Source organism: Pezoporus flaviventris, unplaced genomic scaffold, assembly GCF_033815535.1.
Source record: "Pezoporus flaviventris isolate CSIRO_AGI_PZ_B2104156 unplaced genomic scaffold, CSIRO_AGI_Pfla_v1 ptg000116l, whole genome shotgun sequence".
NCBI classification, from domain to species: Eukaryota; Metazoa; Chordata; class Aves; order Psittaciformes; family Psittacidae; genus Pezoporus; species Pezoporus flaviventris.
Window position 1 is genome coordinate 196,487 of NW_026892664.1, and position 144,179 is coordinate 340,665.

The 144,179-nt window shown below is 46.3% G+C and overlaps 5 protein-coding genes and 3 pseudogenes across 5 annotated transcripts; 2 read left to right on the plus strand and 6 right to left on the minus strand.

Annotated features, from left to right (window-relative positions):
* Nucleotides 1-8,797: 8,797 nt before the first annotated feature.
* Nucleotides 8,798-9,757, minus strand: LOC133282228 (olfactory receptor 5AP2-like). The gene has a single exon (XM_061478283.1). It carries the CDS (start codon nt 9,755-9,757, stop codon nt 8,798-8,800), a length of 960 nt encoding a protein of 319 aa, XP_061334267.1.
* Nucleotides 9,758-20,972: 11,215 nt separating this feature from the next.
* Nucleotides 20,973-22,030, minus strand: LOC133282230 (olfactory receptor 5G9-like; annotated as a pseudogene).
* Nucleotides 22,031-24,633: 2,603 nt separating this feature from the next.
* On the plus strand, nt 24,634-68,764 carry LOC133282231 (olfactory receptor 5AP2-like). Its single transcript, XM_061478284.1, has 2 exons — nt 24,634-24,660; nt 67,790-68,764. The coding sequence occupies exons 1-2, from the start codon at nt 24,634-24,636 to the stop codon at nt 68,762-68,764; spliced, it is 1,002 nt and encodes a 333-aa protein (XP_061334268.1).
* Nucleotides 68,765-83,139: 14,375 nt separating this feature from the next.
* LOC133282233 (olfactory receptor 5B21-like) lies at nt 83,140-83,691 on the minus strand (the record flags this gene model as incomplete). The annotated part of the gene is made up of 1 exon (XM_061478285.1): nt 83,140-83,691. A coding segment is annotated over exon 1 (552 nt), but the record flags the coding sequence as incomplete, so codon positions are not given.
* Nucleotides 83,692-94,234: 10,543 nt separating this feature from the next.
* On the minus strand, nt 94,235-108,564 carry LOC133282234 (olfactory receptor 5AR1-like). The gene is made up of 3 exons (XM_061478286.1): nt 108,080-108,564; nt 105,093-105,104; nt 94,235-94,679 (listed from the first exon to the last, which is right to left on the minus strand). Exons 1-3 carry the CDS (start codon nt 108,562-108,564, stop codon nt 94,235-94,237), a joined length of 942 nt encoding a protein of 313 aa, XP_061334270.1.
* Nucleotides 101,414-102,371, plus strand: LOC133282139 (olfactory receptor 5AP2-like; annotated as a pseudogene).
* An 18,314-nt stretch (nt 108,565-126,878) lies between the features above and the next one.
* Nucleotides 126,879-127,805, minus strand: LOC133282355 (olfactory receptor-like protein COR3). The gene has a single exon (XM_061478376.1). The coding sequence runs from the start codon at nt 127,803-127,805 to the stop codon at nt 126,879-126,881; it is 927 nt and encodes a 308-aa protein (XP_061334360.1).
* Nucleotides 127,806-141,430: 13,625 nt separating this feature from the next.
* LOC133282359 (olfactory receptor 5G3-like) lies at nt 141,431-142,182 on the minus strand (annotated as a pseudogene).
* Between the last annotated feature and the right edge of the window lie 1,997 nt (nt 142,183-144,179).

The window sequence follows — 144,179 nt, forward strand, 5'->3', positions numbered from 1 at the left end:
TGCTGAACCCAGGACAACTTGAGCAGGGGGAGAGTCCTGATCTGTAAAAATGCACAAGTAATTCAAAACAAACAATGCCTTAGACAGTCTTTCTTGCACGTCAGGAACGTCACTGAACTTTTCAAGGTACCGTTTCAGGGTCTGATTCGCCCGCTCAACTTTTGCCTGTCTCATTGGTGAATGGGGAATGCCAGTCACGTGTTTGACTCCCCATTGTTGACAAAATTGGTGCATTCTCTCACCTACATAGGCAGGCCCATTGTCCGTTTTTATTTGCTGAGGTACTCCCATAACGGCAAAGCAGCTAGTTAGATGCCATACTACATGGGAACCCTTTTCTCCTGTCTGGGCTGTAGTCCCTTGGCATTCTGGTGAAAAGTGTTGTGGGCCTCCCTGGCCTTTATGAAGTTGCTCAGGGGTGCAGCAATGGAAACTAATTGATCTGCTCTATCATTGCCTTCCCCCAACCTCTGTGACCATTTATGACTCCGTATGTGGATGATGGCGTAAGCCCACTCCCGCCGGTGACTGGCCGCCTGCAGATGACGCAGCAGGTCAAACAACTGCTGGTTCTGACACTCTCTGAGTCTAGCATCCTCAATGCGCTGAACCACAGCTGTGACGTACATAGAATCAGAGATTACATTTATTTCTGTGTGATGCCAGTTCAGAAAGGTCCAAACGACCGCTGCTAGTTCTAAGGTTTGCAGTGAGTCCTCTGCTTCCACGGCCAATATCTGCTGGTGCCATTTCTCATTCTGCATCCAGGTCGCTGCGGCACGCCGAGACTTCTTTCCAGCGTCTGTAAAAATCGTTACTGCATTGGCCAGCGGGCGCTCACTCCTTTTTGGTATCTTGATCCATTCTTGCTGGCTGATCCAGCGCAAGGTGGTGGATTGCAGTTGTTCTACCTTCAGGTCCGCAGCCTGAGACAGCAGGCTGACTTGTAACGCCTGTGAATGCTGGAGATGCCCACGACAGGACGCAGCCATTGTATATCTCCAAGTAAGCGCTGTGCCTCATGTAAGGTTGATATTTGAATGTGAAGTTGCAGGTTTTGCGGTCGTACTTGGCCCTCCGTAATATGCCAGCCTAAATATTTCCAGGCAGGGCCGCGCTGAATTTTTTCAGCCACGATAACGAGTCCATGCTTGCTCAGTTGCTGCTCCAGTAGAGTCTCTTGGTCCGTAGTGAAGGGTTGATTTTGGGCGAATAGAATATTGTCCATAGAGTGATAAATTAATGTTCCTGGCCATATTCGGTGAAGGGGCTGAAGCGCATTGGCCACAAACAGTTGACACAGGGCAGGGCTATTTTTCATGCCCTGTGGCAATACAGTCCATTCAAAACGGCGAAAAGGTGCTGCTTTATTTGGCATTGGCAAGGTAAAGGCAAATCGTGCGGTGTCTAGTGGATGCAGCTTAATTGTGAAAAAGCAATCTTTGAGATCAATAATCAGCAGGTGCCAACCCTCAGGGAGCATAGCAGGGTTGGGCAGTCCTGGCTGCAAGGCACCCATCGCTTGTATCTGTGCATTGACAGCTCTCAAATCCTGTAGCAGTCTATATTTTCCTGTTTTCTTTTTTATAACAAAAATCGGCATATTCCAAGGGCTCATGGAAGGTTGTAGATGTCCCTGTTGTAATTGTTCCGGCACTAAAAGTTGCGCTTGCTCTAGAGTTTCCTTTTTCAGCAGCCACTGCTCGACCCACACCGGAGTGTTAGTAGTCCATGTGAGCTGGATTGGGAAAGTCCATAGTGCAGCGACCGCTCCTAAAAATGTTGGTTAGTCAGCACCAGTCCCAGCTGGTCTAGCACATCTCGGCCGATTAGGGCATTAACCCCAGTCGGCAACGAAATGATGGTTGCATAGATGGAGGCAACCTGACCATCGACGGCCACCTGTATTAAATCAGAGCTGCGTTGCACAGAAGCAGTACCACCAACGCCTTCAACCCCGCCAAAGGTAGGGTGGCACGGCCACCAGTGTGGCCACTTGTCAGTGTTTATTATGGTGATATCGGCTCCAGTGTCCAGTAATGCTGGTAGATTTAGACGCTGATTCCCTCAAGACCATGTGGAGTCAACGACGGGTCTGGTGGTCATTGGGACAGTTAACATAACAAGGCCTCCCGTGGAGCCAAATCCTTGGGACCCACGCTTGGCCAGTGGGCCAGTATCTTGCACTGCAGCAGTTAATTGTGGCAAGGGGACTAGCTGGGCAATTTTACTCCCTTCAGGGATATGAATCGGAGGAAATGACATTTGAGCTACCATGCAAATTTCTCCAGTAAAGTCTGCATCAATCAGTCCAGGTAATATAAAACAGACCCTTCAGTCCACTGGAGGATCGCCCAAGCAGCAATGCTCCATGGGCCTGTCCATTGATCATTAGTGTTCCCCGGACTGCGGTGGGGATCTTACACGGCCGTTGATCAATGAGGGTCACATCTACTGCGGTTGCCAGGTCCAAGCCGAGGCTCCCTCTTGTGGCGGGCTGTAGGCCGGCTGCGGGCCGCAGCTCCCGGCTGATGGTGTCGCCCTTGGCGCTGGCCACTGGGCGGCAGCCTGAACAGGGGCCGCAATTGTTATCTGCGCGCGGCGGCCATTCGCGCTCGTCTGTCCGTTTCCCAAACAGCTGCAGGCTTCTGTGCTGTGGCTGTTTCGGTGACAATTAGAGCACCAGACAGTCCTTCTGCAGTTTCGTTTCAAATGTCTTCCGCCACATCGGAAGCAACGAATCTGCGGCTTGCATTCGCTTCTTGGTTGTGCCGGCACTACGTTGTTGGACTGGAGAGGACCCAGCGCTGCAAAAGCCTGTACCTGTGCCTGAGCTGCCTCCCTCTGTGCCTGAGCTATCTCTTTTCCCATCTCTTTAACAGTTTCTACAAGTAGTGCCTGAGCTCCTACTGGCACCCTGCTCATGCATTCTATGGTGGCATCTGCGGGTAGGGTAACTAAAATATTTTTTGTGTAGGTGTTGCTATTTTCCATGACACACTGGTGCAACAACGGACCCCTCATATAATCTGGAGTACCTGCTATGGCTGTGGTTAGTCTATCCACAAAATCAGAAAATGTTTCATCTTTTCCCTGTTTAATGGACATGTACCAGGGGGTGTGGGGCACCGTGCACGCCCTCTGCATGGCTTCCTGGGCAGTACGCATGGATTTCAGGCAAACGTCTGGCCCCATTTGCACTTGAATGCCTATACTAGCAAATCACCCAGTTCCCATCAATTGTTCTGTTGTAACACCAAACAGCGGTCATTTTGACCTCTGGGCAGATTTGATGATCTATCACAGAGCTGCTGCCAATGCACCTGCCACAATAGCTGCTGTGCTTGTGTCATGATCATCCTAATTATTCCCTTAATATCTTCAGGGCATAAAACTGTACCACTCCATATATAACCTAACATCTGTTTAGTGGGCTCACCGTGCAATCCTGATTCCTTTACCATACCCCTAACTGAGTTAAAAATTTCCAATCTAGGGCATAATGGGTTCCCTGTGCTCCTCCCAGTCCATCTGGTTCCTACCGGACTGGAAAGGCTCGCAGGTCCTCCAGATCTCCCGCTAGGGCATAATCTCTATTTTCTACTGCGTGTTTCAAAATGGCGTCCCAATCGATCGGGCGCCGAGGCACCACCCTCTTCCTTTCGGATTCCTCGACATTTATCATGCGTATCCCTTCTAATACACTCTCTCTGTCCTTTTCAAAGTCCCTCCTGTCGGAATCCCTCTGCCTTTCGGAACTCAACTGGGGTGGTGGGGGAGCAGGGAGTTGTGCCTCCTCCGCTGCACCTTCTGATGAAGAAGGAGGGGGAGAAAAGGAAAGGGGGGCGGGAAACCCTGCGCTCCGAGCACAGGGAGCGCCCTGCGGGTTGGGGGAAACGAGTTATAATATTCTCCCGGCCTCAACAGACCGGGGACCTCTGTTCCTAGTTTCTCTGTTGCTACAGCTGCGATTTTCTTTTACGCCTTGTATTTTTTTATACAATTTATTACTTCTCTCCAAGGCTTACCAAGTTTCCTATCATCATCAAGCATCGAGTCGAATAACTCATCACCAAACTTTTGCCACTCACTCTCCTCAAAAACTGTATTAGGATCTACAAAAAATCCCTTAGCCTTCCCTACAGCCACTAGACCTGCTAGCTGCTTTAGAGTCTCAGGCTTAATTCCTCGCTTTTATAAAAAGCGCTGTAATAAATCAGGGGCTACCTCTCAGTCCATTTTCATGGCCAGCCTTTTCCAGATCATCCTTTTCTGGATTGTCCTGTAACCTCAGTCTCCAAATCGTCCTCCCGATGCAGCAGTGTCTGGTTCGCCCCAGCGGCGGACTCCTTTCGGTCAGTCCAAGCACCCGGGTCCGTCACGCCACCGCAGTAGCACTGCCCACGCTCCCCGGCCGCTGCTGCTGGTGCCGCTCACTCGCCGTTCCGGGTCCCTGTTACTCAGGGCCCTGTATTCTGGGTCCCCATCAACTGGGGCCCTGTATTCCGGGTCCCCGTCAACCGGTGCCCTGTAGTCCGGGTCCCCGCTAACCGGGGCCCTGTAGTCTGCGTCTCTGTTTGGGCGCCATTTGTTAGTGGCGAGGAGAAGCAAGACATGCCAACCCAATATGGGTGATAAGCAAGCTTCTACTTTATTTGTGGCCCACTTCGCTTAAATCCGCGTGGTGTTTAACCACGCCTACTAGTCACAACAGTATTGGTTAGTTCTACACAGCTTCCTTCACATTCTCCTCCCACATCTGGTTTCCGGTTACCTGTGAGGCTTTGCTCACACAAGGCCTCTAAGGATCCATGGCCTTGCTCTTGGAGCCATTCTGCAACAAATATTTTTTGAGATTGAAAAAAAGAATTAAATCTTTATTAGCTTTCACTTTGGAAGCAATTCATTTCAGAAGACAGCTAAGAGGAAACTCATGATGAGTGCACGCAAGCTTGGAGCAAGAGAAAGTCCCAGTCCCAGGGAAACCCCAGATTACACGTGCATGACTTCACATGCAAGGGATATTTTCCCTTGGTTTTTGATCATCATTCTGGTCTTCAAATCACATTTATCAAACTATTTGAGATCATTCTCAAAGGATGAAATACACATTGGTAAAATCATGATTTATACCTTTGTGAGCTCCAGCATGCTGAAGCATCCTAAAAGCATGGGCATTAAGCTGCTTGCTTGAAAGCTGAGTTGATGTTAAAATGTGCCGATTCCAAAGGCTGATTTCTTAGTGACTATATTCTGCTGACAGTCTGAACTGTTGCATTTCTGTATAACAGAATAAGATTCATCCTCATTTAACTCTTGAATAAATCAGTGTATCTTGCTTTAGCTGCCTATGTAACAGAAAAACAACCTGCATCAGACATTGCTCCATCTTATCATAAGGAAAACCCACATTGGTAAGGCTGTTTTCTGACACAGCTTTGCTAAAGAGGCAACTAGAACATGCAGACACAAGCCCACTACCTCAGTGCAGGTGAAGCTCTGCTTTGTGTTGGTGTTACCTCCTGTGCCTTCCCTCTGCCACTCAGTGATGGGAGCCAAGGGTTTATCCCCAGTGCAGCAGAGAACATCTACATCTACGTGCCGGGATCAGCTCTGTTAAGTACCTGATGTGAAGAGAGGTGAGGTCCTGCCAGACTCCAAGAGCCCAGCTTGTGGTGCTGGGGCTATAAATACAGTTGCATGTGCTCTGCTGGAAGGAAGCCTCCAGGGCTGCTCATGCTTTCCCAGAGGAAAACAAAGGAAAGGGATATCAAAGGGTGTGAAATCAGCTCTGAAAGGCATTGTGGTGCTTGGGCATCTGAGAATCATGGAGTTGCTGAGCCATCCCTTATCACAGCTACACAGCAGCACTGATGAGCAGCTTTCATGGTGTTTCTGACACACCTGTGGGGAATGCAAAGTTTTTTGTCTGTTCTTGGCCACAGAATGAGTTTAGAGCCATTTCAGATCTTACAGAGGGTCCCAAAATGGAACATGATGCACAAGGGGCTCCCCCTCTGGATTTGCTGCTGTCCCTCTGTGGACAATTGAGAGCCCAGTTTTCCATCCCCAGTGTGGCTATCTACATGGTAAATCCAGAGGAGGCCATGAGGATGATCAGGGGCTGGAGCACCTCCTGTTTGAAGATAGGCTGAGGAAGTTGGGGCTCTTCAGCCTGGAGGAGACTGCATGGGGACCTCATAGCAGCCTTCCAGTATCTGAAGGGGGCCTATAAGGATGCTGGGGAGGGACTCTTCATTATTAACTGTAGTGATAGGACAAGGGCTAATGGGTTAACATTTAAACAGGGTAAGTTTAGATTGGCTCTAAGGAGGGAGTTCATTACTGTGAGGGTGGTGAGGCACTGGAGTGGATTGCCCAAGGAACTTGTGGAAGCTCCATCCCTGGTGGTGTTCAAGGACAGAGCCTTGGTTGACATGGTTTAGTGTGAGGTGTCCCTGCCCAATGCAGGGGGTTTGGAACTTGATGATCTTAAGGTCTTTTTCAGCCCTAACTGTTCTATGATTCTACGAAGTACCTGGATGTCCAACAGTTGAGCTGCTGACTCTGGGCTTCCACTGTACTCAAGGTCGAGAAATGGACACTTCCAGGCAATGATGAATTATCCCAGGGTGAACTAAGAGGCCTTCATCCACATGAGCAGCCTCAGTTGCAGCTCCATCCCTACCCTCTGCATATTTGACCTCCATCTCTATTTAACCTCAGCCCAGGGAGTTTGAGTTTTATTAAAGGCATTGTGGTTTCCAGTTTAGCAGGCGTTGTGCACACCTATGGAATCCTTTCATGGTGACCTAGGCTTGCTAATGGATCTCCCTAGCCATTGCTGAACCTGATCCTGAGCAGGTTGTTGACTTCTTCTGTATTGACCCGTTTTGTTCTTGGACCTGCCTCCTCATCACCAACTTGCCTGATGCTCTGGAGTCTTGTCTGAACTTGGCCCAGGTCTCTGTTCTGCCTAACTTCTCTTCCTCAGATTCTGTGGGATGGTCCCTGCACACCAGAGTGTTCCCCTTTGCCTCTCTTTAAAGAGATGAATGAGACCAACCCTGTGGCAGTCTCCAGGCTCCTGCAGAGGAGAACCCATCATGCTCTGCACCCAGCAGTGCTCACTGCTTTGGCTATTGCTTTCCATCTGGACCATGTCCCTGCATGGGCAAAATAGGAGGTAGTGTTCTCAGTGAGGGAAATAGAATAATGAATTGAACCCTATATACAAGTGTCATTCTCTGGTTCATAGTGACTTCTCCTTTACCAGGTAAAATATTAGACTTGGATTGAGAGGAAATCTGGTATGTATTTGGTGTGGGAATTTTGTGTCTACAGTCAGGAGTTTCTGCATTATGTAGACCCTTTCTCTGCAAAGATTGAAGCAGAATCATGCAATGATGATCTCAGTATAAAATGTATTTCCAAAACCTCAAGCCTGTTTCATGTATTGCTGGACTTCACAGTTGTGTTTCTCCAGTACCTCTATTTTGAGGTCAAACTTGGGCTTTTTGAAGCTGCATGATTCCATACCTATAGTCTAAGCAGAAATATCCAATAAAATAGATTGGAAGAAAACAAGGTTTGGTGAAGTTTTTAAAGGAAGTTCTCTGATATCAAAGGTTTCTGTCCTGCAAATTCTATAGCACTTAATGATGTAGGGTCTGGCTCCTTCATTGACTGCAGGTAGAAGCCACGTTCCCCTTATACCTAAGACAGTCTCCTTTCATATCATTGTTTTTCAGAGCACATAAACAGTCTCTTCACCATCCACATACTTTCCAAATATAAGTTAATTCTCAGTCACAACAGCTAAAGGAAAGATATTTTCCCCCATCAGTGTGCTTTGGCTTCTTTCAGACCCAGAAAGCTCTCAATTACCATTGATTCTGTTCAGCATTGTGTTTCATCTATGGAAGCTTTCTACAGAATTAATTCTTATATGAAATAGACAATTTGGTTTCCTGGTGGGCTTTAGCATGAGCTGGGCATGGACATGGGATGTGTGTGCTGATGTCCAGCTGGAATTCTGTTTCTCTCACTATTGAAGTAAACAGCACTGCAAATGAATGTAAAACTCCACTTAAAATGAATGGGAGACCCCCTGATGTGCCCAAATTGTCCTTTACACTGAGAAGTATCAACACAGTTCATCATCCTGTATTATGAATTATATTGTCTACAATTTCTTCTTTGAAGTGAAATTTATTGTGAAGCTGCAGACTGGGGTGGGATTCCTCATGATATTCAAAGGTGCAGCTTGAGTTCTTGATTCCCACCAACTTCTTCTCTTTGGAAGGCACAAACAAATGCAATCAATCTTTTGAAGCCTTTTCTCTGACTCTTTTTCAGCAAGCAAATGTAAAACTACACTGCCTCTTCCCTCCCACCCCAGCAGCTTTAACAAAGAACTCACAGGTAAGAGTGAGGAACTCTACTGGAGCTGAGGAACAAGGTCAAGAATCTTGCAATGAAAATACACATTTATGAATGACAAATGTTTAATATGAATAAAGCTGATTGGTGTTTCCTGTGAGGAAAAGAGGCCTGGGATTATTGAGGGTAATTTCTTCTTCTAGGAGCGGGCCTGCGAAGTGAAATGAACTTTGAGGCTCAATCTCCTCTTGGTTTTCTTCCAAGAATGGTGTGATTTGGGGGGTCTGTTTCTCATTCAGTACTATCATAGACTTTTGTGCAGAAACTGTGGAAGAACTTCCGTAAAGTCATGAGTATCAGTGGAAAATCTCAGTATTTCAGTGCCCCATTGGCTTTCACACTGCCCATGGACTGTTCATGTCCCAGATGACAGAACTCTTCTATGTTGCCAGTGGCTGAAGAATGTTCTCCCGCACTTCAGCAGAGCCCCCTTCACCTCCTTGTTCCTCAGGCTGTAGATGAATGGGTTGAGCATGGGGGTGACCATTGTGTAGATGATGGAGGCCACCTTATCCAGGCTCCTGTGACTAGAGGGAGGTTGTAGGTACATGAAGAATGATGTCCCAAAGAACAAGGAAACAGACATCAAATGGGAGGCACAGGTGTGGAAGGCTCTGGCCCTGCTCTGTGCTGAGCACACCCTTAGCACAGCACAGAGAATAGAGATGTAGGAGAGTAAAATGACCATGCTCGTGCCCACCACGTTGATGGTGACAAAGGCAAAGATGACCATCTCACTGCTGTGGGTGTCAGAGCACACGAGCTTTAGAACAGGGACAACATCACAGAAGAAGTGGTCGATGCGGTTGGGACCACAGAAGGAACCTCCAAACACGCACCATGTGTAGATGATGGCACTGAGGAAGGCGAATAGGTAGGATGATGCTATCATTTGCCAGCAGACACGGCTGGAGATGATGGTCACATAAAGCAGGGGCTGGCAGATAGCAACCTGCCGGTCATAGGCCATTATGGCCAGGAGGTAACATTCAATAGTAGCAAAGAAAGCAAAAGTGAGGAACTGCGTCATGCAGCCAGTGAAAGAAATGGTTTTGTCCTCTGATAACAGGTCTGCCAGCATCCTGGGGGAGATGACTGTGGAATAGCAGATGTCAGTGAAGGCAAAATGGGCAAGGAAGAAGTACATGGGGGTGTGGAGGCTGGGAGACACCCAAACCAATGTGAAAATGGCAAAGTTCCCCACCAAAGTGACAATGTAAATCACTAGAAACAAGACAAAAAGAGGAGTCTGCTCACATGGGCTGTCTGCAATTCCCAAGAGGATAAATTTAGTCTGCGTGTGATTTCCTCTCATGACCAGGTGTTACCTCCTGAGGCAAAAGGAAGAGAAACATCAAACTGTTCGAAAATGGACATTCAGATTTGGACCATATCTAACTTCAATCAGTGACCATTTTAACTGCCATAGAATAACTGCAAATAGAATTTTCCATTTTATTTTCTAACCAAAATTATATCTATTTTATGCTTTTCAGATAAGGTGTTTAGAAAAGAACATGGAGTTTCTTGAAGCAAAAAGGGGCATTTTTGTTTTTCTGTGGTGGGATAGTTAAAACACTAGAGTTACTCAGGCACACGTGTTTTCAGGTTTGAGCAAAGATTCAGATCTATATTCACTTTCAATTTGAAGGCAATTTGTACCAGAAGACACCTCAGAGGAACCTCATAGGATTGCATTTAATCATGGATCAAGAGAAATTGTCAGTCGCAGTGAAAGCCCCGCTTACACATGAATGACCTCCAGACATTTTCCCTCAGCTTTTAGTTATCATTCCAGTCACCAAATCACATTTACAAAACTATTTGAGATCATTTACATCAAATAACATTGACATTGGTAAATTCATGATTTATACACTTCTGAGTTACAGCAGGCTATAGCATCTTAAACATATGGGCATTAAGTTTCTTGCTTTAAAAAGGAATTTATGTTCTAACAGGCTGATTCCAAAGGCTCATTTGTTAGTGATTATATTCTGATGACAATCTGAATTGTTGCATTTCTGTATAACAGAATAAGAGTCGTCAACTTTTAACTCTTGAATAAATCAGTGCATCTTGCTTTAGCTGCCTATGCAAAAGAAACACAGCATGCATCAGACATTACTCCCTCTTATAAAGAAAACCCACACTGGTAAGGCTGTTTTCTGACTCAGCTTTACCTAAGAGGACGCAAGAACATGAAGACAAAAGCACACGACCTCAACGCAGGTGAGGTTCTGCCTTGTGTTGGTATTACCTCCTGTGCCTTCCCTCTGCCATCGAGTGATGGGAGTCAAGGTTTTATCTCCAATGCAGCAGAGAGCATCTACATGTCAGCATCACTTCTGTTAAGCAACTGATGTGAAGAGAGGTGAGCTCCTGCCAGACTCCAAGAGCCCATCTTGTGGTGCTTAGGCTGTAAATACAGTTGCATGTGCTCTCCTGGGAGGAAGCCTCCAGGGCTGCTCATGCTTTAGCAGAGGAAAACAGAGAGAAGGAAAAGCAAAGGGTGTGAAATCAACTCTGAAAGGCATTGTGGTGCTTGGGAATCTGAGAGACATGGTGTGGGTGAACCATCCCTGAGAACAGCTACACAGTTATGGGTAGCTCATAGGATGCTTCTAACATACTTGTGGACCATGCAAACATTTTGGTCTGAACATACAGACACAATGAAAATGGGTTTAGAGACATTCCAGATCTTGCACACGGTCCTCAAAAGGAACATGAAGAACAAATGACTCCATCTCTGGAGCTGCTGATGTCCCTCTGTGGAGGGTGAACCCAGTTTTCCAGCCCCAATGGGGTTATCCACATGTAGTGTCTGGATGTCCAGAGGCTGAGCTGGTGCATCTGGACTTCCACTGTATTCAAGGATGAAAAACAGGCATTTTGAGGCAGAGAGGATTTGTCCCAGGCTGAACTAATAGGCCTTTATCCCCCTGAGCAGCCTCAGCTGGGGCTCCATCCCCACCCTCCTCCTATTGTTCCCCCATCTCTATTTAAGCTCAGAACAGGTAGGATTAGTCTTTACTAGAGGAGTTCTGGTTTCCAGTTTAGTAGGAGTTCAGCACACCTATGCAATCTTTTGGTGGTCACCTAGGTTTTCTCATCTATCTTCCTTGCAATTTTTTCACCTGATCCTGCAAAAGAGACTGACTCGACCTGACTTGGCTTGGTCTTGAATCTGCCTCCTCATCACCAGCTTTCCTGATGCTCTGGAGCCTTGGTTAAACTTGGCCCAGTTCTCTGTTCCTGCCCTACTTCTCTTGCTCAGGTGCTGTGGGATGGTCCCTGCACACCAGGGTGTTCTCCTTTGGTTCTGTTTAGACAGATAAAGGAGACAAACCCCTGTGGTACTTTCCAGGCTTCTGCAGAGTAGAACCCATCACCCTCTGCACCCCAACAGCCCAGCCAGTGCTCACTGCTCTGGCAGTCCCTCTCCACCCAGAACATGTCCCTGCATGAGCAAATTAGGAGACGATAGCAATGAATTAATCCTTACATTCAAGCGTTCTTATCTTTTCCTTAGTGCCTTCTTGTTTACCAAGTATAAAATTAGACTTTCATTCTTCAGTAGTTTATCAACACTTTTGTTTGAATGTAGCTTTAGAACAACGTTTCTGTGCTGGTTTTGTGACAGAGGACACCAGAGCTTCACGGACACCAGGGACTTTGGTTTCCCCAGCCACTTCCTTGGGTTTCCAGGCTTGGTTTGGAACCATTTCTAAGTCTTGCTTTTTTCCTATGACTGGTTTGTGTAGAAAGACCACAGACAATCCGATTTATCTACACTCTTTTATTGCCCTTAGTATCTGGGTTTTTTTCCCTGTGTCTTGGTCTTTTCTGATCCACACTGGATATTAGCACCAGGATCCTTGCTAGCCTGTCAAAAATATCTTCCAAAGCTGTCAGCATCTCCAGGTGATAGCTTAAAACCTGCATTATGACTTCATTCAAACTGCAAACTCCAGCACCTCACTGCACACCATGGGACAGGGTGAAGGATGCTGAGGCTCTACAGGAAACATTCTCATATGGACGCTGATGGCTTCTGCCCCTGATGGTACCCTGGTGATGGAGGCAAGGGCTGATATCCCTCCCTGCTCTGCATGGAGCTGGATCCAAACTGGGACTCACCTTTCACTTCTTAGGGATCAGTGCTTAAATACTTCCTATGGCCATCATAATGGAGAGGACACCCTCTGCCTCCCATGTCCTGCAAGATGGCCATGGGGGCTTCGTGAGCAGTGTGAGGATTTGGGACCAGGACTGATGCAAAGCAAGGAGGGACCATACCCGTGTACACCTACTATGTCCATCACATCCATACACATATCTCATGCCCTGCGGAGAAGGCTCTCCCCCATCCATCTCCTGCTGTGCCTGTGGGGCTGGTATTGAGCAGGGAGATGAGGAGGTGTGAGAGGCAGAGCTGACAGCAGGAGCAGGATGGAGGGGGCGCATCCTCAGCATCTCACCATGTCCTGCAGCTCCTGTGAATGGTTTTACTGCTGGAGAGAGAAGGAAAGGGGAGGATGTGGCTCTGGAAGTGGCTGGAACACAAAATGGTGCCCAGATAGTTAGGGTTTGCTCCCAGTGTGCACTGCCAGGGGATCCGGATGATCTCTGGTGGGAATCCGTGTGACATGCACTTTCCTTTCATGTTTCGCTGCAGAAGGAGGTTTCCTACAACACCCATGAAGGCTTTAACCTGCCAGAGGTTAGGCAGAAGCTCTTCCCTGTGAGGGTGCTGAGGCGCTGGCACAGGGTGCCCAGAGAAGCTGTGGCTGCCCCATCCATGGCAGTGTTCAAGGCCAGGTTGGACACAGGGGCTTGGAACAAGTTGCTCCAGTGGAAGGCGTCCCTGCCCATGGCAGGGGTTGGAGCTGGAGGAGCTTTAAGGTCCCTTCCAACACAAACCAGGCTGGGATTCTGTGATGGGCTTGGGAGCATCCATCAGAGCCACCAGCGACAGAGGCAATCTTAAAGCACCCCCATTCAGAAGGGCCCTTTCCCCCTGTTGCTGCCCATTTCAGTCCTTCACCACACTCCTCACTGCTCCTCCCCATCTCTTTCCTTCCACTTTTGGGCACCGCTCCCTCAGGCCCTCCTTTGTCTCTTGTGCTTCCAACACAATGGGTGTAAGAAGGTGAATGTCATCATCAGGGAGAGAACAAGGACTGAGGCTGCCTCAATCCCCACTGAGGTGAAGAACCAAATTCCCCAGGAAGCCATCACCACGCAGAGGAAGGACAGGAGGGTGACCATGAGCAGCCAGCACAGAAGTACCAAGGCCAAGTGTCCTGGATTCAGCAGTAGCAGTCATTTTTCTCCTTCTTGGTAGCTGGTGCAGTGCAGTGTTTTGACTTTCGGCCTGGGAACAGAACTGATAGCGATGTTTTGGTTTGGCCAAGGACTTTGTGAGCCTCATGCTCTGCCAGGGAGGAGGGGAAGCCAGGAGGAAGCAGAGACAGGACACCTGACCCAAACTGACCAAAGAGGTATTCCATACCACAGGACATCATGCCCAGGATGTAACTGGGAGTTAGCCGGAAGGGCTGGGAGACTGCAGGGTTGGAGGAGGTATCGGTCGGTGCTTGGTCGGGGCTGGGGGGGGCAAGTTATCGGTCGGCTGGTGGTGAGGTGTTGTATTCCCTTGTTATTTCCTTTATCATTATTATCATTGGTGGTAGCAGTAGTGATCTGTGTTATACCTTAGTTACTAAACTGTTCTTATCTCAACCCGTGGGAGTTGCATTCTTTTAGATTCTCCTCTCCGTCCCTCCGAGAGCAGGGGGAGGGCAAGAAAGGGGGGGGAAGTGAGCGAACGAGTTACCTGACTGGGTTTAAACCACGACACCAAGTCACACCTGACCAATCTGAGTGCCTTGGGTGATGTGAGCATTGATGTTTGCATGGACAAGAAGTAGAGGACAGCATTTACCTCACTGTTAGCAAGGTCACCACGATCTCCTGTGGGCTTCTTTGCAGCCAAACTTGTGAGCTATGATTTGAGCAAAAGGAATTGAAGATGGGTGGAAAGCTGCTTCATTGCCTGTGGTGCCTGACATTGCTGATGGACGCTGGTGCCAGCTCCCATCAGCAAGGTTCCCCTCATCTACCTGCCATGATAATGTCAACCATGGCCCTTCTGAAGCTGTAACTGTCTCAGAAATGCTCCAAAAGTGGATGTGAAAGGTGGGCTTGTTCTGTGGTTTGCTCTAAGGGAGCCCAAAGTCCTTCTGCTCGCTCAAGCTGAGGTCATCTCCTCTGGGTACACTTGTTTATAAGCGGCGAGGAGAAGCAGACAGGCCAACCCAATATGGGTGATAAGCAAACTTCTCCTTTATTTGTGATGCAGTTCACATATATATAGGAGTGGTATTCAGCCACACCTCCTTGGCACAACAGTATTGGTTAGACCCACACAGATTCCTCCACATTCTCCTCCCATGTCCGGTTTCCCGTTATCTCTGGGGGCCACCCCCTGCCTTGCTTGCACAGTCCTCCAGGGCTCTATGGCCCTGCTCTTAGAGTCATTCTGCAACAGGGCACATCTGCATACAACATATGGCCAGAAGCATGGAGCATCTGTATCATCAGCACCAGATGGCATCCAAGGAAAAGCCAACACTGCTCAAGCAGTGCCTTGAAAGGCTGTTCCCGAACCAAGTTGGGTGACTGCTTATCACAGGGGATGAAATTCCACCTTGCTCCTAGGTCAGCATGCTGGCAGCTTTCCATGGTGCAGGCCCATCCAGAAGAGCAAAATGCCCAGCTACATCCTATGGAGGAACTAAATACATTTTCTATGAGGAAAGAAGTAGATGGGCACATGAAGCTGAGAGCTGGTCGTCATAAGGTTCCCCACCACCATGGTGTTGGAGATGAGTAAAACAGTCCCAAAGAGCAGCTTCTACACGTTGGGGAAGCCCAAGAGGACAAACGTGGTCACACTCAAGTGGTTTCCTCCAGCCACTCTCTTGGCAGCAGGAGACTAAGAAACATGGCAAGAGGTTGAATCACTTCTCCCAGCTCGCAGGAACACACAGGGCATGAGGTTAATGCAGGATTTGGGGTTTCCTTTAGGACTGCACCCAATTCCTGGGAGATAAAACCATGATGGTTGAAGGTTCTAAATAATACACTGAAAAATGATACCTTGATAAATAACAGTCTATAGTTCCTATAACCTAAAAACTCATCTTAGAGCTTAAAACCTAAAGGTATGACTGGCCCGTTAGGGAAAGAATTGGTCCTGCAAAAGATGAGCATCTTCTCATGAGCATCCAAATTCTTTTTAAGAAGGAGGCTTGTTTGGGATGATTTCCTTCCTGTTTGTGGGGGTTGTTCTTATTTAAGAAGAAGTAAATACAATAATATCATGCCTTAATTTGCCACAAGAATTAGTGTTGCATTAAACAGATAAGAGGTCACATTGCAGTGATTTTTTTACTCTGCAGTGATGTTTGACTTGATTAAGGTGAGACCAGAATCCCTGAATGCAATTCCATGTACTTATAGCTTCAAGGGAAAAACCACCCCTTCTCATCTGAATTATTCTTGCATATATTTCTTCCTCTGTGCTTACTTCTATTTAATGAACATGTGTGTATATATAGATGTACACGAGATGACTGCTGTTCATGTTAACCTGGAATATGCAGACCTTAAAATGATGAGGAGACAACCTTAAAATATGCGTATTGCCTGTTGAGAAATGAGCATTCCTCCTCCTTCCCCTACCACATCCTTCTTTCCATCAGCCCCTTTTCAAGCAAGATGGCCATTTCTTCAGCACAATTCATCTTCTCCCTCCACCTTTCCCAAAGCAGCTTTTACTTCCCCATTCCCCAGCCTGTGCTCAGATGTTCATTGCACAAAGTCCCCTGACCCACCACCAATGCTCTTCTCAGGGTGCTGGTGGGTGCCTTTGCTGCAAGGGCACATTGATGGCTCATTTCAACACAGTGGACACCACAACCACCTTGTCCCTCTCTGCTAAGCTGCCCCCTAGCCTGTCATGGTGCTTAGAGCAAGTCTTCCCCATGGGCAGGACTCAGCATTTTCCCTTTTTGAAGTCTGTCTGATTCCACCTGCCCATTTTGAACCCAAATTTTGCCTTGGAAATGCTATTTTACATTATATGCCTCAAGATTTAAATACCCTCAGGACGGCTCTTTGATGCTTGCAAAAGGAAGAAACGAAACCAAGAGTGGGACTTGTTCCTTGTAGAGAAAAGCAGCTGACAGCAGACAGGGCTTTGCTAAAGCTTTAACACCTTCTAAGGGGTTCAGAAGATCCAGCTGGAGTTGTCTACAGCCACCTCAGGCAGGGGGATGAAGGCAACTGCTGTTTCCCATTGCTAATGGCTCACACACTCAATGGCCATCTCCTCATCCTCATTCTCCTCCTTCACCTTGTTTAGTACTTATATAATTTAGAGCTACGTAAACAGTAGACATCTCAAACACACACCTTGCATCTAACAACACCCAAACCAGCCATTCTCAATGCCACAGCTTGTCTAAACAGCGCAAAACATCACCCATCCCACATCAAATACCCACATCTTATCACACACAGAAGCACTCTTTTCTCTGTGGTCCCTGCTTTAGACACACAACTGCAAGACCAGTACTGCCAATGGGTCTGCCTGTCCTTGCTCAACCCAACCTTCCCTTTCACTCTTTCACCCTTTCTCAAGATCTGGCATATGCAAATTGCTCTTTCTTGAGTTCAAACTATCATAAATGAAAATCATAGAACGGTTTGGGTTGAAGGGACCTTAAAGCTCCTCCAGGTCCACCTCCAACACCTTCTGCTAGAGCAGGCTGCTCCAAGCCCCTGTGTCCAACCTGGCCTTGAACACTGCCAGGGATGGGGCAGCCACAGCTTCTCTGGGCACCCTGTGGCAGCACCTCAGCACCCTCCCAGGGAAGAGCTTCTGCTTAAGAGCTCATCTCAATCCACCCCATATCTTTCCAAGCCATGAACAGTGATAAAGGCAGACACAGAAATGAACTCACCAGTGTTTGAAGAAGAGATCCTTGCTTCTTCCACCACAACCTCACAAGGTTGCTTCCCTTCATGGTAGAAATGGTGACTAAAAGAAACCAATCTAAACTCTCTCGATTCTCATTAAAAACAAACAAACAAGCAAACAAACAAAAATAAGAGAAATATCCTAGTAACCAAATTCAAAAGGAGTAAGACCAAACCAAGACAGCTCTATTTCCAGTTAACCTGGAGACAAGAAAACAACACTCAATGTTCCTGGTTCTTCCCATACATGAACTTACACAACAGGGAGCATCACAACCTCAGCAGGATCTACTCATTTGAAGCCCTAATCTTCAAAACCTTTTCAACCAAAGGGAAAACCCATCATTCGCTTGCTTCTGGGTCTTTTTTTAACCTATCAGAATATTTGTTTCACCCAGTTCCAGCTACAGCTAATACTAAGAGCCAAAAATGAGTGTATCTCCTTACCTATTTATGAGCCAAGGTCCCATTACAGCTAAGGAGACTCAGGCCAATGCAATCAGCAGAGCTCATTCAGCTCTCTTCAGCTGGAGCAATGGAGGTGTCTGCCTTGCAGTGAGAGGCATGAATCCCACCAAATCTCCCTCAACACTAAAGGGAGCTGATGGACCCAGTAAACACATAGGGGTGACATGGTGCATTCAAATGTAAGGAGATAAGTGCTTGCCTAAGGACATTTGAGGTGATTCCTAAATCCAATCACTAAGTACCCAAAGAAGGGGAGGTAGCTCCTACCCAGCATTTGCTCAGCTGCCTTTAAACCAGACTTAAGTACAATGAAAGCAACTCCACCTGAGAATGGGGAGCTAAAGCCATTAGGAGCTCATCAGCAGGAACGCCAGAAGCCAGGCACCTCATTGCCTGCTCATCATGACCCAGCAGGAAGATGAATTGCAATGCTGGCTGCTGCTTCTGCTTCCTAGAACCTCACCTGGTGTTTGCTCTCATGGTCAGATGATAACCCCATTGAAGGCAGTGGCAGCCCTTAGACACAGCAAACCACTGGTTTCCTTAAACACACACAACAAGGAGCAAAAAGCTTTCCCTTCTGAGAGCAGCACCTCTGAAGTGAAGCCACAATGAGCAGAGCGACAGGGTTGTAGCTCTTCCCTGTGAGGGTGCTGAGGCACTGGCACAGGGTGCCGGGAGAAACTGTGGCTGCCCCATCCCTGGCAGTGTTCAAGGCCAGGTTGGACACTGGGGCTTGGAGCAAGCTGCTCCAGTGGAAGGGGTTGGGGTTGGAACTGGGTGAGCTTTAAGCTCCCTTCATGCCAACCCATTCCATGATTCTATGATTTTAGAAACAGAGAAAGGATGCATGAAAGAATTAATGGTGTCCCATTCTTTTTGACTTGATGCCATCTGCAAGTTCTCCATGTGCGTTATCGTGCAGATGAGGGTAAATCTCAGATTTCCTATTGTGAATGTGCAGCATGAGAAATTCCAGTTAGAAACAGAGGGAGGGGGAAAACCCCACTGTAAGAGCAGCCAAACACTGACATAGGGGCCAAGAAGGGTGTGAAACCTCTGCTCCTGCTTGTCCCCAAGGCTCAGCAGGAAAACAACTGTCATCTGGGTTAAATAATAACCAGGGAATTATCAGGAAGCTTTGGGAACAAAGCAGGATTCAGCTGATTGACCCTGGGTGCCTGCTAGTTGTGTGTTGTTAAGAAATGAGCAAACCACTTTGATCCTGACTTAACTGAATCCAGCCATGGAGCTTCTCCCTCCAGCCTAGGTTATTATGTGTCTCAAGGATAGCCCTAAAGCTCAGCCACGGCTCCGGGTTTCACCATGGGCCTGGCAGAGGCTGCAGGTCTATGGGCTGAGGTAATGCACACATTGGAGTATTTTGGGGTGGTTTATGTATGCAATGTTTGCCCATCACCAATCAGCTCTCTGTGCAGGAAAGCAACAGGAGAGACATCAGGGCAGGCAATGCCATCGGTACGGGAATCCATGGGCTGCCACACAGGAGGTCTGAAGGCTGATGAGCAACACCACAGCTCCTGTGCTCTGGTGTGATCAGGCTGCCATGGAGATCGTGGCTTCTGTTGCTGCCAACAGGGAGCTCAAAAGCAAAGGCGTGGAGCAGTGGATGGGGATTCCTTTATAGTTTCTGCCCTTGGTGTGGATTCATCACTATCACGTCTTAAAACACTTTCAAAGCACCTTCATTCATAGTAGTGGTCACACAATTTACCATATTCCACTGAAATTCTTTGCTGTCTGAAATGAAATGAGGTGGATGGTGCTAGAAATCATTGAATTAGGTTTGTACATCAAAACCTAGAAATACTGCCTGCATGGCATCACACTTATTTGCTGTCATCTCTATTTCTCTTGCTAAAGGTGTTTTTGTCCTTTTCTTAAGGCCCTCAATGAATTTAACAACACTGTCTAGAAATGGAGTTTGATCCAGTGGAACGGTAGAATTCACTCTCTGTTTATTCTCATTTGCCAAGCAAAAGGGAGAGCAAAAAGGAAAAGAGCTTTAAGCTCATCAAGTTCAACCATTCCCCAGCACTGTCAAGGCCACCACTGACCCATGGCACTGAGGGCCTTGTCTATAGGGTTTGTGAACAGTTGCAGGGCCGGTGCCTGCAGCCCTGCCCTGGGCAGCCTGTTCCAATGCCTGAGCACCCTCTGGGGCAGGAATTGTTCCTCAGCTCCATCTAAACCTGCCCTGGTGCAGCTTGAGGCCATTTCCTTTTGTCCCATCCCTTGTTCCCTGGGAGCAGAGCCCAGCCCCTCCTGGCTCCATCCTCCTGTCAGGCAGGTGTAGGAAGTGATAAGGTCCCCCCTTATCCTAAAATGAAGAGAGCTGCACACTTGTAGTTGTCTACTTTTGTCTAGCTTCCACTAGAGCAGCTTGCTCCAAGCCCCTGTGTCCAATGGATGGGGCAGCCACAGCTTCTCTGGGCACCCTGTGCCAGCACCTCAGCACCCTCCCAGGGAGCAACTTCTACTTAACAGCTCACCTCAATATCCCCTCTGTCATTTCATGTGACCAAACCTTGTGGTCTGGAGTTGAAATACCTGGAAATATAAGTTGATATTTCCTTAAGACCAGAAATAACACCAGAAATCATTTGCTAATATAAAACATGAGCTTAGGTACCAGTTGGTCTGATGCCAGGAGGGCAAAGCCACCACCTTCTCCATTTTGCTCTCTGAAGCCTGAAATAAAGTTTATTGTTATGTTTAATAACATTTAAATATTAAAATATATTAATTTCAAGTAATATTTAAGTAATAATCACTTTGGACAACAACTTTCTTTCCAGTACACAGTCACTGTCAGGTTTCAGGCTGCAGCCAGAGAAAGTCCTGTCCATGCCAGCACAGAATGTAGCCTTGGTTTAAGGAGAAGCGTGTTTTCCCGGTGTCATGCTTCCAAGTATGTTTAGTCCCTGCTTTGTGAAGGTGCTTTATCCACCCATCCTTGAAGGTTCTATATCCACCCATACTTGAAGGTGCTATATCCAACCATCCTTTTCAATCTCCAATATCCAGCCATCCTTGAAGGTGCAATATCCAGCCTGCTTGTTCTCCTCACCAGGGCAGGGTAGCCCTCTCCTTTGAGCTGACTAGGAACCATGAATGGACAAAGACTCTACTTTTTGCTATCCTCATGGCGTTCTTCATATCTCCATTTCTTAGGCTGTAGATGAGCAGGTTCAGCATGGGGACAACCACAGAGTACAGCATGGAGACCACCTCGTCATACTTCGAGGACTGGCTGGAGCTGGGGAGCAGGTACATGAAGAGAGAGCTGCCATAGTACAAAGCAATGGAGATGAAGTGAGAGGCACAGGTGGAGAAAGCTTTGCGTTGACCAACCACAGACTGCATCCGCATGACAGTGGAAAGGACCAAAAAGTAGGAGATGAGGATGAAGACCGTGGAGCTCAGTACCTTGGACCCCACCACGGCAGCAACCATCACCTCGATGGCAGGGGTGTCAGAGCAGGAGAGGGCTAGCAGTGGTGGTCCATCACAGAAAAAGTGATGGAACATCTTGGAACAACAGAATGGGAGACGAGATATGGAAACCGTGTGTATGGTAGAGCTGATCACGCCAGCTAAGTAGGCACCAGCCAACATCCCAATGCAAAGCCTTTGGGCCATGACCATGGAGTAGGAGAAGGGGGTTACAAATGGCCACGTAGTGATCGTAAGCCATAGCAGCCAGCACGTAGCACTCGGTGGTGGCACAGGTTGCAAAGGAAAAGAGCTAAGTGGCACATCTAATGAAGGAAATCACCTTCTTCTCCACTAGAACATGGAGCAAGGCTTGAGGGATGATGATAGAGGAGTAGCAGACATCCAGGAGAGACAAGTGGCTTAGGAAGAAGTACATGGGGGTGTGTAGGCAGGAATCCATTCTGATTAATGCAATTACTCCCAGGTTTCCTATGAAGGTAACCACATAGATGGCAAGGAATAAGACAAAGCACATCACCCACAGGTCTTCCCTGTTTGAGAAGCCCAGGAGAATAAACTCAGAGGGGGACATATAATTATCTTCAACCATATTGAACCTATAAGGAGATTCATAGAATCATAGAATCGTCAGGGTTGGAAAAGACCTTAAGATCATCTAGTTCCAACCCCCCTGCGTGGACAGGGACGCCTTACGCTAAACCATATCACCCAAGGTCTCGTCCAACCTGGCCTTGAACACTTCCAGGGATGGAGCATTCACAGCCTCCCTGGGCAACCCATTCCAGTGCCTCACCACCCTAACAGGAAAGAATTTCCTCCTTATATCTAACCTAAACTTCCCCTGTTTAAGTTTTTACCCATTACCCCTTGACCTGTCACTCCAGTCCCTAATGACGAGTCCCTCTCCAGCATCCCTATAGGCCTCCTTCAGATACTGGAAGGCTGCTATGAGGTCTCCACGCAGCCTTCTCTTCTCCAGGCTGAACTTCCTCAGCCTGTCTTCATACGGGGGGTGCTCCAGTCCCCTGATCATCCTCGTGGCCCTTCTCTGGACTTGTTCCAACAGTTCCATGTCCTTTTTATGTTGAGGACACCAGAACTGCACACAATGCTCCAGGTGAGGTCTCACAAGAGCAGAGCAGAGGGGCAGGATCACCTCCTTGGACCTGCTGGTCACGCTCCTTTTGATGCAGCCCAGGATATGGTTGGGTTATGGGCTGCAAGCACACACTGTTGGCTCATGTTCATTTTCTCATCGACCGACACCCCTTCTCCGCAGGGCTGCTCTGAATCTCTTCTCTGCCTAACCTGTGGCTGGGCCTGGGATTACCTGCTTTATGTCTTGAAATTGAAATGTGGAATAGGCCCAAATCCCTCAATAATGTTAAGAATGTCAGGTTTTGTCTATCAGTCAGTTACACCACTTTAAGTCAGGATAGTGTGTATATATACATATATACACACACATACATATATATAAATCAATATAAGGTAAATTCATTCTGAGAGAGGAAAACACCAAGTTCCCAAGCCCAGTCTTGGCTAAGCACCACAACCACCACCAACACACTTGGAAGCAAGTAGATATTTTAAGACAAAGGAGGGAGGGGAACACCAGAATGAATAAACTGTAGGGTTCTTCATAGTTCCTCTCAAGCCATTGACACATGGAAGTCCTTGAAATCCTGAGTAACTGCTGGGGAAAGGCAATTATTTCTCATCTTTTGGGTGCTGCCAATCTAGTGTGATACATGAGGAATAAATAGCTGTTCTCTGTGATCCAGGAGGAGCTCTTTGAGAGCAAATGTGGCTTTTCTTAAGGTAGGATGGTGCAGATCCAGGATTTCTCGTCTCACTTTGCTTTAGACACGATGCCTAACTTGGAGACAAAAGATACATTCAGGCTTGATCAAAGATAAGTTCTCCCTGGGAGAAATCAGCAGCTCCAAAAATCACAGCTTACGACAGGTAGAATAAATCCTCATTGATTTTTCCTGCCTAACATTAATCATCACTTTACAGAGTTACACCAGGGAGCAAAGCAGGAGTGCGCATGGCTGGTGTCTGACAAGCAGAGCCATGCTTAAGAGTCATCATTATTCGATGGCCCTTTGCTGAAGGGGTGAGGTCCACCTCCAGAGCCAGACTCCTCATTTCAGATGTCCTGTGAGCAATGCATGTGGTCTCCTGGTGTTATTAATGGGGATTTAGAGCTGCTTTTCACTGCTCACATAGAGATGCCGGAGGCAAAGCAGCTCCTGAACCATCACCATGGAGCTGGAAGATGTGAGCCAAGTAATGAAAATCGAACTGTTTGGGTCTGGGGCTCAATCCTCTCCCTGAGGCAGCATCCACCTGCCCAGACACACACATCTCCTGCCAGGGGAGAATTGACCTGAAGCTCACAATTAACAAAGGCTCACCCTCGCTTTTTCTTGCTTGACAAACCAAGTGCTTGGTCTGAAGTGATCCAAGGTGCAGATATGAAACCTGGGATGTTTCTAAGGCTGCAGCTTGTGCTATACACGACAGCTTCCCCCCAGCAATCACATCTCCCTGCAGCTTGCGCACACTCACTGGAATGGAGATAAATTAATCTGAAAACCCATACCTTGCTGCCTTCGTTTAGATATTATCCATGCAGGTTGTGGGTCCACACTCTGCTGAAGAGTTAACTGAATATTTATCTCTGTATTCCTGGGGAAAGGAGCTCCATTTGTGGCTTTCCTACTCCGATTTGGCAACATCTTGCTTTTAGGCCAAGCTTTCAACAAGCTGCAATAGGACTCACCAAGCAGACTGTTGCTAGTGTTATCCAAGATGTAACTCTTGACATGGATAAGGGAACAACCGACTGCTGTTGAGATCCTACAGCAAAGAAAAACCTGGCAGCACAACCTCCTGGTTAGGTAGCAGTGAGCTTGTTCTCATAGAACCATAGAATCCCAGAGAGGTTTGTTTTGGAAGGGAACTTAAGGCTCATCCAGCACCAGCCCCTGCCACGGGCAGGGACCCCTTCCACTAGAGCAGCTTGCTCCAAGCCCCTGTGTCCAACCTGGCCTTGAACACTGCCAGGGATGGGGCAGCCACAGCTTCTCTGGGCACCCTGTGCCAGCACCTCAGCACCCTCCCAGGGAAGAGCTTCTGCCTAAGAGCTCATCTCAGTCTCCCCTCAGGCAGTCCAAAGCCATCATGGTGGATGTCATCCTCAAGATTTCAGTACAGGCACAAGGGGAAGGTGCCAGATATATAAAGTTATAACGCACTGGTTAGCTGCTCTTTCGAGAGTCATACAGCACAAACTATCAAAAGAAAAGGATCGTTTAAAATATGAAGCAAAAGAGCCCCATGCTCACAGCACCAGCATCCCTCTGAGTCCTCAAGGGGATGGTTTCTGCTGCCCTGATATAAAGCAGAGGTGTTATGGTTTGCTACAAGGCCTGTGGATCCTGTGGATGCCACAGGACAAAGCAGGGTTTTCATATCAGGGATTTCTTCCTCTTTGCTCTCAGATCCACTTGAAATGGGTTTTAATACTCCCAGCTTCTCCAGGCTCCAGCTAGAAGGGTAATGCTGCTCTGTCTTCCCCCATGCAGCATCTACCCGTCCTTCCAGAGCCTTGTCCTTTGTGGTATTCACAGAGCCAGGGGTGAAACAAGTCAGGGGATTACACATTAACTGGCAGGGAGCTGTCAGACCAGGCAAGGGTCAGCCCAAAGGGCTCCCAAGAGCCAGGTCAGGATACACCCAACAGGTTTTAAAATTAATGGCACTAGAAGGTCTTATTTGAAAAATACAAGCCCAAAATCGTTGCCTTTAAGAGTTTTATCCAGCCTTCAAACATCCCCAAAGGTAGTTTTTTTAGTACATAGCAGTATGTACTGTCTCATATTCGTATTCAAAAACAAGATTACCTCTTGGGAAGCACTCTTAGATGTGTTCAACCCTCAGTGTAGGGAAAATACAGCTCTCCTTTATCTCAGTTTATGCTGCTACTTAGAATGAAAATATAAAAGCACAACTTCCTTTTCATTTTGAAGCAGCTGCCTTTACTTTTCAATCAGAAATGCTTTCGTTACTGTGCAACCAAATATGAGAGGGGGCTGCAGGGCCTTCCAGGAAAGGACAGAAATCACCTCTTTACTCCCCAAAAGCCCTAGTAGGGAATGACCCTGGTTATTCCTGCCTAGCTCTTACTGTTCTGTAACAAAAGGTGGGTTTCCTACCCCATGCAGGTTACCAGGATGGATCTACCAGTAGCCCAGGAACTTGGTTACTGTATAGGCATCCTCACCCATTCAATTCAGCACCAGAGAGCACCTAAATAAGCCCAGCTGCTCCCCTGGGATTATTTAGGTGCTGATGGGTGTGATTTACGTATATCAACAACAAGGAATTAAATCCTTCACCTCCATGGGATAAAGGTTGAGACCTTACCTGATTTGAGATCTGATGTTTTTTTTTGTTTGCTTTCATTATAAAATCTGGAATGGCTTTGTCAGGAGTAAAGATGTGCAATGGGGATACTTTCTGAGAGGGATCTGTGAATCTAGAGGAAACAACTGATGGAGAAAGGAATCATTTAAAACACCATGAATTAGCACTTCAAATTGTGTATGGATAGCACAGAATATTTAAGAGAAAAACCATTTAAAAGGCAGAGTGATTTTGATATCCTCAGCAACAGAAGGACATGGATAAAGTGCAGAGGAGGCCATGAGGATGATCAGGGGCTGAAGCAGCTCCTGTATGGAGCCAGGCTGAGAACATTGGGGCTGTTCAGCCTGGAGAAAAGAAGCTGTGTGGAGACCTCAGAGCAGCTTCCAGTGTCTGAAGGGGGCTACAAGGATGCTGGAGAGGGACTCTTCATCAGGGACTGGAGTGACAGGACAAGGAGTGATGGGTTCAAACTGAAACAGGGGGAGTTCAGGTTGGATGTAAAGCAGAAGCTGTTCCCTGTGAGGGTGCTGAGGCACTGGCACAGGGTGCCCAGAGAAGCTGTGGCTGCCCCATGCCTGGCAATGTTCTAGGTCAGGTTGTACACCGGGTCTTGGATGACATGGTCTAGTGTGCGGCGTCCCTGACCATGGCAGGGGGTTGGAACCAAGCTCCTTTCCAACCCAAACCACTCTATGATTCTACAATAATCTACATTTCATAAAACCTGAAGCCTCAGCCAAGAACTGCACTAGGAAAAGTGGGGTTTAAAGCATCATTTCTAAATGTGAGAGGACTTTGAAGCTGTTAAACTATCTGACATTGCCTTAACATGGTCAGGAAATAAACTGTCTACATAGGATCAGCCAACTGTAGAGGCAACATGATAGCCTTAGTTTATTTATCTATAATTTCTCAGTTTCCTGGGCAAGAACAAGCCACTTGGCTTGTAAGACAAGCACGTAAGAAAAAAAGCACTCCCAGCACGTAAGAAAAAAGATTTTATCTAAAATAAAAAGGAGTGGATATTCCCAGCAACGTCCAATAGATGGTGGTGTTGTATAAGAAATCCTGATCCATGATTTTCTAGACAGTTATTTCAAATCTTTGGCCTTCTGATACCTAGAGGGACACCTGTGACCATTTTGCACCTCTTGGAGGTGACCACAGAGAGTAATGGTATCAAGAAGTAACAAAAATCACAGAGGAAAAGGAATGGATTTTGTTCAGAAGTAGATGAATACAGCTTTGAAGGGGAAATGGGCATCTAAAGAGCAGGCATATGTGGATACTGTCATGTCCTGCTGGCAATAGTAAGAGTCAGCGTCAGGCTGGTAACTTTAGTAAACAGTAAGAACAAAGAATAAGAGTAAAGAATAAGAATATATATATAATATATATAATAAATATATCTATAATAAAAAATAAAATGCAAACGATAAAGAATAAAGTATAAATAAAGAAAAAAGTTTAAAAAAAGAATAAAGATCTTAGTGCTGGCCAGGGTCACATCCCTGTTTGGGTTATTTTCCCCTGGATTAAAGAGTGTTTTTCCCACTGGAGATGCCTCAGCTCAAGTGACCACAGGTGGAAAATCTCCATCCAGGACTCAGCCAAGCCTTCTCCTTCCTAAAAACCCATCAGCTCCAAATCCATTCCCAGAGGAGCTTGTTAACACAGTTGGATCAGGGACATCTCTCACCTTTGAGTGATGAGCTGCTAAAGAAATAGGGAAGTTTTGGGTGTGTGGGGAAACCCTGTGGTGACTGTTTTCCCTGGTGGCATTGCGATTTTACAGCAACCAAGATATGGGGGAGCTGCAATTTGTGCCAGGAATGACTTCTTGCATAGGAAATAAAGATTTTTGGTTGGGTTTCTTCATTACCTTTGATTTCCCTGTTGTTTCAGTGTTTTGGTGTGTTTCCATGTTTGCTTTGTGTTTCTTTAATCCCCATTGCCTCAAACCAAAGTGCAACTCTCCTGCAGCAAACTCTATTGATAACATTCTTGCCTTTGTTTTTAACAAACCACTGTGGGTATAAATTAGAAAACTCCTTAGAGCTTCTCTTAAAGGCTTTGAGAAAGGTAGAACTTGAGGAGGAAAATGAAAGGGTGAAGCTCTACAGCTGCCTGAAAAGAGGTGGCAAAGCCCAATTTGACTGTGATTTAACTCAGCAGCCTGGTTCCAAACACAGACCTGTTGAAGAATTTGCATTTCACTCACTTGGCTCATGCACAATATCCCATTGCTCCATAACTGCATTAAAAGATCAGTTCATCCATTTAGATCTTGGGTTTCCATCCTTCCTGGGAAAAGCCCATAGCAGCTGGGCCCTCCCCACCCTACAAATCACTGAGACCCCAACTAAACTGAGGCAAGGAAAACTAGTATTGTGTGTGTTGGTGTTGACATTTAACACAAGAATATACTGTGCTATATATATATAGTTTAGAATGCGTTTAATATTGTGTTTTGATATATATACACACATATATATGTGTTTATGTGTATAACTTGCCCATCATAGGAATAGAGACCTCCTAGATGTCCTTTCTGACCAATAACTACGTCCTGCTGGTCATAGTCACATCAGTGACTAGTCATGGTCATGCTAGTCATGGCCGCATCAGGTTGCTCCTGGCCTCATTCAGGCAGCTTCTGAACATGTCCATGGGTGGAGGCTCCACAGCCTCTGGAACAAATCCTCATAGAATCATAGAATAGTTATGGTTGGAAAGAACCTTAAGATCATCAAGTTCCAAACCCCCTGCCATGGACAGGGACACCTCACACAAAATCATATCACCCAAGGCCTCGTCCAACCTGGCCTTGAATGCTGCCAGGAATGGAGCATGCACAACCTCCCTGGGCAACCCATTCCAGTGCCTCACCACCCTAACAGGAAAGAATTTCCTTCTTATATCCAATCTAAACTTTCCCTGTTTAAGTTTTAACCCATTACCCCTTGTCCTGTCAATACAGTCTCTAATGAAGAGTCCCTCTCCAGCATCCCTATAGACCCCCTTCAGATACTTGAAGCTGCTCTGAGGTCTCCCCGCAGCCTTCTCTTCTCCAGGTTTACAGCCCCAACTTCCTCAGCCTGTCTTCACGCGGGAGGTGCGAACTGCCACGCAAACTGCCTCGACCCGCTCTGTTCGCCGGGCTCCTGGTCGCTCGCGCTTCCTGGGGCAGGTCATTAACCAGTCAGGGTTGGTGCCACAGCTTCAGGCTCCGCCCCGTGTGAGTCAGCTGCTCGCGTAAGCTGAGCTGCCGGGTCCTGGGCAGGTCCTCTCGAGGACTTGAGGCTCCCTCAGTGGCTCTTGTCGCTCTGAGTTGAGGCTCCTGGACCCTGATCTCCCCCCGCTCCGGTGTTCAAGGCGTCCTCTCTCGAGCTACTCACCTCAGCAATTCAATGATAACGAAGAATAATCCCTTTTACCCCGATTTAAGTGTCCAATGCTGTGATGACCATTAGAGGGGCCCTGCCTCCAGCCAGGTGGAGGTAGCGGACAATTGGATTTACTGGACTGTGTGGATCAGATGGCCTGGCACATCAGTCCCACACAAGTATAAGACTCTAGTAGATACCAGTGCACAGTGTACCCTGATGCCATCAAGTTGGCAAGGGGTGGAACCCATCTATATTTCTGGAGTAACAGGAGGATCCCAAGAGTTGACTGTGCTGGAGGCTGAAATCAGCCTGACTGGGAGGGAGTGGCAAAAGCACCCTATTGTGACTGGTCCAGAGGCTCCATGCATCCTCGGCATAGACTACCTCAAGAGAGGGTACTTCAAAGGCCCAAAAGGGTAGCAATGGGTTTTTGGTATTGCTGCTTTGGAGACTGAGGAAATTGAGCAGCTGTCCACCTTGCCTGGTCTCTCAGAAGATCCTTCTGTTTTGGGGTTGCTGAAAGTCAAAGAACAACAAGTGCCAATTGCGACCACAACAGTGCACCGGTGGCAATATCTCACCAACCGAGACTCCCTGATTCCCATCCATCAGCTGATCCGTAGACTGGAGAGTCAGGGGGTGATCAGCAGGACCCGCTCACCCTTTAATAGCCCCATATGGCCACTGCAAAAGTCTAATGGACAATGGAGACTAACAGTAGACTATTGTGGCCTGAATGAAGTCACACCACCATTGAGTGCTGCCGTACCGGACATGCTAGAACTTCAGTATGAACTAGAGTCAAAGGCAGCCAAGTGGTATGCCACGATTGATATTGCCAATGCATTTTTCTCAATTCCTTTGGCAGCAGAGTGCAGGCCACAGTTTGCTTTTACTTGGAGGGGTGTCCAGTTCACTTGGAACCGACTGCCCCAGGGGTGGAAACACAGCCACGGACTGATCCAGACTGCACTGGAACAGGGGCAAGCTCCAGAACACCTGCAATACATTGATGACATTATTGTGTGGGGCGATACAGCGGAAGAAGTCTTTGAGAAAGGGAGGAAAATAATCCAAATCCTGCTGAAAGCTGGTTTTGCCATCAAATGGAGTAAGGTCAAGGGACCTGCACAGGAGATTTAATTTTTGGGAATAAAATGGCAAGATGGATGTAGACAGATCCCCACAGATATGATCAACAAGATAACAGCAATGTCTCCACCAACTAATAGGAAAGAAACGCAAGCTTTCTTGGGTGCTGTGGGTTTCTGGAGAATGCACATCCCAAATTACAGTTCGATTGTAAGCCCTCTCTATCATGTGACCCGGAAGAAGAATGATTTTAAATGGGGCCCTGAGCAGCAACAAGCCTTTGAGCAAATTAAACATGAGATAGTTCACGCAGTAGCCCTTGGACCAGTCTGGACCGGGCCAGATGTAAAAAATGTACTGTACACTGCAGCTGGGGAGAACGGTCCTACCTGGAGCCTCTGGCAGAAAGCTCCAGGGGAGACTCGAGGTCGACCCCTCGGCTTTTGGAGTCGGGGATACAAAGGATCTGAGGCCAGCTATACCCCAACTGAGAAGAGATACTGGCAGCGTATGAAGGGGTTCGAGCTGCTTCGGAAGTGATTGGCACTGAATCACAGCTCCTTCTGGCACCCCGGTTGCCTGTGCTGGGCTGGATGTTCAAAGGCAGGGTCTCCTCTACACATCATGCAACTGATGCTACATGGAGTAAATGGGCTGCACTAATTACACAACGAACTCGAATAGGAAATCTCAGTCGTACAGGCATTCTAGAAGTCATCCTGGACTGGCCAGAGGGCAAAGATTTCGGAATGTCACCAGAGGAGGAGGTGATGCACGCTGAAGAGGCCCCACCATATAATAAACTGTCAGAAAGTGAAAAGCAGTATGCCTTGTTTCCTGATGGCTCTTGCCGTATTGTGGGAAAGCATCGGAGATGGAAGGCAGCTGTATGGAGTCCTGGACGACAAGTTGCAGAAACTGCTGAAGGAGAGGGTGAATCGAGTCAGTTTGCCGAGGTGAAAGCCATCCAGCTGGCCCTGGACATTGCTGAACGAGAAAAGTGGCCAGTACTTTACCTCTATACTGACTCATGGATGGTGGCAAATGCCCTGTGGGGGGTGGTTGAAGCAATGGAAGCAGAGCAACTGGCAACGCAGAGGTAAACCCATCTGGGCTGCTGCCCTGTGGAAAGATATTGCTGCCAGGGTGCAGAACCTGGTGGTGAAGGTACGTCATGTAGATGCCCATGTACCCAAGAGTTGGGCCACTGAGGAACACCAGAACAACCAACAAGTGGATAAAGCGGCTAAGATTGAAGTGGCTCAGATGGACTTAGATTGGCAACATAAAGGTGAATTATTTTTGGCCCGGTGGGCCCATGACACTTCAGACCATCAGGGCAGAGATGCAACATATAGATGGGCCTGTGATCGAGGGGTGGACTTAACAATGGACACTATTGCCCAGGTTATTCATGAGTGTGAAACATGTGCTGCAATTAAACAAGCCAAGCGGTTAAAGCCTCTTTGGTATGGAGGACGATGGTTGAAGTATAAATATGGGGAGGCCTGGCAGATTGACTATATCACACTGCCGACAACCCGCCAAGGCAAGCGCCATGTGCTTACCATGGTGGAAGCAACCACCGGGTGGCTGGAAACATACGCTGTGCCCCATGCCACTGCCCGGAACACCATCCTGGGCCTTGAGAAACAGATTTTGTGGCGACACGGCACCCCAGAGAGAATTGAGTCAGACAATGGGACTCATTTCCGGAATAACCTTATAGATATTTGGGCCAAAGAGCATGGCATTGAGTGGGTATATCACATCCCCTACCATGCACCAGCCTCTGGGAAAATCGAACGGTACAATGGGCTGTTAAAAACTACACTGAGAGCAATGGGTGGGGGAACTTTCAAGCACTGGGATACTGTCGTGGGTTAAACCCAGTCAGGTAATTTGTTCGCTCACTTCCCCCCCCTTTCTTGCCCTTCCCCTGCTCTCGGAGGGATGGAGAAGAGAATCGAAAAGAATGCAACTCCCACGGGTTGAGATAAGAACAGTTTAGTAACTAAGGTATAACACAAATCACTACTGCTACCACCAATGATAATAATGATAAAGGAAATAACAAGGGAAGAGAATACAACACCTCACCACCCGCTGACCAATAACTCGCCCCCCAAGCCCGACCAAGCTCCGACCGATACCTCCTCCAACCCTGCAGTCTCCCAGCCCTTCCGGCTCACTCCCAGTTACCTCCTGGGCATGACGTGCTGTGGTATGGAATACCTCTTTGGTCAGTTTGGGTCAGGTGTCCTGTCTCTGCTTCCTCCTGGCTTCCCCTCCTCCCTGGCAGAGCATGAGGCTCACAAAGTCCTTGGCCAAACCAAAACATCCTTGTTATCAGCTCTGTTCCCGAGCTGAAAGTCAAAACACTGCAGTACACTAGCTACCAAGAAGGAGAAAAATGACTGCTACTGCTGAACCCAGGACATTATCCACCCCTTATTCCATACCATTCACGTCATGCTCAGTTCCCACATTTTCAATATACCATCACTCTTATCTTAGTGCATGGACCAGTAGCTATAAAGCTGCTGAGTCCATCTGGTCCATGATGCCAGGCTCCATCTCTTGTAACAGTCTTACAGAGCAGGAGAGACTGTGTGCAGTGTTCACACTCGTGAATAATCTGGGCAATAGTGTCCATTGCTAAGTCCACCCCTCGATCATGAGTCCATCTCTATGTTGCATCTCTGCTCTGATGGCCTGAAGTGCCATGGGCCCACCAGGCTCAAAATAATTCACTGTCCCCTTCAGCAGTTTCTTCAGCTTGCTGCTGGGGACTCCATACAGCTGCCTTCCATCTCTGATGCTTCCAAAGCACTGGAGGGGCCCAGTGGACTAGATACTTGCCCATACTGTCCCACACACCCTGCCACTCATGACTCTCCAGCTTTGGGGAAAATCTCCTGGTCCCCCTATATTGTCGTCTAACCCCAGACAAGACCCAAACCTGACTCTGCTTAACTTCTGAGATCAGACAAAATGGTTGTGGGTAGAACACAGCCTGTGTGTGTGCCAACATGCTGATCCCCACCACAGTCAGCAGGCAGGTCCCAAGGATACCCAAAGGCCATTCAGAACCTTCAGAACTCTCAGTTGATGCTGCTGTACTTGTCACTGGGGCTGGTGTAGCTGCTGTGCTTGCCGGCTCTCCCACCACCAGCTTCTCTTTTCCTGAGTCCAGATCTTCCTCCTCTGCCTTGCTGGGAAATGCTGCGTGGTCTCCTGCATCCTCCTGGGGCTCGGCAGGCGGCTGCCGGGGAATGCTCTCGGCCGTCGCGGAGCTCGGCTCCTCCGCGGGGCTCAGCTCGGCCGCGGGGCTCGGCTCCTCCGCCGCCTTCTCCTGCTGCTCGGCAACCGCCTCCTTCCGCTCCTCGACCGCCCCGGCCTCCTTCACCGGCAGCCGTCCCCTCGCGGCCTCCGGCCCCGCTCCCGCCGCCGCCTGGTCCCCGGGGCCGCTCTCCCGGGCCGGTTCGGCTGCCGCCGGCTCCCGGGGCCGCTCCCCCTCGGCTCCCCGCAGCCTCACGAAGATGGAGAGTAGGGTGAGGGCCAGGACGGTGAAGAGCAGCCGGACGGCCAGGTACAAGTCCACGGCCACGTCCGTCCCGCCCTGCTGCTGGAGCCCACCCGTATTACAAGTCATTGCCATAAAGCACAGTGAGACGAGAACCTTAGCCCAGGCCCCACACTTGATAAACACTAACACAGCAAATACCGGCTCTAAGTAAGTTACAACATTCTGAAGCTGTGAGATCAACAAGAACAACTCTGAGAGCCAATAAATCAGCATTGTGATGAGTGACTATTAATCCGGTCAGATCTGTCGTTATCTCAACCCTTCGTGCCCCACGTTGGGCGCCAAAAAAGAACTGTCGTGGTTTAAACCCAGTCAGGTAACTCGTTCACTTACTCCCCCCCCTTCTTTCCCTCCCCCTGCTCCCGGAGGGACGGAGAGGAGAATCGAAAAGAATGCAACTCCCACAGGTTGAGATAAGAACAGTTTAGTAACTAAGGTATAACACAAATCACTACTGCTAACACCAATAATGATAAAGGAAATAACAAGGGAAGAGAATACAACACCTCACCACCAGCCAACCGATAACTCGCCCACCAAGCCCGACCAAGCACCGACCCTCTTCCAACCCTGCAGCCTCCCGGCCCTTCCGGCTAACTCCCAGTTACATCCTGGGCATGACGTGCTGTGGTATGGAATACCTCTTTGGTCAGTTTGGGTCAGGTGTCCTGTGTCTGCTTCCTCCCGGCTTCCCCTCCTCCCTGGCAGAGCATGAGGCTCACAAAGTCCTTGGCCAAACCAAAACATCCTTGTTATCAGCTCTGTTCCCGAGCCGAAAGTCAAAACACTGCACTGCACCAGCTACCAAGGAGGAGAAAAATGACTGCTACTGCTGAACCCAGGACAAATGATTACTTGATGAATCCAGCAGTAGAGAAAGAAAATGAATCCTAAGGAATTTGATTTTTGCCTTTTGCTTTTAGCTTTATGTTTAATGACCAATGCAAATGATGGAAAGTGGGGTTATTATTGTTGAGCATAAAGCATACAATCCTTAAGGCAGTTGCATTATTACATTTTATTGCTATGAATATTTCTCAATTCTAAGGTTTACTTTAATAAGGTTTTTTGGTAAAGGGTTTACCATCCTTATTACAGTGAAGGAGTCAAATTATGACCTCAGTTTTATACTGATATTGATACTGTGAACTTCCTTTGAATCAGCCCAACCGTTTCTACAATTAACACTGTGTTTGCAACTCATGAATGATCAAATTCTCTGTCACTAAAAGCATTAGACTTTTCATACCGACTGAGATGAGAATTAGGTTTTGTGCATGTGTGAAAAGCTATAAATAGCTCGTCTGTTCATCTTGGGTTAGGAAATATTTGGGGAATTGCTGCTGTCTCAGAATAACAAGTTTGTCCAGTTTACAGTGTAAGTCTGTCTCCAACAACAATCTCTTGCACGAAAAAGGCTTCAGCTAACAGCTAGAAACTGCTAAATATTTAGGGCAAGTTCTTTGAATGTGATACTGTTTTTTTTTTCCTGTTTGTTTTCTGGCAAACCCTTCATAGAAAGTTGATATAACAAACCTGAGACAGAAGGAAACTCCATAACGTGAAGAAAATTCAGGAGTAAAAAGGTGTCTTCAATTTGTCATCAAAATAGATTGAACACACAGGAAGGAGGAAGGGAAGGGGGCAGGATGTCAGTCTTCCAGAATCATTATCAGCTAGTATTCCACATTCAGATTAGGTTCTTTTTTCTGCTACATATTAGTCCTGCATAAAGTGACCTCAAAACTAAGGAAGTGATGGGGTAGTTGATGACATCTTTATTAAATCTTGCTTTCCGCTTCAGTTTTAGTATATGAAGAATCTGCAAAAGCTTGTGAAGGTCAAATTAGATTTAGAATAAGAGTAATTTTGCATCAAAATCATGTTTATTCTTCATGTGTGAAATGTTTTACAAACAACTGTTGGAAATACTAAGATGTATGATTGTTAAAGTGAACACTTTAAAAAAATCATAGCTAAAAAAAATCATATGAAACCTCAAACATTTGGCCATGGTTTCCCTTTGTAGTATGCCTGATACAGATATTGATTGCTCTGCTTGTGACTGAAGTGGTAGCTCTAAGATCTGTAAATGTCCGTATATATCTCAGTAGAGACTCAGCTTGTATCAGAGTCATGTAATTTGTGGATTTGACATACAACATGCATCAAACGGTAGGTTGAATTTGTCTGATAAAACCTCACATTTTGACAATAATAGACTTGCACAATGAAAACAAATGAAAAATCTCAAGAACTCAGGTATGGTTAAGTATCCTTCCTCATGCTGTTATTGATGAGAAAATCAACCATCAACTCCAGCAAGCCTGAGTGCAACATTCCAGCATCAAAATACAGACTTTCAAACTGTTGATATCACATCTGCTATGAGCACTAATTACACTTGGGGAAAAAAAAAAAAGAAAGGTATCAATATTTGCTTGCCAAGAACTGGAAACTTTATTATATATAAATGTCCAGTTAGGTCTCCAATGTTTAGTAATTAAGTGGAATTGTGCTAACTTGGAATGTAAGTGAAAGAACGCATTTCTTGGAACCTGAGCCAAAGCCTGTTAAAATAAATGGAAATGCTCCTATTCATGTAAGTGGACTTTGGAGCAGAGCCTGCAAAATCACCTGAGAAGCAATTTGCTACCTGACTTTGTATTCCGAGAAGACTTTTAACAATGCAGTGTGTGGTGTGCTCAGCTGACCACCTGACTTCACAGAAGGGATGTTTACCAGCATTAAAGCTTTCTGTTCAGGGCCCATTATTTTAAGTCATATTTTAATTAAAAAGCAATGTGAAATAACTTTGGGGAGAAATTGACATTACTTTCAGTGTTTAAAATACCATCTGATGGGATTAGAGCTCTATGAAGTGTGCTACCATAAAAGTGATCATTATTTTCTGAGCTGATTCTTGATTACTGAGGCATTAAAGTACACATTCTTAAATCACTTTTTAAAATTGCACTTTATACATTAGAGTATCTTGATAAAAATTACTCTAACTAGCACTTCAGAGGAGCACCAATTAGCTCATTTTCTGTGACACCTTTACATAAACTTTAATTCATACACTCATGAAGTAGCACATATTTCACAAACAATGTGCATGTTCACATAACATGCAGAATTTTACTATACTCTAAGAAAGCTGTGGTTCTAAGGTCCCTTTAAGAATAGAAATTAAAAGTGGACCTGAAAATGCACATGTAGAATCTCAAGACTAAAAATTAATTTTATTAACAACTGGTTTGAAATTAAAGCAGTACCATCTAGATGAGTGGGGGAGTCTGCTGTGGGAAAGGTATTTCACCATTTCACTTTCAAAGTTCAACTCATTTATCCAGATCAAAAACGCACAGATAAAGCTTGTGACGTAGGCAGTTTGAAAATGTTTCACATATCACTGTGTTTTCTGCCTTTCTAGTCGTTCTGTAAAGCTTATTGTGACAAATTATGCTGGGATTCTCAGTATGTTCTATCCTAGAGAGCAGGAGTCCCCTCAAACCCTCTGATGTTTTCCAGGTGAAGATACTGGTGAAGATACTTCCCTTGAAGCTTTTATTGCTCAGTTTAGTTATTATACTACTTCCATCAAAATATAATCATACATGTAATCAGAGGATTCTCATGACAGATGAAAAGGCCAAATGAATTCTTAATTAATCCAAAGAATCTGCAAGGACAAACAATGTATTTTAACCCCGGATAGTTTCTTCTTTCTTGATACTATATTTAGTCTGTTGTTAGGCAGAGTCCTTGCTTGGGCAACTGGCCAGGTCAGTGTTTTGAAGTACAGTCTTTTTTCATTAAAATTTGCTTTTACTGGGGAGCTTATTTTATGGGAGTGAGAGAGTAGGGGGAGTGTGAGAGGGGTGTTAATAACTTTTTTTGTACTAGCATACTAGATACTGAAATAACTATTAAGCCAGATCCTACAAAATGAGAAGACTTCTAAGATTTAAGAACTTTGCCTAAGCAATATTAAAATCTAAAAAATTAATCTCATTTTGGGCTAGTAGCAATGGGGAAGGCTGTGCCAGCCATAGAAGAGTGAAGACCAAATTGTTTTGTTGTTTGTTTTTTTTTAACCTGACCCCAATATTGCAATTTAAGCTCTTCAGGTCATGGCATAGATTTCTGATAGCTTTAATAGTGTGGGGTTTAGTTGTTTTACTATAGAAATTCAATTGTGTTAGTCTATTACCTTTGGTCACCTCAAGAGGTAATATTCCTGAGCACATAACTGATTCTTACCAGTTACCACTTCACAGAATTAATGATCTATAAGCATATTCAAAGATCAACAATCATGTAGTCTAATTGTGATCCAGAAAAAGCATGTTAAAATTTCCTTGCAAATCTAGATTCTACCCTCTCTCTTCCACTCTTGCTATTGATCTAATGTAGTATTGTTGTACTCTGAGTAATACCAAGACACAAATTTGCTGAGAAAAGCAGGTATAATTGGTGAATTACTGTGTTCTTGTGAAATCTCTGGCTACTGACAATAACCTAATGCATGTCATCTAAGACTCAAATTAAAATACAATTGCAACCGTGTAATATGCAAAATCACCCTTTGGTTTAGTATACTGTTTAAAAGGTTGACTCTTAAGAACTCAGATTAACTATTCTAAATTATGTTGAGGGGAAATTTCTCACTGACTTCACTGAAACCCCCAAAAACTACCAGTGTACACTTTGGAAAACTCTGTATGAAACAACAGTGTCAAACTGTTATTTCTAAGATCTGAAGTTTTTAAATTGAATTATAATATTTGCATTGAAAAAAGAATGTGATGACATTTTTTGGAAAGTAAAGGAGAGTAAGGAATGCAATGGCTTAGGAAATATATAATGACAACTCGGTGCAAGTATAATATGTTTGAAAATATTTGGTGTTTGCAGAGTAATTATTTAATATTTAGGGTCATGTAAAGAAAGAAACTAGCTTTTTCCTTGAAATCATCTGACTGATTTGCATTGATGTCATGATAACATACTTCAAAGGTTGATGCCTGTGAACAGTCCAAGGACACGAGCCTTGTGACTCTACTACATATTGCTGGAGGCCATTCCAATTGTTCCCATTGTAATGTAGGGAGTCTTCTATTTAATTTATTTTTCAACTGTTGATCTCCAAAGACTGTTGTTTGCATCTGTTCATTAAATTGCAAACTCAGCTGTGAAAATGGGTTTTATGGTGTCCTTTTATTATGGTCCCATTTAGAATTGGAGCTGAGCACAAACATGATAAATATTTTTCTTTGTGGAGGCACACACTGTTGGAGAGCCATTGAAATAACATGAAACTGGGGTTGTTTGTTTATGAGAACAGATTCATTCATTACTTTGGTAAGGAGCTGTGAAATGTAAATCTCGCATTCCACTGGACAATACCACCACCAGCTTGAACTCATTTAGAGGTGTGATATTCCATTCAAAGGATGGCTGTTAATTTTATTGACCAAATTTTGGAATTGCGGTAGCATTGATATTCAGGAATGCTTCCGAATTGCTTTACTTCTAAAAGTTTTGCTTATCTTTGGGAGGGAAAAGGGTTCAAGCTTTATATTACAGTATTGCTATTTTGAAAAATACGTAGTTTTATTGTTGTTATTCCTTAGCTTTCGTCTGTATCACATTTTCCCATCTTTCTCAGAGAGTGTGTGTGTGTGTAGGGATATAAAGAATGGATGTAATCATATTCCTTAGAACCAATGTTCATTTTCTTGCACATGTTTGCACTTTTGTACATTTTACACTGGTGGAATTTAATTTTTTTATCAAGATTTTGATCAGTTAGAGAGAAAATATTTAGTACTCATGTATAGACATTATAAAATAACTATTCAAGCTATCTGAAATAACATTTTAGAAAGTGTTTTTTTTTTCATTTAGTAACTGAAACTTCAGTGGTTGAAGGAATATTATGGAATTGAGTAAATTCTTTAGACAAGACTATTTAAAGCCCAGCCTGGCTTATAATATGCATGAATAAGAATAAAAGCAGCCAAAAACTGGAGTCTGATCTTATTAAAAATTATTACTGGTTTCATATAAGATTACTGTCCTGGGTTCAGCAGTAGCAGTCATGTTTTTTCCTTTGTGTTAACTGGTGCAGTGCTGTGTTTTGACTTCTAGTTTGAGAACAGCGTTGGTGAAGCCGATGTTTTCGGTTGTTGCTAAGTGATGTTTACCCTGACCAAGGACTCTGTGAGGCTCATGCTCTGCCAGGGAGGAGGTGAAGCTGTGAGGAAGCAGAGACGGGGCGCCTGACCCGGGCTAGCCGGGGAGGTATTCCATACCACAGCACGTCATGCCCGGGGTGGGGGGTAACTGGGAGTTACCCAGAAGGACAGGAGCTTCCGGGTGGAACTCGTTTTCTTGGCCGGTGGTATCGTATTCTCTTCCCTTGTTATTTTCCCTTATCATTGTTTTAGCTGATAGTAGCGGTGGTGATTTGTTGCTGGACTGTTCTTGTCTCAACCCGTAGGAGTTGCACTCTCTCGATCCTCCTCCCCGTTCCTCCGGGAGCGGGGAAGGGGAGAGCCCCGGTGCAGGGGGGGGGGGAGACGGACACGGACCTTGATTGTTGTCAGCTCGGCACCACTCACTGGGAGTGAGTGAACAAGTTACCTGACTGGGTTTAAACCACGACAGTTCTTTTTGGCGCCCAACGTGGGGCACGAGGGGTTGAGATAAGAACAGATCTGACTGGATTGATAGTCATTCGTCACAATGCTGATTTATTGGCTCTCAAGGTTTTTCCTCTTGATCTCACAGTTTCAGTATACCATATCTTACGTCCATCCGGTATTGGCTGTATTAGTGTTTTTCAAGTGTGGGGCTTGGGCTAAGGTTTTTATCCCATTGTACTTTATGGTAATGACTTGTAATACAATAGAATCATTGATCATGAAACTGATCTGGCTTATGTTCCCAGTGTGGTCACCACCTTTATACTTTGGGAGGTATATGATGGAGGTGCTTAGCAATTACACATCTTTTTTCTCCTTCTCAGGTGCTCAACCTTTGAAGGAGACATCCTTTTACCCTCCTAGTCGTCCCCCCAGACCATTTACATTTGAGAGTTTTGAATTTTTTGAATGGCCTTTTAATGCTGCTGAGACTTGTTTGCTGATGGTGATGGGAATCACCATGCTAACATGCATACAGAGTGTGTTTTGCCCACTACTGATTTCAAGAGTTAAGCAGATTCAGGTTTGGGTCTTGTCTGGGGTCAAAAGACGATGTAGGAGGACCGAGAGATTTTCCCTGAGGCTGGACAGCCATGAGTGGCAGGGTGTGTGGGATAGTATGGGCAAGTATCTAGGTCAGTGGGCCCCTCCAGTATTTTGGAATTTCACTATCGAACAACTGCAAAATCCAGAAGAATTAGTAAAACACTTAAATGAGGTGTGTGGTCATTCTGGCCATACCAGAGATGGACAAATCACGGCAACGTGCTGGGGCTTGGCCTATGCTTACAGGGCCTTGTTCAACACTATCCAGCACCTTCAAAAGGAAAAGAATGTCGGCGGATTTGAGGGCAAAGATTTCGGAATGTCACCAGAGGAGGAGGTGGTGCGTGCTGAAGAGGCCCCACCATATAATAAACTGTCAGAAAGTGAAAAGCAGTATGCCTTGTTTCCTGATGGCTCTTGCCGTATTGTGGGAAAGCATCGGAGATGGAAGGCAGCTGTATGGAGTCCTGGACGACAAGTTGCAGAAACTGCTGAAGGAGAGGGTGAATCGAGTCAATTTGCCGAGGTGAAAGCCATCCAGCTGGCCCTGGACATTGCTGAACGAGAAAAGTGGCCAGTACTTTATCTCTATACTGACTCATGGATGGTGGCAAATGCCCTGTGGGGGTGGTTGAAGCAATGGAAGCAGAGCAACTGGCAACGCAGAGGTAAACCCATCTGGGCTGCTGCACTGTGGCAAGATATTGCTGCCTGGGTGCAGAACCTGGTGGTGAAGGTACGTCATGTAGATGCCCATGTACCCAAGAGTCGGGCCACTGAGGAACACCAGAACAACCAACAAGTGGATAAAGCGGCTAAGATTGAAGTGGCTCAGATGGACTTAGATTTGCAACATAAAGGTGAATTATTTTTGGCCCGGTGGGCCCATGACACTTCAGGCCATCAGGGCAGAGATGCAACATATAGATGGGCCCGTGACCGAGGGGTGGACTTAACAATGGACACTATTGCCCAGGTTATTCATGAGTGTGAAACATGTGCTGCAATTAAACAAGCCAAGCGGTTAAAGCTTCTTTGGTATGGAGGACGATGGTTGAAGTATAAATATGGGGAGGCCTGGCAGATTGACTATATCACACTGCCGACAACCCGCCAAGGCAAGCGCCATGTGCTTACCATGGTGGAAGCAACCACCGGGTGGCTGGAAACATACGCTGTGCCCCATGCCACTGCCCGGAACACCATCCTGGGCCTTGAGAAACAGATTTTGTGGCGACACGGCACCCCAGAGAGAATTGAGTCAGACAATGGGACTCATTTCCGGAATAACCTTATAGATATTTGGGCCAAAGAGCATGGCATTGAGTGGGTATATCACATCCCCTACCATGCACCAGCCTCTGGGAAAATCGAACGGTACAATGGGCTGTTAAAAACTACACTGAGAGCAATGGGTGGGGGAACTTTCAAGCATTGGGATACACATTTACCAAAGGCCACCTGGTTGGTCAACACCAGAGGATCTGCCAACAGGGCTGTCCCAGCCCAGTCAGAACTTTTACATATTGTAGAGGGGGACAAAGTTCCCGTGGTGCATATGAAGAATTTGCTGGGGAAGACAGTCTGGGTTATTCCTGCTTCAGGTAAAGGCAAACCCACTCGTGGGATTGCTTTTGCTCAGGGACCTGGATATACTTGGTGGGTAATGCGGGAAGATGGGGAAGTCCGATGTATACCTCAAGGGGATTTGATTTTAGGGGAAAACAGCCAGTGAACTCAATTGTATGCCGTTGCCTGCTGTGTAATGCTTTTATAGCCCATCAACTAGATGTCTCCAGGTCACCAGCGACTGGCCCTGACTTCCCTCCAGCCATCATCCCAACAGAGAATGAACTTGGAACATCATGGACCGAATGGACTCGGCAGCATTATAGGGATTGGTCCATGCACTAAGAAAATGATTTTTTCCTCTTGGTCTGTATGTATATGGATGTATATATATGGGAGAGCGATGGTGTATTGAAAATGTGGGATCTGAGCACGACGTGAATGGTATGGAATAAGGGGTGGATAATGTCCTGGGTTCAGCAGTAGCAGTCATGTTTTTTCCTTTGTGTTAACTGGTGCAGTGCTGTGTTTTGACTTCTAGTTTTGAGAACAGCGTTGGTGAAGCCGATGTTTTCGGTTGTTGCTAAGTGATGTTTACCCTGACCAAGGACTCTGTGAGGCTCATGCTCTGCCAGGGAGGAGGGGAAGCTGTGAGGAAGCAGAGACGGGGCGCCTGACCCGGGCTAGCCGGGGAGGTATTCCATACCACAGCACGTCATGCCCGGGGTGGGGGGTAACTGGGAGTTACCCGGAAGGACAGGAGCTTCCGGGTGGAACTCGTTTTCTTGGCCGGTGGTATCGTATTCTCTTCCCTTGTTATTTTCCCTTATCATTGTTTTAGCTGATAGTAGCGGTGGTGATTTGTTGCTGGACTGTTCTTGTCTCAACCCGTAGGAGTTGCACTCTCTCGATCCTCCTCCCCGTTCCTCTGGGAGCGGGGAAGGGGAGAGCCCCGGTGCAGGGGGGGGGGAGACAGACACGGACCTTGATTGTTGTCAGCTCGGCACCACTCACTGAGAGTGAGTGAACAAGTTACCTGACTGGGTTTAAACCACGACAATTACTCAATTAGACTAACAACTCAGTGTGAAACTTTGTGTTTTTAACAAGTGGGGATTCAGCACTTTTCTAAAATTTCATGGCTTATTCCTGTTTGTTTTGAACTGGCACCTAAAAACCAGGTACCCAGAGCCTCTAGTTACGTGAAGCCCAGATCTCTAATGCTGTCTATATAGCTGTGTGTTGCCACTTCCAAGTATTTTGCTTTATGAGGAAAGAGAATAAACTTCTCTTTATCCCTAGACCTGCTTTGTCAGGTCTTAAATAGGAAACCCATCAGGTTCATTTTGTGACAACTGAATTTTCTTTCCTGTTTTGTCACTGTGTATGACTTGCTGGATGTGATAGTGATAGAAACAAAGTTAAAATCAAACAAAAACTATCAACAGCTACTGCCCAAGTAGCCTGGGTGTGTCAAGGGATTTGACACAGAGCTAACCTTGATGTACTCCAACTAATATGTGTCTCAGAGATGTGTTAGTGATCTGGATCCTTGATTATTTGGAGAGAATGACTGCAGCTGGACCTACCTTATGTGCAGATCCTTAGTATAAGTTTTTCTTTTGGCTTTCTTTGGGTTTTGTTTCCTGGTTTGGTTTTTTTTCTTTTCCTCTTGGGAAAAAAGGAATATTCACTAAGACGTTCTTGGGGAAAAGAATGAGTTTGGAGTAGTGAACAGTGCCATATAAAAATATCAATGATGTCACAAAAGCTCTATCATGATGACGTTTTATTGTTGATGAATTGTAAAAACCATCTGGGTACTATTCTAATGATTCAGAGGCCTCTGTATGGCTCATACAGATGCTTCTTTTGTTATTGATGTGGTCTTGTAAACAGTTAAAATATTTACCAACGCACCTCTGAGCTGAAGCTATACCATTTTATTATTTATACCTTTTCAGGGAGACAAAAATGGAGGTGTCCACCAAATGTAATGGATCAGGCTTATAAACAGCCATTATTGCCATCAAACCTCACGTCAGCTCTCCCTTTTCTGTCTGTGCATTTCTAAGCTAACCAGTGATCCGTGCGTAAGATAGAAGGTTAAGAATGTGCAGAGAGAAAGGGGGTTGACTCCAAGCAAGATGTATCTTCTGCTGATTAGAAATACAGCTGTAGACAAGGGAGAGAAAAGAGTTTTTGCAACACGACACTCCCCTTTTCATTTCACGCAACTCACTGTTTAGAACCTGCAGATCACTAACTAGCAGAGTCACTTTGCTGGTTCATGTAACTTAGTGCAGCTGCCTTTTGTTTTCCCAAGATAAAAATCAGGAAATGCAAAAAATTAATCAGAAAAAAAGGAATAGCAGAGGGAATGAGAGGAAAAAGGTTGAGCAAGTGACTTCACAACTTGTTGACAGAGCAAAGTACCCTTTTGTTATAATTAAGTGTACTTTACAAGCTAGGCAGAAGGGAAAGCCAACAGAGCTTATTTGATATCCCTGTCAGTACTTAAAGCTGAAAAAGTTATTCCTGCTCCTGATGCACATGCAAAAAGAGAAATTATTTCCAAAACTAGTAACTTATCTTTTAAAAATTATTCTTGTCTCTCTGAAATTCTAGAGGCCATCACAGCAGTTTCTCCAAATGAGAATACCTTGTCTTGTGACTTTCTCCCCTTTTCTTCATTAAAAATAATTTTTATGCTAAAAGATTTACAAATATGAAATTCTTTTTAAACTGTAAATAAAATTGAATATAGTGGGTTTGTTAATTTTTGGTCTGATACTGGGAAATAATGTGCTATATTCCAATTGTGATATATTTGTTGTTGTTCAAATTGTTTAATATGTCAGTGTGTAACTGCTGAGAGAAGAGAACTGATTAAAAAAAGTCATGTTTGATGTTTCGGAGACATCATATAAGTGCAACAATGATTTATTCAGGCTGGGGTTCATGTTACTGCATTGTTAATTTCTCTTTTGTCTTAACCTGAAGCTGACTGTAGCAAACTATTAGGTAATTCTCATGCACAACTGAAAGCCATGGAGTTGTATACTCATAGGCTACAGAAAAAGAAAAAAAAAAAGAAAAAAAAAAGGAAAATAATGTAGGAAATGTTTGTCTTCTTTCCAATGCCATTGTTAGAGCAGCTGAAAACTTTAGGAGTGAGTTTACAAAACTGTCACTTAGGTGGCAAGGCTGGACATTATGCTTCAAACATAAAATTATGTGGAATGGTCTTTTCTGACATGAAACTAAGATTTTGCTTTAATTTATAAAATACTAACAATAGCCTAGTATCAGATGCATTAGTATGCTGGTGCGCTGACCATCTCGTCTCTGTAAATACTGTGATCTGAATTGCACATCCAGTGTGGCAAAGGTCCAGATTTCAGTTGCCACTCCCACTGGGAAAGAAAAAACCAAGCTTGTACACAATTTATGTCTGCAGTTGGTTCACTGTATATGCTGAAAAAAATCTTGTCAAGATAATGGCATTCAGCCTCATTTTGGTCAAAAGTAATCTGTACCAACAGCATTCAAAAATACTTAAAGGAAAAGAAGGTTTTTTTGTCTGAAACTTACCATTGCAGTGAAGTGGATGTACAAATGTAGACTGCATGTAATATCCAGTTCTGTTCTTCTGTCTTGCTGTTACCTAGCATCTCCCACAAGAGAAAAATAACAGTAAAATGACAAATGCCCAATAAACTTGCACCAAATGTAAAGCAACATTTTCATCTCTGAGCTTACAGTTTATATAAATTTCTACAGGCTTTGATGTAAGTTAGCACTTGGGAGTGTGAAATGAAATTACTCGAGATAGTGAATATGGGAAGAATTTCAAGTCCCAATTAGTCTTAATCAGTGTTTTTATTTTCCTGGGGGTTCTGCTTCATATCCTGATTACTAAATTGGCAAAGAAGGTAAACGCTATACCCCTTGAATCAGATTTTAATTCAGGATGCAGTCAGACAGCAAGAATCACAACTACGCTGTTTAATATTTTATTATTAGTAAAGCTTTAACTTTACTCTTTACTCATTCCATCTCTTCAAAACGTGAAGTTCTTGAATACCCTTCAGAAGGCCCTAGTCTTGTGGCTGCAGATAGTTCCATGCAGATTGTCTCCCATTAAAATCAGTGATGGGACATGGAAATTCTGCCTGCATGTATTTTTGCAGATCGTGAGGGTCGATTGGATTTTTTAGCTTTTTTAGTTTCAAGTAACTGAGATATACGTTTAGGTTCTGTGCACAATGTTTTCACTACCATCTCCTAATGTCCAGACTGTTCAATTATAAGTGAAAAGGAAAGCACAAAACAAAACAAAAATCTAGGAATGTGTTTTGTGAGTAAAGTGGGGGTTTATTTGTCAGGCAAAATGCGTACATCACTGCACTGATTTGTAGCTCAGCTCTCTGAAACCTTGAAAAATGTTAAAACAAATCCCTCACCATTGTCTCTTTATGGCCTACAGAGGAAATGTTGGGCTTTTCAGTGTTTTAGACCTCCCATTAGTTGGGCAGAATCTGGAATTCTTCTTGGTTATGAGTCAGTGATCATACAGGCAAACGCACGTTTAACTGAAAAGAGAATTTTATATATTACTTAGCACTGATGCTGTTAGTGATGTATCCTGAATATATGAAGAGGAAGAAGAAAACCGTATTTATAAAAGAAGCCCAAATCCAGACTTTCGTGTAATCTTGTAGGTACCAGTGACTAATATTTCATGCAGACAAAAGCTAGTTAAAACTGACTTGAGATAAGCATTCTTCAGCAATGACTCATCTTCCCTAGCAATAAGGAAAATGTAGCCCCTGTTTATGAGATATCTGAAGTGCAAATAGCAGTGTCCCTGAAGTGAGGTTAATTACAGGAAGGACTTTCATGATAATTGCTAATAAACAGCACTTGTCCTCCTTTGCATCTGTATTATCCTTTGCAGAGGAAGTTAGCTTCTGCAATTTGAATAGAATTTTGAACATTTGCTCAGGAGGTGTAGGCAGTAAGAGGCAGGGGTGAATAATAAAACTCAGCCATAAAAGGGTAGGAAGCTGACCACATATGACATTTTCTCTCTTTTAAAATGTAGAATTCTGAACGGGTTACTGAATTCCCACAGATCGTCACTGTCTCAGCATGTAACGTGGTATGACCAAAAAGAAGCAAATGCCTGTATCCGTTCCGAGATTAAAACTGAAACCTAGTCAGTCTGGGAGTGATCATGTCTTCAAAGGGACAGAAAAATATTCTTTTAAAGGCTTCTAGTTCTCAGGAGTGTCTAGAAAGTCCCAACTTTCTCAGCCTGTCTTCATACAGGAGGTCTTCCAGGGCCTGGATCATCCTCATGGCCCTCTTCTGGACTTGCTTCAACAGTTCCATGTCATTCAGTAAAAGGCAATGAGGCAACCTACCTTTCGGACTTTTTTCATGCACTTCTGACAACAACAACAACAAAAGTTTTAAATTTGGGTGTTTTTAAAACGAGCTAGTGAGAATTTTCTTCAGTAAGTCAAGATATACTTTCATTTGTTCTATGAGATTTTAAAGAATTAATATATTTAAATGCATAATTTTTGTTTACAATCTAGAATGATTGGTAATGCCTTAAAACCAATTTCTTTTTATTATTTAGAACTTAGTGGTAATTCTTGAGATTTCCAAGAGACAAGGGCACATCATGAGAAGCTGTACACTTATTTTTTTAAGATCAGTCTTTGCTATTCTGAGCAGTATTATTTCCTTAGCCTTAGACTGGCTTGATCTTCAGGTGCCACTTTTCTGTGCTTCTTTAAAGTAAAAGAAACCAGAAGAAAACCCATCTGGAAGGGTTCCATCTGTATTTGGTTTTGTTGGCCTCTTTCTGAGCTGTTTAATGGACAACTGGTTTGTTTTATTTATCTGATGGGGTTTCTTCATATTGTTTTAGGTTATCAGCACTCTTGCAGATCATATTACAGCTTGTGCTCAGATTTGACCCTTGCTAGGGTTCACTTTAATCAGATCCTTATCATTAATGCAGTGATAAATAGAGATGCTTTAGAAGCAGTATACAGATTATTTATTTAGGGCTTCTCTGTATCATGTTTTATACAACCAGGGATCAATGTCAGACCTTTATGGATATAGCTTAGGTTGCCTTCAGTAACTACAACCTAAAGCCCTTTAAATAAGGTTAACTTGATAGCTGACATTTTTATGAAATAAATCTGCAAGATGGGGAAACTTAATATTGCTCTACAGTGAGGAAGATACTGATTTTTAGTTTCATCCCAAACCTAGAGGAATGCTTTTAGTTTAACAATTGCCTCTGAAGTCCCCACTTTAAAAAATAAAAAAAAAAAGAAAAAGAAAAAGAAACAAAAGCTTTTAAGGAAAAAATGGAGTGCTCAACCATAGGTGGCCCTGGGTTATTGCTTTTGTAATGATAATTTCTGGGAGGCTCTACATAATTTTGTGCTTTAAGGTCTCTCATTCTTATGGTTTTCCCCTTGTAAGCTGGTCATCTTATGTCATAAGTGATTTTCTTTCTTTATAGATTAATTGAGGCTGAATTAAAATATACTTTTCCATTTTCAATGTTAACTTTGTAGTCTTGCAACTTTCTGTAATACATTTTCTCAAGTGTTCTTGCTCTGTAAGATGGCAGATTTGTAGTATGTGGATTTCCCATCTCAGTTGTATTTGCGTTAAAGTCTCCTAAGCAGACAGCAAGTAAACTTACGGGTGAAGAAAACAAGTTTTTCTATTAGAATTATCAGAAGTCTGTTCTGTGTAACAAGCAAATTAAAGTATGTGCACAGAACACGATGTTTGCTAGGTAAAAGAAAAAATTTCCTTAAGTTTTTATATTGTTGCAGACTATTTTTGCAGATTTTTTTTTAAAGTAATTTAATAGTCACATAAAAGGAAGCGAGGTGTTCATTGGAAAGATGTTTAAGTACAAATTTATGGTTTAACAAAAATCAGATACTCAGATTTGAAGATATGTCATGAGTAAAATTAGATTGAGGCTTGCACATAGATACCAGAATCTCAAGGACTATTCTGAAAAAATTTCAGCCTATATAGCAAAATCTCAAAACATTCAGCGCATTCTTGAATATTTTCTTCCTGGTCTTGGAATATTTTCTTCCTACTTGGAAATACAAATTGTATGGGTAGGTTTGGTTATTTGATTCAGTTAGAAATCACCGCTCCAAAAGAAGAGAGAAAATATCAAAACTATTCAGGACTGTGGAATGATTTTGTGATTTCCCACTGATGTATTTTGTCCCCCACATGGTTTGTTTCTGTAGAAATGTCCTCTATAAAGTATTAAGGTTTAGAATGGTATTAGCAGGTATTTGAGATTTAGCATGGTCAAGAAAAGTAGCTATAGGGGATTTTGTTACCTTTTCTATTCCTTTCACTTGTAATTTTAGTCCGAGCTGGGAATCTTACGGTTGAAATGAAGAGAAAAACAAAACTGAAACAAAATGCAAGTCCTTCAGAGATTCCATTACTCTACAAAACTTCCATCATATTAGCTGTATTTCCTTAAAACTTTATCTAAAAACCTATATTTCTTTTAAGGCTTGCTTCTTTAGGATCTAGGAAATATTCAGCCTGGTACATTTTGCTAGTGTTTTGCTCATGCAAACCGTGACAGTGACTATTGCAGGGAGCTAACTCCAAGCTATCATGTTCTGTTCAAGAGACAGCCAGGGAGCAACTGTCACAGTATCACAGTATGCTAGAGATTGGAAGGGACCTCAAAAGATCATCTAGTCCAATCCCCCTGCCGGAGCAGGAACACCTAGATAATGTTACACAGGAATGTGTCCAGGTGGGTTTTGAATGTCTATGCGTGGAGACCTCATAGCAGCCTTCCAGTATCTTAAGAGGGCCTATAGGGATGCTGGGGAGGGACTCTTCATTAGAGACTGTAGTGATAGGACAAGGGGTAACGGGTTGAAAGTTAAACAGGGGAAGTTTAGATTGGATATTGGGAGGAAATTCTTTCCTGTTAGGGTGGTGAGGCACTGGAATGGGTTGCCCAGGGAGGTTGTGAATGCTCCATCCCTGGCAGTGTTCAAGGCCAGGTTGGATGAGGCCTTGGGTGATATGATTTAGCGTAAGGTGTCCCTGCCCATGGCAGGGGGTTGGAACTAGATGATCTTAAGGTCCTTTCCAACCCTAACGATTCTATGATTCTATGACTCCTCTATGTCTCCTGTATGAATTCTCTATGACTTTATGGCACAATGACTCCTCTATGTCTCCTGTATGAATTCTCTATGACTTTATGGCACAATGACTCCTCTATGTCTCCTGTATGAATTCTCTATGACTTTATGGCACAATGACTCCTCTTTGACTCCTGTATGACACCTCTATGAATGCTCTGCGACACATCTATGAATCTATGACTCCCTTATGACCCCTCTATGACTCCTCTGACTCCTCTATGAATCATCTACGACTCCACAATGACTCCCCTACATCTCCTCTATGAGTCTATGACACTATGACTCCTCTATGACACCTCTATGAATCGTCTATGACTTTATGGAACAATGACCCCTCTATGACTCCTGTATGACACCTCTATGACTGCTCTATGACACATCTATGAATTTATGCCTCCGTTATGACTACTCTATGAGTCCTCTGATTCCTCTATGACTAATCTATGACTCCTTTACGACTCCTCTACGACTTCTCTATGACTCCTCTATGACTCCACAATGATTCCTCTGTGAATCCTCTATGACTCCTCTAAGACGCTCCTATTACTCCTCCATGACCCCTCTATGACTACTCTACAATCACAGAATGACCATGCTATGACTCCTCTACTACCCATCTGTGACTCCTCTATGACCACAGAATGACCATTCTATGACTCCGCATCCACCCCTCTATGACTCCTGTATGAAGCCTCTATGACTTTATGACACAATGGCTCCTCCATGACTTCTCTATGACTCCTCTATGACTACTCTATCACTCTTCATTGACTCCTCGATGACCGCTCTATGACTCCTCTATGACTCCTCTTTAACGCCACTATGATGCCTCTATGATGGCTCAGTGATGCCCCTATGATTCCACTGTGACTCCACTGTGACTCCTCTATGACGTCTCTATGACTCCACTATGACACCACTATGACACATTGATAACGCTTATATGACCCCTCTATGACGGCACTATGACTCTTCTATGACTTCTCTGTGACCCTTCTATGACCCATCTATGACTCCACTATGACTCACCTATGACTTCTCTATGACTCAATGACTCCTCTACGACTCCGCTGTGACACTTTATTGACTACTCTGACAAAATATTGTCTCCTCTATGACTCCACAATGACTGCTATTTCACTCCACTTTGACTCCTCTATGACTCCTCTATGACACCTCTATGACTCTTCTTTGACTCCTCTATTACTGCTCTATGAATCCCCTTTAACATCTCTATGACGCCTCTATGATGCCTCTGTGATGCCTCTATGACTCCAGTGTGACTCCACTGTGACACCTCTATGACATTTCTATGACTCTTCTATGACTCCTCTATAAATCGATGACTCCTCTATGACACCTCTATGACGCTGTTATTAAACTTCTGTGACTCCTCTATGATGCCTCTATAACCCATCTATGACCCCTCTATGACTCCAATATGACTACTCTATGACCCTTCTGTAACACCTCTATGACTCCTTTATGACTCCTCTGTGACTCCTCCATGACTCTTCTATGACATCTCTCTGACTCCTCTAAGATTCCTCTATGACTTTATGACATAATTACTCCTCTAGGACTCTTCTATGACACATCTAAGAATCTATGACTCCCCTATGACTCCTCTGTGACTCCTTTGTCTCGTCTATGTCTCCTCTAAGACTCCTCTAAGACTCCTCTAAGACTCCTCTAAAATTCTCTAAGAATCCTCTATGACTCCTCTATGACTCCTCTATGACACATCTATGACTCTATGACACTATGACTCCTCACAGACTCCTCTATGACTCTATGACACTATGAATCCTCTTCCACTTTTCTGTGACTCTATGACACTATGACTTTTCTATGAATCCTCTATATCTCCTCTATGACTCCTGTATGACTGATATTTGACTACTCTATGACTCCTCTATGACACCACTATGAGTCTATGACAATATGACTCCTCTATGAATCCTCTCTGACTCCTCCGTGACTTTTCTATGACTCCTCTATGACTCCTCTATGGCACATCTATGATGCTATGACTCCTGTATGACTCCTGTATGACTGCTCTGACTGCTCTATGACTCCCCTATGACTCCTCTATGACTCTTCTATGACTCCACTATGTCTTCTCTATGACACGTCTATGACTCCTCTATAACTCGACCATGACTGCTCTATGACTCCTCCATGACTCCTCTATGACTTCTGTAGGTCTCCTATATGACTGCACTATGAGACCTCTATGACTCTTCTACGACTCTTCTATGACTCCAGTACGACTCACCTATGATTCCTATATGACTCCTCTATAATTCTATGACTCCTCTATGACTCTCTATGACTTCTCTATGACTCCTCTATGACACCTGTATGACTCCCCTGTGACTCCTATGACCCCTCTATGACCCCTTTATGACCCCTCTATGACTTCTCTATGACTCCTCTATGACTCCCCTATGACTCCTCTATGACTCCTCTATGACTCCAATATGATTCCTCTATGACTCCCCTATGAACCCTCTAAGACACCCTTATGACTCTTGCATGACCCCTCTATGACTGCTCTGACTCCTCTATGACCATTCAATGACCATTCTATGACTCCTCTATGACCCCTCTATGACTCCTCTATGACGCCTCAATGAGTCCTCTATGACTACTCTATGACTCTTCTTTGACTCCTCTGACTGCTCTCTGACTCCTATTCAACGCCTCTATGAGGCCTCTATGATGCCTCTATGACGCCTCTATGATTTCACTGTGACTCCACTGTGTCTCTTCTATGACTCCTCTATGACTCCTTTATGATGCAAATATGATGCATCTATGATGCTTATATGACCCCTCTATGACTCCTCTACGACACATTTATGACTCCTCTATGACTCCCCTATGACCCCTCTATGAATCATTATTGACTAATCCGACGCCTTACTGTCTCCTCTATGACTCTTCAATGACTGCTATTTCACTCCTGTTTGACTCCTCTATGACTGCTCTATGACTCCTCTATAACACCTCTATGACTCCTCCATGACTCCTCAAAGACTCTTCCATGAATCTTCTATGACTTCTCTATGACTCCTCTATGACTCCCATGACCGCTTTAGGACACCTATGTTAGTCGTCTATGACTTCCTTATGACTTCCCTATGACTACTCTATGACTCCTCTAACTCCTCTATGACTACTCTATGACTCTTCTTTGACTCCTCTATGAAGCCTCCATGATGCCTCAGTGATGCCTCTAAGACTCCACTGTGACTCCATTGTGACTCCTCTGTGACTCATCTATGACTCCTGTATGACTCTTCTATGACTCTTCTTTGACTCCTCTATGAAGCCTCTGTGATGCCTCTAAGACTCCACTGTGACTCCACTGACTCCATTGTGACTTGTCTGTGACTCCTGTGTGACTCTTCTATGACTCTTCTATGACTCCTCTATGACTCCTTTATGACACCTCTATGCACCTCTATGAAACCTCTATGACGCCTCTATTAAACCTCTTTGAAGCCTCTGTGATGCCTCTATGACCCCTCTATGATGCCTCTATGACTCCACTATGACTACTCTATGACTCCTCCATGAGTCCTCCATGAATCTTCTGTAACATCTCTATGACTCCTCTATGACTCCTCTATGACTTCTCAATGACTCCACTATGACTCCACTATGACTCCTCTAAGAATCCTCTAAGACTCCTCCATGACTCCTCTATGAATCCTCTATGACACATCTATGACTCTATGACACTATGACTCCTCACAGACTCCTCTATGACTGACTCCATGACACTATGAATCCTCTTAAACTTTTCTGTGACTCTATGACACTACGGCTCCTCTATGAATCCTCTATGACTGATATTTGACTGCTCTATGACTCCTCTATGACACCTCTATGACTCCATGACACTATGACTCCTCTCTGACTCCTCTATTAATCTATGACACTATGACTCCTCAATGAATCCTCTATGACTTTTCCGTGACTCCTCTATGACTCCTCTGTGACTGCTTTGACAGCTGTATGACCTATCTATGACTCCTCTATGACTCCTCTACGACTGCTCTGTTCTATGACTCCTCTGACTGATCTATGACTGCTCTATGACTGCTCTATGACTCCTGTATGACTCCTTTGTGACTCCACTATGTCTTCTCTATGACACGTCTATGACTCCTCTGTCTCCTCTGACTCCACCATGACTCCTCTCTGACACTTCTATGACTCGTCTATGACTCCAATATGACTCCCCTATGTCTCCTCTATGACTCCTTTATAACTCTATGACTCCTGTGTGACCCTCTCTGACTCCTCTATGACACCTCTATGATGCTTCTACAATAACTCTATGACCCCTCTACTAAACCTCTATGACTCCACTATGACACCGAGGAGACCCTTCTATGACCCCTCTATGACTCCTCTATGACTTGTATAGGACTCCTCTACGACTGATATTTGGCTGCTCTATGACTCCTCTAGGACACCTCTATGACTCTATGACACTATGACTCCTCTATGAATCTTCTATGACTCCTCTATGACTCCTCCATGACTTTTCTATGACCGCTCTATGACTCCTGTATGGGTCCCCTAAGAGTCCCCTATGACTCCTCTATTACTCTATGTCTCCTTGATGACCCTATGACTCCTCTATAACTCTATGACTTCTGTACGACTCCTCTAGGACTCCTCCATAACTTTTTCATGACTCCTCCATGACTCCACCATGATAGCCATATGAATCCTCAATGACCCCACTCTAACTCCTCCATGACTCCTCTATGACACATCTATGACTGTATGACTCCTCTCTGACACATCTATGACTTTATGACACCTCTCTGACTCTTTTGACTTCTCTCTGACTCCTCTCTGACTACTCTATGATTCCTCTATGACTCCTCTTTGAATATTCTATGACTCCTCTATAACTCTACTATGATTCCTCTATGTCTCCACTATGACACCACTAGAACTCCACTATTAATACTCTATTACTCCTCTATGACTCCTCTTTGAATATTCTATGACTCCTCTATGTCTCCACTATGACTCCACTAGAACTCCACTATTAATACTCAGTTATTCCCCTGACTCCTCCATGACTCCACCATGACAGCTATACGATTCCTCTATGACTCCACTACGACTCCTCCATGAATCCTCCAGGACTCTTCCATGTCTCCTGCATGACTACTCTATGACACATCCATGACTATATGACTACCCTATGACTCTGACTCCTCTCTGACTCCTGCCTGACGCCACTCTGTCTCCTGTCTGAATCCACATTGACTCCCCTTTGAGTCATCTCTGTCTCCTCTCTGATTCCTCTCTGACTGTTCTCTGACTCCTGACTCCTTTATGATTCCTCTATGAATCCTCTTTCAATATTCTATAACTCCTCTACGACTCCACTGTGATTCCTCTATGACTCCACTATGACTCCAGTATGACTCCACTATGAATCCTCTATGACTCCTCTATGACTGTTCATTTACTGCTCTATGACTCCTCTATGACTAATCATTTACTGCTCTATGACTCCTCTATGACACCTCTATGTCTCTATGACACCTCAATGACTCTATGACGCTATGACTGCTCTACGACTCCTCTGTGAGTCTAAGACACTATGACTCCTCTATGACTCCTCTATGACTCCTGTATCAATCCTCTACAACATTATGACACAATGACTCCTCTATGAATCCTCTATGACACATCTATGATTCTATGACTTCCCTAACTCCTCTATGACTCCTCTGACTCAACTATGTCTCCTCAATGACTCCTCTACGACCCAACTACGACTCGTCTATGACTTCCCTATGACTCCTCTATGACTCCTCTGTGACTCCTCTATGACTACTCTTTGACTTCTCTATGAATCCACTAAGACTCCTCTGTGAATCTTCTAAGACTTCTCTAAGAATAATCTAAGAATCCTCTATGACTCTTCTATGACTCCTCTGTGAGTCCACTAAAATTCCTCTATGACTCCTCTGTGACTCCTCTAAGATGCCCCTATGACTCCTCCATGATTTGTCTATGACTCATCTACGACGCCTCTATGACATTTGTATGCCGCCTCTATGAGTTTATGACACAATGGTGCCTCTATGACTCCTCTATGACATCTCTGTTCCTCCTTGACTGCTCTGACACCTTATTGACTCCTCTATGACTCGTCTGTGACTCCTCTATGACTCCTATTGACTCGTCTTGAACGCCTCTATGATGCCTCTAAGACTCCTCTATGACTCCACTGTAACTCCACTGTTACTCTACTGCGACTCTACTGTGACTCCAGTGTGAATCCTCTATGACTCCTCTATGACGCATCTATGATGCTTCTATTACTACTCTATGGCCCCTCTATGACTCCACTATGACTCCTCTATGACCCCCCTATGACTTTTCTAAGCTCCTCTATGACTCCTCTATGACTCCTCTATGACACCTCTATGACTACACCATGACTCCTCCATGTCTCTTCCATGACTTCTCCATGACTCCTCTATGACTTTATGACAGAATGGCTCCTCTATGACTCCTCTATGACACATCTATGACTCCTCTATGACTCCTTTATAACTCTATGACTGCCCTATGACTCTATGGCTCCTCTATAACTCTATGACTCCTATATGACTCCTCCATGAAAGCTATACGACTCCTCTAATACTCCACTATGACTCCTCTATGAGTCCTCCATGACTCCTCTAGGACTTATCTATAACTCCAATATGACTCCTCTATGACTCATGTATAACTCCTCCATGACTCCTCTATGACTTCATATTGACTCCTCTGATACCTTATTGCCTCACTGTGACTCCTCTATGACTGCTCCATAACTCCTCCTTGACTCCTCTATGACTTCTCTATGACTCCTCTATGTCTGCACTATGACTCCTCTGACTAGTCTGATTCCTCTGACGCTTCTATCTACTCTGTAACTCCTCTATGACACATCTATGAATCTATGACTCCTCTATGACTCCTTTAAGACTCCTCTAAGACTCCTCTATGACTCCTCTGTGACTCTTGTATGACTCCTCCATGACTCTATGACTCCTCTATGCCTCTCTGACTCGTCTCTGACTCCTGACTCCTCTGTGACTCCTCTAACTCCTCTATGACACATCTATGAATCTATGACTCCTCTGTGACTCCTCTATGAATCTTCTATGACTCTTTAATGAGTCCCCTATGACTCCTCCATGACTCCTCTATGACCGCTCTATTACTCCTCTATGACTTCTCTCTGGCTTCTCTATGTCTCCACTATGTCTGCACTATGACTCCTCTGATTACTTTATGACTCCTCTATGTCTCCACTATGGCTCCTCCAACTACTCTATGACACCTCTGACTCCTCTATGACTCCTCTATGTCTCCTCAATGACTCCTCTACGACTCCTCCATGACCGCTCTAAGACGACTCTATGACCGCTTAATGAAACTTATATGACTCCTCCTCTACCCCTCTATGACTCCTGTATGACTCCTCTGTGACTTTATGACACAATGGCTCCTCTATAGCTCCTCTATGACTCCTCTATGACTCCTCTATAACTCCTTATTGACTCCTCTGAAACCTTATTGACTCCTCTATGAATCCCCAATGACTCCTGCATGACTCCCCAATGACTCCCCAATGACTCCCCTATGACTCCTCCATGACTCCTCTATGACTCCTCAATGACTCCCCTATGACTCCTCCATGACTCCTCTATGACTCCTCAATGACTCCGCTATGACTCCTCTATGACTCCTCTATGACTCCTGCATGACTCCTCCATGGCTCCTCCATGATTCCCCCATGACTCTTCTATGACTACTCTATGACACCTCTATGACGCCTCTATGACTTTGTGACACTATGGCTCCTCTCTGACTTTTATATGACTCCTCTATGACTCATCTAGTACACACCTATGATTCTCTGACTCCTCTGTAACTCCTCTATGACACCTCTATGACTTTTCTATGAGTCCTCTAAGACTCCACCATGACTGCTCTATGACTCCTCTATGACTTCTCTATGACTCCTCTATGGCTCCACTATGATTCCTCTATGGCTCCACTACGACTCCTCTATGACTCTTTTATGACTCCCATATGACTCCTCTATAACTCTATGACTGCTCCAGGACAGCTATATGACCCCTCTGTAACTCCACTATGACTCCTCTATGAGTCCTCTATGACACCTCTATGATGCCTCTATGACGCCCCTATGACCCCTTTCTGACTCCACTGTGACTCCTATGATTCCACTATGAGCTGTCTATGAGCCCTCTGACTCCTCTATGACTCCTCTATAACACTTTGACTCCTCTATAACTCCCATACAACTCTTCTATGACTCCTCTATGACTCCTCCATGATTCCTCCATGACTCTTCTATGACTTCTCTGTGACTCTTCTATGACTTCTCTATCCATCCTCTATGACGCCTCTATGACTCCTCTATGACTTTATGACACTATGGCTCCTCTGTGATGCCATTTTGACTCCTCTATGAGTCCTCTGTGACACATCTATGACTCTCTGAATACTCTATGACTCCTCTATGACACCTCTATTACGTTTATAAGACTCATCTATGACTCCAACATGACTGCTCTATGACTACTTTATGACTACTGTACGACTTCTCTATGACTCCCCTATGACTCCCCTATGTCTCCTCTATGACTCCTCTGTGACTCTGCTATGACTCCTCTATGAATTTGTGACACTATGGCTCCTTTGTGACTTTTATATGACTCCACTATGACTCCTCCATGATTCCTCCATGACTCCTCTATGACTTCTCTATGATGCCTCTATGACTCCTCTATGACTTTGTGACACTACGGCTTCTCTGTGATTTTTATATGACTCCTCTATGACTCCTCTGTGACACTTCTATGACTCTCTGACTCCTCTATGACTTTTCTATGAAACCTCTATGACTTTTCTATGACTCCTCTACAACTTCCCCATGACTCCTCTATGATTCCACTAAGATTCCTCTATGACTCCTCTATAACTCCTCTATGACTCCTCTATGACTTGACTATGACTCCTATGATTCCTCTAAGAGCTGTCTATGAGACCTCTGACTCCTCTATGACTCCTCTATAACACTATGACTCCTCTATGACTCTTCTATGACTCCTCTAAGACTCCTCTATGACTCCTCTATGACTGCTCCATGAGTCCTCCATGACTCCTCTATGACTCCTCCATGAGTCCTCCATGACTCCTCTATGACTGGCGTATGACTCCTCCAAGACTTTTTTATGACTCCTGTATGACTCCTCTATGACTCTCCTATGACTCTTTTAAGACTCCCCTATTACTCCTCCATGACTCCTTTATGACTCAACTATGACGCCACTATGACTCCACTATGTCTCCTATGACTCCTCTATGAGCTGTCTATGAGCCCTCTGACTCCTCTATGACCCCTCTATAACACTATGACTTCTCTATGACTCCTCTGCGACTCCTCTATGACTCTTCTATGACTGCTCCATCACTCCTCCATGACTCCTCAATGACCACTCTATGGCTCCTCTAAGACTTCTCTATGACTCCTCTGTCTCCACTATGACACCTCTGACTACTCTATGACTCCTCTATGTCTCCACTATGACTCCAACTACCCTATGACTCCTCTGACTCCTCTATGACTCCTCTATGACTCTTCTATGACTACTCTGACTCTTCTACGCCTCTGTTAAGACTCCCCTATGACTCCTCTATGACTCCTCTATGACTCCTCTATAACTCTATGACTCCTCTATGATTCCTCTATGACTCATGTATGATACATCTATGATGTTTCTATGACCTCACTATGACACCTCTATGACTCCACTATGTCTCCTGTGACTCATCTATGAGCCGTCTATGAGCACTCTGACTCCTCTGAGACCCCTCTGTAACACTATGACTTCTCTATGACTCCTCTACGACTCCTGTATGAGTCTTCTATGACGACTCTATGACTCCTCAGTTATTCCTCTATGACTCTTCCATGACTCCTCTATGACTCCCCTATGACTCCTCTTTGACTCCTCTATGCCACGTTCTGTCTGTGGGGCTGTAGTGGGAGTAATGACTGTCTGGATTTTGTGCTTCAAATATTGTGGTTGTGTGGAGCGTGCTTGTGGGATCCCATACGTGTGTGTGTGTGCGTGTGTTGAGGGCAGACCGTGTTCTGTGTGTTGTTTTTGGTGTTGGGTTCATGTAAAAGTTTTTTAACCGGTAGCAGTTTGTAGGCGTTTGTAGGGTGAGCGACTTTGCATAAAAAAAAACAAAAACAAAGGCAATGATGCAGCAAACTCCTCGCCGGTTAACAATGTGCAGTTTAACCTGTCTGCTTCTCAAGAACAGATAACCTGGGGGAGGGGGTATATTTGTGTCCTCCTGCCTACAGGTCCATGGCGACTGCCTGCAAAGTTTGTGAAGCCTTGCCATGAGCTGGACAGACGAATGGATAAACCTGATGCCTCAGCTACAGGAGCTGACCGTGATTACCCCAAGCAGAATGAGATAGAGGAAGAGAAAAACGAATGACTGCAAAACATCACTTGGGGGCAAATGAAAAGTAACATCCTGACTATGTGTGCTTGTAAAGTAGCTATTCTTAGAGGTTGTGATTTTGTGTATAAAACCACCTGTATTTACTAGCTAGTTGCTAATAAGGAACTGCACCTTGTATAGATTTGTCACTTGTAAAAGAGATGTTAGAGTATGGAAATTTGCAGTAGCTGCTAGAAAAATGCTAAGGCAAAAGCTAGAAAAATTTTAATACAATGGTAGTGTTATAAAGCAGGTGTTGGAACAAATTTAAGAGGGGGGGAGAATTCCACTGGTAAGAAATTTCTTTGGCTAGTCCTTCACTGCCATCAGCATCTTCAACATGCTGCCGCACCCTGTAATAGTTACTCTGCTAATGTAAATTTGTGTGTGCCTTGCTGTAGTAGCGACTTGGTACTGGATGAAGCAGGTGAAACTGTGCATTGACAACAAGGTGCAAGGCCTGAGGCTGACCAAATGCCTGCTACCACAATCAAGGGCAAGACTGGGTTGGCTTCTGTGTTTGCCACCAAGAAGAACCTTTAGCTCCGCTGTTGGCTGCAACCCAGCAGGCGTGGAGCGGTGGGGACACATGCCATGCCAGACCTTGATGTGAAGGATCAGAGAGCTATACAGCCTGTTATCAGAGAGCCATACAGCAGAAAAGAGGGGCAGGCCCAGGCAGCCTCTAGTTGGCATATGTTGGGGATATAATCTAGCCCAGATCCCCTGCTCAAGTAGGGTCACCCAAACCATATATAAGACATAAAGGGGGGAGATGTGGAGACAGTGTTCTCACGGGAGAATGCATAAGTGGTACATAAACTTTGAATAGTCCTGAAAGATACAGCAAGGTCATGAGAGGCCCAAAGAAGCTTAAGCAAGCAAGATAAGAAGCTGGAATTCACCAAGTTAATGAGAACTGTGGACTGTTGGCAAGCTTTCAAGGTTGAGTTCTCACACCTGTGTTTAACCAATTATATGCTAGTCACTAAGGATCTTCAAAACATGTATCCAATCATAATATGCCAAATCACTGTATGTGCTTCAGCCGGGGCCTTGGCTCAACTAAGCAGACTGGGTTGCTGAGTTGCTAAGCAGATAATTCTACATCGAAGGCAATTTCTGATTTGTTTTAATGTTGACTCTGTGAGACATGCAACACTGCAGAACCTTTTGTTGTTGGAACAGGGACATGGATGTGAAGAGTTTGATGGAATGCGTTGCATGAGTCTCTCTGATTATGCTAATTTGATGCACGCACAGCTGAGAACCCTGGCTCAGCTTACCCAGCAATAGTAACTGAGCAATATCCTAAGAATAACTAGATGGTTGTCTTCACAGGACATTACAGTCAAACACTGCTGTTTAAAGTATTGCACTTATGTATGATTGTTAGGTTAATCACCGTAGCTATTAGACTTGCTTATAGTTGTGTGATAAAACAGGTGAACAGAATAACCCACAATGCCTTGCTCGCACAAAGAAAAACGGGGGAATTGTTGCAGAATGACTCTAAGAGCAGGACCATAGAGCCCTGGAGGACTGTGCAAGCAAGGCAGGGGGTGGCCCCCACAGGTAACCGGAAACCGGACATGGGAGGAGAATGTGGAGGAAGCTGTGTGGGGCTGACCAATACTGTTGTGCCAAGGAGGAGTGGCTGAATACCACTCCTATATATATGTGAACTTCATCACAAATAAAGTAGAAGCTTGCTTATCACCCATATTGGGTTGGCCTGTCTGCTTCTCCTCACCGCTTACAAACAAGTGTACCCAGAGGAGATGACCTCAGCTTGAGCGAGCAGCAGGACTTTGGGCTCCCTTAGAGCAAACCACAGAACAAGCCCACCTTTCACATCCACTTCTGGAGCATTTCTGAGACAGTTACATCTTCAGAAGGGCCATGGTTGACATTATCATGGCAGGTAGATGAGGGGAACCTTGCTGATGGGAGCTGGTACCAGCGTCCATCAGCAATGTCAGGCGCCACAGGCAATGAAGCAGCTTTCCACCCATCTTCAATTCCTTTTGCTCAAATCATAGCTCACAAGTTTGGCTGCAAAGAAGCCCACAGGAGATCGTGGTGACCTTGCTAACAACGAGGTAAATGCTGTCCTCTACTTCTTGTCCATGCAAACATCAATGCTCACATCACCCAAGGCACTCAGATTGGTCAGGTGTGACTTGGCCTTGGTACCTATGTGCTGGCTGCTCATGGTCACCCTCCTGTCCTTCTTCTGCGTGGTGACGGCTTCCTGGGGAATTTGGTTATTCACCTCAGTGGGGACGGAGGCAGCCCCAGTGCTTGTGCTCTCCTTGATGATGACATTCACCTTCTTCCACCCATCGTGCTGGAAGCACAAGAGACAAAGGAGAGCCTGAGGGAGCGGTGCCCAAAAGTGAAAGGAAGGAGATGGGGAGGAACAGTGAGGAGTGTGGTGAAGGACTGAAATGGGCAGCAACAGGGGGAAAGGGCCCTTCTGAATGGGGGTGCTTTAAGGTTGCCCCTGTCGGTGGTGGCTCTGATGGATGCTCCCAAGCCCATCACAGAATCCCAGCCTGGTTTGTGTTGGAAGGGAACTTAAAGCTCCTCCAGCTCCAATCCCTGCCATGGGCAGGGACGCCTTCCACTGGAGCAGCTTGTTCCAATCCCCTGTGTCCAACCTGGCCTTGAACACTGCCACGGATGGAACAGCCACAGCTTCTCTGGGCACCGTGTGCCAGCGCCTCAGCACCCTCACAGGGAAGAGCTTCTGCCTAAGAGCTCATCTCAGTCTCCCCTCTGGCAGGTTAAAGCCTTCATGGGTGTTGTGGGGAACCTCCTTCTACAGCGAAACATGAAAGGAAAGTGCATGTCACACGGATTCCCACCAGAGATCAGCCAGATCCCCTGGCAGTGCACACTGGGAGCAAACCCCAACTATCTGGGCACCATTTTGGGTTCCAGCCCCTTCCAGAGCCACATCCTCCCCTTTCCTTCTCTCTCCAGCAGTAAAACCATTCACAGGAGCTGCAGGACATGGTGAGATGCTGAGGATGCGCCCCCTCCATCCTGCTCCTGCTGTCAGCTCTGCCTCTCACACCTCCTCATCTCCCTGCTCAATACCAGCCCCACAGGCACAGCTGGAGATGGATGGGGGAGAGCCTTCTCCGCAGGGCATGAGATATGTGTATGGATGTGATGGACATAGTAGGTGTACACGGGTATGGTCCCTCCTTGCTTTGCATCAGTCCTGGTCCCAAATGCTCACACTGCTCACAAAGCCCCCATGGCCACCTTGCAGGACATGGGAGGCAGAGGGTGTCCTCTCCATTATGATGGCCATAGGAAGGATTTAAGCACTGATCCCTAAGAAGTGAAAGGTGAGTCCCAGTTTGGATCCAGCTCCATGCAGAGCAGGGAGGGATATCAGCCCTTGCCTCCATCACCAGGGTACCATCAGGGGCAGAAGCCATCAGCATCCATATGAGAATGTTTCCTGTAGAGCCTCAGCATCCTTCACCCTGTCCCATGGTGTGCAGTGAGGTGCTGGAGTTTGCAGTTTGAATGAAGTCATAATGCAGGTTTTAAGCTATCACCTGGAGATGCTGACAGCTTTGGAAGATATTTTTGACAGGCTAGCAAGGATCCTGGTGCTAATATCCAGTGTGGATCAGAAAAGACCAAGACACAGGGAAAAAAACCCAGATACTAAGGGCAATAAAAGAGTGTAGATAAATCGGATTGTCTGTGGTCTTTCTACACAAACCAGTCATAGGAAAAAAGCAAGACTTAGAAATGGTTCCAAACCAAGCCTGGAAACCCAAGGAAGTGGCTGGGGAAACCAAAGTCCCTGGTGTCCGTGAAGCTCTGGTGTCCTCTGTCACAAAACCAGCACAGAAACGTTGTTCTAAAGCTACATTCAAACAAAAGTGTTGATAAACTACTGAAGAATGAAAGTCTAATTTTATACTTGGTAAACGAGAAGGCACTAAGGAAAAGATAACAACGCTTGAATGTAAGGATTAATTTATTGCTATCGTCTCCTAATTTGCTCATGCAGGGACATGTTCTGGGTGGAGAGGGACTGCCAGAGCAGTGAGCACTGGCTGGGCTGTTGGGGTGCAGAGGGTGATGGGTTCTACTCTGCAGAAGCCTGGAAAGTACCACAGGGGTTTGTCTCCTTTATCTGTCTAAACAGAACCAAAGGAGAACACCCTGGTGTGCAGGGACCATCCCACAGCACCTGAGCAAGAGAAGTAGGGCAGGAACAGAGAACTGGGCCAAGTTTAACCAAGGCTCCAGAGCATCAGGAAAGCTGGTGATGAGGAGGCAGATTCAAGACCAAGCCAAGTCAGGTCAAGTCAGTCTCTTTTTCAGGATAAGGTGAAAAAATTGCAAGGAAGATAGATGAGAAAACCTAGGTGACCACCAAAAGATTGCATAGGTGTGCTGAACTCCTACTAAATTGGAAACCAGAACTCCTCTAGTAAAGACTAATCCTACCTGTTCTGAGCTTAAATAGAGATGGGGGAACAATAGGAGGAGGGTGGGGATGGAGCCCCAGCTGAGGCTGCTCAGGGGGATAAAGGCCTATTAGTTCAGCCTGGGACAAATCCTCTCTGCCTCAAAATGCCTGTTTTTCATCCTTGAATACAGTGGAAGTCCAGATGCACCAGCTCAGCCTCTGGACATCCAGACACTACATGTGGATAACCCCATTGGGGCTGGAAAACTGGGTTCACCCTCCACAGAGGGACATCAGCAGCTCCAGAGAGGGAGTCACTTGTTCTTCATGTTCCTTTTGAGGACTGTGTGCAAGATCTGGAATGTCTCTAAACCCATTTTCATTGTGTCTGTATGTTCAGACCAAAACGTTTGCATGGTCCACAAGTATGTCAGAAGCATCCTATGAGCTACACATAACTGTGCAGCTGTTCTCAGGGATGGTTCACCCACACCATGTCTCTCAGATTCCCAAGCACCACAATGCCTTTCAGAGTTGATTTCACACCCTTTGCTTTTCCTTCTCTTTGTTTTCCTCTGCTAAAGCATGAGCAGCCCTGGAGGCTTCCTCCCAGGAGAGCACATGCAACTGTATTTACAGCCTAAGCACCACAAGCTGGGCTCTTGGAGTCTGGCAGGAGCTCACCTCTCTTCACATCAGTTGCTTAACAGAAGTGATGCTGACATGTAGATGTTCTCTGCTGCATTGGAGATAAAACCTTGACTCCCATCACTCGATGGCAGAGGGAAGGCACAGGAGGTAATACCAACACAAGGCAGAACCTCACCTGCGTTGAGGTCGTGTGCTTTTGTCTTCATGTTCTTGCGTCCTCTTAGGTAAAGCTGTGTCAGAAAACAGCCTTACCAGTGTGGGTTTTCTTTATAAGAGGGAGTAATGTCTGATGCATGCTGTGTTTCTTTTGCATAGGCAGCTAAAGCAAGATGCACGGATTTATTCAAGAGTTAAAAGTGGATGACTCTTATTCTGTTATACAGAAATGCAACAATTCAGATTGTCATCAGAATATAATCACTAACAAATGAGCCTTTGGAATCAGCCTGTTAGAACATAAATTCCTTTTTAAAGCAAGCAGCTTAATGCCCATATGTTTAAGATGCTATAGCCTGCTGTAACTCAGAAGTGTATAAATCATGAATTTACCAATGTCAATGTTATTTGGTGTAAATGATCTCAAATAGTTTTGTAAATGTGATTTGGTGACTGGAATGATAACTAAAAGCTGAGGGAAAATGTCTGGAGGTCATTCATGTGTAAGCGGGGCTTTCACTGCAACTGACCATTTCTCTTGATCCATGATTAAATGCAATCCTATGAGGTTCCTCTGAGGTGTCTTCTGATACAAATTGCCTTCAAATTGAAAGTGAATATAGATCTGAATCTTTGCTCAAACCTGAAAACACGTGTGCCTGAGTAACTCCGGTGTTTTAACTATTCCACCAAAGAAAAACAAAAATGCCCCTTTTTGCTTCAAGAAACTCCATGTTCTTTTCTAAACACCTTATCTGAAAAACATAAAATAGATATAATTTTGGTTAGAAAATAAAATGGAAAATTCTATTTGCAGTTATTCTATGGCAGTTAAAATGGTCACTGATTGGAGTTAGATATGGTCCAAATCTGAATGTCCATTTTTGATCAGTTTGATGTTTCTCTTCCTTTTGCCTCAGGAGGTAACACCTGGTCATGAGAGGAATCACACGCAGACTAAATTTATCCTCTTGGGAATTGCAGACAGCCCATGTGAGCAGACTCCTCTTTTTGTCTTGTTTCTATTGATTTACATTGTCACTCTGGTGGGGAACTTTGCCATTTTCACATTGGTTCGGGTGTCTCCCAGCCTCCACACCCCCATGTACTTCTTCCTTGCCCATTTTGCCTTCACTGACATCTGCTATTCCACAGTCATCTCCCCCAGGATGCTGGCAGACCTGTTATCAGAGGACAAAACCATTTCTTTCACTGGCTGCATGACGCAGTTCCTCACTTTTGCTTTCTTTGCTACTATTGAGCGTCATCTCCTGGCCATGATGGCCTATGACCGGCACGTTGCTATCTGCCAGCCCCTGCTTTATGTGACCATCATCTCCAGCCGTGTCTGCTGGCAGCTGATAGCATCATCCTACCTATTCGCCTTCCTCAGTGCCATCGTCTACACATGGTGCGTGTTTGGAGGTTCCTTCTGTGGTCCCAACCGCATTGACCACTTCTTCTGTGATGTTGTCCCTGTTCTAAAGCTCGTGTGCTCTGACACCCACAGCAGTGAGATGGTCATCTTTGCCTTTGTCACCATCAACGTGGTGGGCACGAGCATGGTCATTTTACTCTCCTACATCTCTATTCTCTGTACTGTGCTAAGGGTGTGCTCAGCACAGAGCAGGGCCAGAGCCTTCCACACCTGCGCCTCCCATTTGATGTCTGTTTCCTTGTTCTTTGGGACATCATTCTTCATGTACCTACAACCTCCCTCTAGTCACAGGAGCCTGGATAAGGTGGCCTCCATCATCTACACAATGGTCACCCCCATGCTCAACCCATTCATCTACAGCCTGAGGAACAAGGAGGTGAAGGGGGCTCTGCTGAAGTGCAGGAGAACATTCTTCAGCCACTGGCAACATAGAAGAGTTCTGTCATCTGGGACATGAACAGTCCATGGGCAGTGTGAAAGCCAATGGGGCACTGAAATACTGAGATTTTCCACTGATACTCATGACTTTACGGAAGTTCTTCCAGAGTTTCTGCACAAAAGTCTATGATAATACTGAATGAGAAACAGACCCCCCAAATCACACCATTCTTGGAAGAAAACCAAGAGGAGATTGAGCCTCAAAGTTCATTTCACTTCGCAGGCTCGCTCCTAGAAGAAGAAATTACCCTCAATAATCCCAGGCCTCTTTTCCTCACAGGAAACACCAATCAGCTTTATTCATATTTAACATTTGTCATTCATAAATGAGTATTTTCATTGCAAGATTCTTGACCTTGTTCCTCAGCTCCAGTAGAGTTCCTCACTCTTACCTGTGAGTTCTTTGTTAAAGCTGCTGGAGTGGGAGGAAAGAGGCAGTGTAGTTTTACATTTGCTTGCTGAAAAAGAGTCAGAGAAAAGGCTTCAAAAGATTGATTGCATTTGTTTGTGCCTTCCAAAGAGAAGAAGTTGGTGGGAATCAAGATCTCAAGCTGCACCTTTGAATATCATGAGGAATCCCACCCCAGTCTGCAGCTTCACAATAAATTTCACTTCAAAGAAGAAATTGTAGACAATATAATTCATAATACAGGATGATGAACTGTGTTGATACTTCTCAGTGTGAAGGACAATTTGGGCACATCAGGGGGTCTCCCATTCATTTTAAGTGGAGTTTTACATTCATTTGCAGTGCTGTTTACTTCAATAGTGAGAGAAACGGAATTCCAGCTGGACATCAGCACACACATACCATGTCCATGCCCAGCTCATGCTAAAGCCCACCAGGAAACCAAATTGTCTATTTCATATAAGAATTAATTCTGTAGAAAGCTTCCATAGATGAAACACAATGCTGAACAGAATCAATGGTAATTGAGAGCTTTCTGGGTCTGAAAGAAGCCAAAGCACACTGATGGGGGAAAATATCTTTCCTTTAGCTGTTGTGACTGAGAATTAACTTATATTTGGAAAGTATGTGGATGGTGAAGAGACTGTTTATGTGCTCTGAAAAACAATGATATGAAAGGAGACTGTCATAGGTATAAGGGGAACGTGGCTTCTACCTGCAGTCAGTGAAGGAGCCAGACCCTACATCATTAAATGCTATAGAATTTGCAGGACAGAAACCTTTGATATCAGAGAACTTCCTTTAAAAACTTCACCAAACCTTGTTTTCTTCCAATCTATTTTATTGGATATTTCTGCTTAGACTATAGGTATGGAATCATGCAGCTTCAAAAAGCCCAAGTTTGACCTCAAAATAGAGGTACTGGAGAAACACAACTGTGAAGTCCAGCAATACATGAAACAGGCTTGAGGTTTTGGAAATACATTTTATACTGAGATCATCATTGCATGATTCTGCTTCAATCTTTGCAGAGAAAGGGTCTACATAATGCAGAAACTCCTGGCTGTAGACACAAAATTCCCACACCAAATACATACCAGATTTCCTCTCAATCCAAGTCTAATATTTTACCTGGTAAAGGAGAAGTCACTATGAACCAGAGAATGACACTTGTATATGGGGTTCAATTCATTATTCTATTTCCCTCACTGAGAACACTACCTCCTATTTTGCCCATGCAGGGACATGGTCCAGATGGAAAGCAATAGCCAAAGCAGTGAGCACTGCTGGGTGCAAAGCATGATGGGTTCTCCTCTGCAGGAGCCTGGAGACTGCCACAGGGTTGGTCTCATTCATCTCTTTAAAGAGAGGCAAAGGGGAACACTCTGGTGTGCAGGGACCATCCCACAGAATCTGAGCAAGAGAAGTTAGGCAGAACAGAGACCTGGGCCAAGTTCAGACAAGACTCCAGAGCATCAGGCAAGTTGGTGATGAGGAGGCAGGTCCAAGAACAAAACGGGTCAATACAGAAGAAGTCAACAACCTGCTCAGGATCAGGTTCAGCAATGGCTAGGGAGATCCATTAGCAAGCCTAGGTCACCATGAAAGGATTCCATAGGTGTGCACAACGCCTGCTAAACTGGAAACCACAATGCCTTTAATAAAACTCAAGCTCCCTGGGCTGAGGTTAAATAGAGATGGAGGTCAAATATGCAGAGGGTAGGGATGGAGCTGCAACTGAGGCTGCTCATGTGGATGAAGGCCTCTTAGTTCACCCTGGGATAATTCATCATTGCCTGGAAGTGTCCATTTCTCGACCTTGAGTACAGTGGAAGCCCAGAGTCAGCAGCTCAACTGTTGGACATCCAGGTACTTCGTAGAATCATAGAACAGTTAGGGCTGAAAAAGACCTTAAGATCATCAAGTTCCAAACCCCCTGCATTGGGCAGGGACACCTCACACTAAACCATGTCAACCAAGGCTCTGTCCTTGAACACCACCAGGGATGGAGCTTCCACAAGTTCCTTGGGCAATCCACTCCAGTGCCTCACCACCCTCACAGTAATGAACTCCCTCCTTAGAGCCAATCTAAACTTACCCTGTTTAAATGTTAACCCATTAGCCCTTGTCCTATCACTACAGTTAATAATGAAGAGTCCCTCCCCAGCATCCTTATAGGCCCCCTTCAGATACTGGAAGGCTGCTATGAGGTCCCCATGCAGTCTCCTCCAGGCTGAAGAGCCCCAACTTCCTCAGCCTATCTTCAAACAGGAGGTGCTCCAGCCCCTGATCATCCTCATGGCCTCCTCTGGATTTACCATGTAGATAGCCACAGTGGGGATGGAAAACTGGGCTCTCAAGTGTCCACAGAGGGACAGCAGCAAATCCAGACGGGGAGTCCCTTGTGCATCATGTTCCATTTTGGGACCCTCTGTAAGATCTGAAATGGCTCTAAACTCATTCTCATTCTGTGGCCAAGAACAGACAAAAAACTTTGCATTCCCCACAGGTGTGTCAGAAACACCACGAAAGCTGCTCATCAGTGCTGCTGTGTAGCTGTGATAAGGGATGGCTCAGCAACTCCATGACTCTCAGATGCCCAAGCACCACAATGCCTTTCAGAGCTGATTTCACACCCTTTGCTTTTCCTTTCCTTTGTTTTCCTCTGGGAAAGCATGAGCAGCCCTGGAGACTTCCTCCCAGGAGAGCACATGCAACTGTATTTATAGCCCCAGCACCACAAGCTGGGCTCTTGGAGTCTGGCAGGAGCTCACCTCTCTTCACATCAGGTACTTAACAGAGCTGATGCCGGCACATAGATGTTCTCTGCTGCACTGGGGATAAACCCTTGGCTCCCATCACTGAGTGGCAGAGGGAAGGCACAGGAGGTAACACCAACACAAAGCAGAGCTTCACCTGCACTGAGGTAGTGGGCTTGTGTCTGCATGTTCTAGTTGCCTCTTTAGCAAAGCTGTGTCAGAAAACAGCCTTACCAATGTGGGTTTTCCTTATGATAAGATGGAGCAATGTCTGATGCAGGTTGTTTTTCTGTTACATAGGCAGCTTAAGCAAGATACACTGATTTATTCAAGAGTTAAATGAGGATGAATCTTATTCTGTTATAAAGAAATGCAACAGTTCAGATTGTCAGCAGAATATAGTCACTAAGAAATCAGCCTTTGGAATCAGCACATTTTAACATCAACTCAGCTTTCAAGCAAGCAGCTTAATGCCCATGCTTTTAGGATGCTTCAGCATGCTGGAGCTCACAAAGGTATAAATCATGATTTTACCAATGTGTATTTCATCCTTTGAGAATGATCTCAAATAGTTTGATAAATGTGATTTGAAGACCAGAATGATGATCAAAAACCAAGGGAAAATATCCCTTGCGTGTGAAGTCATGCACGTGTAATCTGGGGTTTCCCTGGGACTGGGACTTTCTCTTGCTCCAAGCTTGTGTGCACTCATCATGAGTTTCCTCTTAGCTGTCTTCTGAAACAAATTGCTTCCAAAGTGAAAGCTAATAAAGATTTAATTCTTTTTTTCAATCTCAAAAAATATTTGTTGCAGAATGGCTCCAAGAGCAAGGCCATGGATCCTTAGAGGCCTTGTGTGAGCAAAGCAAGGTGTAGGCCTCACAGGTAACCAGAAACCAGATGTGGGAGGAGAATGTGAAGGAAGCTGTGTAGAACTAACCAATACTGTTGTGACTAGTAGGCGTCGTTAAACACGATGCGGATTTAAGCAAAGTGGGCCACAAATAAAGTAGAAGCTTGCTTATCACCCATATTGGGTTGGCGTGTCTTGCTTCTCCTCGCCACTAACAAATGGCACCCAAACAGGGACGCAGACTACAGGGCCCCGGTTAGCGGGGACCCGGACTACAGGGCCCCGGTTGACGGGGACCCGGAATACAGGGCCCCAGTTGATGGGGACCCAGAATACAGGGCCCTGAGTAACAGGGACCCGGAACGGCGAGTGAGCGGCACCAGCAGCAGCGGCCGGGGAGGGTGGGCAGTGCTACTGCGGTGGCGTGACGGACCCGGGTGCTTGGACTGACCGAAAGGAGTCCGCCGCTGGGGCGAACCAGACACTGCTGCATCGGGAGGACGATTTGGAGACTGAGGTTACAGGACAATCCAGAAAAGGATGATCTGGAAAAGGCTGGCCATGAAAATGGACTGAGAGGTAGCCCCTGATTTATTACAGCGCTTTTTATAAAAGCGAGGAATTAAGCCTGAGACTCTAAAGCAGCTAGCAGGTCTAGTGGCTGTAGGGAAGGCTAAGGGATTTTTTGTAGATCCTAATACAGTTTTTGAGGAGAGTGAGTGGCAAAAGTCTGGTGATGAGTAATTCGACTCGATGCTTGATGATGATAAAACGGCAAGGAAACTTGGTAAGCCTTGGAGAGAAGTAATAAATTGTATAAAAAAATACAAGGCGTAAAAGAAAATCGCAGCTGTAGCAACAGAGAAACTAGGAACAGAGGTCCCCGGTCTGTTGAGGCCGGGGGAATATTATGACTCGTTTCCCCCAACCCGCGGGGCGCTCCCTGTGCTCGGAGCGCAGGGTTTCCCGCCCCCCTTTCCTTTTCTCCCCCTCCTTCTTCATCAGAAGGTGCAGCGGAGGAGGCACAACTCCCTGCTCCCCCACCACCCCAGTTGAGTTCCGAAAGGCAGAGGGATTCCGACAGGAGGGACTTTGAAAAGGACAGAAAGAGTGTATTAGAAGGGATACGCATGATAAATGTCGAGGAATCCGAAAGGAAGAGGGTGGTGCCTCGGCGCCCGATCGATTGTGGCGACATTTTGAAACACGCAGTAGAAAATAGAGATTATGCCCTAGCGGGAGATCTGGAGGACCTGCGAGCCTTTCCAGTCCGGTAGGAACCAGATGGACTGGGAGGAGCACAGGGAACCCATTATGCCCTAGATTGGAAATTTTTAATTCAGTTACGGGGTATGGTAAACGAATCAGGATTGCACGGTGAGCCCACCAAACAGATGTTAGGTTATATATGGAGTGGTACAGTTTTATGCCCTGAAGATAATAAGGGAATAATTAGGATGATCATGACACAAGCGCAGAAGCTATTGTGGCAGGCGCATTGGCAGCAGCTCTGTGATAGATCATCAAATCTGCCCAGAGGTCAAAATGACCCGCTGTTTGGTGTTACAACAGAACAATTGATGGGAACTGGGTGATTTGCTAGTATAGACATTCAAGTGCAAATGGGGCCAGACGTTTGCCTGAAATCCATGCGTACTGCCCAGGAAGCCATGCAGAGGGCGTGCACGGCGCCCCCCACCCCCTGGTACATGTCCATTAAACAGGGAAAAGATGAACTAGTTGCTGATTTTGTGGATAGACTAACCACAGCCATAGCGGGTACTCCAGATTATATGAGGGGTCCGTTGTTGCACCAGTGTGTCATGGAAAATAGCAACACCTACACAAAAAATATTTTAGTTACCGTACCTGCAGATGCCACCATAGAACTTATGTTAGAACGCATGAGCAGGGTGCCCGTAGGAGCTCAGGCACTACTTGTAGAAACTGTTAAAGAGATGGGAAAAGAGATAGCTCAGGCACAGAGGGAGGCAGCTCAGGCTCAGGTACAGGCTTTTGCAGTGCTCGGTCCTCTCCGGTCCAACAACATAGTGCCGGCCCAACCAAGACGTGAATGCAAGCCGCTGCTTCGTTGCTTCCGATGTGGTGGAAGACATTTGAAACGAAACTGCAGAAGGACTGTCTGGTGCTCTAATTGTCACCGAAACAGCCACAGCACAGAAGCCTGCAGCTCTTCGGGAAACAGACAGGCTAGCGCGAACGGCCGCCGCGCGCAGATAACAATTGCGGCCCCTGTTCAGGCTGCCGCCCAGTGGCCAGCGCCAAGGGCGACACCATCTGCCGGGAGCTGCGGCCCGCAGCCGGCCTACAGCCCGCCACAAGAGGGAGCCTTGGCTTGGACCTGGCAACCGCAGTAGATGTGACCCTCATTGATCAACGGCCGTGTAAGATCCCCACCGCAGTCCGGGGAACACTAATGATCAATGGACAGGCCCATGGAGCATTGCTGCTTGGGCGATCCTCCAGTGGACTGAAGGGTCTGTTTTATATTACCTGGACTGATTGATGCAGACTTTACTGGAGAAATTTGCATTGTAGCTCAAACATTATTTCCCCCGATTCATATCCCTGTAGGGAGCAAGATTGCCCAGCTAGTCCCCTTGCCACAATTAACTGCTGCAATGCAAGATACTGGTTCATTGGCCAAGCGTGGGTCCCAAGGATTTGGCTCCACGGGAGGCCTGGTAATGCTAACTGTCCCAATGACCACCAGACCTGTAGCTGACTCCACATGGTCTCGAGGGAATCAGCATCTAAATCTATCAGCATTACTGGACACTGGAGCCGATATCACCATAATAAACACTGACAAGTGGCCACACTGGTGGCCGTGCCACCCTACCTTTGGCGGGGTTGAAGGCGTTGGCGGTACTGCTTCTGTGCAACGCAGCTCTGATTCAATACAGGTGTCCGTCGATGGTCAGGTTGCCTCCATCTATGCAACCATCATTTTGTTGCCGACTGGGGTTAATGCCCTAATCGGCCGAGATGTGCTAGACCAGCTGGGACTGGTGCTGACTAACCAACATTTTTAGGAGCGGTTGCTGCACTATGGACTTTCCCGATCCAGCTCACATGGACTACTAACACCCCAGTGTGGGTCGAGCAGTGGCCGCTGAAAAAGGAAACTCTAGAGCAAGCGCAACTTTTAGTGCCGGAACAATTACAACAGGGACATCTACGACCTTCCATGAGCCCTTGGAATACGCCAATTTTTGTTATAAAAAAGAAATACAGGATTTGAGAGCTGTCAATGCACAGATACAAGCGATGGGTGCCTTGCAGCCAGGACTGCCCAACCCTGCTATGCTCCCTGAGGGTTGGCACCTGCTGATTATTGATCTCAAAGACTGCTTTTTCACAATTAAGCTGCATCCACTAGACACCGCACAATTTGCCTTTACCTTGCCAATGCCAAATAAAGCAGCACCTTTTCGCAATTTTGAATGGACTGTATTGCCACAGGGCATGAAAAACAGCCCTGCCCTGTGTCAACTGTTTGTGGCCAATGCGCTCCATCCCCTTCGCCGGGTATGGCCAGGAACATTAATTTATCACTCTATTCTATTCGCCCAAAATCAACCCTTCACTACGGACCAAGAGACTCTACTGGAGCAGCAACTGAGCAAGCAAGGACTCTTTATCACGGCTGAAAAAATTCAGCGCGGCCCTGAATGGAAATATTTAGGCTGGCATATTACGGAGGGCCAAGTATGACCGCAAAAACTGCAACTTCACATTCAAATATCAACCTTACATGACACACAGCGCTTACTTGGAGATATACAATGGCTGCGTCCCGTCATGGGCATTTCAAATGATGATATTGACACCCTGAGATTCCTGTTGCAAGGTACCAACCCAGCACGGCCTGTGCGACCCACGTCGGAACAGCGGCTAACCATCCAGCGCATTAGCACACAAATCGCACAGTGATAGGTTGACCATCGAGACCCAGATCTTCCCACAGATCTTACAATATCACAAGGCCCTAAGCAACTTTTGGGTGCACTGACACAGTGCAAAAAGAAAAAGGGGGAGGAGGTGAAGATATTGGAATGGGTTTTTACTGCTATCCGACCCAAAACTACTATTCAACAGAAAATTGAAAATTTAGCAGAGTTGGTCCAAAAGGGCCGTATGAGGGCGTTGCAATTAACGGCCCAGGAACCCGGAACCGGGTTAAATGATCCCAATAAAATGGCGGGATCTTGAGTGGTATCTCCAGCATTCACAGGCATTACAAGTCAGCCTGCTGTCTCAGGCTGCGGAGCTCAAGGTAGGACAACTGCAATCCACCACCTTGCACTGGATCAGCCAGCAAGAATGGGTCAAGATACCAAAAAGGAGTGAGCGCCCGTTGGCCAATGCAGTAACGGTTTTTACAGACGCTGGAAAGAAGTCTCGGCGTGCCGCGGCGACCTGGATGCAGGATGAGAAATGGCACCAGCAGATATTGGCTGCGGAAGCAGAGGACTCACTGCAAACCTTAGAACTAGCGGCGGTCGTTTGGACCTTTCTGAACTGGCATCACACAGAAATAAATGTAGTCTCTGATTCTATGTACGTCACAGGTGTGGTTCAGCGCATTGAGGATGGTCGACTCAGAGAGTGTCAAAACCGGCGGTTGTTTGACCTGCTGCGTCAGCTGCAGGCGACCATTCACCAGCGGGAGTGGGCTTATGCCATCATCCACATACGGAGTCATAAATGGTCACAGAGGTTGGGGGAAGGCAATGATAGAGCAGATCAATTAGTTTCCATTGCTGCACCCCTGAGCGACTTCATAAAAGCCAGGGAGGCCCACAACACTTTTCACCAGAATGCCAAAGGACTATTCCGTCAATTTAAGATTACAATGGAAAAGCGAGAGGCATTGTTAGGGCCTGCCCCAGCTGTAGCCATCATGGACCAGGGCTGGGAATTGGGGTGAACCCTCGGGGCTTGGGCCCTTGTGAATTGTGGCAGATGGATGTCACACACGTGCTGCGGTTTATACGCCTAAAGTATGTGCATGTCACAATTGACACATATAGCAGATTCCTGTGGGCTACAGCCCAGACAGGAGAAAAGGGCTCCATGTAGTATGGCATCTAACTAGCTGCTTTGCCGTTATGGGAGTACCTCAGCAAATAAAAACGGACAATGGGCCTGCCTATGTAGGTGAGAGAATGCACCAATTTTGTCAACAATGGGGAGTCAAACATGTGACTGGCATTCCCCATTCACCAACGGGACAGGCAATAGTTGAGCGGGCGAATCAGACCCTGAAACAGTACCTTGAAAAGTTCAGTGACGTTCATAACCTGCAAGAAAGACTGTCTAAGGCATTGTTTGTTTTGAATTACTTGTGCATTTTTGCAGACCAGGACTCTCCCCCTGCTCAAGTGCACAGCCGAGTTGCGGCGTCCGAGTCTAAGGCACCCATGATGGTCATGTACCGTGATCCCAGCATGGGCCTCTGGCGGGGCCCGGCAGAAGTGAAGTACATGGGGCGAGGTTATATGTGTGTGCTCACGTCCACAGGTACACAATGGGTCCCCGCAAAGTGGACTAAAACAGTGTCTTTATCTTCCCCTGCTCTTCCTGATAGTAATGAAGACTCCGGAAACGGCCAGTTATCTGCCTCCGTAGCCCAAGACCAACGGGTGGGCGACAATGGTTAAGCTTAGGGAGCAGAACACCATTTGCCTCGCCTTATCTTCCCCTAGCAACCCGTTTTCAACCTGTTTGGTTGGTGTTCCTATAGATGACTGGCCCTGCCCGTCCACCATACCGTGTGTAGCACTGCCAACCTCAACAGCACAACAGACAGTTGGGACGCTTGGGTACCCTATTTGCCTATTGCCCCAAATGAGCCTCAGGAGTTAGAATTATTAGGGGCCGTGCGAACGGATGCCTGTGTGACACTTAGTTGGACAAGCGCCCAAGCCAAGGTGAATGGTACCGCGACAAATGTAAATTCTAGTCCTTTAGTTTACAGGAACGCCAGCGTGTGGTGCAGGTATGCTTCCCGCAACACTTCCCGCTCTACCGATCATCCCCTGAAGTTGCCCAGTGGAATGTTCCTGATTTGTGGCGATCGAGCCTGGCCTGTTATTCCCTCTAAAATGAAAGGGGGACCTTGTTCTATTGGAAGACTGACACTGTTGGACCCCAACACTTCAATAATTCCTGATATGTCTTGACAGCACCATTTAAGGCGCTTAAAACGCTTTGTACATAGTTTTACTGCCAACTGTAGATCTGATGTAAAGTTTTGGTTACCTGACACTATTATAGCAACTTCTTTTCTCGCGCCAGGTGTGGCTTCGGCCAGGGCCTTGGTTCAATTAAACAGACTGGGTTGCTGACTTGCTAAGCAGACAAATACTACCTCGAAGGCAATTTCTGATTTGTTCTTTGATGTTGATTCTGTGAGACATGCAACGCTGCAGAACAGAGCCGCTATAGACTTTTTGTTGTTGGCACAGGGACATGGATGTGAGGAGTTTGATGGAATGTATTGTATGAATCTTTCTGATCATTTTAATTCGATACACGCACAGCTGAAAACCCTGGCTCAGCTTACCCAGCAATTGCAAGTGAGCAATGACCTAGGGATAACTAAATGGTTGTCCTCATGGGGCATTACAGGTTGACTTAAAACACTGCTATTCGAAGGACTGCATTTATGTATCATTGTTATTTCAATCATTGTAGTTGTTAGACTTGCTTATAGTTGCGTGATGAAACAGGTGAACAGAACGACCCACAATGTCTTGCTCGCAGAAAAGAAAAAGGGTGGAATTGTTGCGGAATGGCTGCAAGAGAAGGCCATGGATCCTTAGAGGCCTTGTGCAAGCAAAGCAAGGTGTAGGCCTCACAGGTAACCGGAAACCGGATGTGGGAGGAGAATGTGGAGGAAGCTGTGTAGAACTAACCAATACTGTTGTGACTAGGAGGCGTGGCTAAACGCCACGCAGATATAAGCCAAGTGCACCACAAATAAAGTAGAAGCTTGCTTATCACCCATATTGGGTTGGCGTGTCTTGCTTCTCCTCGCCGCTAACAAGTATTAAATCCATACTTTTAAGTGTCACATCTTCAAAAAAATACATGCCATCTGTTGCTTCAATGCTCTTGCTGTTCATTTCCAAATACCTCAACTGAAAAAAAATAAAGTATACATAATTTGGGTTAGAAAATGTAGTAGAATATTCTAAAAAGTAGCAGTTACAATGGTTATTGATTGAGATAAGATATGGTCCAAATGTGAATTTCTTTCACTGGCTGCATGATGCAGTTCCTCACCTTTGCTTTCCTTGCTACTATTGAGTGTCATCGCCTGGCCATGATGGCCTACAACCAGCACGTTGCTATCTGCCAACCCCTGCATTATGTGACCATCATCTCCAGCCGCGTCTGCTGGCAGCTGGTAGCATCGTCCTACCTATTTGCCTTCCTCAGTGCCATCATCTACACATGGTGCACGTTTGGAGGTTCCTTCTGTGGACCCAAACACATTGACCATTTCTTCTGTGACATCGTACCTGTGCTTAAACTCCTCTGCCCTAATAAATACAACAGCGAGATGGTCACCTTTGCCTTTCTCACCACCAATGTGGTCATGAGCGTGGTCATTTTGCTCTCCTACATCTCTATCATCCGCACCGTGCTGAGGGTGTGCTCAGCACAGAGCAGGGCCAGAGCCTTCCACAGCTGTGCTTCCCATTTGACGGCTGTTGCCTTATTTTTGGGGACATCATTCTTCATGTACCTACAACCTCCATCTAGCCACAGGAGCCTGGAAAAGGTGGCCTCCATCTTCTACGCTTTGCTCACCTCCATGCTCAACCCATTCATCTACAGCCCGAGGAACAAGGAGGTGAAGGCAGCTCTGGTCAAGTGTGAGAGGAGATTGCTCAGCAGATGGCAACATAAAAGAGTTGTATCACCTAGTACACCAAGTTCATCTTAAGTGAGAGACTTTGGGACACTAAAACAATGGGATTTTCCACTGATCCTCATCATTTTATATAGGTTCATCCACAATTCCTGCACATGAGTCAATGACAGTATTGAATGAGAAATACACACCACAAATCACATCTTCCTTGGAAAGAAACTAAAAGGAAAGGAACCTCAAACTTCATTTCACTTCACAGTCACCAGCCTGTGGGAAGAGATGACCTTCAATTATACCAGGCCTCTTTTCCTCACAGGAAACACCAATCAGCTTTATTCAGTTACAGGTTTCGTCACTGATAAATATTTGTTTTCCTTGCAAGATTCGTGACCTTGTCCCTCACCTCCAATAAAATTCCTCACTCTTACCTGTGAGTTCTTTCGGCCTGGGAACAGCACTGATAGCACTGACGTTTTTAGTTACTGCTCACATGTTTAGACTGACCAAGGACTTTGTGAGCCTCATGCTCTGCTAGGGAGGAGGGGAAACCGGGAGGAAGCAGAGACAGGACACCTGACCCAAACTGACCAAAGGGGTATTCCATACCACAGCACGTCATGCCCAGGAGGTAACTGAGAGTTACCTGGAAGGGCTGGGACTGCGGGGTTGGACGAGGAATTGGTTGGTACATGGTTGGGCTGGGGGGGTGGAGGAGTTATCAGTCAGTGGGTGATGAGGTTTTGTATTCTCTTCCCTTGTTCTTTCCTTTATTATTATTGGTGGTGTTTTGTGTTATACCTTAGTTACTAAACCATTCTTATCTCAACCAGTGGGAGTTCCATTTTTCTGATTTTCTTCCCCATCCCTCTGAGAGCAGGAGGAGGGCAAGGGGGGGGGTGTGTGCTGTGTGTATGTGTGTGGGAGAGAGACTGTGTGCCTGGGTTTAAACCCAGTTTTCAATGTCAATCTGTTTTCCTGCTGGAAGGCACCAGACTGTGACAGTCCATGAGATGCACTGGAGGAGCGTAGAAAAGGATTTCTGAGTGGTTTTGAATGTCTTTCTTCCCCATTGGGTACTGGGCTAAAACCAAGGCTTGAGATGTGGGAAGATCAATATAACAGAGGGAGAAATAACCCTCAATCAATTTTGGAAATAAGAAAAATATGTAATTCAAAGATTATTGAAAAGAACTACATGAAGGCAAAAAAAGCCACCAAGAATACCTGGGTGCACTTGTGCAGGGTGAATAATGCAGCTTGAAGTTCCAGATACAGTCAGCTGGTTATTGCACTTGCTCCATCAGCTTCATCAGGGGACCCAGGCCAGCAGCACCTTGGCTGTTCAGGGGTGAGGAAGACCCCAGATCCTCTCTCCCACCAGCACTAAGGCTCATTGTACCCCTACTTAAATCCACAGCAGAGCAGAGGCTCAGATATGACTCATCCCCATTTAGCACAAAGGCTTTGTTGACCAACAGACTGTCAGAAATTTATTTCACAGAATCCCATCCTGGTTTCTGTTGGAAGGGTCTTTAAAGCTCATCCAGATCCAATCCACCTCCAACGGGGAGGGACACCTTCCACTAGAGCAGCTTGCTCCAAGCCCTGTGTCCAACCTGCCCTTGAACACTGCCAGGGATGGGGCAGCCACAGCTTCTCTGGGCACCCTGTGCCAGCGCCTCAGCACCCTCAGAGGGAAGAGCTTCGGCCTAAGAGCTCATCTCAGTCTCCCCTCGGGCAGGTTCAAGCCATTCCCCTTGGCCTGTCCCTACAGGCCCTTGTCCAAAGCTCCTCCCCAGGCTTCTTGTAGCCCATTTAGGTACTGGAAGCTTCTCTGAGGTCTCCACACAGCTTCTCTTCTCCAGGATGAACAGACCCAATATTATCAGCCTGGCTCCATACGGGAGGTGCTCCAGCACCAGACCATCCTCGTTGCCTCCCCTGTACTTGCTTCAGCAGCTCTGTGACCTCCTTGTGTTGCAGACACCAGAGCTCTATCAAATCCTCTTGACCTTCCCGCAGTTCATCATTGAGGAAATGCTTATCAAGCAGGCAATGGAGACAGTGGTCAGTGCCTTATGTGAAGTCTGAGCCTCCTTTTTGTGGGCTCTACTTTCATTTAGCACAATACAGACACAAAACACCATGGTGCTGTCTCAGGGCTGCTATTGAGGAGCTGATACTTATTCGGATGAAATATTGAATGCTCAGGCCACAGTTAAAACCACCAGAGGCTCTTTGAAGAGAACCATTTGTTATGCAGGCTCTCCATACCCTGCACTTGCTTTGTGATCTCCTTAACTGTAATAATGACCAATAGGGACCAATAATGACCAATAATGGCCAGTAATTATCAATTCCATGACCACATGTTTCTTCCTTACCTCCACAGTACTGAAGAGCTCCAAATGTGCTTTCAAACCCTGCATAGATGTGGCAGCAGCTTTCGCTCCCACAGCCTCCTCAGAGCCCCCTTCACCTCCTTGTTCCTCAAGCTGTAGATGAGGGGGTTGAGGGCTGGGGTGAGGATGGAGTAACACAGCGACACCAGCTTTGCCTGATCCCATGAGGATGCCTCATGAGGCTGGACATAGGTGAGGATCGCGGGTGCGTAGAAGATGATGATGGCAGCCAAGTGGGAGGTGCAAGTAGAGAAGACCTTCAGCCTCCTCGTGGCCAAAGGGATCTGCAAGACGGTGTGGAGGATGTAGGTGTAGGACACCAGGATCATCAGGAGAGGGCCCATGGCATTAAACACAGCGTTGTATACCTGGAAGACCTCATTTGTGCTTGTGTCTGAGCAGGAGAGCTGCAGGAGGGTGGGCAGCTCACAGCAGAAGTGGTTGATGCTCCTGGCCTGACAGAAGGACAACCTCCCCGCCAGCGTGATGTGCACCAGGGAGGTGAGGAACCCGATGCTGTACACCAGCACCATTATGCCATAGCAACGCACCCTGGTCATGGTAGTGGTGTAGAGCAGGGGCTTGCACACAGCCATGTATCGGTCATAAGCCATTACCCCATAGAGAAAGCTCTCACAGATAGCCAGAGCCATGAAAATATACATCTGAGCAAAGCAACCCCAAAAGGAGATGTGGCTTCTCCCCAGCAGGAAGGTCTCCAGAGCTTTTGGGATGATAGCAGAGGAAAGGCAAACATCCATGCAAGATAAGTGGCTCAGGAAGAAGTACATGGGGATGTGGAGGTGGGGGTCAGTGTTGATCAACAGGATCATCGTCAGGTTCCCCAGAACTATTAAAACATACAGGGACAAGAAGATTGTGAAGATGGTAGTTTGTAGCGCTGGGGCATCAGAAAAACCCAAGAGGACGAAGCTGGAGAGAACAGTGAGGTTTCCTGTATCCGTCATTTCAACAAGTTGATGGATTTAGATTTAAATGAAAGCAATCAGTGAAATAAACCTTTAGAAGAGAAATAATGTGGAAATTTAGTTGAAGTTTAATCCATAAAGTAAATGCAATAGAAAATGGTGTATTTGTAATGCTTTACTTCTGTGTGTAGCCCAAGATCTGAAGTCAAAGTGGTGAAGGAGCTCATTACACAACCTGAAATTAAAAGAGAATAATTCTACCATGATTGATATACACTGCACAACTGATACACTGAGAAACATCACGTCTATCAAAGTATAATACAATAAAACCAAATAAATACATCTCAAAATGTGGAAAACAGAAAAGATTTTGTATTTTCTTCACTGATTTCTGGGAATTTTAAAGTTTTTTTTCTCTCTTTTTTGTATTTTTCACAGTGGATTAGTACTCTTCTGTAGCTTCATTGCTGTTGCTGCATCATTTTCATCACAACACAAAGCCATGTACTTGAAATTTGGTTTACATTCTAAGTTTATTGGCTTTTGAAGAACCCCCACCATCCATAATATTAAGGGAAAGCAGTGGTCTTGGCTCCAGCAGAGCTTTGCTGTCATTGCAGTGAGCTGCCTATGACCAACCTAAATATGCACCTAAGGGTGTAAAATATATCATACATAAACCAAAATTTTAAGGCTTTAGCTTGGATATTTTCATCTCCGCCATTCAATTCCTCTGCAGATGAATTATTTAATGGAATATCAATCTATGAACGGCTACATCACTGCAAAAATACCCCTAAATCTGTTGTAGTTGGGGTGAGGAACATGGGTTTTTCAACCAAACCCACCCTGTATTAGGGCACTATTATTCACACCACAGGCTATCATAGAATGCTTTGGGTCGAAGGGACCTTAAAAGTCATCCAGTCCCAACCTCCTGCCGAGAACCCCCACACTGCATAAGGTTAAGGGAATGCAGTGTTCTTGGCTCTAGCAGAGCTTTCCTGTGATTGCAGTGAGCTTCCTATGACCAAACCAAATATCCACCTAAGGGTATACAATACAAAATATACCATATATAAACCAAAACTTTAAGGCTTTACCTTGGATATTCTCATGCTAAAATATCTCTAAATCAGTTGTAGATGGGGTCAGGAAGGTTGGTATTTTTGAAGCAAACCCCATACTAGGGGCACTTCTATTCACACCGTGGGCTATCATAGAACGGTTTGGGTTGAAGGGAAATTAAAGCTCACCCAGCTCCAACCCACTGCCATTGGCAGGGACCCCTTCCACTAGAGCAGCTTGCTCCAAGCCCCTGTGTCCGTCCAACCTGGCCTTCAACACTGCCAGGGGTGGGGCAGCCACAGCTTCTCTGGACACCCTGTGCTAGCGCCTCAGCACCCTCACAGGGAAGAACTTCTTCCTTATCTCCAACCTGAATTTCCCTGTTTCAGTTTAAACCCATCACACCTTGCCCTATCAATACAGTCCCTGGAAAAGAGTGAAATTTAACATGCCATCAAGCATGTGAGAGGCAGCATGACCAGAGTCAAACTGGACACATCACCCATCAAACCCTTTTGTACCTGCTTGGTTAAAGAGGAAGGTAGTGTTGGATGCAGTGCCTGCAGCTCCTCCTGGAGACCATGCGATGGGTTGAAGGAGAGATGCTTGGTAGCAGGATGCTCCAGGCTGGCTGGTGGAACGGTTTTATATCACAGGCGGCATTACCTCAGAGGCTTGTGTTGTGCAAACTGTTCTCCCAAAGGACCCTCCTCCCTCAGATAATTAGTTTGACTTGATCAGCAAAACAACCTCTCAATTCCTCTCTCCCCAAACTCCTTCTGGCTGCATCAACACCTCCAAGACCAGTTCTCCTGCAGAGACCTACCCAGGAAGACAGGCCCAGGACAGTTTGCTTTGTATTTGCCCATCTATCACACACCTCTTCCTTTCAGTGTTTCCTGAGGAAGCCCTTTACATCCACAGAGATCATCTAATATTGCATTGAAGGGAGCTGAAAACAAGCACAACAAAGCATCCTCTCTGTGTGGATGGTTTGCGCTGGTCATGGGGAGTCCTTTCCATCACATGCATTTATTTCCATATGTCCTGGGTTCAGCAGTAGCAGTCATGTTTCTCCTCCTTGGTAGCTGGCGCAGTGCAGTGTTTTGACTTTCGGCTCGGGAACAGAGCTGATAGAGATGTTTTGGTTTGGCCAAGGACTTTGTGAGCCTCATGCTCTGCCAGGGAGGAGGGGAAGCCAGGAGGAAGCAGAGACAGGACACCTGACCCAAACTGACCAAAGAGCTATTCCATACCACAGCACATCATGCCCAGGAGGTAACTGGGAGTTAGCCGGAAGGGCTGGGGGACTGCAGGGTTGGAGGAGGTATCGGTCGGAACTTGGTCGGGCTTGGGGGGCGAGTTATCAGTCAGCGGGCGGTGAGGTGTTGTATTCTCTTCCCTTGTTATTTCCTTTATCATTATTATCATTGGTGGCAGCAGTAGTGATTTGTGTTATACCTTAGTTACTAAACTGTTCTTATCTCAACCCGTGGGAGTTGCATTCTTTTGATTCTCCTCTCTGTCCCTCCGAGAGCAGGGCGAGGGCAAGAAAGGGGGGGGAAGTGAGCGAACGAATTACCTGACTGGGTTTAAACCACGACAGTTCTTTTTGGCGCCCAACATGGGGCACGAAGGGTTGAGATAACGACAGATTTGACTGGATTAATAGTCATTCGTCACAATGCTGATTTATTGGGTATCAGAGTTGTTCTTCTTGATCTCACAGCTTCAGACCGTTGTAACTTACATAGAGCCGGTATTTGCTGTGATAGTGTTTATCAAGTGTGGGGCCTGGGCTAAGGTTCTTGTCTCACTGTGCTTTATGGCAATGGCTTGTAATACGGGCGGGCTCCAGCAGCAGGGCGGGACGGACGTGGCCGTGGACTTGTACCTGGCCGTCCGGCTGCTCTTCACCGTCCTGGCCCTCACCCTACTCTCCATCTTCGTGAGGCTGCGGGGAACTGAGGGGGAGCGGCCCCGGGAGCCGGCGGCTGCTGAAGCGGCCCAGGAGAGCGGCCCCGGGGACCAAGCGGCGGCGGGAGCGGGGCCGGAGGCCGCCAGGGGAGGGCTGCCGGTGGAGGAGGCCGGGGCGGGCGAGGAGCAGAAGGAAGCGGCTGCCGAGCAGCGGGATAAGGCGGCGGAGGAGCCGAGCCCCGCGGAGGAGCCGAGCTCCGCGGAGGAGCCCAGCCCCGCGGAGGAGCCCAGCCCCGCGACGGCCGAGAGCATTCCCCGGCAGCCACCCGCCGAGCCCCAGGAGGATGCAGGAGACCACGCAGCATTTCCCAGCAAGGCAGAGGAGGAAGAGCCGGACTCAGAAAAAGAGAAGCTGGCGGTGGGAGAGCCGGCAAGCACAGCAGCTGCACCAGCCCCAGTGACAAGTACAGCAGCATCAACTGAGAGTTCTGAAGGTTTTGAAAAGCCTTTGGGTACCCTTGGGACCTGCCTGCTGATTGTGGTGGGGATCAGCATGTTGGCACACACACACACTGTGTTCTACCCACAACCATTTTGTCTGATCTCAAAAGTTAAGAAGAGTCGGGTTTGGGTCTTGTCTGGGGTTAGACGACAATACAGGGGGACCAAGAGGTTTTCCCCAAGGCTGGACAGTCATGAGTGGCAGGGTGTGTGGGACAGTATGGGCAAGTATCTAGTCCACTGGGCCCCTCCAGTGCTTTGGAAGCGTCGGAGATGGAAGGCAGCTGTATGGAGTTCCCAGCAACAAGCTGCAGAAACTGCTGAAGGGGACAGTGAATTTTTTTAAATCTGGTGGGCCCATGGCACTTCAGGCCATCAGAGCAGAGATGCAACACAGAGATGGACTCATGATCGAGGGGTGGACTTAACAATGGACACTATTGCCCAGGTTATTCACGAGTGTGAACACTGCACACAGTCTCTCCTGCTCTGGAAGGAGCAGTCAGCGGGTGGTGAGGTGTTGTATTCTCTTCCCTTGTTATTTCCTTTATCATTATTATCATTGGTGGCAGCAGTAGTGATTTGTGTTATACCTTAGTTACTAAACTGTTCTTATCTCAACCCGTGGGAGTTGCATTCTTTTGATTCTCCTCTCCATCCCTCCGAGAGCAGGGGGAGGGCAAGAAAGGGGGGGGAAGTGAGCGAACGAATTACCTGACTGGGTTTAAACCACGACACCATACAGTTGACTAGTGATTGTACAACACTTTGGTCAAAAGCATTGGCTCAAAACGTGGCTGCTTTGAGGATATATCAGGGTGAAGTCAGATTTCCCAGTCTTCATCTGAAGAATCCTGAGTGCCGGTGTGTCCCGAATGCTTCTCCTAGATGAAGAGACATGATAAAACCCTTAGGAAAAATACTAAATGATAACCTTGTCCCAGACATCTAGAAAACACAAAGGATGGGGCAATCAGGGGAGAAAATTGAGCTATGAAAGTGTGGGGAAGGAAGAAGAAGTACACAGGTGGCTTTAGATGTTTTCAATGTCAACCCGTTTTTCTGCTAGAAGGCACCAGACTGACAGTCCAGGAGATGCATTGGAGGAGGGTAGAAAAGGATTTCTGTGTGGTTTTGAATGTCTTTCTTCCCCATTGGGTAGTGGGCTAAACCGAATTCTTGTGAAGTGGGGAAATCAGTATAACAGAGGGAGAAATAACTCACAATCAACTTCTGGAAAGAAGAGCAATATGTAATTCAAAGATTATTAAAAAGAACTATATGAAGGCAAAAAGAGGCACTAAGCATACCTGGGTGCGCTTATGCAGGGTGAATAATCAGCTTGAAGTCCCAGATGCAGACAGCTGGGTACTGCACTTGCTCCATCCGCTTCGTTAGGGGACGCAAGCAAGCAGCACCTTGGGTGTTCAGGGGAGAGGAAGACCCCTGATCCTCCCTCCTAGCAGCCCTCAGGTTTTTTACAACCCTACTTCAATTCACAGCAGAGCAGAGGCTCAGATATGACTTGTCCCCATTCAGCACAAGGGCTCTGATATCAAGAGACTGACAGAGCTTTATTTCTTAGAATCCCAGCCTGGATTCAATTACAGAAAGCTTACATGAAGAGGAAGTGGGGAGAAGTTACTGCTGGTTCCCATTTCACTGGGGATATCCCTGATGCAGTAAGGGGAGTCAGAATTCCAGACTGGTTTGAATTGAAGGGACCTTAAAGCTCATCCAGCTCCAACCCCTGCTATGGACAGGGACACCTTCCACTAGAGCAGCTTGCTCCAAGCCCCTGTGTCCAAACTGGCCTTGAACACTGCCAGGGATGGGGCAGCCACAGCTTCTCTGGACACCCTGTGCCAGCACTTCAGCACCCTCCCAGGGAGAAACTTCTGCCTAAGAGCTCATCTCAATATCCCCTCTGTCATTTCACGTGACCAAACCTTATGGGCTGGAGTTGAAATACCTGGAAATATCAGTTAATATTTCCTTAAAACCAGAAATAAAATCAAAAATCATTTGTTAATATAAAACATGAGCTCAGATACCAGCTGGTTTGATGCCAGCAGGGCAAAGCCACCACCTTCTCCCTTTTTGCTCTCTGAAGCCTGAAATAAAGTCTATTGTTATGTTTAATAGCATTTAAATAATAAAATATATTAATTTCAAGTAATATTTATGTAACATTCACATTGGACAACAACTTTCTTTCCAATACACAGTCACTGTCAGGTCTCAGGCTGCAGCCAGAGAAAGTCCTGTCCATGCCAGCACAGAATGTAGCCTTGGTTTAAGGAGTAGCATGTTTTCCAGGTGTCATGCTTCCAAGTATGCCTAGTCCCTGCTTTGTGAAGGTGCTATATCCACCCATCCTCATCAAGGTGCTATACCCAACCATCCTCTTCAAGGTACAATATCCAGCCATCCTTGAACGTGCAATATCCAGCTACCTTCTTCTCCTCACCAGGGCAGGGTAGCCCTCTCCTTTCAGCTGATTAGGAATCATGAATGGACAAAGAGGAGAGGACTCTACTTTCTGCTTTCGTCATGGCATTCTTCATATCCACATTTCTTAGGCTGTAGCTGAGTGGGTTCAGCATGGGGACAGCCAGAGAGTACAGCATGGAGATCCCCTCGTCATGCTTCGAGGAATGGCTGGAGACGCGGAGCAGGTACTGGAAGAGGGAGCTGCCATTGTACAAAGCAATGGAGATGAAGTGAGAGGCACAGGTGAAGAAAGCTTTGTGTTGACCAACCACAGACTGCATTCGCATGACAGTGGAAAGGACCAACAAGTAGGAGATGAGGATGAAGACCGCGGTGCTCAGTACCTTGAACCCCACCACGGCAGCCAACCATCACCTCGATGGCAGGGGTGTCAGAGCAGGAGAGGGCTAGCAGTGGTGGTCCATCACAGAAGAAGTGATGGAACATCTTGGAACAACAGAATGGGAGACGAGATATGGAAACCGTGTGTATGGTAGAGCTGATCACGCCAGCTAAGCAGGCACTAGCCAACATCCCAATGCAAAGCCTTTGGGACATGACCATGGAGTAGGAGAAGGGGGTTACAAATGGCCATGTAGCAATCATAAGCCTTAGCAGCCAGCACGTAGCACTCGGTTGTGGCACAGGTTGCAAAGGAGAACAGCTGGGTGGCACATCCAATGAAGGAAATCACCTTCTTCTCCACTGGAACATTGAGCAAGGCTTGAGGGATGATGTTAGAAGAGTAGCAGACATCCAGGAGAGACAAGTGGCTTAGGAAGAAGTACATGGGGGTGTGTAGGCAGGAATCCATTCTGATTAATGCAGTTACTCCCAGGTTTCCTATGAAGGTAACAACATAGATGGCAAGGAATAAGACAAAGCACATCACCCGCAGGTCTTCCCTGTTTGTGAAGCCCAGGAGAATAAACTCAGAGGGGGACATATAATTATCTTCAACCATAGTAAACCTATAAGCAGTTTGCCTGATTTATGTCTTTAAATTGAAATGCTGAATAGGCCCAAATCCCTCAATAATGTTAAGAATGTGAGGTTTTATCTATCAATCAGTTACAACACTTTAAGTCAATAGAAAGTGTGTAGTTTTTATATACACACACATGCTGCTACTTAGAAGGAAAAAATAAAAGCACAACTTCCTTTTCATTTTGATGCAGCTGCCTTTACTTTTCAATCAGAAATGCTTCCATTACTGTGCTCCCAAAGATGAGAGGGGGCTGCAGGGCCTTCAAGGAAAGGACAGAAGTCACATCCTTGCTCCCAAAAAGCCCTAGTAGGGAATGACCCTGTTTATTCCTGCCTAGCACTTAATGTTCTGTAACAAAAGGTGGGTTTCCTACCCCATGCAGGTTACCAGGATGGATCCACCAGTAACCCAGGAACTTGGTTACTGTATAGGCATCCTCACCCATTTAATTCAGCATCAGAGAGCACCTAAATAAGCCCAGCTGCTCCCCTGGGATTATTTAGGTGGTGATGGGTGTGATTTACATACATCAACAACAACAAATTAAATCCTTCATCTCCATGGGATAAACCTGTTTTGAGATCTGATGTGTTTTCCTTTGCTTTCATTACAAAATCTGGGATGGCTTTGTCAGGAGTAAAGATGTGCAATGCGGACGCTTTCTGAGAGGGATCTGTGGATCTAGAGGAAACAACTGATGGAGAAGGGAATCATTTAAAACACCATGAATTTGCACTTCAAATTGTGTACGGATAGCACAGGCTATTTAATGAAAAAAAAACATTTAAAAGGCAGAATGAATTTGATATCCTCAACAACAGAAGGACATGGAGCAAGTGCAGAGGAGGAGAAGAGGACACAAGGATGATCAGGGGCTAGAGCACCTCCCATACAGAGCCAGGCTGAGAACATTGGGACTGTTCAGCCTGGAGAAGAGAAGCTGCGTGGAGACCTCAGAGCAGCTTCCAGTGTCTGAATGGTGCTACAAGGATGCTGGAGAGGGACTCTTCATCAGAGATTGGAGTGACAGGAAAAGGGGTGATGGGTTCAAAATGAAACAGGGGGAGTTCAGGTTACAGATAACAAAGAAGCTCTTCCCTGTGAAGGTGCTGAGGCACTGACACAGGGTGCCCAGAGAAGCTGTGGCTGCCCCATCCCTGGCAGTGTTCAAGGCCAGGCTGGACAAAGTCTTGGGTGACATGGTCTAATGTGTAGTGTCCCTGATCATGACAGGGGGTTGGAACCAAGCTCCTTTCCAACCCAAACCACTCTATGATTCTACAATAATCTACATTTCATACAACCTGAAGCCTCAGCCAAAAACTGCTTTAGGAAAAGTGGGGTTTAAAACATCATTTCTAAATGTGAGGGGACTTCATTTCAAGCTGTTAACAGGGTCAGGAAATAAACTGTCTACATAGGATCAGCCAACTGTAGAGGCAACATGACGGTCTTAGTTTATTTATCTATTATTTCTCAGTTTCCTGGGCAAGAACAAGCCACTTGGCTAATCAAACTTTCCCAGCACGTAAGAAAAAGTTTTTATCTTAAATAAAAAGAAGTGGATATTCCCAGCAACGTCCAATAGATGGTGGTGTTGTATAAGAAATCCTGATCCATGATTTTCTAGCCACTTATTTCAACTCTTCTGCCTTTTGATACCTAAAGGGACTCCTGTGACCATTTTGCACCTCTTGGAGGTGACCACAGAGAGCAATGGTACCAAGAAGGAACAAAAATCACACAGGAAAAGGAGTGGATTTTGTTCAGAAGTAGATGAAATGCAGCTTTGAAGGGGAAATGGGCATCTAAAGAGCAGGCATATGTGGGTACTGTCATGTCCTGCTGGCAACAGTAAGAGTCAGCTTCAGGTTCGTAACTTTAGTAAACAGTTAGAACAAAGAATAAGAGTAAAGAATAAGAATATATAGATAATATATATATAATTATAAATTAAATATATATAACAAATACAATGTAAATTATAAAGTATAAAAAAAGAATAAAGATTTATTTCTTAGTGCTGGCCAGGGTCACATCCTTGTTTGGGTTATTTTCCCCTGGATTAAAGAGTGTTTTTCCCACTGGTGATGCCACAGCTCAAGTGACCACAGGTGGAAAATCCCCATCCAGGACTCAGCCAAGCCTTCTCCTTCCTATCAGCCCATCAGCTCCAAATCCATTCCCAGAGGAGCTTGTTAACACAGATGGATCAGGGACATCTCACACCTTGGAGTGATGAGCTGCTAAAGAAATAGGGAAGTTTTGGGTGTGTGGGGAAACCCTGTGGTGACTGTTTTCCCTGGTGGCATTGCGATTTTATAGCAACCAAGATATGGGGGAGCTGCAATTTGTGCCAGGAATGACTTCTTGCATAGGAAATAAGGACTTTTGGTTGGTTTTCTTCATTACCTTCGATTTCCCTGTTGTTTCAGGGTGTTGGTGTGTTTCCATGTTTGCTTTGGGTTACTTTAATCCCCATTGCCTCAAACCAAAGTGCAACTCTCCTGCGGCAAACTCTACTGATAACATTCTTGCCTTTGTTTTTAACAAACCACTCTGGGTATAAATTAGAAAACTCCTTAGAGCTCCTCTTAAAGGCTTTGAGAAAGGCAGAACTTGATGAGGAAAATGAAAGGGTGAAGTTCTACAGCTGCCTGAATAGAGGTGGCAAGCCCAATTTGACTGTGATTTAACTCAGCAGCGTGGTTCCAAACACAGACCTGATGAAGAATTTGCATTTCATTCACTTGGCTCATGCACAATATCCCATTGCTCCATAACTGCATTAAACCATCAGTTCATCCATTTAGATCTTGGGTTTCCATCCTTCCTGGGAAAAGCTTTGCATAGGAGCTGCCTCCTCTACCCAGCCCATAAATCACTGAGACCCCAACTAAACTGAGGCAAGGAAAACTAGTATTGTTGTGTGTTGGTGTTCACATTTAACACAAGAATATATTGAGTTATATATAAATATATAGGTTAGGATGCATTTAATATTGTGTTGTGATATATATACACACATACATAAGTGTTTATGTGTATAATTTGCCAGTCATAGGAACAGAGACCTCCTAGATGTCCTTTCTGAACAGTAACTATGTCCTGCTGGTCATTGTCACATCAGTGACTGGTCATGGTCACATCAGGTTGCTCCTGGCCTCATTCAGGCAGCTTTTGAACATGGCCATGGGTGGAGGCTCCACAGCCTCTGGAACAAAGCCTCATGTTACCCAAATCCCTGGATCAGGGTTTTCAAAGCCTCACTGTGATTCTTTCTGCTGTTCTCCTCAGAGCATCCTTCATCTCTTTGTTCCTCAAGCTGTAGATGAGGGGGTTGAGCATGGGGATCACCACCGTGTAGAAAACAGAGACCACTTTGTCAGTGTTCAGGGAGTAACTAGAGCTAGAGCGTAAATACATGAAGATGGTTGTTCCATACAACATGGTCACCACAATCAGGTGGGACATACAGGTGGAAAAGGCTTTTTGCCTGCCCTCAGCATTACGGACCCTCAGGATGGCAAAGAAGATGAAGACGTAGGAGACCAGAATGGCAGAGATGGTGCTGAGCTCAATGACACCAGCCAAGGAGAAGAGGATCATCTCATTGATGTACGTGCTGGCACAGGACAGAGCCAGGAGAGGAGGAACATCACAGAAGAAGTGGTTGATGACATTGGAGCTGCAGAAGGGCAGCCTGATGATGAGGGTCATCTGAATGATGGAGTTCAGGACACCCCCAATATAGCACCCAACCACCAGCCCCACACATAACCTCCGAGTCATGAGCTAGCTACAGTGGAATGGACTGCTCTGTGGCCATCTGCTCCAAGCTTGCCCTCTTACACAGCCCAAGGAAAGAGGAGGCCCCTTCTGAAGTGAGAGCATCCCAGCTTCCCCAAACACCTCTGAGCAGATTCATTTGTATCACTCAATCCCATTTTGGTACCTACAGTTTGATGAGACCAATGGCTACAGCAGCAGAGAGGATTCGATGTGACACAAACCAAGCCACTATTTCAGGGCCAGTGGCTAGGTTCATCTGTCCTTGTGAGGACAGGGGCCTGTAGGGACAGGCCAAGGAGAATGGCTTTAACCTGCCCGAGGGGAGACTGAGATGAGCTCTTAGGCAGAAGTTCTTCCCTGTGAGGGTGCTGAGGTGCTGGCACAGGGTGCCCAGAGAAGCTGTGGCTGCCCCATCCCTGGCAGTGTTCAAGGCCAGGTTGGACACAGGGGCTTGGAGCAAGCTGCTCTAGTGGAAGGGGTCCCTGCCCGTGTCAGGGGTTGGAGCTGGATGAGCTTTAAACTCCCTTCCAACCCAAATCAGGCTGGGATTCTATGAGTACATCCCAGCAAGAATATTTCATCTCTTTAAAACCAACACAGAGGAGCAAATCTTTACCTGGCACTATTCTGAGCAGCCTCCCCAGTTGCTGCAGTGATTTCTACCAGAGCATGGCTAACCTGGACCTTTCATGGTATGGTCTCACGTACCTGTGGAAGGGGGTCACCTCTTACAGCTGTAAATTCTCTTCCACATTAGATGACACTGGATATCTGCACAGCAAATCAAGGGGATTATCTCTTGAAGGCATCTTCCTAGATTCCAAACAAGAATGTCTCTCCTGAATCTCCAAGAGCTTCCAGCCTATTTTCATCAGATGAAGTTCTTCACTTGCACCAATGTGTTGCCTTTGTATCTCTCCCTGCAGGTCTTTAAAGGTAACAGACACAAACACTTAAGGAATAAGTGTTTGTCACAGTTTTGGCTACAGTTCAGGGCTCTAAGACACGTGAACCTTGGTTGTATATTGCTGGCCCCTGAATGAGAACCCATGAGTCACAACAGCCTAAATTACTAATAAAGGTTTAGCTTTAGATTGGATCTAAGGAGGAAATTCTTTCCTGTTAGTGTGGTAAGGCACTGGAATAGGGTGCCCAGGGAGGTTGTGATTGCTCCATCCCTGGCAGTGTTCAAGACCAGGTTGGATGAGGCCTTGGATGACATGGTTTAATGTGAGGTGTCCCTGCCCATGGCAGGCGGGTTGGAACTTGATGATCATACGGTGGTTTCCAACCCTAACTATTCTATGATTCTGTGATTCTATGCACACAGGCTGATGAAATATCTCTTCTAATTATTGTCACAAAGATGTCTAACCTGTTACAACATTCAGCATAAGAACAGTGACCTCCTAGATGTCCTTTCTGAACAATAACTATGTCCTGTGGTTTTCATGGTAACATCAGGTTGCTCCTGGCCTCATTCACCTTTGAATATCAGGGGGAATCCCATCCAAGGCTTCAGCTTCACAAGAGATTTCACTTCAAAGAAGGAAATTGTAAGCAATGGAATTCATAACTGAGAATGATGAACTGTGCTGAGACCATCCAGTGGTAAGGAGAATTTGGGCACATCAAGGGCTCATCCCATTCATATTAAGGGGTGTTGTACATTCATCTGAAGTCCTATTTACTTAAATGGTGAGGTAAATGGAAATAAGCTGGAAATGAGCAACCACATGCCATGTGCATGACCAGATCATCCTAAAGCACACCAGGGAAAACTAAATTGTCTATGTCACTGTCCTGGGTTCAGCAGTAGCAGTCATGTTTCTCCTCCTTGGTAGCTGGTGCAGTGCAGTGTTTTGACTTTCGGCTCGGGAACAGAGCTGATAGAGATGTTTTGGTTTGGCCAAGGACTCTGTGAGCCTCATGCTCTGCCAGGGAGGAGGGGAAGCTGGGAGGAAGCAGAGACAGGACACCTGACCCAAACTGACCAAAGAGCTATTCCATACCACAGCATGTCATGCCCAGGATGTAACTGGGAGTTAGCCGGAAGGGCTGGGAGACTGCAGGGTTGGAGGAGGTATCGGTCGGAGCTTGGTCGGGCTTGGGGGGCGAGTTATCGGTCAGCGGGTGGTGAGGTGTTGTATTCTGTTCCCTTGTTATTTCCTTTATCATTATTATCATTGGTGGTAGCAGTAGTGATTTGTGTTATACCTTAGTTACTAAACTGTTCTTATCTCAACCCGTGGGAGTTGCATTCTTTTGATTCTCCTCTCTGTCCCTCCGAGAGCAGGGGGAGGGCAAGAAAGGGGGGGAAGTGAGCGAACGAATTACCTGACTGGGTTTAAACCACGACAGTTCTTTTTGGCGCCCAACGTGGGGCGCGAAGGGTTGAGATAACGACAGATTTGACTGGATTAATAGTCATTCGTCACAATGCTGATTTATTGGGTATCAGAGTTGTTCTTCTTGATCTCACAGCTTCAGACCGTTGTAACTTACATAGAGCCGGTATTTGCTGTGATAGTGTTTATCAAGTGTGGGGCCTGGGCTAAGGTTCTTGTCTCACTGTGCTTTATGGCAATGGCTTGTAATACGGGTGGGCTCCAGCAGCAGGGCGGGACGGACGTGGCCGTGGACTTGTACCTGGCCGTCCGGCTGCTCTTCACCATCCTGGCCCTCGCCCTACTCTCCATCTTCGTGAGGCTGCGGGGAGCCGAGGGGGAGCGGCCCCGGGAGCCGGCGGCTGCTGAAGCGGCCCGGGAGAGCGGCCCCGGGGACCAAGCGGCGGCGGGAGCGGGGCCGGAGGCTGCCAGGGGACGGCTGCCGGTGGAGGAGGCCAGGGCGGGCGAGGAGCAGAAGGAAGCGGCTGCCGAGCAGCGGGATAAGGCGGCGGAGGAGCCGAGCCCCGCGGAAGAGCCGAGCCCCGCGGAAGAGCCGAGCCCCGCGGAGGAGCCGAGCCCCGCGGAGGAGCCCAGCCCCGCGACGGCCGAGAGCATTCCCCGGCAGCCGCCCGCCGAGCCCCAGGAGGATGCAGGAGACCACGCAGCATTTCCCAGCAAGGCAGAGGAGGAAGAGCTGGACTCAGGAAAAGAGAAGCTGGTGGTGGGAGAGCCGGCAAGCACAGCAGCCACACCAGCCCCAGTGACAAGCACAGCAGCATCGTTTGAGAGTTCTGAAGGCTCTGAATGGCCTTTGGGTATCCTTGGGACCTGCCTGCTGATTGTGATGGGGATCAGCATGTTGGCACACACACAGGCTGTGTTCTACCCACAACCATTTTGTCTGATCTCAAAAGTTAAGCAGAGTCAGGTTTGGGTCTTGTCTGGGGTTAGACAACAATATAGGGGGACCAAGAGATTTTCCCCAAGGCTGGAGAGTCATGAGTGGCAGGGTGTGTGGGACAGTATGGGCAAGTATCTAGTCCACTGGGCCCCTCCAGTGCTTTGGAAGCATCGGAGATGGAAGGCAGCTGTATGGAGTCCCCAGCAACAAGCTGCAGAAACTGCTTAAGGGGACAGTGAATTATTTTAAGTCTGGTGGGCCCATGGCACTTCAGGCCATCAGAGCAGAGATGCAACACAGAGATGGACTCATGATCGAGGGGTGGACTTAACAATGGACACTATTGCCCAGGTTATTCACGAGTGTGAACACTGCACACAGTCTCTCCTGCTCTGGGAGACTGGTACAAGAGATGGAGCCTGACATGGACCAGATGGACGCAGCAGCTTTATAGGGACTGGTCCATGCACTAAGATAAGAGTGCACCGAGATAAGAGTGATGGTATATTGAAAATGTGGGATCTGAGCATGACGTGAATGGTATGGAATAAGGGGTGGATAATGTCCTGGGTTCAGCAGTAGCAGTCATGTTTCTCCTCCTTGGTAGCTGGTGCAGTGCAGTGTTTTGACTTTCGGCTCGGGAACAGAGCTGATAGAGATGTTTTGGTTTGGCCAAGGACGCTGTGAGCCTCATGCTCTGCCAGGGAGGAGGGGAAGCTGGGAGGAAGCAGAGACAGGACACCTGACCCAAACTGACCAAAGAGCTATTCCATACCACAGCACGTCATGCCCAGGATGTTACTGGGAGTTAGCCGGAAGGGCTGGGAGACTGCAGGGTTGGAGGAGGTATCGGTCGGAGCTTGGTCGGGCTTGGGGGGCGAGTTATCAGTCAGCGGGTGGTGAGGTGTTGTATTCTGTTCCCTTGTTATTTCCTTTATCATTATTATCATTGGTGGTAGCAGTAGTGATTTGTGTTATACCTTAGTTACTAAACTGTTCTTATCTCAACCCGTGGGAGTTGCATTCTTTTGATTCTCCTCTCCGTCCCTCCGAGAGCAGGGGGAGGGCAAGAAAGGGGGGGAAGTGAGCGAACGAATTACCTGACTGGGTTTAAACCACGACAGTCACTTACAAAGTAAGCCTGTTGATGGTGACTTAGGTCGGGGGAAAAGTTTCTTCTACTTGTGGTCAACAAAGGAGCCACAATCAATGCAATTAAATGCTGAAAAGTTAGGAAGGACAGAGGCCTTTGAAATCAGATCAGAAAATAACACTTGAATGTAATGTTCGATTTCTCACTCTACTTTCCCTCACTGAATAGATTATCTCCTAAGTTGCCCATGTAGGGATAGGATCTGGGTGGAGAGGGACTGGCAGAACAGTGAGCACTGGCTGGGCTGTTGGGTGCAGAGGGTGACAGATTCTAGTCTGCAGGAGCCCAGAGACTGCCACAGGGGTTTGTCTTCTAAATCTGTCTAAACAGAACCAAAAGAGAATGCCATGGGGTGCAGGACCCATCCCACAGTATCTGAGCAAGAGCAGGAGGGCAGGAACAGAGACCTGGGACAAGCCAACACAGGTCAAATCAATCCCCCGATCACGATCAGGTTCAGCAATTGCTAGGAAGATACATGAGCAAGCTTTGGTCACCATCAAAGGATCCCATAGATGTGCACAACTCCTGCTAAAACGAAAACAAAAACTCAAAAATAGCCCAACTTCCCTGGGCTGAGCTTAAATAGAGATGAGGAGTAAATGGGTGGAGGGTAGGGATGAAGTCCCAGCTGAGGCTGCTCAGGGGAATAAAGGCCTATTAGTTCACCCTGGGACAATTCATCACTGCTTCAAATGCCCGTTTCTCATCCTTCAATACAGTGGAAGCCCTAAAGCACAAGCTCAGGTGTTGGACATCCAGGCACTATATGTGGATAATCCCACTGGGGCTCAAGTGTTCACAGAGGGATATCAGCAGCAGCTCCAGAGAAGGAGTCACTTGTGGTTCCTGTCGCATTTAGGGACCCTCTACAAGATCTGAAATGTCTCTAAACCCATCCTCATTCTTTTGGCAAAGAGAGATAGAATGCTTGGCATAATACACAAGTATGTCAGAAGCATCCCTTCATGACTCTCAGATGCCCAAGCACCACAATGCCTTTCAGAGGTGATTTCACACCCTTTGCTTTTCCTTCTCTTTGTTTTCCTCTGGGAAAGCATGAGCAGCCCTGGAGGCTTCCTCCCAGGAGAGCACATGCAACTGTATTTACAGCCCCAGCACCACAAGCTGGGCTCTTGGAGTCTGGCACGAGCTCCCTTCTCTTCACATCAGGTGCTTAACAGAGCTGATGCCGGTACGTAGATGTTCTCTGCTGCGTTGGGGATAAATCCTTGGCTCCCATCACTCGGTGGCAGAGGGAAGGCACAGGAGGTAACACCAACACAAAGCAGAGCCTCACCTGCAGTGAGGTAGTGGGTTTGCTTCTTCATGTTCTCTCGTCCTCTTTGGTAAAGCTGTGTCAGAAAACAGCCTTACCAATGTGGGTTTTCTTTATAAGAAGAGGGAGCAATGTCTGATGCAGGTTGTGTTTCTTTTACATCGGCAGCTAAAGCAAGATGAACTGATTTATTCAAAAGAATCTTATTCTGTTATAAAGAAATGCAGCATTTCAGATTGTCAACAGAATATGGTCACTAACAAATCAGCCTTTGGATTCAGCCTCTTATAACATCAACTCTTTTTTAGGTCAAGCAACATAATGCCCATAGGTGTGAAGGTGCTTCAGCATGCTGGAACTCAGAAAGGTATAAATCATGACTTTAGCAATGTGAATGTTATCCTTTTTGAATTATGTATAACACTTTGATAAATGCAATCTTAAGACTGGCATTAGAACTAAAAACCAAAGGAAAATTCTGGAGGTCATTAATGTGTAAGCTACCATTTCAATGGGAATGTGACTTTCTCTTGCTCAAGGTTTATGTGTGCTCCTATGAGGTTCCTCTAAGCTGTCTTCTGACACAAACTGCCTCCAATCTGAAAGTGAGTAAAGATCTGATTCTTCACTCAAACCTGAAAAATCAGGTGCTTGAATAAATCCATAGTTTATGTTTCTCAGCATAGAAGAACAAAAATGGCTGTTTTTGCTTCATCACACTCTCTGTTCTTTTCCAAATACCTCAAATGAAAACCAAAATCATATAATTTGGGTTTAAAAAATACAATACAAAATATTAATTCCACCAAAACATGGCAGTTAAACTGGTGATCGATTGTAGTTAAATGTGGTCCAAAAGTGAATTTCTGTTTGCAATGATTTTGATGTTTTCTCTTCCTTTTGCCTTGGTAGGTAACACCTGGTCATGAGAGGAAATCACACGCAGACTAAACTCATCCTGTTGGGAATTACAGACAGCCCATATGCACAGACCCCTCTTTTAGTCTTGTTTCTATTGATTTACATTGTCACTTTGGTGGGGAACTTTGGCATTATCATCTTGGTGCGGGTCTCCCAGCCTCCACACCCCCATGTACTTCTTCCTCACCCATTTTGCCTTCACTGACATCTGCTATTCCACAGTCTTCTGCCCCAGGATGCTGGCAGACCTGTTATCAGAGGACAAAACCATTTCTTTCACTGGCTGCATGACGCAGTTCCTCACCTTTGGTTTCTTTGCTGCTATTGAGTGTCACCTCCTGGCCATGATGGCCTATGATTGCCATGTTGCTATCTGCCAGCCCCTGCTTTATGTGACCATCATCTCCAGCCATGTCTGCTGGCAGCTGGTAGTATCATCCTACCTATTCGCCTTCCTCAGTGCCATTGTCTACACATGGTGCGTGTTTGGAGGTTCCTTCCATGGTCCCAACCGCATCGACCACTTCTTCTGTGACAAAGTTCCTGTGCTGAAGCTCCTGTGCTCCGACACCCACAGCAGCAAGATGCTCATCTTTGCCTTCGTCACCATCAACTTAGTGGGCACAAGCGTGGTCATTTTACTCTCCTACATGTCTATCATCCGCACCGTGCTGAGGATGTGCTCAGCACAGAGCAGGGCCAGAGCCTTCCACACCTGCGCCTCCCATTTGATGGCTGTTTCTATATTCTTTGGGACAGGATTCTTCATGTACCTACAACCTTCTTCTAGCCATAGGAGCCTGGATAAGGTGGCCTCCGTCTTCTACACAGTGGTCACCCCAATGCTCAACCCATTCACCTACAGCCTGAGGAACAAGGAGGTGAACGGGGCTCTGCTGAAGTGTGGGAGGAGGATGTTCAACCACTGGCAACAAGCAAGACTTGTATCATGCAGGACATGAATACTCTACATCAAGTGAGAACGCCTAAACTAATGGGATTTTCCACTAATCCTCATGACTCTGTGTAGCTCTTTCACAGTTCCTGCACAATAGTCAGAGTATTTAATGAGAACTAGAACCCCCATCGCATCTTCCTTGGAAGGAAACCAAGAGGAGCAGGAACCTCAAACTTCATTTCACTTCTCAGCCACCAGCGTGTAGGAAGAGATTACCTTGAATTATACCAGGCTTCTTTTTCCTCACAGGAAACACCCATCAGCTTTATTCAATTCTCACTTTTGTCACTGATAAATATCCACTTTTTTTTTGCAAGATTCTTGACCTTGTCCCTCAGCTCCAATATGTGTAATATGTGTTTATGTGTGTAAATATATATATGTGTGACAGAGGAATACAAATAAAACGTATAAAACTGGTATTACAAATAAAGTGACACAGATAGACTTAGAGAATCACAGAATTGTTTAGGTTGGAAAAGACCTTTAAGATCATCCAGTCCAGCCATTCCCCAGCACTGCCAAGGCCACCACTAACCCATGGTACTAAGGGCCTTGTCTACACGGTTTAGGACACTTGTAGGAATGGTGAGCCCAGCTCTGCCCCGGGCAGCCTATTCCAATGCCTGAGCACCCTTTTAGATATTTCCTAAAGAGAGCTGACTGGGAGGGTACTGTCCAAATGGATGGTGGTAGCAGTGATCCTTCAGCAAGAGGGATTTATTGGAAGCCTGCTGCAGTGTTTGGCTATGGGGTATATGCTGGCTTTTGATCAGCCTTGGGGAAAACATACCTGGCATCTACACTGGATATAACTGTATAGGAGATTTTCCCACTGATTTTCCCACTGGACTCCAGTATTTAAGCTCATTTTATAAATTCATACTGTCGTTGTTTCTATTTTTCCCCAAGAAAGTGATTTCTTACTTTCTAATCTTTTTACTACTACCTTCGGTTTCCTTTGCACAAGCATACGGGCCCTTTGGGGAGGCAGCGAGATCAAAGGAAGCTGACAGAGCCACTTGTATTTAGAATTCCCATGACATTTCCCATGACAATTCCACTTGGACTCAATGTATGGATCTGCATGACTGTACTGCACAGAATCATCTCTATCTTGAGAAAAAAATGATTTTCTCACCTCCTGGCTTGCTTTATAAATCAGAGCTTCAGAGAAGTAAATCCTCCAAGTCTCCTTTTTTTTCTCTGTTCAGTTCTATAGGGTGTTGGGTGTCAATGTTTGGCTGCATCTACCAGAGACTCCTGTCTTTACCTGTTATTACTTTCTATCTTAGATGGTTGGGATACGATGCCAGCAGCCTCACTGGGCACATCACCTTTGGCAATCTTGTTTTCTCTCCCCTTCAGCTTTAGCTGAAAAATTTCCTTAGTGATTTCGTAAGTTAAAAATCTGCAGCTGTTAATTCCTCAACCTTTGAGATGAGTTGTCTTCTGGGAGACAGAATAGAACAAGATCGGAAACTGTCCTGAAGTTACTGAGAAAGAGCATTTCTTAGAGATGGCACCTCAGCATCTTCAAAGCAAAGAAACATTGAAGCTGGAAAGATTAAAGAGTCTTTACTAAGACTTGAAACACATTTCCAAATAAAAGTGCTGCCTATCTACTAAAGACCATAATTCTAATATATTTTGAAGTGGAGGAGATACTAATGACCAGAGAATAACACTGAATGGAATGCTCAGTTGATTACTCTATTTTCCTCACTGAGAAGACTATCTCCTAATTTGCCCATGCAGGGACATGGTCTGAATGGAGAGCGTGTGCCAGAGTAGCGAGCCCTGGCTGGGCTTTTGGATGCAGCCAGAGAAAGGTTCTAATTTCATAGAATCATAGAATAGTCAGGGTTGGAAAGGACCTTAAGATCATCCAGTTCCAACCCCCTTACCATGGGGAGGGACACCTCACGCTAAACCATGCCACCCAAGGATGGTTTGCAGAAACCTGGCCAGTACCACAGGGGTTTCTCTCTTTAATCTCTTGAAACAGAGCCAAAGGGGAACACCATGGGGTGCAGGGACCACCCCACAGTACCTGAGCAAGAGAAGCAGGGCAGGAACAGAGACCTGGGCCAAGTTCAGCCAAGACTCCAAATCATCAGGCAAGTTGGTGATGACAAGATAGGTACGAGAGCAGGCCAAGTCAGATCAAATCAGGCCCTGAACCACGGTCAGGTCCAGCAATTTCTAGGGAAGTCTATGAGCAAACCTAGGTCTTCATCAAAGGATTCCACAGGTGTGCACACCTCCTGCCAAACTGGGAACTGGAACTCCTCTTATGAAGTTCAACCTCCCTGGGCTGAGATTAAATAGAGAAGGGGGACAAATGGGCAGAGGGTGGGGATGGAGCCGCAGCTGAGGCTGCTCAGGGGGATAAAGGCCTGTTACTTCACCCTGGGATAATTGATCATTGCCTCAAAATGCCCATTTCTCATCCTTGAATACAGTGGAAGCCCAGAGTCACCAGCTCAGCAGGTCTTCATCAAAGGATTACACATAAAGGATGTGCTCAGCACAGAACAGGGCCAGAGCCTTCCACACCTGCGCATCCCATTAGATGGTTGTTGACTTATTCTATGGTACAATGTTTTTCATGTACCTACAACCGCTATCTAGCCACAGGAGCCTGGATAAGGTGGCCTCCATCTTCTACACCATGATCACCCCCATGCTCAACCCATTCATCTGCAGCCTGAGGAACAAGGACGTGAAGGCGGCTCTGGTCAAGTGCACAAGGAGGTTCTTCAACCACTGGCTACACAAAAGAGCTCTGTCATCCAGGACATGAACAGTTCATCTTAACTGAGGAAGACTGCGATGCACTAAAACAATGAGATTTTCACTAATCCACATGACTTTATTTATGTTCTTCCACAGATCCTGCACAGAAGTCAATGACAGTATGTAATGAGAAAGAGACCCAGCCATCACATGCTCCTTGGAAGGATATCAAGAGGAGAAGGAACCTCAAACTTCAATTCAGTTTGTAGGCACCAGTCTGTAGGGAGAAATTACCCTCAATTATCCCAGGCTCCTTTTCCTCACAGGAAACACCAATCAGCTTTATTCATTTATAACTTTTGTCACTCGTAATTATCTATTTTTCTTACAAGATTGTTGACCTTGTTCTCTGCTCCAATAAAATTCCTCACTCTTACCTGTGAGCTCTTTATTAAAGCTGCTGGGGTGGGAGGGAAGAGCAAGTGTAGTTTTACATTTCCTTGCTGAAAAAGAGTCGGAGAAAAGGTTTCAAAAGATTCGTAGCATTTGTTTGTGCCTTTCAAAGAGAAGAAGTTGGTGGGAATCAAGCTCTCAAGTTGCACTTTTGAATATCAGGGCAAATCCCTCCCCAGGCTGCAGCTTTACAATAGATTATACATAAAGGAAAAAATTGTAGACAGTATCATTCATAACACAGGATGATGAACTGTGCTGAGACCACCCAGTGTAAAGGAAAATTTGGGCACATCAGGTCTCCTCCCATTCATTTTGAGGGGTATTTTATACTCATTTGACATGACCTTTTACCTAAATGGTGAGAGAAATGGAATTCCAGCTTGAGATCGGCACCCACATCCCATATCCATGCCCAGCTCATGCTCAAGAGCACTGGGAAGCACCAAACAGTGGATTTCACATAAGAATTAAGCCTGTGGGAAGTTTCTGTTGATGAAAGACAATCCTGAACACAGAATCAATGGTAATTGAGAGCTATCCGGGTCTCAAAGAAGCCAAAACACACTGATGGGGGAAAAGTTCTTTTGCTGATGTGAGTAGGAATTAACTTATATTTGGAAAGTATGTTTATAATGAACACACTGCTTATGTGCACTGAAAAACAACATTATTAAGAGAACACGTCTTACATGTGGGGGAACGTGTTGGCAGGACAGAGACCTTTTATATCGGACAGCTTTCTTCAAAACCTTCAACACACCTTGTTTTCTTCCATTTTGTTGGATATTTTGGCTTAGACTATACATATAGAATCATAGAGCCACAGAAAGCCCAGGCTGGACCTCAAAATATTATCTGATCTGAGCTTTTGTGGAAACAGGAATCTAGATGAGCAGTGTCATGTGGAGGGCTCATCCCTGTCTGATGAATTACCCCACTCTGGTGTCCTTATTTCCTCTTGGGTTTAAGAAAGTTTCCAAAGCAGAGACAACTGGAATGGTCAAAGGTTTACCCACACTTGGTGCTACCTTTCCAAGGGAAGTCTTGAATGCCATAGTCCTGTGTGTGGTGGATCCGACTCAGTGAACTGGCAATAGGAACCTCAGTCTAACGTGCAGGGGAGGCACAATTGTGAATTCCAGCAATATAAGAAACAGGCTTGAGGGTCTGGAAATACATTTTATACTGAGAGCTTCATTGCATGATTCTGCTTCAATCTTTGCAGAGAAGGGATCTACAAAAAGCAGAAAGCCCTGGCTGTAGACACAAACTTCTCACATCAAACACATGACAGAGGTCCTCTCATTAAGTACTTCTGATACCTCAAAAAGAAATCACCTTTTGGCAGGAAGAGCTGGACATGGGCCTCTTTACCCTGTTCTGCAGGTGCTGTTAGACCAGCCTGAATATTTTGGAGGAGAATATTGGATTCTCTGGAGATGATTCAAAACCTGGACTACATTGAAATGAGCATAAAAGACGATATTATTCAACAGCCTTATCTACCTAACAATTAGTTAACAAATCTCATCTTTAGATACCATATCTAGCTTTATCCATAGATAATAGAGAAGATAGAGATCTCAGAGCAGTGCCTAATTAGGTGAGGTTAATGCCAGTTTTTCTCTTAAAATAAATGTACTTCATTCATTATTTTGAGTTCATTTCCTGCACTTGTACAGAAAAAAATTCGTTGCCCTTTAATGATAGGGGAGAAAGACCCTGAAAATGAGAAGAGGTTGTAAGGCAGGTTTTAAGCCATCAACTGGGAGATGCTGATGGCCATGGAAGAGCATTTTCACAGGGCTATCAAGGAGCCCAGAACTAATGTTCAGTGCCCATCTGATAAGACAAAAAAAGAGAGGGGGGAAATAAAGGCAATAAAATAGAGCAGATAAATTAGATTGTGGTGTTGTGCACAAGCCAGTCATAGGAAGAAAGACAGACTTGGAAATGGTTCCAAACCAGATCTTTAAGGTGAAGGAATAGGGTGGCGAAACAAAAGTCCTTGGTGTCAACTGAAGCTCTGGAGACCTTTGTCACAAAACCAGCAGCTAAACATCGTGCCAAAGCTACTTCCACCTGACAAAGTCCCTCAGGGCATTCTTCACTTCCCTGTTCCTGAGGCTGTAGATCAGGGGGTTCAGCATGGGCACCACCAGCGAGTAGAACACAGCAAAGACCTTATCCGTGCTCAGGCTGCTGCCAGACCCTGGTCGGAAGTTCAGGGCGAGGATGGACCCGTGGAAGATGGTGACTCCAGCCAGGTGAGAGGTGCACGTGGAGAAGGCTTTGTACCGGCCCCGAGCAGAGCTGATCCTTGAGACAGCAGCGAGGATGAAGGCATAGGAGACCAGGATGGCCAAGATGGTCACCATCTCCACCAGCCCACCAAGGACAAATATCAGACACCTATTGACACGTGTGTCGGAGCAGGAGAGAGCTAGAACAGGCATGAGGTCACAGTAGAAGTGTTTGACCTTGGCTGGCTGGCATAAAGGCAGGCTGAAGGCGAACTCTGTGTGCACCCAGGAATGCAGCAGGCCAAGCACATAGGAACTGGCCACCAGCAGCATGCAGAGCTGGTGGGACATGATGGACAAGTACAGCAAGGGCTTGCAGATGGCCATGTAGCGGTCGTACGCCATCGCAGCCAGGAGGAAGCACTCGGTGATGCCAAAGGCTATGAAGAAGTAAAGCTGGGTTGCGCAGCCGATGACAGAGATTGTTTGCTTCTCCATCAGAAAGTTCATTAACGTCCTCAGTGCCACCACTGATGAGTAGCAAGCATCGAGGAGAGATAAGTTGCTAAGGAAAAAGTACATGGGGGACTGCAGCTGAGCGCTGCTCCTGATGAGCACAACCATGCCCAGGTTCCCCACCAGCGTGATGAAGTAAATGAGGAGGAAGAGGATGAACAAAGGTGCTTGTAGTTGGGGGTTGTCCGTCAGTCCCACAAGAGTCAGCTCCGTCACTTGCTTGCTTTGATTTTTCTCAGCCATCTTCTCCTAAAGCACTGCAAGATGTATTCACAGTGCCATAATAAACAGTTAATGAAGACACTCAGCACCTAAAAAGCCCATCGATCCCCAAGGTCTGGATGGCAAACCCTCTCCTTATCAGAGATCTGCTTCATTTGCATCAACATCCATCAAAAAACAGTTAGCAAAGCAATGAATGTTTTATTCTGGTAGCAGTCACTCTACCAAGTGTTCCCTATTCCATTCATTCTAATATACATCTCCCTGATGTATACTCATGGTAAATATCACATTCCAGGGTAACCCTCCCAAGTTCTGACAAAGAAAGTGTAAAAGAAGGGGTTCAGTGCTTCCTGTAATGAATTAGTGACATCAATAATGAAAATTTCACACTAGACCATGTCTTTTTAGAGGTGACACGGTCTAGTGTGAGATGTCCCTGCCCAAGCCTGAGAGGTTGGAACTAGCTGAACTTCAGGTGCTTTCCAACCCAAACCAGTCTGTGATTCTGTAATTCTAGGACTTAGAATCATAGAATCAACTGGGTTGGAAAAGACCTTTCAGATCATCAAATCCAACCTTTGAAGTAGAATAGAACATTTGGCATCTTAGGGAGCCTTCCCCGTAGAGGTTTTCCTTAAAGGTGATTTTGCTTGCACACTGCAGAGATAAAACAGGAAAACCCCATTTATTCTTCAGTAACTTTTCATCTGTTTTGCTATTTCAGGGTTATTCTTCTATTGGGTATATAGAAATGGTGAAGTGCCATCATGAGGGAGAAAACCATTAAAACCAAAAAATGGCACAACAAATCTTTTCCTTTTTATCAACTTTTCCTACACCTCCTCTTTCTAAAATCCATATTTAAGAGTTCTATGAAAATACACCATGGCATCCTGCCTTTTAATCACAGCATCAGGGAGGGATATGGAGCAGCCTCCACAGGGGTCCACAAGGAACCACTGTAACATAAACACTTGGAAGAGACCAAGAAAAGAGAGAGGAAAACTGCTGGGAATAGCAGATCAATATTAGCCTAAGATCATGGAAAGCACTGTGCTGCTCATGGGGTGTGCGTCACTGTCAGCAAATCTCTGCAGTGCAATGAGCACAGCTTTCCTATCAGCAGTCACTGTAAAACTGGTATCAAAGAGCCTGGCTTATATTCAGAAAGGAAAATCAGATAAACCATTTATCCCTATGGAAGAAGCACATGGGGTTTAGCTCTATGTACAACCTGCAGCATGACAGAATTAATGAGGGTGGCATCCCCAGCACTGCAGTGATAAAGTATTTATTATAACTGGTATTTTAGCTGCTATTTGCTACTATTAAAAAATAACCAAACCATTATAACTGGTACAACACCCTTCACAAAATCCACGTGCTCTGTGATCTTCCTTCTTCTGTTGTTCTCTTGCTCTGCCATGAAATAAACAGCTCCTTATGGTATGTCTAATAAAGATACAACCCAAAACAATCAAATTCCTCTCTACAGACCTCATCTCTAAAGGATGAAACCATTCTCCTGCCCTCCTGCTTCCTGCAAGGAATTATGTATTGTATTGCACAAGGAGACACTGGCACAGGGTGCCCAGAGAAGCTGTGGCTGCCCCATCCCTGGCAGTGTTCAGGGCCAGGTTGGACACAGGGGCTTGGAGCAAGCTGCTCCAGTGGAAGGTGTCCCTGCTCTTGGCAGGGGTTAGAACTGGATGAGCTTTAAGCACCCTTCCAACACAAGCAATTCCGGGATTCTATGATACTATATAGCCCCTTAAAATTATAAACTACCTTCTAACTCCAGCGATAAAACAAATCCTGATGTCCCCCTGTCCTTACCAGTGACAGCTTGGTTCTTCTTCCTTGCTTCACATTAAGTTACGACAGATGACGAGTTCACTTATATGCTCTGTCTGTCCCCCCTGCTGGTGTAACTGCTTTATAACCCTTATCTCTAATCCACTGAGACCTCCGAGGTGCTTTGGCTGAGAGGTGTTTTGCAGAACTTCCTTTGGGAGAAGTGCAATTATTATTATATTACTCTGTCATACATATATGTGTGTGCATGGGGGGGGTGCATAGAAGGATGACAGAGGAATATGAAAATAAAATAAAAAATAAAGTTAAATTAAAAAATGAACTAAAAAAATAAGATTAATAAGAATTAAAAATTATAAAAATAAATTAAAACTTCAAAACTAAACATAAAAAGCAAACAAAAATGTATATTAAAATAAATTAACTTACCTAAATTAAAGAATAGACTAGAATAAGAAATTAAAATAAAATAATATGAAATAGTAAAATAAATAAAAACTAAACTGAAAACTAAACTAAACCAAACCAAATTGAAATAAAGCTGGTCTTCCTGCATGGATCCTTCTCCTTGGAGAGGGGCTTTGGATCAAGGGCTGTAGGGACAGGCCAAGGGGAACGGCTTGAACCTGCCAGAGGGGAGACTGAGATGAGCTCTTAGGCACAAGCTCTTCCCTTTGAGGGTGCTGAGGCACTGGCACAGGGTGCCCAGAGAAGCTGTGGCTGCCCCATCCCTGGCAGTGTTCAAGGCCAGGTTGGACACAGGGGCTTGAAGCAAGCTGCTCCAGTGGAAGGGGTCCCTGCCCGTGGCAGGGGTTGGAGCTCGATGAGCTTTAAGCTCCCTTCCAGCCCAAACTACTCTGGATGCCAGGTTTCATCTCATAATCCTAGATATTCATATAAATACAAGCATGAACACAGATTTCCATTGCTGGGACACAAACAGGCATTTCTGGGCTCTGATTCATGCGATTTGCTTTAGAGACTGGAGTTACAACAGAGTGAATTACACATAAAGGTGCCTGGTTCTTATGGTTGGGAGGAAATACCCACTTGCTGAAAGAGTTACTTTAGCACGAACATGGTTTATCCCAACTTTAAAGTTGTTTACTTGTATTTTTTACCTGGGTTTGCTTCTTTGACAGAGAGCCCTTCAGCTTTAAGAGCTGGGAAATCCAACACTGATGATTCAATCACTGCTGAAACAATCGATATTGACCCAACTTGTGATTAAGTTCTTTACATTTGCACACCGTCTGCAAAAGAACAGCAAAGACAAGGCTCAAATTGCCCAAAGGCTTCCAGGTAAATTAGCACCAGCACTGTGAGATTTCAAAGGACCAAACACCTTCAGCTTGACCTGAAATTTCACTTGTAGGAACCAAGTTTTGGGTGGGAAAGCTTTATTTAAGAGTGCCACAAGCCTTATCATGAGAAAGTACAGTGGAGACTTGTGTGATTGAGTTATTAACTGATTCTATGATGTCCTGTGGTCCTTTGGGTCTATTCCATTCTCACCCATCCCGGTAGGCACTGGATTTCAGAGACACTCCAGAAGAAGAGAGTTTCTGGCTCTTCTTTTGAGTTCACCTCTGAACCTTGGCAACCTGGAAACCCATGCCAAGGGTAGTCCATGCTGTCTCTGTAGTGACTGAACAGAGCAATGTGATGAACAGGATGAATCAAGGTGTCCGGAGGAGCTGTTTGTGCACATTGACCATTGGTGATGAATGAGGTTGGGCTTCATCTCACCCACCTTCATCTAGGCAGGTGTTACATGCCAAATCAGTGTCAGATACCTTATAAATGAGAGAGAAATTACAGAGTAATCACCTCAATACACCTTCACAGAGACCTCAGTGCTGCAATGAGTCCTGCTCAATAACAGCAACAAGGAAACACCCTCCTGGTCACCAGCTTCCTCCATTCACTGCTGTCCTGGGTTCAGCAGTAGCAGTCATGTTTTTTCCTTTGTGTTAACTGGTGCAGTGCTGTGTTTTGACTTCTAGTTTGAGAACAGTGTTGGTGAAGCCGATGTTTTCGGTTGTTGCTAAGTGATGTTTACCCTGACCAAGGACTCTGTGAGGCTCATGCTCTGCCAGGGAGGAGGGGAGGCTGTGAGGAAGCAGAGACGGGGCGCCTGACCCGGGCTAGCCGGGGAGGTATTCCATACCACAGCACGTCATGCCCGGGGTGGGGGGTAACTGGGAGTTACCCGGAAGGACAGGGGCTTCTGGGTGGAACTCGCTTTCTTGGCCGGTGGTATCGTATTCTCTTCTCTTGTTATTTTCCCTTATCATTGTTTTAGCTGATAGTAGCGGTGGTGATTTGTTGCTGGACTGTTCTTGTCTCAACCCGTAAGAGTTGCACTCTCTCGATCCTCCTCCCCGTTCCTCCGGGAGCGGGGAAGGGGAGAGCCCCGGTGCGGGGGGGGGGGGGGAGACGGACACGGACCTCGATTGTTGTCAGCTCGGCACCACTCACTGGGAGTGAGTGAACAAGTTACCTGACTGGGTTTAAACCACGACAGTTCTTTTGGCGCCCAACGTGGGGCACAAGGGGTTGAGATAAGAACAGATCTGACTGGATTGATAGTCACTCGTCACAATGCTGATTTATTGGCTCTCAAGGTTTTTCCTCTTGATCTCACAGTTTCAGTATATCATATCTTACCTCCATCCGGTATTGGCTGTATTAGTGTTTTTCAAGTGTGGGGCTTGGGCTAAGGTTTTTATCCCATTGTACTTTATGGTAATGACTTGTAATACAATAGAATCATTGATCATGAAACTGATCTGGCTTATGTTCCCAGTGTGGTCACCACCTTTATACTTTGGGAGGTATATGATGGAGGTGCTTAGCAATTACACATCTTTTTTCTCCTCCTCAGGTGCTCAACCTGTGAAGGAGACATCCTTTTACCCTCCTAGTCGTCCCCCCAGACCATTTACATTTGAGAGTTTTGAATTTTTTGAATGGCCTTTAAATGCTGTTGAGACTTGTTTGCTGATGGTGATGGGAATCACCATGCTAACACGCATACAGAGTGTGTTTTGCCCACTACTGATTTCAAGAGTTAAGCAGATTCAGGTTTGGGTCTTGTCTGGGGTCAAACGACGATGTAGGAGGACCGAGAGATTTTCCCAGAGGCTGGACAGCCATGAGCGGCAGGGTGTGTGGGATAGTATGGGCAAGTATCTAGGTCAGTGGGCCCCTCCAGTATTTTGGAATTTCACTACCGAACAACTGCAAAATCCAGAAGAATTAGTAAAACACTTAAATGAGGTGTGTGGTCATTCTGGCCATACCAGAGATGGACAAATCACGGCAACGTGCTGGGGCTTGGCCTATGCTTACAGGGCCTTGTTCAACACTATCCAGCACCTTCAAAAGGAAAAGAATGTCGGCGGATTTGAGGGCAAAGCGACAGTCGCTACTCAAACTTTGGCTGCAATGAACTGCGCAGCTACCCCAGTGGCAAGTACAGCAGCTGCTCAAACTTCAACTGCAACAGACAGCGCGGTTACCCCAGCTCCAAGCACGGTAGCTACACCACCCCCAGCAACAAGTACAGTCGCTACTCAAACCACAGTGATAATCACTGCAGCCAAACCAGAGGACCAATTCGTACCAATATCAGTTGCCCCTGTACGCAAGAGAACAAGCAAAAAGGAGGCAAAAAGGGTGAAGCGAGATGGAGAACCAATGAATTCACCACCCGGTCCAGAATCTGATCAGGAGTCATCATCACATGACGAAGAAGAAGAAGAAGAGGTAACTTCTCGACCTCAGACCTCAACCGAGCTGCGGAATATGCGAAAAGATTTTACCAGTCAACCAGGGGAGCACATCATCACCTGGTTACTCCGATGCTGGGACAATGGGCCGATGGTCACGAACTAGAAGGTACAGAAGTCAAGCAGCTGGGATCACTTGCTAGAGAAGGGGGAATTGACAAAGCAATTGCAAGAGAGAAAAAGTCCCTCAGCCTTTGGAGGAGGCTCTTGGCAGCTGTGAAAGAAAGGTTTCCGTACAAGGATGATGTTACGAGTCGTTCAGCCAAGTGGACTACTATAGACAAAGGCATCCAGTCTCTGAGGGAATTGGCCATCGTAGAGATGATCTATCACATCAAGCTGAATAACGGGGATACACCTATAGATCCAGATGAAGTTGAATGTACACGACCCATGTGGCGAAAACTTACACGGAATGCACCGTCATCATATGCCCATTCATTGGCAACAGTGACCTGGAATGACATAGTACCACTAACAGTGGATGAAATGGTTCATAAACTCCGAGAGCTCGAAGACAATCTCACTCCTTCCATCATCTCAGCTGTGAAAAAACTGTCCCAGGACCTCGACAAATTGAGGGACGATGTATCTGATTTATCCAGCTCCTCACGTGTACCAACACACGTCTCAGCTATTAACAAAAGACGTCCTATTGTTAGAGAGAGGAGATATAGAAGGTATACGCCACGGGGTACCCTATGGTTTTACCTGCTGGATCACGGAGAAGACATGACAAAGTGGGATGGAAAACCTACTTCAGCTTTGGAGGAACGGGTGAGTGAACTGAAGAGGGGAGCAAGGGCCAAGACTGATCGTCCCATGAGAGCTACGGCTTCAGTCTCTGGTGAGCAGTTTCCCAGATGGAGTGGAAGAGCTGATTTTACTCCAGCTCCTGTGATAAGGAAGAATAATCCCTTTCAACACGACTTAAGTGTCCAACGCTGTGACGACCATTAGAGGGGCCCTGCCTCCAGCCAGGTGGAGGTAGGGGACAATCGGATTTATTGGACTGTGTGATTTATTGGACTGTGTGGATCAGATGGCCTGGCACATCAGTCCCACACAAGTATAAGGCTCTAGTAGATACCGGTGCACAGTGTACCCTGATGCCATCAAGCTGTCAAGGGGTGGAACCCATCTATATTTCTGGAGTAACAGGAGGATCCCAAGAGTTGACTGTGCTGGAGGCTGAAATCAGCCTGACTGGGAGGGAGTGGCAAAAGCACCCTATTGTGACTGGTCCAGAGGCTCCATGCATCCTCGGCATAGACTACCTCAAGAGAGGGTACTTCAAAGACACAAAAGGGTACCGGTGGGCTTTTGGTATTGCTGCTTTGGAGACTGAGGAAATTGAGCAGCTGTCCACCTTGCCTGGTCTCTCAGAAGATCCCTCTGCTGTGGGGTTGCTGAAAGTTGAAGAACAACAAGTGCCAATTGCGACCACAACAGTGCACCGGCGGCAATATCGCACCAACCGAGACTCCCTGATTCCCATCCATCAGCTGATCCGTAGACTGGAGAGTCAGGGGGTGATCAGCAGGACCCGCTCACCCTTCAATAGCCCCATATGGCCAGTGCGAAAGTCTAATGGAGAATGGAGACTAACAGTAGACTATCGTGGCCTGAATGAAGTCACACCACCATTGAGTGCTGCCGTACCGGACATGCTAGAACTTCAGTATGAACTAGAGTCCAAGGCAGCCAAGTGGTATGCCACGATTGATATTGCCAATGCATTTTTCTCCATTCCTTTGGCAGCAGAGTGCAGGCCACAGTTTGCTTTTACTTGGAGGGGTGTCCAGTTCACTTGGAACCGACTGCCCCAGGGGTGGAAACACAGCCCTACCATTTGCCACGGACTGATCCAGACTGCACTGGAACAGGGGCAAGCTCCAGAACACCTGCAATACATTGATGACATTATTGTGTGGGGCGATACAGCGGAAGAAGTCTTTGAGAAAGGGAGGAAAATAATCCAAATCCTGCTGAAAGCCGGTTTTGCCATCAAACGGAGTAAGGTCAAGGGACCTGCACAGGAGATTCAATTTTGGGGAATAAAATGGCAAGATGGACGTAGACAGATCCCCACAGATGTGATCAACAAGATAACAGCAATGTCTCCACCAACTAATAAGAAAGAAACGCAAGCTTTCTTGGGTGCAGTGGGGTTCTGGAGAATGCACATCCCAAATTACAGTTCGATTGTAAGCCCTCTCTATCATGTGACCCGGAAGAAGAATGATTTTAAATGGGGCCCTGAGCAGCAACAAGCTTTTGAGCAAATTAAACGCGAGATAGTTCATGCAGTAGCCCTTGGACCAGTCCGGACCGGGCCAGATGTAAAAAATGTACTGTACACTGCAGCTGGGGAGAACGGTCCTACCTGGAGCCTCTGGCAGAAAGCTCCAGGGGAGACTCGAGGTCGACCCCTCGGCTTTTGGAGTCGGGGATACAAAGGATCTGAGGCCACCTATACCCCAACTGAGAAAGAGATACTGGCAGCCTATGAAGGGGTTCGAGCTGCTTCGGAAGTGATTGGCACTGAAGCACAGCTCCTCCTGGCACCCCGGTTGCCCGTGCTGGGCTGGATGTTCAAAGGCAGGGTCTCCTCTACACATCATGCAACTGATGCTACATGGAGTAAATGGGCTGCACTAATGTCCTGGGTTCAGTAATAGCAGTCCTTTTTCTCCTTCTTGGTAGCTAGTGTAGTGCAGTGTTTTGACTTTCAGCTCGGGAACAGAGCTGATAACAAGGATGTTTTGGTTTGGCCAAGGACTTTGTGAGCCTCATGCTCTGCCAGGGAGGAGGGGAAGCCGGGAGGAAGCAGAGACAGGACACCTGACCCAAACTGACCAAAGAGGTATTCCATACCACAGCACGTCATGCCCAGGATGTAACTGGGAGTGAGCCGGAAGGGGCTGGGGGACTGCAGGGTTGGAGGAGGTATCGGTCGGTGCTTGATCGGGCTGAGGGAGGCAAGTTATCGGTTGGCTGGTGGTGAGATGTTGTATTCTCTTCCCTTGTTATTTCCTTTATCATTGTTACTATTGGTAGTAGCAGTAGTGATTTGTGTTACACCTTAGTTACTAAACTGTTCTTATCTCAACCCGTGGGAGTTGCATTCTTTTGATTCTCCTCTCCATCCCTCCGAGAGCAGGGGGAGGGGAAGAAAGGGGGGGGGGAAGTGAGCGAACGAATTACCTGACTGGGTTTAAACCACGACAACTAATTACACAAGGAACTCGAATAGGAAATCCCAGTCGTCCAGGCATTCTAGAAGTCATCATGGACTGGCCAGATGGCAAAGATTTTGGAATGTCACCAAAGGAGGAGGTGGTGCGCGCTGAAGAGGCCCCACCATATAATAAACTGTCAGAAAGTGAAAAGCAGTATGCCTTGTTTACTGGTGGCTCTTGCCGTATTGTGGGCAAGCATCGGAGATGGAAGGCAGCTGTATGGAGTCCTGGACGACAAGTTGCAGAAACTGCTGATGGAGAGGGTGAATCGAGTCAGTTTGCCGAGGTGAAAGCCATCCAGCTGGCCCTGGACATTGCTGAACGAGAAAAGTGGCCAGTACTTCATCTCTATACTGACTCATGGATGGTGGCAAATGCCCTGTGGGGGTGGTTGAAGCAATGGAAGCAGAGCAACTGGCAACGCAGAGGTAAACCCATCTGGGCTGCTGCACTGTGGAAAGATATTGCTGCCCGGGTGCAGATCCTGGTGGTGAAGGTACGTCATGTAGATGCCCATGTAGCCAAGAGTCGGGCCACTGAGGAACACCAGAACAACCAACAAGTGGATAAAGCGGCTAAGATTGAAGTGGCTCAGATGGACTTAGATTGGCAACATAAAGGTGAATTATTTTTGGCCCGGTGGGCCCATGACACTTCAGGCCATCAGGGCAGAGATGCAACATATAGATGGGCCCATGATCGAGGGGTGGACTTAACAATGGACACTATTGCCCAGGTTATTCATGAGTGTGAAACACGTGCTGCAATTAAACAAGCCAAGCAGTTAAAGCCTCTTTGGTATGGAGGACGATGGTTGAAGTATAAATATGGGGAGGCCTGGCAGATTGACTATATCACACTGCCGACAACCCGCCAAGGCAAGCGCCATGTGCTTACCATGGTGGAAGCAACCACCGGGTGGCTGGAAACATACGCTGTGCCCCATGCCACTGCCCGGAACACTATCCTGGGCCTTGAGAAACAGATTTTGTGGCGACACGGCACCCCAGAGAGAATTGAGTCAGACAATGGGACTCATTTCCGGAATAACCTTATAGATATTTGGGCCAAAGAGCATGGCATTGAGTGGGTATATCACATCCCCTACCATGCACCAGCCTCTGGGAAAATCGAACGGTACAATGGGCTGTTAAAAACTACACTGAGAGCGATGGGTGGGGGAACTTTCAAGCATTGGGATACACACTTACCAAAGGCCACCTGGTTGGCCAACACCAGAGGATCTGCCAACAGGGCTGGCCCAGCCCAGTCAGAACTTTTACATATTGTAGAGGGGGACAAAGTTCCCGTGGTGCATATGAAGAATTTGCTGGGGAAGACAGTCTGGGTTATTCCTGCTTCAGGTAAAGGCAAACCCACTCGTGGGATTGCTTTTGCTCAGGGACCTGGATATACTTGATGGGTAATGCGGGAAGATGGGGAAGTCCGATGTATACCTCAAGGGGATTTGATTTTAGGGGAAAACAGCCAGTGAACTCAATTGTATGCTGTTGCCTGCTGTGTAATACTTTTATAGCCCATCAACTAGATATCTCCAGGTCACCAGCGACTAGCCCTGACTTCCCTCCAACCATCATCCCAACAGAGAATAAGCTTTGATAGAACCGGATGAGTTCCACAGTAAAGGAACGACCAGCATCAGCAGGCAATGATCCAATACTGCACACAGCCTTTCCTGCCCTGAAAGATTGTTACAAGAGATGGAACCTGACATCATGGACCGAATGGACTCTGCAGCATTATAGGGATTGGTCCATGCATTAAGAAAATGATCCCTTTCTCTTGCTCTGTGTGTATATGGATGTGTATATATATGTGGGATTTGAGCATGACGTGAATGGTATGGAGTAAGGGGTGGATAACGTCCTGGATTCAGCAGTAGCAGTCATGTTTCTCCTTTGTGTTAGCTGGTGCAGTGCTGTGTTTGACTTCCAGCCTGGGAACAGTGCTGTTAATACCGATGTTTTCGGTTGTTGCTAAGTGATGTTTACCCTGACCAAGGACTTTGTGAGGCTCATGCTCTACCAGGGAGGAAGGGAAGCTGTGAGAAAGCAGAGATGGGGCGCCTGACCCAGGCTAGCCAAGGAGGTATTCCATACCACAGCACGTCATCGCTGGGGTGGGGGATAACTGGGAGTTACCCGGAAGGACACGGGCTTCCGGGTGGGACTCGGTTCTTGGCCAGTGGTGTTGTATTCTCTTCCCTTGTTATTTTCCCTTATCACTGTTGTCGTTGGTAGTATTGGGGGTGATTTGTGTTGTACATTGGTTGCTGGACTGTTCTTGTCTCAACCCGTGGGAGTTGCACTCATTCGATCCTCCTCCCCATCCCTCAAAAGAGCGCTGAAGGGGAGAGCCCGGGGGGGGGGGGGGGGGGCCTGAATTGCTCTCAGCCCGGCACCACTCACTGGGAGTGAGTGAACAAGCTCTCTGGCTAGGGTTTAAACCACATTATCTGCACATGTCATGAAGACAGGGATGTGTCTTTAAGGGGAGAGTAGGACCAAGCTTGTATGGGCACAGAAAGCCCTCCAGCAGGCCCGAGATCCAGGCTTTCACAATACAAGCACTCACAGCTATTTCCATCACAAGTGATGCTGCTCACTTTGCAAAAGCAAGAAGTGGTCCTTGGGGAACAACCACCCTTCCAGGAGTCATCAGCTTTAACAAGACCTTCTGGGGTTTACCAAGGAAGTTTCCTCATCACCACAAAAGCTTCTCAGAACACTTGGATGTGACTTCCCTCATTCTTCATAACAAGCCATCAGAGATTAATTAGCTGGGGATAACAAGAAAGAAACTTTCTTCTTTGTTACCAACAAAGTTCAGTTCTATAACTGCCTTGCTTGACAGAGATGGCTCATGTCCAAAGCCAGTGAGCTGGAGCGTCAGTGTGTTGGCATGTTTGTGTATTAAGGACAATTTCATGGGCCTCCACCATAGAATTCCAGCCTGGTTTGTGTTGAAAGGGAGCTTAAAGCTCCTCCAGCTCCAACCCCTGACACGGGCAGGGACACCTTCCACTGGAGCAGCTTGCTCCAAGCCCCTGTGTCCAACCTGGCCTTGAACACTGCCAGGGATGGGGCAGCCACAGCTTCTCTGGGCACCCTGTGCCAGCGCCTCAGCACCCTCACAGGGAAGAGCTTCTGCCTAAGAGCTCACCTCAGTCTCCCCTCTGACAGGTTAAAGCCATTCCCCTTGGCCTGTTTCTGCAGGCACCTGTCCTAAGCCCCCCTCCATGTTTCCTGAAACCCCTTTAGGCACAGGTTTATGGGGAAAAGTTCCTGTCTTACGGCTCTAAAAAGAGCAAACCAACACTAGTGTCTTCTAGGCAATAATTTCCTATCCATCCATGCAGAATAGAAACCCCTCATCAGGAAGTTACTATCTGCTATTAGCAACCTTTATAAAAGCAAACACACAGCCAGGACACTGCCAACATCCATTTTGCTTTCCTATTCTGTCCAGGAAGTGATTTATGCATGCTGAGCTTTGAGGCTCTACTGCATTAGACATTATTGACCAAGAGAAATGATTGAGGACAGGTTGGATGGTGATTGCAGCAACCTGCTCTACTGGAAGGTGTTTCTGCCTGTGGCAGGGGGCTGGAACTGGGTGAGCTTTAAGCTCCCTTCCAACCCAAACCATTCCATGGTTGTATGAAAAGCTGCTTTCACCTCCTCACTTTTGAGTGGGGTTTCTGAAGGACCCCAACACATCAGCACAGTGAGCTGATGTTTCCCATTAGACTTAAACTGACTCTTCAGGCTATGGCCTTCTGTCTGCTCTGAACACAGTCCACATTGTAGCTGTGTCTGCCCATCACCCTTCACTGCAATTGGAGAGAACCATGCACTTTTTCCAGAAGAAATCCCTGATATGGATGTTTAAAATAGATCCAAGCTGAATCAAAGACCCCAGATGCATCCTTGTCTCCATAAGGGGAACCTTCTGTGCCTAATTCAGATGTGAAAGCCTACAGTTAGATAAGATGACTCCTTGGACCAATGTGACTCAACCCCCAAATCCTGGAATGAGAAATCATGAGTAAGCTGCAGCTGGGATGGAAAATAGCCTTTGCCTGGATGGACAGATATAAGGAAAAGAAGAAATGATAGGGTAGCTGCGGACAACACTGAGAGTCTTTGAGCCATGAAATAGGTTGGACATGTCTGGATACAACATATGGCCAGAAGCATGGAGCATCTGTGTCATCAGCACCAGATGGCATTCAAGGAAAAGCCAACCCTGCTCAGACAGTGCCTTGAAAGGCTGTTCCTGGACCAAGTTGGGTGACTGCTTATCACGGGGAATGAAGTTAAACTCTGCTTCTAGGTCAGCATGGTGGCAGCTTTCCATGGAGCAGGCCAATCCAGGAAAGCAAGACACCCAGATACATCCTATGGAAGAAATAAGTACATTTCCTATGAGGAAATAAGGAGATGGGCACATGAAGCTGAGAGCTGGTCTTCATAAGGTTCCCCACCACCATGCTGATGGAGATGAGTAAAACAGTCCCAAAGAGCAGCTTCTACACGTTGGGGAAGCCCAAGAGGACAAACGTGGTCACACTCAAGTGGTTTCCTCCAGCCACTCTCTTGGCAGCAGGAGACAAAGAAACATGGGAAGAGGTTGAATGACTTCTCCCAGCTCACAGGAACACACAGTGCATGAGGTTAATGCAGGATTTGGGGTTCCCTTTAGGACTGCACCCAATTCCTGGGAGATAAAACCATGATGGTTGAAGGTCCTAAATAATATATTAAAAATAATACCTTGATAAAATAATAGGCAATAGTTCCTATATGGAAAAAAATAATCTTAAAGCTTAAATCCTAAAACTGTGGCTGCTCTGCTATGGAAAGAATTGCTCCTGCAAAACATAAGCATCTTCCCATAAGCATCCAAAATCTTTTTAAGAAGGAGGCTTGTTTGGGATGATTTCTTTGCTGTCTGTGGGAGTTGCTCTTATTTAAGGACAAGTAAATACAATAATATCATGCCTTAATCTGCCACAAGAATTAGTGTTGCATTAAATAGATAAGAAATCAAATTGGAGTGATTTTCTGACTCTGTAGTGACGTTTGAGTCAATTAAAGTGAGACCAGAATCCCTGAATGCAATTCCATGTACTTGTAGCTTCAAGGGAAAAACCACCCCTTCTCATCTGAATTATTCTTGCATATATTTCTTCCTCTGTTCTTCCTTCTATTTAAAGAACATGTGTGTATATATAGATGTACACGAGATGACTGCTGTTCATGTTAACCTGAAATATGCAGGCCTTAAAAAGATGAGGAGATGACCTTCAAATAAACATGTTGCCTGTTGAGAAATGAGCATTCCTCCTCCTTCCCCTACCACTTCACTCTTTCCATCAGCCCCTTTTCAAGCAAGATAACCATTTCTACAGCACAATTCATCTTCTCCCTCCACCCTTCCCAAAGTAGCTTTTACTTCCCCATTCCCCAGCCTGTGCTCAGATGTTCATTGCACAAGGTCCCTTGACTCACCACCAGTGCTCTTCTCATGTTGCTGGTGGGTGCCTTTGCTGCAAGGACACATTGATGGCTCATTTCAACACAGTGGACACCACAAGAGCCTTGTCCTTCTCTGATAAGGTGCTCCCCAGCCTGTCTTAGTGCTTTGAGCAAGTCCGCCTCATAGGCAGGACTCAGCATTTTCTCTTTTTGAAGTCTGTCTGATTCCACCTGCCCATTTTGGACCCAAAACTGGCCTTTGAAACAACATTTTGCATTATATGCCTCCAAATTTAAATAACCTCAGGGTGGCTTTTTACTGCTTGCAAAAGGAGGAAATGAAACCAAGACTGGGACTTGTTCCTTGTAGAAAAAAGCAGCTGACAGGAGCCAGGGCTTTAACACCTTCAAATGGGTTCAGAAGATCCAGCTGAAGTTGTCTACACCCACCTCAGGCAGGAGGATGAAGACAGTTGCTGTTTCCCATTGCTAAGGGCTCACACACTCAATGGCCATCTCCTCATCCTCATTCTCCTCCTTCCCCTTGTGTTGTACTTACATAAGTAAGTTGCAGATACATAAAGAGTAGACATCTCAAACACACACCTTGCATCTAACACCCCTGAAACCAGCCATTCTCAATACCACAGCTTGTCTAAACAAAGGGCAAAACATCACCCATCCCACATCAAATACCCACATCTTATCACACACAGAAGCATGCTTTTCTCTGTGGTCTCTGCTTTACACACACATGCTGACACTGCAGGTGGCTAAAGATTGATGACTTACATTAAAAGCCAAACATGAGAGTCTCTCCTTATCTATTTATGAGCCGAAGTCCAATTACAGCTGATGAGACTCGGGCCAAGGCAATCATCAGAGCTCATTCAGATCTCTTCAGCTGGAGCAATGGAGGTGTCTGCCTTGCAGTGAGAGGCATGAACCCCACCAAATCTCCCTCAACACTAAAGGGAACTGATGGACCCAGTAAACACATAGAGGTGACATGGTGCATACAAATGTAAGGAGACAAGTTCTTGCCTAAGGACATTTGAGGTGATTCCTAAATCCAATCACTAAGTACCCAAAGGAGGGGAGGTAGCTCCTACCCAGCATTTGCTCAGCTGCCTTTAAACCAGATTTAACTACAATGAAAGCAGCTCCACCTGAGAGTGGGGAGCTAAAGCCATTAGGAGCTCCTCAGCAGGAATGCCAGAAGCCAGGCACCTCATTGCCTGCTCATCATGACCCACCAGGAAGATGCATTGCAATGCTGGCTGCTGCTTCTGCTTCAGAGAATCTCACTTGGTGTTTGCTCTGCTCTCATGGTCAGATGATAGCACCACTGAAGGCAGTGGCAGCCCTGAGACACAGCAAACCACTGGTTTCCTTAAACTCAAACAACAAGGAGCAAAAAGCTTTTGGCTTTGAGAGCAGCTCCAATGTGAAGCCACAATGAGCAGAACGATAGGGTTGTAGCCACAGACTTGTGTTTTCAAGACACTAAGAGCTCATGTTCCTATATAAACACTTGGTGATGGTGAAGGAGAGAGAAGCTGGACATAAAGTCATTGAATATTGTTGCAGAAGGCACTAGAGAGACCTTATTGTGGCCTTTGAATCCCTTAAGAGGGGCTACAAGAAATCTGGAGAGGGGCTTTGAACAAGGGCTTTTAGGGAGAGGCCAAGGGGAATGACTTTAACCTGCCTGAGGGGAGACTGAGATGAGCTCTTAGGCAGAAGCTCTTCCCTGTGAGGGTGCTGAGGCGCTGGCAAAGGGTGCTCAGAGAAGCTGTGGCTGCCCCATCCCTGGCAGTGTTCAAGGGCAGGTTGGACACAGGGCTTGGAGCAAGCTGCTCCAGTGGAAGGGGTCCCTGCCCGTGGCAGGGATTGGTCCCTTCGGACCCAAACCATTCCATGCGTCTATGATTTCAGGGGCAGAGAAAAGATTAATGCAAGAATTAATGGTTTCCCATTCTTTTTCACTTGATGCCTCCTGCAAGTTCTCCATGTGCTTTATCGTGCAGATGAGGGTAAATCTGAGATTTCCTATTGTGAATTTCCAGCATGGGAAATTCCAGTTAGAAACAGAGGGAGAGGGAAAACCCCACTGTCAGAGCAGTCAAACACTGCCAGGGAGGGTGTGAAACCTCTGCCTCTGCTTCTCCCCAAGGCTCAGGAGGAAAACAACTGTGGGCTGGGTTAAATAATAACAAGGGAATTATCAGGAAGCTCTGGGAACAAAGCAGGATTCAGCTGATTGACCCTGAGTGCCTGTTAGTTGTGTGTTGTTAAGAAATGAGAAAACCACTTTGATCCTGACTGAACTGAATCCAGCCATGGACCTTCTCCCTCCAGCCTAGGTTAATGTGGGTCCTTAGGATAGTCCTAAGACTCAGCCATGGCTCCAGGTTTCACCACGGTCCTGGCAGAGGCTGCAGCTCCATGGGCTGAGGTAATGCAGAAAGTGATGCATTTTGGGGTGTATACTGTGTATACTGTGTTTGCCTACCACCATTCAGCTTTCTGAGCAGGAAAGCAACAGGAGAGACATCAGGCCAGGCAATGCCATCGCTCCAGGCTGCCAGGGGCTGCCACGTATCAGATCTGAAGGCTGCTGAACAGCACCACAGCTCCTGTGCTCTGTTGTGATCAGGCTGCCATGGAGACCATGGCTTCTGCTGACGGCGAGGAGAAGCAAGACACGACAACCCAATATGAGTGATAAGCAAGCTTCTACTTTATTTGTGTCGCACATCGCTTATATCCTCATAGTGTTAATTATGCCTACTAGTCACAACAGCATTGGTTAGTTCTAAACGGTTTCATTTACATTCTCCTCCCACATCCGGTTTCTGTTTTCAAGGATCTTCCTCATTACATCAGCTGCAATTCAGTTCTGGGTACTTTCCCCAGAGCTCAAGGACAGTGTGTCCTTCAGCTTAAGTCACGTACATGTGAGGCCTACACTTTGCTTTGCTCGCACAAGGCCTCCAAGGATTCATGGCCTTGCTCTCAGAGCCATTCTGCAACAGCTTCTTGATAGTTTCTGCCCTTTGGTGGGGATTCATCACTATCACGTCTTAAAACGCTTTCAAAGCGCGTTCAGTCATAACACAAGTACCATATTTCACTTAAATTCTTTGCTGTCTAAAATGAAATGAGGTCAATGCTGCTGGAAATCATTTTGTCCATCAAAACCTAATAATACTGACTGCATGGCATCACACTTATTTGCTATCATTTCTGGTGTTCTTGCTAAAGGTGTTTTTGTCCTTTTCTTAAGGCCCTTAATGATTTAACAACACCATTATGAAATGAAGTTTGATCCAGTGGAACGGTAGAATTCACAGTTTATTCTCATTTGCCAAGCAAAAGGGAGAGCAAAAAAGAAAAGATCTTTAAGTTCATGCACTCCATGTGTTCCCTTGCCCTGTCGAGGCCACCCCTAACCCATGGCACTGAGGGGTTTGTGAGCACTTGCAGGGCCGGTGCCTGCAGCCCTGCCCTGGGCAGCCTGTTCCAATGCCTGAGCACCCTCTGGGGCAGGAATTGTTCCTCAGCTCCATCTAAACCTGCCCTGGTGCAGCCTGAGGCCATTTCCTGTTGTCCCATCCCTTGTTCCCTGGGAGCAGAGCCTAGCCCCCTCCTGGCTCCATCCTCCTTTCAGGCAGGTGTAGGCAGCGATCAGGTCCCCCCTTTTCCTGAGATGAAGAGGAGAGCATGCTTGTAGTTGTCTACCTGTGTCTTCGTTAGGTGAAATAAAGTACAAATTAACTAATTAAGTAAAATAAACTACTAAATATAATTATCAAAGTTTAGAGAGTGAAATTATTTGTATTCTCAATCATATCAACCAGTGCATCATGTAAGTCTGGGTGCAGAAGACCCCCAACATGTTGCCCATACTTAACCAATACCCGAGCATCTACCCCATATCTCCATTCTGTCTGGCCGTAAACTTGCACCATTCAAGATCATCTTATTTTTGTGAGCTTCCTCAATGCCTCCTTCACCTCCTTATTCCTCAGGCTGTAGATCAAGGGGTTCAGCATGGGAGTCACCACGGTGTAGAGCACCACAGCCCATTTATCTGCTGCTCTTGAGCTGTCTGAGCTGGGGAATAAATACATAAAAAAGGATGCCCCATAGAAGATGCTGACAGTAGTGAGATGGGAGGTGCAGGTGGAGAAGGCTTTGTGCTTGCCCTCGGCTGAATTGATGCTCAGGATGGTGGCGATGATGGCCATGTAGGAGAGCAGGATAACCAGGATGCTGGACACACCAAAGAGAGATGCTGCAGTGGTCAGGATGATGTGGCTGAGGGTGGTGTCAGAGGTGGAAAGTGAGATGAGGGGGGAAATGTCACAGAAGAAGAGGTCGATGGTGCTGGAGCTGCAGAAGGACAGGGTGGACATGCTGATGGTCTGTCCCACGCCATTGGTCAGCCCCATGAGGTACGAGGCAGTCACCAGCTGGAAACAGCACTTTGGGGACATGACAAGGGGGTACAGCAGGGGATGGCAAATGGCCACGTAACGGTCATAGGCCATTGAAACCAGCAGGAAGCATTCAGTTATCCCAAGAAGCTGAAAGAGGAAGACCTGAGCCACACACCCAGCATAAGCAATGCTCTTCTTCTCTGACATCAAGTTGACCAACAACTTGGGGGTGATGACAGTGGAAGAACAGAGGTCTACAGAGGCCAGATTGCCCAGGAAATAATACATGGGGGAGTGGAGGAGGTGGCTGGCCCTGATTAAGATGATGATGCCCAGGTTGCCCACAATGGTGACAAGGTAGGTGAGCAGGAAAAGCAGGAACAAGTAGACCTGAGTCACCGGGTCCTCTGTGAACCCTGCCAGACTGAACTCGGTTGCTTGGGTGCAATTGCTTTGTGCCATGGGCTGGATGGTGCTTTGTGTGTGAGCTCCTGGCTGGAGGTTTCTTCTCCAAGAGGCAGGAATGTCCCAGGTGGAAAAGCCTCTGTGTGGTGGAAGCTGCTCAGAGACAGTCCCGCAGGATGGAAACGGAGAGTTCAGGCACAGCTCAGTGGGGAACAGGTTGGTGAAAGTCGTGTGCCAGCACAGGTAGAACAAAGGGGTGCTCAAACAGTTAAACACCATGGCACAACGTGGTGCCTGCTCCTGTGGCTCACCTTGAGATGTTGAGCAATGACCACTCTGGAAAGCAGTGGGAAGGTTGCACACCCAGGTAGCTTTACCTTAGTGCTGCACTTCCTCGCCTGTGATAGTGCTGAACCTGGGGCTTGGAGACCATCCGGCTCAACCTGGAACACAGAGAAACGTGGTGCTTTCACAGTGCAGAGCTGATCCCTCATCCTCTTTTGGGCTTTTCCCAACCACCCGCTTCTTCCCTCTCTGCTTGAGTTTCTTCCTAACTGGAATGAATTCCTGACCTATCCAAAGTGCAGGTTGGACAGGGCAACCTGCTCTAGTGGAACGTGTCCCTGGCCATCACAGGGGCTTGGAACTGGGTGAGATTTAAGGTCTCTTCCAACACAAACCATACTATGATCCTATGCAACTTTACACAGTGGTTAGTATCGGTTTTCCCTCCCCCTTGACACACTCTGTCAGATCTAAAACATTTTCATGGTTCTTTAACCTTTCCCTTGAGTCTCCAATACAAATGGGCAAACCCCAGAGCTCAGCAAACTCTTCTTGAACCCATGTTTTGGGGAAAAAAAGTAATCTTTTGGAGCTGCCTCATCTCAGCAATGGGGAGCACCCTGAATGTCCTGTACAGGAAAGCTTCTGGTGCTCATCCAGGAAACATCTGTGGTCACTGAGGAGAGGAAGCCTCCTGAGGGTGTTCTCCACCAGGGTGATCTCCAAACCTGCCTTCTCAGCAGCAACGTGGGGAGCACACAGCAGAAGCAGCTCCCTGGGAAGCCCAGAGCATCATCAAGAAGCCCAGGACCCTGCAGTAGGGCAGGAGATGAAGACAGGAGCTGCTGCTTGTTGGCAAGAGAGAATCACAGGGGAATGATGGGCTGAAAGATGCTGCCCCTCACTTACATCTCAGCTCTGTCTCTGCTGCCCTCCTCATGCTCTCGGAGATGGATGTGAAGATGAACGTGCCTGGAGCTGTGCAGGGAGCCTGGGAATGAACCAGCATCAGCAAACCCCCTTTCTATTTCAAGTGATGTGGGGATGTGGGACTGTGAATCTCTTTGTGCCCCAGGAGGGTGACAAAGCCCAAAGCAGGTCATTATCTCTTCTCTGTGTTGATTAGTTTGGAGAAGGAGAATGTACCCAGAGGAGATGACCTCAGCTTGAGCAAGCAACAGGGCTTTCGGCTCCCTTAGAGCAAAACAGAGAAAAACTCCACCTTTGACATCCACTTTTGGAGCATTTCTGAGGCAGTTACAGCTTCACAAGGGCCATGGTTGACATTATCATGGCAGGGAGCTGAGAGGAACCTTGCCAGTGGGAGCTGGTACCAGGGTCCCTCACCAATGCCAGGCACCATGCGCAGTGAACCAGCTTTCCACCCATCTTCAATTCCTTGTACTCAAACCATAGCTCACAAAGTTTGGCTGCAAAGGAGCCAACAGAAGATCGTGGTGACCTTGCTAACGACGAGGTAAATATTGGCCACTACTTCTTGTCCAAGCAAACATCAATGCTCACATCACCCAAGGCACTCAGGTTGCTCAGGCGTGACTGGCCTTGGTACCTCCGTGCTGGCTGCTCATGGTCACCCTCCTGTCCTTCCTCTGCCTGGAGAAAGCTTCCTGGGGAATTTGGATCTTCACCACAGTGGGCCTGAGGCAGCCCCAGTCCTTGTGCTCTCCTTGATGATGACATTCACCTTCTTCCACCCATCAGGCACAAGAAAGAAAGGAGAGCCTGAGGGAGCGGTGCCCAAAAGTGAAAGGAAGGAGATGGGGAGGAACAGTGAGGAGTGTGGTAAAGGACTGAAATGGGCAACAGGGGAAAAGGGCCCTTCTGAACGGTGCTTTAGGGTTGCCCTTGTTGGTGGTGGCCCTGATGGATGCTCTCAAGCCTGTCACAGAATCCCAGGCTGTTTTGTGTTGAAAAGGACCTTAAAGCTCTTCCAGGTCCAGCCTCTGCCACAGGCAGGGACACCTTCCACTGGAGCAGCTTGCTCCAAGCCCCTGTGTCCAACCTGGCCTTGAACACTGCCAGGGATGGGGCAGCCACAGCTTCTCTGGGCACCCTGGCCAGCACCTCAGCACCCTCACAGGGAAGAGCTTCTGCCTAAGAGCTCATCTCAGTCTCCCCTCTGACAGGTTAAAGCTTTCATGGGGGTTATGGGGAACCTCCTTCTACAGCCAAACATGAAAGGAAAGTGCATGTCACACGGATTCCCACCAGAGATCGGCCAGATCCCCTGGCAGTGCACACTGGGAGCAAACCCGCACAATCTGGGCATCATTTGGGGTTCCAACCCCTTCCAGAGCCACATCCTCCCCTTTCTCTCTCTCTCCAGCAGTAAAACCATTCACAGGATCTGCAGGACACGGTGCGATGCTGCAGATGACCCCCCTCCACCGTCCTCCTGTTGTCAACTCTGCATCTCTCACCTCCTCATCTCCCTGTTCAATACCAGCCCCACAGCCACAGCCTGGCTGACAGTGGGAGATGAATGGGACTGAGTCAGTTCTCCACAGGGCATGGCGTATGTGTATGAATGTGTAGTGATGGATACAGGGGAGATGTGAGGAGATGGTCCCTCTTTGCTTTGCATCAGTCCTGGTCCCAAATCCTCGCACTGATCACACAGCCCCTGTGGCCACCCTGCAGCACATGGAGGGCAGAGGCTCTCCTCTCCGCTATGATGGACACAAGAAGGATTTAAGCACTGATCGCAAAGAAGTGAAAGCTGAATCCCAGTTTGGAGGCAGCTCCATGCAGAGCAGGGAGGGATTTCAGCCCTTGCCCAGTGCCTCCATCACCAGAGTACCACCAGGGGCAGAAGCCATCAGCATCCATATGAGAATGTACATTGTTTCCTGCAGAGCCCCAGCATCCTTCATCCTGCCCCATGGTGAGCAGTGAGGTGCTGGAGTTTGCAGTTTGAAAGATGTCACAATGCAGATTTTAAGCTATCACCTGGAGATGCTGACAGCTTTAGAAGATATTTTTGACAGGGCTAGCAAGGAGCCAGGTTCTAATGTCAAGTGTAGATCAGAAAAGACCAAGACATAGGGGAAAAAATATAACCACTAAGGGCAATAAAAGAGTGTAGATAAATCAGATTATCTGTGGTCTTGTTGCACAAACCAGTCATAGGAAGAAAGCAAGACCTAGAAATGGTTCCAAACCAAGCCTGCAAGCCTAAGGAAGAGGTTGGGGAAACCCACGTCCATGGTGTCACTGAAGCTCTGGTGTCCTCTGTCACAAAACCAGCAGATAAACATCGCCCGAAAGATACTTCCAAACCAGTGTTGCCAATCTGCTGAAGACTGAAAGTCTAATGTTATACTTGGTAAAAGAAAAGGCACTAAGGAAAAGATAACAATGCTTGAATGTAAGGATCAACTTGTTACTCTACTTTTCATCACTGAAAAACTTCCTCCTAATTTGCTCCTGTAGGGACATGTTCTGGATGGAAAATGACTGTCAGAGCAGTGAGCACTGGCTGGGCTGTCAGGTGCAGAGGGTGATGGGTTCTACTGTGCAGGAGCCTGGGGTCTGCCACAGGGGTTTGTCTCCTTTATCTGTCTAAATGGAACCAAGGGAGAACTCCCTGGTGCAGGGACCATCTCACAGTACCTGAGCAAGAGAAGCAGGGCAGGAACAGAGACATGGACCAAGTTCAACCACAGCTCCAAAGCATCAGGAAAGCTGGTGATGAGGAGGCAGATTCAAGACCAAACCAAGTCAGGTCAAGTCAATCCCTTGTTCAGGATCAGGTGAAAAAATTGCGAGGAAGATATATGAGAAATCCTAGATGACCACCAAAAGATTGCATAGGTGTGCTGAACTCCTACTGAACTGGAAACCAGAACTGCTCTAGTAAAGCTCAATCTGCCTGTTCTGAGCTTAAATAGAGATGAGGGAACAACAGGAAGAGGGTGGGGATGGAGCCCAGCTGAGGCTGGTCAGGGGGATAAAGGCCTATTAGTTCAGCCTGGGACAATTCATCCCTGCCTCAAAATGCCTGTTTTTCATCCTTGAATACAGTGGAAGTCCAGAGGCACCCGCTCAGCTGTTGGACATCCAGGCACTACATGTGGGTAACCCCATTTGGGCTGGAAAACTGGGTTCACCCTCCACAGAGGGACATCAGCAGCTCCAGAGATGGAGTCACTTGCTCTTCATGTCCCTTTTGAGAACTGTGTGCAAGATCTGGAATGTCTCTAAACCCATTTTCATTGTGTCAGTATGTTCAGACCAAAACATTTGCACTGTCCACAAGTATGTCAGAAGCATCCTATGAGCTGCCTGTAACTGCTGCTCTGCAGCTGTTCTCAGGCACGGCTCATACACTCCACATCTCTCAGATGCCCAAGCACCACAATGCCTTTCAGAGCTGATTTCACACCCTTTGCTTTTCCTTCTTTTTGTTTTTCTCTGACAAAACATGAGCAGCCCTGGAGGCTTCCTCCCAGGAGAGCACATGCAACTGTATTTACAGCCTAAGCACCACAAGCTGGGCTCTTGGAGTCTGGCAGGAGCTCACCTCTCTTCACATCAGGTGCTTAACAGAGCTGATGCTGGCACATAGATGTTCTCTGCTGCATTGGGGATAAATCCTTGGCTCCCATCACTTGGTGGCAGAGGGAAGGCACAAGAGGTAACACCAACAGAAAGCAGAGCCTCGCCTGCACTGAGGAGGTGGGCTTGTGTCTGCATGTTCTTGCATCCTCTTTGGTAAAGCTGTGTCAGAAAACAGCCTTACCAATGTGGGTTTTCTTTATAAGAAGAGGGAGTAATGTCTGATGCAGGTTGTGTTTCCTTTGCATAGGCAGCTAGAGCAGATGCACTAATTTGTTCAAGTGTTAAATGAGGAGGAATCTTACTTTGTTATAAAGAAATAAAATTTTCAGATTGCCACCAGAATATAATCACTAACAAATCAGAATTTGGAATCAGCGCGTTTTAAATATCAACTCTGCTTTTAAGGAAGCAAATTAATGCCCATGGGTTTAGGATGATTTATTGTCCATTTAACCAATGTTGATGTTATCTGTTGTTAATGATCTCAAATAGTTTGATAAATGCGATTTGGTGACATGAATGATAATTAGAAGTCAAGGCAATATACCTAGAGGACATTAATGTGTAAAATGGGATTTCACTGGGACTGGGACTCTCCAGGTTTACATTCACTGCTATGAGGTCCCTGTGAGGTGTCTTCCAGCACAAATTGCTGCCAAACCGAAAGTGAATAAAGATCTGATTCTTTCAGCATACCTGAAAACACACGTGTTTGAATAAATCCATAGTTTTAGGTATCCCAGCAACAAGTGCCATTTGTTGCTTCTACGTGCTCCCTGTCCTATTGAAAGTACCACAAGTGAAAAACATATATATATAATGTGGGATAGAAAATACAGTAAACTATATTAATTCCACCAAAACGTCAAAGTTAAACTAGTGACTGACTGTAGTTAGATCCACTCCTGAATATCTCTGTTTAATCAGTATGATGTTCTAATTCCTTTTGTCTCAGCAGGTAACACCTGGTCATGGGAGGAAATCACACACAGACTGAATTCATCCTGTTGGGAATTACAGACAACCCATATGCACAGACCCCACTTTTTGTCTTGTTTCTATTGATTTACATTGTCACTTTGGTGGGGAACATTGCGATCACCATCTTGGTGCGGGTGTCTCCCAGCCTCCACACCCCCATGTACTTCTTCCTCACCCATTTTGCCTTCACTGACATCTGCTATTCCACAGTCATCTCCCCCAGGATGCTGGCAGACCTGTTATCAGAGGACAAAACCATTTCTTTCACTGGCTGCATGATGCAGTTCCTCACCTTTGCTGTCTTTGCTGCTATTGAGAGTCACCTCCTGGCCATGATGGCCTATGATCGGCACGTTGCTATCTGCCAGCCCCTGCTTTATGTGACCATCATCTCCAGCCGCATCTGCTGGCAACTGACAGCATCATCCTACCTATTCGCCTTCCTCAGTGCCATCATCTACACATGGTGCCTGTTTGGAGGTTCCTTCTGCAGTCCTAACCGCATCGACCACTTTTTTTGCGACGTAGTCACTGTGCTAAAGCTCGTGTGCTCTGACACGCACAGCAATGAGATGGTCATCTTTGCTTTATTCACTGTCAATGCAGTGTTTGCAAGTGTGATCATTTTGCTCTCCTACATGTCTATCATCCGCACCGTGCTGAGGATGTGCTCAGCACAGAGCAGGGCCAGAGCCTTCCACACCTGTGCCTCCCATTTGATGGCTGTTTCCATGTACTTTGGGACAGGATTCTTCATGTACCTACAACCTCCTTCTAGCCACAGGAGTCTGGATAAGGTGGCCTCCATCTTCTATGCTGTGCTCATCCCCATGCTCAACCCCTTCATCTACAGCCTGAGGAACAGGGAGGTGATGGGGTCTCTGGTGAAATGCAGGAGGAGCTTTTTCAGCCACTGGCAACACTGAAGCGTTCTGTCATCCAGGACATGAACAGTTCATCTCAAGTGAGAAAGCCTATAGGGCACTAAAACAAAGGGATTTTTCCCAATAATCCCCATGATTTGATGTAGATTCTTCCACAATTCCTGCACAAAACTCAATTACAGTTTTTTATGAGATATAGATCCCCAGAATCACATCTTCCTTCCTTGGAAGGAAACTAAAAGGAGAGGAACCTCAAACTTCAATCCATTTCATAGTCAGCAGCCTGTAGGAAGAAATTACCCTCAATTATCCCAGGCCTCTTTCCCTCACAGGAAACACCAATCAGCTTTGCTCAGTTATAACTTTTTTCACTGATAAAGATGTCTTCTTCTTGCAAGATTCTTGACCTTGTCCCTCAGCTCCAATAAAATTCCTCCCTCTTACCTGTGAGCTCTTTATTAAAGCTGCTGGGATGGGAGGGAAGAGGAAGTGTAGTTTTACATTTGCTTGTTGAAGAAGAGTCAGAGAAAAGGTTTCAGAAGATTCATTGCATTTGTTTGTGCCTTTCAAGGAGCAGAAGCTGGTGGGAATCAAGATCTCAAGCTGCGCCTTTGAATGTTAAAGGGAATCCCTCCCCAGGCTGCAGCTTCATAGGAGATTTCATTTAAAGGAAAAAGTTATAGACAATATAATTCATAATGGAGGATGATGAACTGTGCTGAGACCACCCAGTGTTAGGGACATTTTGGGCACATCAGGACCTCCTCCCATTCATTGTAAGTGGTGTTTTACATTCATCTGAAATAACCTTTTACCTAAATGGTGAGAGAAATGGAATTCCACTTGGAGATAAGCACCCATATCAGCTGTCCATACCCTACTCAAGCACACCAGGAAAACCAAATTGTCTATTTCATATAAGAATTAAGTTTGTAGGAAGCTTCCATAAATGAAAGAACAAAGAATTGATGGTAACTGAGAGCTGTCTGGGTCTCAATAAAGCCAAAACACACTGATGGGGAGAATATCTTTCCTTTAGCTGTTGTGAGTGAGAATTAACTTCTATTGGGAAAGTATATGGATGGTGAACAGAATTTTTATGTGCTCAGAAAAACAACAGAATGAAAGCATAAACTGTCATAGGTGTGGGGGCAACGTGGCTTTGACCTGCAGTCAATGAAGGAGCCAGAATCTGTATCATTAAATGCTAAAGGGCTTGGCACCTTGGATATCAGAGGGCTTCCTTCAAAATCTTCACCATATCTTGTCTTCTTCCATTTTGTTGGATATTTTGGCTTACACTATACATATAGAATCATAGAGCCACAGAAAGCCCAGGCTGGGCCTCAAAAGATCATCTGGTCTGAGCTTCTGTAGAAACAGGAGTCTAGATGAGCGGTGTCCTGTGTAGGGCTCATCGCTGCTTGATGAATTAGCCCACTCTGGTGTCCTTATTTCCTCTTGTGTTTAAGAAAGTTTCCATTTCAGAGACAACTGAAATGCTCAAACATTTACCCAGACTGGATGATACTTCACTAATAGAGCTCTAGATTGCCATAGTCTTGTGTGGAGGAAACTGCTCAGTGATCTGGCAATAGAAACCTCAGTTTAAGATGCCGGGGAGGCAGCATGGTGAATTCCAGCAACACAAGAAACAGGCTTGAGGTTTTGGAAATACATTTCATACTGAGAGCATCATTGTACGAATTCTGTTTCACTCTTTGCAGAGAAGGGATCTATAAAATGCAGCCACCCCTGGCTCTAGAAACAAACTTCCCACATCAAATACATGACGGGGGTCCTCTCCATGAAAAGTTCTGATACCTCAAATAGCAAGCACCTTTTTGGTAGGAAGGGCTGGACATGGGTCTCTTTGTCCTGTGCTTCAGGTGCTGTTAGATCAGCCTAAATGTTTTGGAGAAGAATATTGGTTTTTCTGGAGATGATTCAAAACCTGGCCTCTATTGACATGAACATTAAAGATGATATTCATATGACAGCCTTGTTAACCTAACAATTACTTAGCAATTCTCATCTTTAGATACCATATAGTCCCTTCAGATCATCCAGTCCCAATCCCCTGCCACGAGCAGGGACACCTTCCACTAGAGCAGCTTGCTCCAAGCCCCTGTGTCCAACCTGCCCTTGAACACTGCCAGGGATGGAGCATTTACCACTGCTTTGGGTAAACAGAAGTCATGAAGTAACGTGTGTCTGTTCCTGAGCTGTCCCAGTTATTTCTGGGACATCATCGATGATGTCACGATGATGTCCGCACCACACAGACATAATTCCACAGTCCTAGACCATTATCCCAGTGAAACATTCACATGATCATGGGTAAGTGGATCAGATTGGATGAGCCATGTCAGGAAGCATAAAGGCATCTGGGACTGACTTCAGTTGCCTGAACATTGATTATTAACATGGTGGAGATGCCCCTGAGTCTGCTTCTGAGCTTTCAGATGTTGCTCCAGAATGACCCAACCCTTCTGAAGGTTGCAGGATGTACATGTCCAGTGCATGGCAATGTCCTGGGCACTTCAGGACAGAGCAAATGACACCACATTTCTATATAAGGGAGACCAAACCTGAACTGGGGCATTTCACTGCATCTGCCTCCTTCCCTTCAACTTAAATGATAGTTTTCCCCACCACTTCTAGGAAAACATGCAAAGAAAGTGGTTTCTTAGTCCTTCAATTATCTTATATGCTTACCCCCTATATGAAGTTTTAGTCCAACTGAAAGGAAAACTAAAATACCTCTTTTAAGAGTGTTGGGAGGAGGGATTAGGAGATCTGAAGTTTTGTGTCTCCATCTGTGCTCAGTGAAGGTGTGTTTCTGTATCTCTAGTATTTGTTCAGATAAAAAGAGCAGTTTCAAGAGTTCAAGTTGGAAGACACACAGAGTGTCCTCCCCTCACTGTGTTTCCATCCCCATCACAGGCTGGGGTCAGGCTGCATGAACTGGGCTCCTTTTAGACTCATTGAATGAACCAGGTTGGAAAAGCCCTTCAATCTCATCCAGTCAAACCCTTACAACAGCACTACCAAGGCCACCACTAACCCATGGCACTGAGGGCCTTGTCTATAGGGTTTGTAAACACTTGCAGGGCCGGTGTCTGCAGCCCTGCCCTGGACAGCCTGTTCCAATGCCTGAGCACCCTCTGGGGAAGGAATTGTTCCTCAGCTCCATCTAAACCTGCCCTGGTGCATCTTGAGGCCATTTCCTCTTGTCCTGTCTTTTGGATTAAAACAAACTGAAAATAGATTTGAGGGGGCAACTGATGCAGTTTAACCTCCAGGAGGCCTTCAGATCCTGACTGGAATTAGTTTAATCCAGAGAAAGCTATTCTGAGATGCATATACATGTCCTTCTGATGTTCAGACCTGCTCCGGACCACATCCATCCTCACCAGCTGTCCTAGAATGTGATAAAACATCCTTTTATTCCCAACCAGCCTAGAAGGGACCTGACTATCTCATAACTAGACAATGAATTTTAGATGTTGAGTCGGGTGACCCTTGCTTATTCTCCAATCCCAAATTCATAATGGTAGGAAAATCACATTTATGAAAGCCAGGAAGACATGGAGGATAGATGTAGTGGACTTCAACTTGCCTCAATTTAACAGTTTAAGAACATTTTTAGCAGGTAAAGAACTAAAGAGAGACACAAATAAATCCATCCCAAGACAAGTAATAACAAGACCTTCAATGTATGAAGTGTCCTTGAGGGGGCTGAAAAGTGAAGAGAAATGCAATGAGCTTCCCCAGCTCCCTTTATTAGGGGTCAAAAGTAGGAAGGGACAAAGCAACCCATTAGCAAGAACCACATGATCTGCACATGTCATGAAGACAGGGATGTGTCTTTAAAGAGAGAGTAGGACCAAGCTTGCATGGGCACAGAAAGCCCTCCAGCAGGCCCGAGATCCAGGCTTTCACAATACAAGCAGTCACAGCTGTTTCCATCACAAGTGATGCTGCTCACTTTGCAAAAGCAAGAAGTGGTCCTTGGGGACCAAGCACCTTTGCAGGAGTCATCAGCTTTAACAAGACCTTCTGGGGTTTACCAAGGAAGTTTCCTCATCACCACAAAAGCTTCTCAGAACACTTGGATGTGACTTCCCTCATTCTTCATAACAAGCCATCAGAGATTAATTAGCTGGGGATAACAAGAAAGAAACTTTCTTCTTTGTTACCAACAAAGTTCACTTCTACAGCTGCCTTGCTTGACAGAGATGGCTCATGTCCAAAGCCAGTGAGTTGGAGGGTCAGTGTGTTGGCATGTTTGTGCATTAAGGACAATTTCATGGGCCTGGATCATAGAATCCAGCCTGGTTTGTGTTGGAAGGGACCTTAAAGCTCCTCCAGCTCCAACCCCAACACCTTCCACTGGAGCAGCTTGCTCCAAGCCCCTGTGTCCAACCTGGCCTTGAGCACTGCCAGGGATGGGGCAGCCACAGCTTCTCTGGGCACCCTGGCCAGCGCCTCAGCACCCTCCCATTGAAGAGCTTCTGCCTAAGAGCTCATCTCAGTCTCCCCTCGGGCAGGTTAAAGCCATTCCCCTTGGCCTGTTTCTGCAGGCCTTGGTCCAAAGCCCCTCTCCAGGTTTCCTGCAGTGCCCCTTATGGTATTGAAAGGCCACAATAACATCTCCCTGAAGCCCTTTTCCCCTGTTGCTGCCCATTTCAGTCCTTTACCACACTCCTCACTGTTCCTCCCCATCTCCTTCCTTTCCCTTTTCGGGCACCGCTCCCTCAGGCTCTCCTTTGTCTGGAAAGCCACACACTGGAAAGGAATCACATCCCCAGTGTAGAATCTACACATTTGAAACCCAACTATTGAAATCCTTTCCAATCAAAATGGATAAAATACATTCCCCTTGTGTTGACATTTTAAACTTACCAGCTGCCGGAGACATACCAGACATCTCCAAAGAGGAGGGCACTCACCCTCTTTTAGACGTGACTTAATTAAAAACCAAACATGAGACAAAGTCCCATTACAGCTAAGGAGATGCAATCAGCAGAGCTCATTCAGATCTCTTCAGCTGGAGCAATGGAGGTGTCTGCCTTGCAGTGAGAGGCATGAACCCCACCAAATCTCCCTCAACAATAAAGGGAGCTGATGAACCCAGTAAACACATAGGGGTGACATGGTGCATTCAAATGTAAGGAGACAAGTGCTTGCCTAAGGACATTTGAGGTGATACCTAAATCCAATCACTAAGTACCCAAAAAGGGGAGGTAGCTCCTACCCAGCATTTGCTCAGCTGCCTTTAAATGAGATTTAACTACAATGAAAGCAGCTCCAGCTGAGAGTTTGGGAGCTAAAGCCATTAGGAGCTCCTCAGCAGGAATGCCAGAAGCCAGCCTCCTCATTGCCTGCTCATCATGACCCAGCAGGAAGATGCATTGCAATGCTGGCTGCTGCTTCTGCTTCCTGGAACCTCATGTGGTGTTTGCTCTGCTCTCCTGTTCAGATGATAACCCCATTGAAGGCAGTGGCAGCCCTTAGACACAGCAAACCACTCGCTTCCTTAAACACACACAACAAGGAGCAAAATCTGGTTTTGAGAGCAGCAGCTCCAATGTGAAACCACAATGAGCAGAGTGATAGGGTTGTACCCACAGACTTGTGTTTTTAAGACACTAAGAGCTCATGTTCCTGTTTAAACACTTGGTGATGGTGAAGGAGAGAACAGCTGGACATAAAGTCATTGAATATTGTTGTAGAAGGCACCAGAGAGACCTTGTTGTGGCCTTTCAATACCTTAAGGGGACTACAAGACACCTGGAGAGGGGCTTTGGACAAGAGCCTGTAGGGACAGGCCAAGGGGAAATGCTTTAACCTGCCAGAGGGGAGACTGAGATGAGCTCTTAGGCAGAAGCTCTTCCCTGTGAGGGTGCTGAGGCGCTGGCACAGGGTGCCCAGAGAAGCTGTGGCTGCCCCATCCCTGGCAGTGTTCAAGAGCAGGTTGGACACAGGGGCTTGGAGCAAGCTGCTCCAGTGGAAGGTGTCCGTGTCCGTGCCCGTGGCAGGGGGATGGAGCTGGAGGAGCTTTAGGCTTCATCTGGGTTAAATAATAACCAGGGAATTATTAGGAAGCTTTGGGAACAAAGCAGGATTCAGCTGATTGACGCTGGGTGCCTGTTAGTTGTGTATTGTTAAGAAATCAGCATACCACTTAGATCCTGACTTAACTGAATCCAGCCATGGACCTTCTCCCTCCAGCCTAGGTTATTATTGTGTCTATGACATCCCTAAAGCTCAGCCATGGCTCTGGGTTTCACCATGGTCCTGGCAGAGGCTGCAGGTCTATGGACTGAGGTAATGCACACAGTGGAGTATTTTGGGGTGGTTTAGGTTTGCAATGTTTGCCCATCACCAATCAGCTCTCTGTGAAGGAACGCAACAGGAGAGACATCAGGGCAGGCAATGCCATTGCTCCTGGCTGCCATGGGCTGCCACATAGGAGGTCTGAAGGCTGCTGAGCAACACCACAGCTCCTGTGCTCTGTTGTGATCAGGCTGCCATGGAGATCATGGCTTCTATTGCTGCCAACAGGGAGCTCAAAAGCAAAGGTGCGGAGCAGTGGATGGGGATTCCTTGATAGTTTCTGCCCTTTGCTGGGTATTAATCACTATCACGTCTTAAAACTGTTTCAAACTGTTTGCAGAAAACCCCTCAATGTTGTTCATACTTAACCAAAACCATAGCATCTCCCCCAGTACATCCATTCTATCTGGTCCTAAACTTACAACAATTAAGATCATTTTATTTTTTGAGCTTCCTCAAAGCCTCCTTCACCTCCTTATTCCTCAGGCTGTAGATCAAGGGGTTCAACATGGGAGTCACCACGGTGTAGAGCACCACAGCCCATTTGTCTGCTGCTCTTGAGCTGTCTGAGCTGTGGAATAAATACATAAATAAACATGCCCCATAGAAGATGCTGACAGTGATGAGGTGGGAGGTGCAGGTGGAGAAGGCTTTGCGCTTGCCCTCGGCTGAATTGATGCTCAGGATGGTGGCGATGATGGCCACGTAGGAGAGCAGGATAACCAGAATGCTGGACACACCAAAGAGAGATGCTGCAGTGGTCAGGATGATGTGACTGAGGGTGGTGTCAGAGGTGGAGAGTGAGATGAGGGGGGAAATGTCACAGAAGAAGAGGTTGATGGTGCTGGAGCTGCAGAAGGACAGGGTGGACATGCTGATGGTTTGTCCCACACCATTGGTCAGCCCCACGAGGTATGAGCCAGTCAGCAGCTGGAAACAGCACTTTGGGGACATGACAAGGGGGTACAGCAGGGCAAATGGCAAATGGCCACGTAACGGTCATAGGCCATTGCAGCCAGCAGGAAACATCCAGTTATCCCAAAGATATCATAGATGAAGACCTGAGCCACACACCCAGCATAAGCAATGCTCTTCTTCTCCAACACCAAGCTAACCAACATCTTGGGGGTGACGATGCTGGAAGAACAGAGGTCTACAAAGGCCAGATTGCCCAGGAAATAATACATGGGGGAGAGGAGGTGGGGGCTGGCCCTGATTAAGATGAAGATGCCCAGGTTGCCCACAATGGTGACAAGGTAGGTGAGCAGGAAAAGCAGGAACAAGTAGACCTGAGTCACCGGGTCCTCTGTGAACCCTGCTAGGTTGAACTCGGTCACTTGGGTGCAATTGCTTTGTGCCATGGGCTGGATGGTGCTTTGTGTGTGAGCTCCTGGCTGGAGGTTTCTTCTCCAAGAGGCAGGGATGTCCCAGGTGGAAAAGCCTCTGTGTGGTGGGAGCTGCTCAGAGACAGTCCTGCAGGATGGAAAGGGAGAGTTCAGGCACAGCTCAATGAGGAACAGGTTGGTGAAAGTCGTGTGCCAGCACAGGTAGAACAAAGGGGTGCTCAAGCAGTTGAACACCATGGCACAACGTGGTGTGTGCTCCTCTGGCTCACTTCTGGATGTTGAGCAATGACCACTCTGGAAAGCAGTGGGGAGGTTCCACTCACCCGAGTAGCTTTACCTTAGTGCTGCACTTCATCGCCTGCATTAGTGCTGAGCCTGGGGCCTGGAGACCATCCGGCTCAACCTGGAACACAGAGAAATGTGGTGTTTTCACAGTGCAGAGCTGATCCTTCATCCTCTTGTGGGCATTTCCCAACCACTTGCTTCTTTCCTCTCTGCTTGAGTTTCTTTATGACTTGAATGAATTCCTGACCTATACAAAGTGCAGGTTGGACAGGGCAACCTGCTCTAGTGGAAGGTGTCCCTGACCATCACAGGGGCTTGGAGCTGGGTGAGATTTAAGGTGTCTTCGAACGGAAATCATACTATGCTCCTGTGCAATCTTACACAGTGGTTAATATCAGTTTCCCCTCCCTCCTGGCACACTCTGTCAGATCTAAAACCTTTTCATGGTTCTTTAACCTGTTCCTTGAGTCTCCAATAGAAATGGGCAAACCCCAGAGCTCAGCAAACTCTTCTTGAACACATATTTTGGGGGAAAAAAAGTAATCTTTTGGAGCTGCCTCATCTCAGCAATGGGGAGCACCCTGAATGTCCTGTACAGGAAAGCCTGAAGTGCTCATCCAGGAAACATCTGAGGTCACTGAGAAGAGGAAGCCTCCTGAGGGTGTTCTCCACCAGGGTGATCTCCAAACCTGCCTTCTCAGCAGCAGCGTGGGGAGCACACAGCACAAGCAGCTCCCTGGGAAGCCCAGAGCATCATCAAGAAACCCAGGACCCTGCAGTCAGGCAGGAGATGAAGACAGGAGCTGCTGCTTGTTGGCAAGAGAGAACCACAGGAGAATGATGGGCTGGAAGATGCTGCCCCTCACTTACATCTCAGCTCTGTCTCTGCTGCCCTCCTCATGCTCTCGGAGACGGATGTGAAGATGAACGTGCCTGGAGCTGTGCAGGGAGCCTGGGAATGAACCAGCATCAGCAAACCCCCTTTCTATTTCAAGTGATGTGGGGATGTGGGACTGTGAATCTCTTTGTGCCCCAGGAGGTGACAAAGCCCAAAGCAGGTCATTATCTCTTCTCTGTGCTGCTTGGTTTGGAGAAGAAATGTACCCAGAGGAGATGATCTCAGCTTGAGCAAGAAACAGAGCTTTGGGCTCCCTTAGAGCAAAGCACAGAACAAGCCCACCTTTGACATCCACTTTTGGAGCATTTCTGAGGCAGTTACAGCTTCACAAGGGCCATGGTTGACATTATCATAGCAGGCAGCTGAGGGGAACCTCGCTAATGGGAGCTGGTACCAGGATCCATCAGCAATCCCAGCACCACAGGCAATGAACCAGGTTTCCACCCATCTTCAATTCCTTGTACTCAAACCATAGCTCACAAGTTTGGCTGCAAAGGAGCCAACAGGAGATCGTGGTGACATTGCTAACGACGAGGTAAATGCTGTCCACTACTTCTTGTCCATGCAAACATCAATGCTCACATCACCCAAGGCACTCAGGTTGCTCAGGCGTGACTTGGCCTTGGTACCTCCATGCTGGCTGCTCATGGTCACCCTCCTGTCTTTCCTCTGCCTGGACAGGGCTTCCTGGGGAATTTGGATCTTAACCTCAGTGGGCTTGAGGCAGCCCCAGTCCTTGTGCTCTCCTTGATGATGACGTTCACCTTCTTCCACCCATCGTGCTGGAAGCACAAGAGACAAAGGAGAGCCCGAGGGAGCGGTGCCCAAA

Coding starts and splice junctions, on each gene's coding strand:
- LOC133282231 (XM_061478284.1), top strand. CDS start 24,634: ATGGTGGATGTCATCCTCAAGATTTCA. Junction 24,661..67,789: donor ATGTCATCCTCAAGATTTCA/GTACAGGCACAA, acceptor CTTTTGCCTCAG/GAGGTAACACCTGGTCATGA.
- LOC133282234 (XM_061478286.1), bottom strand. CDS start 108,564: ATGGCTGAGAAAAATCAAAGCAAGCAAGTGACGGAGCTGACTCTTGTG.
- LOC133282355 (XM_061478376.1), bottom strand. CDS start 127,805: ATGGCACAAAGCAATTGCACCCAAGCAACCGAGTTCAGTCTGGCAGGG.
- LOC133282228 (XM_061478283.1), bottom strand. CDS start 9,757: ATGAGAGGAAATCACACGCAGACTAAATTTATCCTCTTGGGAATTGCA.